General features: G+C 32.1%; 3 protein-coding genes across 14 annotated transcripts; 2 read left to right on the forward strand and 1 right to left on the reverse strand.

Moving 5' to 3' along the window:
- Nucleotides 1–10,446: 10,446 nt before the first annotated feature.
- Nucleotides 10,447–61,372, forward strand: LOC143257820 (uncharacterized). The gene is made up of 21 exons (XM_076516847.1): nt 10,447–10,670; nt 13,833–13,969; nt 18,391–18,519; nt 19,100–19,210; nt 19,447–19,734; nt 20,274–20,435; nt 22,201–22,543; nt 27,035–27,204; nt 28,985–29,045; nt 31,266–31,408; nt 32,806–32,895; nt 37,995–38,124; nt 41,134–41,822; nt 42,032–43,647; nt 43,701–48,312; nt 50,079–50,258; nt 53,499–53,602; nt 54,714–54,852; nt 58,000–58,060; nt 59,238–59,292; nt 60,200–61,372. Exons 2-21 carry the CDS (start codon nt 13,910–13,912, stop codon nt 60,303–60,305), a joined length of 9,249 nt encoding a protein of 3,082 aa, XP_076372962.1. The 5' UTR covers nt 10,447–10,670; nt 13,833–13,909; the 3' UTR covers nt 60,306–61,372.
- A 1,748-nt stretch (nt 61,373–63,120) lies between these two features.
- On the reverse strand, nt 63,121–82,637 carry LOC143256702 (NACHT, LRR and PYD domains-containing protein 3-like). 5 transcript variants are annotated; one of them, XM_076514264.1, is made up of 5 exons: nt 82,501–82,637; nt 79,542–79,788; nt 74,712–74,772; nt 72,711–72,922; nt 63,121–69,710 (listed from the first exon to the last, which is right to left on the reverse strand). In XM_076514264.1, exons 2-5 carry the CDS (start codon nt 79,746–79,748, stop codon nt 66,648–66,650), a joined length of 3,543 nt encoding a protein of 1,180 aa, XP_076370379.1. In that variant the 5' UTR covers nt 79,749–79,788; nt 82,501–82,637; the 3' UTR covers nt 63,121–66,647. The 5 variants fall into 5 exon arrangements, with proteins under 5 accessions (XP_076370379.1, XP_076370378.1, XP_076370375.1 ...); XM_076514263.1 differs by lacking the exon at nt 82,501–82,637 and adding an exon at nt 81,332–81,408; XM_076514260.1 differs by lacking the exon at nt 82,501–82,637 and adding an exon at nt 81,141–81,390.
- A 6,960-nt stretch (nt 82,638–89,597) lies between these two features.
- LOC143256703 (PRKC apoptosis WT1 regulator protein-like) lies at nt 89,598–119,113 on the forward strand. 8 transcript variants are annotated; one of them, XM_076514269.1, is made up of 7 exons: nt 89,598–89,701; nt 93,458–93,926; nt 102,211–102,327; nt 105,776–105,819; nt 109,507–109,678; nt 112,329–112,433; nt 113,260–119,113. In XM_076514269.1, exons 2-7 carry the CDS (start codon nt 93,531–93,533, stop codon nt 113,347–113,349), a joined length of 924 nt encoding a protein of 307 aa, XP_076370384.1. In that variant the 5' UTR covers nt 89,598–89,701; nt 93,458–93,530; the 3' UTR covers nt 113,350–119,113. The 8 variants fall into 8 exon arrangements, 6 of the variants coding, with proteins under 6 accessions (XP_076370384.1, XP_076370381.1, XP_076370382.1 ...); XM_076514266.1 differs by having other exon boundaries at nt 89,611–89,667; XM_076514267.1 differs by having other exon boundaries at nt 89,611–89,667; nt 105,779–105,819.
- Nucleotides 119,114–129,130: the final 10,017 nt, after the last annotated feature.

Genomic DNA, 129,130 nt, shown 5'->3' on the forward strand with positions numbered 1-129,130 from the left:
GTTCTCAATCTTTACATATCTGCTTTTAACTTTTTAATTCCCATATCTCTAAGATACAACATATATTGCTTTACAACGAGCATGAGGTTTACAGGCAAGTTAAACCTTAATTGTGGGTTATGAGCCTATTCAAAGATAAACATTATATAAATAGTACTAATAATATAAATAATTAGCTTAAATTAAGGAGTCTGAGCTGATAAGTAAGCCTAAATGGAAAAATAAATGACATTATAGAGAAAAGTAAATGTAGTACTTTAGCATCTGTTAACATAGTTTCCTATAGAAAATTAATTTAGTAGGTTAAAGAACTTACATTTTTCGTTTCTATACTCGTAAGAACAATTTATCATTAGATGACTTGTTAAACTTAGCGTGGGGGATAACCTCTAAAGCAGACCTTACTGAGGATTATCTCAGCTGCTATTTGTGGCGATTATAGAATTAATATGCTCCACCCCCAGAGTTAACACTTGCAGCTTTAACTTGGGTTTTCATTTATCATTGTGAGTATTTTACTGATGGAAAAATAAACTCTCCATTTATGGGATGAAATAAAGTTTGGGGTAATGGGTCATCCTCCCCTACCTTCCTGTCTACAGCCCTGGGTTGTTATACAGGGCAATCAACGCTTACTCAGTGTGAGATCATGCAGGTGAACAGAAATATATTCTCTTTCCGGGAATTTAACCAGATTGTGATTAGTTGCATTTAGAGAATTATCTTGGAGGTTTCCCAACTTTTGTTGTTATTGTTCTTCAGAACTGCTAGAAGGTAGACATAGAAGCTGTTACATGTTTTTAATTACTCTCCTTTTAGAAATTCACGATTTGTGCCTTCACTATTTTTAATTGCATGTTTATGCTCAAGGTAACTCTAACTTATCGTTTGAGTTTGTTCGTTTGTTGCGATTTAGAGCAAAGCTACATAATAGTCCGTCCATAAACTTATCTTTTACCAACTGTAACTTATGTGAGAGTGGTTGTACACGTTTAACATGTTATTTTTACTTTATCTAAAATTGAAAATTTCCCAAAATCGCAGTGTTATGAATCGGAAACTTATCTTTTCTCGGTCTTGCATAACTGTTTAACTTTATTGGAAGTGTGGGGTGGGGTTAGAAAAACTAAGTCACTTTAACACGTTTATAAATAATAGTGTATATGCTCTCACTAGAAAAAGTAGTGAAGTGGGCACAGATACGTGTTAGGCGGCTGTATCTTGAACCACAGGAAACCGCGTGTTTTTCAATAATTTTCGATCACCAAATGATGAGGCACTTCGTCATGGAAACGATAATGTTGAATGTTTCAAATCTCATAAGTTATTATTTCTTATATAATTACCAAAATTATTTTATCTCATATTGGTTATTACAGCATCAAATGGAACATAAATTTAGCCCAATAATTAATAAAAAAACAATTTAATTAATTATTCATTAAATTAAGGTTAAATTTAAAGTCACTCACAGTAATAAAATGTGTGCGGAAGAAAATAAATAAAATTATGCAGAAAAAATCAATAAAAATATAATGTCCCCAGTCGGGATTCGAACCCGAGTTTATTTATGGTTTGGTAATATAAATATATAAACTATATATAAATTTAGCCCAATAATTAATAATCAAACAATTTAATTGATTACAGATTAAATTAAGTAATTAAATGTGTGTGGAAGAAAATTAATAAAATTATGCGGAAAATTATCAAAAAAAGCAAAATGCCCATGCCGGGGATAGAACCCGAGCCACCTGAATGTTTCACAGGCCTGCTAGCCATTAGACCACATGGGCACGATTAATATGATTGCTTATATTCTATTTATTCTTTAATAATATAATAAAAAACTTTCGTATTATTGTATTATTATATATATTTCATAAATTTACCATTTGATCAGTTTAAGATCACTTAAGCACGTTATTTTACAATTATAAAAATCTAACTATGACACATATGTATTTTATTCTCACTCGGCAATACCCACGACATCTGAAACCTTTTATTCAAACATATATGTCATTGTTTTACATTTGTCTCCTTTTTCAATTCAACTTTGAATGATATTCGTTTTTGCTTATATAATATTTATCTATTTAACAAAAAAACTACAACAGAGCTTGTCCTAGTTATAACCAGGATAATATTTATTACTGCGATTTTGAAATGACATAAGGTATAATAAGATTTCAGCAGTCCCGCATATAATTCTCATCACAAATCATAAAATGACAATATATCGGTAAAACGTCTATTCGAAACCAGAACTTTCATAATTACAGTATAATATTGCTTAAGCTTAATTTTTTTAAGGAACTGATGAAACACCATCTTGTTTTTTTTTGTATTTATTACTATTTATATTACAACGACTCATACTGGAGACGCTAACACTTTCATCTTAATTTTTTTAAGGAACTGATGAAACACCATCTTGTTTTTTTTTGTATTAATTACTATTTATATTACAACGACTCATACTGGAGACGCTAACACTTTCATCTTAATTTTTTTAAGGAACTGATGAAACACCATCTTGTTTTTTTTTGTATTAATTACTATTTATATTACAACGACTCATACTGGAGACGCTAACACTTTCATCTTAATTTTTTCAGCTCGACTACTTCCTTTCCAAATTACCTTTGTAACACCGTACCCTAAAAGCGGCGTCGGTTCTCTAAGTTTTAGAGCTGGCTTGAATTTTACGAATATCAGACAAAGAAAGCTCGACATAAGCGAGAATGTAACAGGTTTGGATATGCAAACAGTTCAGAATAGCACAAATATCACATTCGAGCAGTTAGTTGAGCAAAAACCCGTTCGTGTTGCATCGAAAGAAATTACAAGTTCACGTAGTTTTCAAGATTTTGGTGTTCCGTTTGCGACGACCATGGACACCAATGACTTGGATGAATCCGTATTCATGGTCGCCGATAACGGTTCGGGCAGATCACCGAATTCAGCGAAAGTCAACTCACAAGACTTACTGGCCACACGTAACACTGATGTTTACTTTGAGAAAGTTATGTTTGAAAAATCAAGTACACGGAACAACGCGGGAATGAGAGGTATGAGTAAAACTTCATTCGCACCGTCTGCTCCATTCATAAAAGAAATAAAAGAAAATGACCCTTCTGTTAGAAAATTAGATGACGCATTAAGTTTACCTAAAAATGTTGATTATTTCGAAAACTCAGAACTTCAAACGAGGAGTGGGCTTCTTGATTACAAGGAGGCACAAGTTTCTATCTACACGTATAAAAAAACCTCTAACCTTGATAGAGCTGAGCTACAAATGTTGGAGTTATGGGAGGAAGAAAATGACATTCCTGTTGTAGCCAGTGGATTTCACCTTCGATACCTTCAAAATCCATGTTCATAAAATTGCTCGAAATAAAAAAAACAATAATTTATTTTTCAGCACTTGTTTGTTTTTGAATTTCACACAAAGCTACTCGAGGGCTATCTGTGCTAGCCGTCCCTAATTTAGCAGTGTAAGACTAGAGGGAAGGCAGCTAGTCATCACCACCCACCGTCAACTCTTGGGCTACTCTTTTACCAACGAATAGTGGGATTGACCGCACATTATAACGCCCCCACGGCTGGGAGGGCGAGCATGTTTAGCGCGACGCGGGCGCGAACCCGCGACCCTCGGATTACGAGTCGCAAGCCTTACGCGCTTGGCCATGCCAGGCCTTTTCAGCACTTTTTATCATGAATAAAATGCTATTACAGAATGTTCTAGAAATATTTATGTTTAAAGTTGTTGTTGTGTTTTAAATCCCACTGGTTTCAAGTGACTGTGTTTGCGGTTTAAGTTTCTTTTTTCATCATAAACACTTGATGTATATTGTAAAACTTGAATAAATTATAATACACAATAAATTGACACGTCTGAATGAAAATCTTTCCTAGTTTAGTTTGTGCAACGTTTCAAGCAGACGCATTTCGTCAGATTGTTATAACGAAAATAATCGTTTACACGTAAGAAAATAAATACAATATCCTGATTACAGACGTTAAACGTGGCACGCGGTGTCCAAATAAAAAACTGATAAAAGCAGTGTTGAACGTATTACGTAAATATTATTAACCGTACCCAGAATATGGAAAAAAAGATATATCTCTTACAAAAGGCTCCATTGATGACCAAGAAACTTCAATTTTTCTCACCACAATGGCACCTCCCGACTTGTTAGTCCTAGTCGTGAGAAATTCACCCTCAACACGTTAACTTGAAAAAGCCTTGAACTCTGTCTTTTCTTTCAAATCCTTTTTGGCCCAGCATGGCGAGGTATTTAAGGCACTCGACTCGTAATCCGAAGGTCGCGGGTTCGAATCCCCGTCACACCAATCATGCTCGCCCTTTCAGCCGTGGGGGCGTTATATTGTGATGGCCAATCCCACTATTCGTTGGTAAAAGATTAGTTCAAGAGTTGACGGTGGGTGCTAAAGTTGACACGGCTAGCGCAGATAGCTCTCGAGTAGCTTTGCGCAAAATTCATAACAAGCAAATCAAAACCTCTTATAGTTCAAATGAGAGTTACTTTCAAGTAATTGTAAACATAAATTCGCAAAATAATAACATTGTCAAATGAAATCATAATCCAGGGAAATAATTATGGAAACGAAAAGACTCGCATTGGTAAGCTGAAAATTTAATCAGGAATGCGTCTGAAGAAAAGGGTTAAGAGGTTACGAAATTTTTGATACTGTTGACCGCTTAATTTTAATCAGAATTTTTGCGCATACCTACACAAAAAGTCACGTGAGCTAGCAGTCTGAAATTGTTATTACAGCTTTATCTAAGAACAGAAGTGGATCGTTTTTATTTGTTGTTTTGTCAATCGGAGTCCACACGGTATATTTAGAGCAACAAAAGTGTAGTGTAAAAGTGCATGCAGATACACAAGTGCTGGTTAGGCCAAGCAAAATAAATTAACAGTTTCTAGCTCAAGGGTTCAAAAGAATAATACAGGTGACGAGTTGTTATTCATTGTCAACTTTTAAGCACAGATTGGCTAAATTTTATGAAGTTTTTCTGACTGAAGAGTGTTTAGCGCCACATGATATTAACTTACATAATGATACTTGATAAGGTTGTACCGAGTGCATGCGGGTGATGACAAGAAACTGTTAATCTAGGTTCCACGTCACTACTATAAATGAAGTTAACATTCTACTACAGAGAGAAACTATCATCATACGATCCTAAAGTTAATGTTGGTTACTCTCAAGTGTCACTATCTTACTTACTTTGGTTTGTATTTTTTTAATTTCGCGCAAAATTACACGAAAGCAATCTGCGCTAGTCATCCCTAATTTAGCATTGTAAAGAAGTTAGTCATCACCACCCACCGTCAACTCTTTTACCAACGAATAGTGGTATTGGCCGTCACATTATAACGCCCCCACGGCTGAAAGGGCAAGCGTGTTTGGTGCAACGGGGATTCGAGCACGCGATTAAGAGTCGAACGCCTTAACCAACCCGGTCATGCAGTGCCTGTGGAAAAGAAGTAATTAGAATAACTTAAATTACATCTGTGACTTTCAGTATAATTATTTTTTCTCAAACACTGTCATCCCAACCTTATGTACTAGTTCCTTAATTAAAAATTGGTATTATATTGATATTATTTACTTAATAAACAGAAAGGAATGTTTAAAAACAGGAATACGAAAATGGTGTAGGACTTGATTTATTACTAAGTGTCACAAGCGTGTTCCTCTTCCTCTTGATGGTTGGATGTTTTATAATTCCTTTATGGCTATACTTATTATAATACAATAAATTGCCTACATTCTAATATATACATATAATTAACAAAACTTGATTTTAATATTACAATTTAACTATTAACTCAAATAACACATTGGAATCACATTAGTTTATCCATTATCTAAAGCATAAGGCTACTTGATAAAAATAGTTTCATTTTAAGACTTCCTTAATGTATTTCACTAAAGTTTAATTACAAAGATTTTATTTAAGTATTAAAAAGGACTATCATTTTATCATTAGGTGGTTATGGTGCTCGACTCATAATCTGACGGTCGTGGGTTCAAATCCCAGTCACACCAAACATGCTTGCCCTCCCAGCTGTGGAGACGTTATAATGTGAAGGTCAATCGCACTATTCATTGGTAAAAGAGAAGCTTCTCCTTCAGTCTTACACTGCTAAATTCGGGACGGCTAACGCAGAGAGCCCTCGTGTAGCTTTGCGCGAAATTCAAAAGCAAAAAAAAAACATTGTTTTGAATGTGCTGCTATCTAGTGCTTCAAATTAAACTTACGTTCAGTTAAAAAATCATCGATTATTTTCATTTGAATTGTTAAATTCAACGTACTGATTACATATTATTTTTATTTCTACAATATAAAAATATCGCTTGTAAAAGATCATAATAATAATCAGTAAATAATTAACCACATACGTGTATTATTGTTTCATAAAAAGTATAGTTTCCGAATAATGATTTTCATCAGAACAACGGTTAAAAAAATTATATTATGCATAATCTCCATTAGAAAAACAGAGATAAATATATTTTCTGAAATATGTATTGACCCATATAAAGTAAAGAAACGTATTATATGTTAAAGATGTGATAGTAGAGACACATAACATTAAATTTCACTGTTACCATTATTTATTTTCAAAAATATTAAAAACATGCAATTTTTTTATTATTAACTTTACTTTTAACTCTGTGCTATAAAAAACTAACATTGATTATAATACAATGTCACAAATCTTTGATATAAATGGGAATTGAAAATAAGATGATGATAAAAACTACTATATAGAGTACACTTACGTAATGTCATTTTGAATCCATTTGGTTTATAATTACATTAGATTTATTTGAAATACTCAATAGACAATAGAAAATTTTCAATCAAAATTAAAATAACACCAACATCTTTCATTATTTTAATTCATCCTTTACTCTGTCAAATGCATAATTAAGATATTCAGTAAAGAAAAAAATTTTCTGAAGAAACCTTCTTCCCATTTTAAGTAACTTTAAATATGTATTCTAAATTTTAACTGTGTAAAAAGTTTCTTTACGATGAAAATTCTTAAATTGCTCAATCATCTGACCTGTAACGATGGCTCTTTTTAGAACAAGAAACCATTTTAAAATCAACTCAAGATCAAATTATACAGAATGTTTTTAAAAAAACCGGTTCCAAAATGACATTTAAGTGAGAAGGAAATGACTGTATATGTAATATTGATATATAAAAATCCTACTTATTATCTGAGATTAATAACGAAGTCCGCAAAACTCTCCAACACTATATGACGCCTATTCTTAGAGGTTCAAGTTTTCTTGTTTGTTTGTTTTGTAATGTCAGGTGCTCCCTAGTGGCACAGCGGTATGTCTGCGGCTTCACACTGCTAGAAACCGGGTTTCGATACCCGTGGTTGGTAGAGCCCATTGTATAGCTTTGTGCTTAATTCCAAATAACAAAAAAAAATAATACCGGGTTAATTAACTGTCATTACATTTTTCACGTTATGTTTCCCCTGAACTTACAATTTCGACCTTCTATTCTTTCATTTTTTCCTCACTCGTGTTCTTTCCGATTGTCCTCACCTCTTCTATTTTTTGTTCTTTCTTCTATTTGCTCATTTTCTTCCCTTGGCCGACAGCTCCCCTCCTCCCCTCACATACACACGTGGTGTAATGTAATGGTGATGATAATGGTGTTGTGAATTATTTTTCGTCCAGGTCTACCGATGACAGGTGGAATTCCCTGAAAATGGTATCATTCGGTAACAAGTGGCCCGGCATGGCCAAGCGCGTTAAGGCGTGCGACTCGTAAACTGAGGGTCGCGGGTTCGCATTCGCGTCGAGCCAAACATGCTCGCCCTCCCAGCCGTGAGGGCGTTATAATGTTACGGTCAATCCCACTATTCGTTGGTAAAAGAGTAGCCCAAGAGCTGGCGGTGGGTTGTGATGACTAGCTGCCTTCCCTCTAGTCTTACACTGCTAAATTATGGACGGCTAGCACAGATAGCCCTCGAGTAGCTTTGTGCAAAATTCCAAAACAAACAAACAAATGGTAACAAGTAGTGAATCAAAATATTTATTGGATTAACAGTTATTATTTCAAATAACTTATATATCAGACTAATGCACAAAAGTAAGTTAGTATTACCAGCTATGCAAAATCATAAACTTCCTCTAAAATGTTGGATTAGAGTGGTTTAAGTATATGCATAGTGAGTTCTTAAAGCTTGTATAAATATTCTGGTGAGGTAATAATTAATACCTCAATAATATGTTATTTTATAAATAAATTGTGTGAAAGTTTGTTTTTCTTTATTGCTTATTATAACAGCTACCCCCCACTTTTATTTTAAAGTTAATAATTCACTCAAAGGTACATAGCTTGTTAATAATAAAAGTTAACAATTAACAGCTACTCTGCAAATAGATAGTACAGTACTACAATAAAGCATACATATGTATGATAATTTAAGTACAGCTACACATGTATTGTTATAACAGAAAAATGATTGATTCTTCAGTGGATGTTTATGAATTTTCATTGAAGATTTTAATTCAAATGTTTGTGAATTGTATAAGTTTCCAGCTTTAATCTAATAGCACCTACTTTTTACAAATTTTCTTGGGAAGCATGCCCCCAAACTCCCGAAGCATTAGCATGCTGGTTATGTTTCGCGCAATATGTGTTGCCTTTTCGGACTTATAACGATGAGAATTATTTTCGATACTCATGGTGAGTACAGCAAAGATAGCGTATTGTGAAGTTGAATACTTGACTATAAACAAACAAACACTGGTTAACACTATCCATCAATGGCATAGCATTATGTCTGTGGATTTAGAGGGCTCTAGTGCTCGTTTCGATACCCCTAGTAGGCAGAGCACAGATAGCTTTGAGCTTAATTACAAACAACATCTATTTAACAATTGTGCTGTTGATACTACAACACTAACAGATTTATTTTATTATTCAAAAATACCTACGTGATAACATTTTGTAAACGTAGTGCTTTGTGGAAAATAAAATATTTTATTAGTAGGTCCGAAACTGGGACTAAACATTTGATTATGGGTTTAACTATCTGTCATTTGGTCATAACTTGGATTTTATTACCCTTATATTATTGTAAACCAAGCTATCTTAATTATTAGTAGAAGCATGCCTCTTTGAAACCAATGAAAATATTTTAACGTATAATGATTTTATCATTCCTGTCCCATGACTACGTAAAAAGAAAAGAATAGAAAGACAAAAGTAGTGTAATAGTAGAACTGCATATTTTAATATATTTATCAGTGATTGACAGTAGACTAAAGAGCTTCATTTTCCTTATTGTTTTATGTACAACCAAAATTTAAATAAACCTTTCAAACAATTGAAATACAAGTTTTATTACTGACGAAAAAAAAAATAAGTTAGTAAATTTTGGTCGATACTTGATGCAAGCGATAAACAACACAACTTAAATATCAGTATTATTATTAATTTCAATAAATACCTAAATTAGGAAAAGTCCCAAAAGAAAAACTACATTATAAAAAGTAATACAATATTCCAATATTAAACTTTTTCTTAAAATCAATAACAATTTCGAGCAACTAATAGGAATTATTCGTTTCAATTTAAACGCTTCCGCTCTGTGGACTCAGTAGATAGCCCGATGTGGCTTTTCTATAAAAAACAAACGTTCAAACTACAGGGTGACCCGTAAGTCCCTACCCATCTATATATCTTATGTATCCAGTGTATCTGTGTGGTGTCATCAGTATTCTTGCACTTATGTACTTGTCACAATACGCTCTTCAAGTGTAAATGGGCTTACATCGGCCATATTTCTCTGAAAAAACAGAAATAAATTTATAATACTTGCGTAATTGAATATAACATAATAACATGTGGATGAATAGGGACTTACGGGCCACCCTGTACATTTCGTGAAGCAACTCGTTCAAGATCAAGTATTGTTTTTCATTTAGTTGTCAGAAGTTAGACAATTAACTTAAATCTTATGTGATTGGCTAATTTATACAATCAGAAACCTGTGTGTTTGTGTTTTTCATATAGCAAAGCCACAAAGGGTTATCTGCTCAGCTCACCGATGGGAATCGAACCCCTGATTTTAGCGTTGTAAATCCAGGGACATACCGCTGTACTAGCGGGGAGCAATGAGAAATCACATTAATGTCTGCACATCAGTTCCATAATATAAAAGTATTCAAATTCAACATGCTCTAGCTTGGATGTGGAGAAGCGTTTTTAATACGACTAAAAAATTAGTGAAACTAAATAATAGAAGGTATCCGTAACACAATAAAAGTAGAATTATTCGCTGTCTCACTTTTGTATTTATAAAATTGAATCTAATTGAAATTTTAATATATGTTTTCTAGTCGAAGATAAAAGATGTCGCTGTAATTACTTCAAGCAAGAAATCACCACATACGTGGTGATCACGTAGTAATATTGTTATTAGTTAATAGGTTATGTTGAATGTTTACGTATTTTATAAGTTGTATGAGCAGAAAATCAACAGGATAAATTTACATTTCCAGTCTTCTATATTACTGATATGAATAATTTAGTGTTTAGAAAAAAACCTTAAAGCTTACTAGTTACCTATAAATAGTACAGTTTACAAACCGTAAGTAGTTGCATTTAGAATTTTGTGTTTAAAAGTTTGAAGTAAACATTTATTAGTTAATGATCACAAATAACTCATTTATTAAGTAAATGTGTAATTTTACCGTGAGCATCATAATATTACTGCTTAGTAACACAATAGTGGTGGAAAATATTTACAGTGTAGCATGCATTATTTTATTTTATAATCCTTCGTGCTACACTGTATGTTTAACAGTAAGTCATTAAGTGTAATGTATTTAATTTCCTTGTTCATTCATTTATAATTTAATTTTCTACTGTAATAGATTGATTTTATTTATATATCTGATAAAATCAAACTATGAGTAAGAAAAGTTTGAATTAAAGTAACTCTTTGGCTTTATGTTGAATTGCTATGCTCCCAGATGTTTTTACAGAGTTAAGAACTGATATTCACAGTGCCATATAAATGTTAAACCAAAATTATAAACTGTTAATAATATCAATGACTTAAATTATATTCAGTATAACTACTTATTACACACTGTCATCCCAAACCTATATATTTGAATTCTTAGAAATGCTTTACATTAAGCTTAAAAGTGAAAATAAACTAATTTCAACAAGTAGGAAGAAATTTAAATGAAAAACAGATCATACATTTTAAAGCTGATTTGTTATACATGCCTCAAATCTGTGATGCCAAACTTTTATCTCCTTGTCAACAACTATAACAACTTAAAGTCCATAAGTGCTAAAAGTAACAATTTCACTGATATGGGCACACCACATCTTTTTTACAGTACTAAGTTTAGAATTTTGCACCACTGTGAAGAAAAGGTATTCCCCTTCAAGCTTCCTAAAATTTATTAGCTTACATTTTTAGATAAAAATAATGGTGTTTACAGGTCTTCTTATGTTTTATTGTGTATCAAAAATTAAGTTTTTGTTGTGTTTTTTATCTGTAAGTACAGCAGTGAAAGAGTTAAATAAAAAGGAACTATTTATTAACTACAACACTACAGTGTGAAATCATATTGCCATACTCATCAGAGATATATAAAAAAGAACTCTGAATTATTTGGAGCTCAAGTTTTTGTGTCAGAAGTTCAGGTTGAATAAATAAGTAGCCTTAAAGGTTTTATTAAATGATGTATTGCCAGTCATTCAAGGACTAGAAGGTATAATAAAATGTCAGATTGTTAAATATACAGGTGACATTACACTAATTGTTTTCAGATTGGCCTGATCCCATTGTAAACTTAAAACATTGGAATAACTACAACTATTATCACAACTTAAAATTTGGAGAATTTTGAATGGTCAAACTTTCTTTACAGTATGTTTAATATAGAGATAAATTTAATTCATTCATTAGAGCTAATTGTTTAAGTGATATTTAATTTTTTAACATGTGTATCAGAGTTTTAAATTTTGAATTTCATTTAAAAATATTCAGCAATCTAAAATATCTAGTGATATGTATATATTACAACATGCTACATTTGCCATAGTTATGTTTTTATTGACAGACATAATTCATTATTTATTATATTAGGACTCGGGGAATTTACATTTAACAAGTTATTCTGCTTATACATGTATAAGTTAAAACATATGCTGCATTTACTGATAAGTGTTAGGGTGATTTTCAGTTTAACATGTTTCATGTACTTTTTTTACTGGACAACTTTTACTGATTCCACATGAATACATATGATGCCCACTTCCATGGTCTTTCTGCATGCTGGTACTATTGAACTACTCAGTATTAAGTACACCCTCACAAACCTTTTATTTCTTACTATGTTCAGATAAGGACTTTTAGTTCTACATTTTTACCTCTGCATCAATTAATTTAACATTGATACTGTGTTTCAGTTGTTCTCACATGTTTGAATCTAGCCTACCACTCTTTGTTTAATTTTTTAATATTACAAATGCAGACCTAATCTAAAAGAAAAGTAACAAAAATACACATGTTTTACACATACCATCCATCTGAAGGTTGCTTTTTTTTTTCTGGCACAGTCGAAGAATATGTGGAACCATTTATGTTATTTTCAAAGGAAAAAAATACTGGTATGTTTATGTGAGTAGAGGGTGATTTTATAAGTGAGGAGAGCAGTATATATGTATACAAGAAAAGCTCATATAGGGCTTATTACAAGTTTAATGGTTTTCTTAATACCAATTTTGTTGTGTATCACCAGTGGTACATGTACCACATTTTGAGAATCTCTGCTGTATTCCAGTCTGCATCATCTCATGTTTCAGGGCTGGCAATGCTTCTCTGGTGCCATAGGCAGAATTTAAGGCTGTATTCCTACTCGTACCAAAGCTCTCAAGGATTCAGCACCTTAAGTTGCTACTTGTATTGGTTATCATTAATGCTGGGCTTGTCATTTCTAGATTTATTATAGAAGTAATTTCTCAAGATTGTGAGAAAGCATGCCAAACATTATTAAACAGAGCAAGAAATATAGTACAATGGTAGATTTTATATGATTCATTGACCCATGAAGTAATTCTTCCCTTGCATGACATGTCAGATGTGTGAGAAGGGTGCCTTATGAAATATTAGTGTTACTTTTTTTTAAGTAATTTTGTAGTTGTTACATTTACTTTGTCAAAATTTGGTATCCATTATTTTTAAGAATCTAGAAAATACTCGGGTAGAGAAAGGTACTTGAGCACACAAATCTAAAGAAAAGTGTTGAACTCTTTGTTGATGCATATCATGTGTTACATGAATAGTAAATTGACAAACAATAACTTATAAGTATAATGGAGTGGTTTTATTTTGAGAAACATACTATTTTATTGTGCTTATAACTCATTCTTGTCAGTTTACTGTTAGCATATTATGATTCCATACCCAAGTTTGCACACATACAGGGTGGCCTGTAAGCCTCTACCCATCCATATGTTTTATGTATCCAGTGTATTTGTGTGCTGTCCCTCATTCTCACTGCATAATGTTATGCAATGCCATGTTTTGTGAGACATTTTCAAGTGTAAATGGGGCTTACATCAGCCATCTCAGCATATTTCTCTGAAACAAAAGAAACAAATTTATAATACATGAGTAATTGAATATAACATATTAACATATGGATGGGTAGGGACTTACAGGCCACCCTGTATGTTACACAAGTGTTCTTATGAACCAAATATAACATTTTTCTTTCTGTGGTTTTAGTTGTTCTGGACTCTGTTAGTAGTATCTCGCATTATGCCCATGGCTTTTGACTGAGTTGATTTGTGTTATATGTCAGAATGTGGAACCGACTGAGTCAAGCTGCAGGACTGGGTCAAAAGGAAAATGAGCAACAAGAGGTATAATTTATTTAATTTTGCTTACAAAATTACTATTCAACCAACAAATCAATCAAAAACTAACCAATATTCACAATGTCCATCATATTTTTAGTTTTTATTAATTAATATTAATTACACTTTGTTAAAATTTGTAAATTTATTTCTTATTTATTTAAGAAAGAAAATGACTTAAGGAGCTGTTAAATATGTTCACTATATGAAATAATCACTTTAATATATTCAGCAAAAAGATTAATAGATTTTTGAGTTTGCAGAGGGAAATCTTTCAACAACATATTCAAATTATTTGGCAATCTTTACTGATACAGAACTTTTTAAACACAATATCTTGAATTGTTATAGGAGTATGATTTTATATTTTTTAAGTAAAGGGGGTTAATAATGGTATATTTCCTTTAATTCTAAACTTCTTAGCCCCTCCCCCTAAAAAAAAAAGTCAGGGGTTTGATTTCTTTCAATGGACACACCAGATAGTACAGTGTGGCTTTGTTATAAGAAAAATACCATAAACTACTTTAGTTTATGTTAACTACATTGTGCATTAACACTAGAGTATACAGTTGATATTGGTATCTGTTTTTGTTTAGTCAACTTTATATATATAGGCTATTTCAAGTGTAAGAAAATTTCATTTAAATTAAAAGGTTGTCCAAAAGGATTTCAACATCAGCCTAGACTATTTCAATAAAGAGACAGTGTGGGTTTTCATGAACTGTTTATTTGAATGCTACATGTAATATGATTCACCTTGATTTAACAAATATCATTCATTCTGAGCAGTCAGAATAATGCTTTATAACCAACACTTTAGTTTTATATTAATAACAGTCAACATGCATTCATGGAGGGAAAGACTTGTCTTTTAACTTTTTAACATTTGTTGGAAACATTACCTTTAATTTAGATGTGAGGAATGCATTAGATTTGGTGTACTTGGATTTTCAGAATGCTGTTCAAAAGATGTCATTCAAAAGGTTGAGGATTACACATTTGTGGGTGAGGAGATAATCTGGTTAATTGGTTATTAATGGTGTGATGTCATAATGGATTAATAATAACTCCAACATACCTGAGTTTTAAACATATATATATGAGATATTTATATACTGTTTTGAAAATTACTTAACTTACCTTAAAATATTTAATATTAGCAGTGGTAGGACTCTGAATGAGGACAGTGTTTTTGTTCTTATCCTAAGGCCTTTAGATATGTGTTAAATAAGTTGGCAAATTTCTTCAGACAACTAAGACTTGAAGCTTAAAAGAAACTTTTAAAACAGAAGCAAATAAAGTGGTATTTGCTACTTGACTACATCATTAATTGATTAAATATTATCAAACAATTAGTACCTTGTTCCTCATACCATGGTAAAAAAAAAACAGTAATAGGTGCTACCTGACAGTTGAGTTCTCTTTATTCAGCAGTCCAAAATTAGTGACACAAGCAGATAGGCTTAGTAGCTTTGCTGTAACAAGACAGGTCAACCAAGTTTTCCAGCAATGAGAATCAGACCTAAGACCCTCAAATAATGAGGTTTCTCCTCTTCAAGTCACTAAAACTGATCAAACTTGAAGTAAAAAAAAAAAGCTAATAGTGGGTAGAGCACAGATAATCTGCCATGTAATTTTGTTCTTAATAACCAATAAGCACAATAGCAATTTGTTGATTACTTGGATAGTTTGAATGGTTGAAAATAATAATTATTGGAAATAGTGATATTGACTAATTGATTACTTCCATGACAGTTGGTTTAATCCTAATTTCAATCAATTGGTTATTTTGCAAGACAGTAATTGATCTAATTATTGCTCACAGGAAATCTAATATATGTATTAAATCACCCAGCTCTAGAAACAGACCATCTAAACTTTATGACTTATCCTAGATACACAAGTTTTAAAGTTTCACTCAAATTCAATATGAGATATGTTCACTTACTCTTCCATAAACTAGCACAACATCTTGCCATTATCAACTCTCAAGAAAATCTTGGAAATGTTTGTAACATATTTTGAGATTTTGGCATTGCCAGACTACAGCCACATGCAATAAAAAATATTCAACACCAGTACTATCTGTTCTGCCTAAACTGTCCTTAAAACAACACCTTACCATAAATTTGAAAAGAATGATCATAGATAAATTTCATAAAATGTTTGACATACTTCATTTATCATATAAAAAGTTGTTACTGTAGTCTTAATTTGTTACTGTTTCATATTTTGGAATATATATGTACATTGTCCTAACAGAATAATGCAAACATTCTTTAAGAATGGAATCTACCCTCTTCCAAATACATCTTGCAAAGTTATTTGCTATAAGTACAGAAACAAATCAGATGGGTGTATAATTATTTTTGAACTGTATACAAGGTTCTATTGAATTAAAGGATTGTAAGAGAGTGGAAATTCTAGATCACTGAAAGGTTTAAAATGATATAAAAAGTAGTTTTTTATAGTTCATGTGTAATTAGTTGTTGGAAACATAATAGCTCAAAATTTAAAAACAGATATTTGATCCTTTAGATAGTGCAACAGACAAAGACTGGTTAGTTAGGAATATGATTTTGTTAAAATTTATCTTTGTAACAAAATCACATGAATTTATTCTGTGAGGTATGGCAGTGTGCAAAGAATCAGCACTATTTGTAAGGTTTATATATTGTGGTGTGGTAAAATTTACCTAATATAGTTTCAAACTGATTGTTAAATACCAGCCAAGTAAAAAAATTAACTGTGCTTGTGTTATGAAAGTATATCATGCATTAAAAGAACTGTTTCTTCATAAAATATGTATTTTCATATGTTTCAAACTTTGAAGTCTTTTCGAACATTTATAGGTTTTTGTTTCAAAACCTGTGCATGCAAACAAAGTTCAACATTCACTTTTGAAATGACAGGAGAATAGGAATGAAAAACATTGATGCCAAATTTTTATTTCACAAGCAGGATATTTTATACTAAATTGTTTGGAATTAATCACAATATTATTCACATGCAAGATATTTAATACTAAATTGTTTGGAATTAATCACAGTATTATTCACATTTCAGAATGTGATGTAATTTGAATAAAAATGTAGATTTATCATATGACTGAAATTCTCAACAATTACTTTTTATGGTGGGTGATGTAAGTAGCTAAGGGCTTTGGCTTCGAGTGAAATCAAGAGTACAATACAATTAACTTTTTCAAAGTCTATAAACTAATATAAATTGGTAGATTAATTTAAATTTTTCACATCACTGGGGACCAATCAATACTTTTGTTTGTAGTTGAATAAACATAGGAAAATGACAAACATATGCAGTAAATGAATACTATAATGCATTTAAAATTGAGGTAAGACTTTTCTTAGAAAAAATAAACAATTTTTAACATAGCATGCTCACATTTATTTGAATTATTTTTAGGTTTTTATTTTTCTAAATTTTGGTTCATTTATTTTCATTAATTACCTTATAATAACATTATCACTTATGCTGAAATATTTCTCAAAATCTTATTGTTTTTAATCAAATTTGAATTATTTTAGTTAAGCTGGCTAAGTATTTATCATGTAAGAGGTAATCAAACATATCTCAAATTGTTGAAGGCTGAAAGTTTATCTTTAGAGAATATTCAGTACAATAGGTACTATGCATTTTAGCAAAAGGGAAGAGAAATTAGTTTGACAAATTTAGAAAAAAATCAAAGTGAAATAACTATGTACTAAAACAATAATCTAAAATACTACTTTTTAGTTGTTTTTATTGTGAACACCAAATAATCCATTGTGTATGTTTCTGGTAAAACAGAAATGTTTCATCAGCTTTGTTGTGTATATCATGCAAGTGTTAATAATTTATAATTTGTTTCAAAGATGTAGTAGGTTGTGATTGGTTGGAACTTGTTGAAATGGGTAACTTTTGAGATGAACTTAGGGTTAGATGAAATTTAATTCTATTTCTTTGTATTTTCATGAAGTCTGTGCAGTCAATAGTGAGGGTAGGGGAATTAATATAGAATAGCTGTTTTGATTCTGTTTTTGTTTTGTTCTACCAGTAATATTCCTGATCTGTGTTTAATGGTTGATATATTCCTTGAATTTTATTTTTATCAACTGTTCTTTGCCATTTCACATGTTAATAATTGAAGTATAGATTTTTATTAGGTGGAAATAATGTGTTTGGTCTTTGAAGTTTATTCTGTTCTTTTCTATATGCAAAGCTCCATTTAAACAAAATGTTCCATAAATAACTTCTTTTGCCTTCACATGGTTAGAAGGCTGTTTTAAGCTGTTTCATAGGTGCCTTTTTTTTTTCTAAATCAAGAATGTTGCAAAAACTGTTTTTAATTTTCTTCAGAATAGATCACTAAACTTCATTTAGGAATCAATGACCATAAGTTGTATCTTATTATATTGTTTTTACAGGCAGGAAAATTTCCTAATTATGTGGAACTTCAAGAAGAGCGTGAACAGCAACAAATACTTATTCAGCAGTTGAAAGAGTTGCTCAGAGAAAATGAAACACATCTAAAAAACAAGGAGAAAGAAGTGGAAGTGAGCAAATAAATATCAAGATTTGTGTTAGAAGTATTTGATTTAGTTCACAGATGTAAAGAATAGCCGATTTCAAACAATTAACAACAACATTTTACACTATTAACTCTCATTGGAAATGCTTGAAATTATTAATAAATTAATGAATCGTTGATAACATTTTAATAAATATTTTAATTTATTAAGTTGTTGGAAAAACTCCTCTAACAATTTATATAGAGTAACTTTGAGTTCTTATAACATTAAAAATGTTTGAAAATTTAAATTAACTGAAAAAGTAATACATTCTAAGAAATTATTTCTAAAGGTAATTTTATGTAATAGTGAAACACTATTATATACTGTAATGCTTTCTGAATATATTGTAGAAGTTTTTACCAGTGTCTTGTTTTATACTGTAAATATAAGTTACTTACTGGTATTAAGCTACAGGAGAAACTTCTACATTAATATCCCCAGGTTGTTAAAAAACAACATTTATTATATATGTATTTATTGATAAGCTAACAGCATATTGTATAAAGTTACAAAATTTAATTGCTTTATGAATGCTATTATTGTGTGTTCATTAAATTTACAGGAAACAACAGCTAAGTTTCTCAAGTTTAAACTTCAGGCTAAAGCCAAAATAACACAGCTTTCTGCTCAGCTCAAAAGTCATGATCAAGAAAAAAAAACTGGACAAGAAAAGGTATAGTCAGGTTCATCAAAGAATTATCATTCAAACTATAAAACATTTAGCATCATTGATGAGTGTTTATACACTACACATAATTTTGCTTTTTGTTTTTTTATCCTTAGCATTTTAGTGTTAAAGTATACCTCACTAAGCAGAAGAAAAATAGTCATAAAATGTATTTGACATGTATGTTAATGGTAGACTTTTAATGTCAATTAAAACTGTTTTGTTAATATCTTGTAACAAAGGGAGATGCTGAACTAGATGAAGTACCCCCTTCAATTCCTGATCATGGAGATAAAGGTAAGGTTCTCATGTTAAAGAAACAGCTAGAGGAGAGTCGATACAAGTTTGAACAACGAGAAAAAGATGTTTCAGAAAATCATAACATTCTAGAAAAAATGATAGAAGACCTTCAAAACCAGCTTCAAGAAAAGGATAATGTTATCCAAGAAATGATGAAGAAGGAAGAGGAAGGAAACATTTTAAAGCAGGAAGTGGACAAGCAGGACAATGTTTCTCCAACTAAACAACAAGTTGGTGATTTATAATTTCAGTAATACAGTTTTTAGCAGATGAGAAATGAAAAAATATTTGTTCTAAGTGTATCTAACAATAAATGGATCACTATTAATTTATTGTATATATGTATTTAATTAAACAGAGATATAAAATTAAAGAAATCAATACTTTCAGAAATAATTGTATACAATGCATTAGTATGATAATGAGTGGTATGTAACTACAAATAACTTTAATGACATTCTGATAGACTACTAAATACAAATTGCTGGAAGAAGACATATTTGAAATGTCCAATATTTCTTTATGTGTAAAATAAATTTTATTGTTTTTTTCTGTCTAGAAAAAAAATACTGTTTTGAATAAAATGTACAAGTCAATGTGTTTTATAATGTAAATATCATAATTGTAGACTTATTTTTTTAAATTAGATGCATTAAATCAAAAGAGCTCCAGCCAAGTAAGCAGGGATGTTTGATATATTTCAGTTTTGTCAAAAACAAAAAAACTTAATCTCAAAATGAAGGAAAATAATAAATTTTTGTTATTTCAGAATACTGATACCCAAGAGATGTACGCACAGCTACTGTACAAAGATGCTAAGATTGTAGAGCTCAACAACAGTGTTCTTGAGAAAGAACGTCAAATAATAGACCTGCAGGAACATATTAAGGAAAAGGAAGAGGTCTTACAGGCTCGAAATCTTGCCATACAGGTGTGCACACTAATTTTGAATGTATCATAAAACAGTATTTTAACACAGAAGTTCATTATTTAATAATCTTGTGATGTTCCCTTAATTGAGTTTGTTAGTGGCTTGAAATGAACATTAAAATCTAACTAACTAAATGTCTCCCATTGACATTCTGGTTACTTAAACAACTCTGGGAACATCGAGACTAATTTGTTGGTTCACCAGTTCTGAATGATGAGTAAGGTTATTTTAAGTAAAATGTAATATAATAACTCAATAAATGATGCATAATTGGTATTGATATAAATATTATTAATTATTACTGTAATTGTGACTTGTAAATTACCCATATTACACTTCACCAACTTAATCTATGGCTCAAACTATAACATTTGTTGTTCATGAAAATTTATATAAATAGCATCTTAACCACCCCTTTCTGCCTACTAATGAGCTATGGTACTGGATGTAGCAGATACGATGTGCCTGACATTTAATATATATCAGAAAAATTTAAGTTTTGGGATTAATAATGCAGTCTACTCCTGTTGATACTTTGGTTGCTTGACCTGCTCAGCAGACAATAAGACCAGCTTTTTGGTTTGGAATTTCTTTTAAATAATGAATAAACTGAACTTATTAGCTTATGCTAGTAACTATAATTTTTGTATTTATCATTATCATTTCCCTTTATTAGGTCTTATTATTAGAAACTGTTTTGGGTCTAAATGGTGTATACTTTTTGGCTACTAATAATAGTTTCATATTATTTATTACTTCCATCTGCCTGTTCTTTGTGTTTCTTATCAGATGACAGAGTCAAGGTCATGTTATTTGTTATGTACTGTCTCATAATGCTATTAGTGTATTTTTTAACACATAAATCAGTTATATTTTAATTAGAATAACAGCACTTCAACAACTTGTGTGATTTTGTTATTCATTTAATTTATTTATTATTATTTTTTAACTTCAGAAACATCAGCATTTTAATTTTGAAGCATTGTCTCTGCCATCCTGCTACTCAACTCTATAGCCAAATGTGAATATGTTGTAGTAACTTACCTGAAGTGTCAAGTTAATCTGAAGTTACACTGTCAGAGCTCTTTAATGGGTATTCATAGGTTAGAAGTCAGTGTTGGGAGGGTTATGTTAAGCTTTTCTCATATTGGTATCATGTCCTTGAAATAACATATAGAATAGTGGATGAAACAAACTATTCTATATATATATAGTGTTTGTATATCCTTTCTATAAGTTATACTGTATTCTTTCTGTAACATTACTTTCATTAACAATATTGGTTAGAATCTTGTTACACCTATTTTTATTTGTTATGAATATAAATTTTGCATTATAAAGATTTGTTTAAATTATTAGCATAGTTTATAGACTTAGAACTAGCCTAAAATGCTGGCTAACTCTTTTGGAATATTATTTGGATTTTGGTCAAAAGTCCCTAACTGATGAAATAGTGCTTTCAAATCATTGTGCATAAAGTGTGAGTTTTATTAACTTCTGGTTTGTGTATATAGCTTGTTTAGATCAGAAGATAATAATTATTAATATAATCTCCTTCAGTTTGTAAAGTTAGTATTAAAATATAGTCACATAATACAATTTAAAAAAGTTTGTGTGCTGTAACTAATTTTGTGAACTTTTGTTCAAAATATTTTGTATTTACAAAGAAAAATCATAACTATTAAATATTGCAGATTTTTTGTGCAGTGTATGAAAAGTATTACAATAATAATTATAATAAATCATAAATCTTTACTCTGTTCAGTTGATGACAGAAGAGATGAGTAAGAGAGGAAAAACTGTCATTGATGAACTGGATGAAACGCGAGGACAGATGAAACTTATGCAGGAAAATTTTATAAGTGCAGAGTCAGGGTGGAAGGAAGAAAAGGAAAAATTTCAAAAAGATTTGCAAGATCTGCAAGAAAAACATGAGTTAGAGAAAAGTGAGAAAGAGACAAAAATTGATGAGCTTGAGTCAAACTTGAAGAAGCTAGAGTCAGTACGGTTTGAGCTTGTAACCAAAAATGCTCAACTCCAAGAAAAAGTTGTCTACATGCAGGAAAATTTGGAAAAATGGAAAGAAACTCAACAAAAGAAATATGAAGGTGAATAAAGGTGTTTTTAGTAAATTAACTAAATGTAATAATGAAAACGTAATTTTAATTTTACTTCTCTTTGGTTGTTATGATAGTATTTACATATATTTTTGAAATCCTTTTGGGTACTTTTCAGTTACATACAAAATTGTTTTATTTTTGGTTATATGTACACATTTATTATCTATATTAACTATAGTTAATAACTATAGATTTAGAAAATACTGAACAGTGTCATTATTTTATAATACTACCCATATTTTATATGAATACAGACAGTAAATGAGCAAGTTTTATTAACTTAGCAGTGTAATTTAAGTGTTTATTTCTTAGTCAGAACTATTTACAGATTGTGTTCTAAAACATTTTTAGCCTAATATATGAAATGTTTTAGCTAGATTATATAAGCTGACATATGGATAGAAACAGAGTTTACAGATAATCTAGAAATGAAAAATATTGTTGGTAAAAAATTAAAAAAAGCTTTTAAACTGATATATACCATGCCTCATAAAGATTTTTACAATTAAATTTGATTTGCAGTTTTTAGGATAAACATAACTGCAGCACAACCATGAGTTTGATATTCAACAAGCCAAAATTTTAATTTTACTGTAAAAATTTGATAGAAGGAAAACTACTGTGGGGGAAAATATTAACATCACCCTCTATGTTATATCTGCAAATTGATTTGCAATTATGATAAAAAGTTATTCACTTTATAAATATGATTGGCTGTGGTTTTGCTAGATACAAGACGAGGACAGTGTGAATCTTGTTAATCTATTCATGGTCATTGCTAGTTAGATGATGAAGCATTTAGCTACCTGAAGAGAGTCATAGGGAATTGAAAGTTTAGAAATAGAATGGATGTCAACAAATAATACAGATGGGAGAATAGCATTTTTGAATATCAAATTTATTCAAAACATTCCCAAAACTAAATTAGAATTATAGGATATGCTTGTAATTAGAATCATCAGTGTACCACATCTCAAAAACCTTGGATCCTTTAACCTGCAGCCCAGCATACTAACCACTAACTTGTTAAGAGTGGTTGCAAGGAAATGGTTTATGTGGGAAAATAGTAACTAAGAAAGCAGATGTTTCACAGATGAACAAAGTCAAATGTTTTAAATTTTGCAAAAAATTTATAAGATTGAGAAAACAAAAGGACAGTGTGATATAGACTGAAGAACCAAAGATTCAACTTTTTGAAAACTAGAAGAGTTTTTATGCAAAGGTGTGACTAGAAAAAATATGCAATTAAGAGCATTTTAGAAAAACAATAAAACATTATTACACACCCACTGTCATGTCAGACTTAATGACCAGCTAATTAAAAAGGTATTAGAAGAAATGTTATGGAATTGCCATCCCAAAGTTCTAATGCTAATTCAGTTGTAAGTTGGTGGTGCCAGTTGAAAATTAAGTCAAGTCAATGAATCATAGCTTTGTGAGATTGTGCAGCAAAACTGTGGAAGGAATTACTTGTTAATATTCTTATTGAAGTGGTATCATCATTGCTATATTATAATATAACTAAGAATAGAGAAGGACTTGCTAAATTTTAAATGTTTAGTTTATGCTCAAAAATTAACTGTGTGTGTTTAATACTGTAATATTTATTATAAATATAACATGAAAATCAAGATGACAATGTTATTTGGATTGCTTGATTAGTTGGACCTGGCATGGCTTAGTAGTAAGGGTGCTTGACTCATAATCTGTAGTTTGGGGTTTCAAATCCCTGTTACCAAACATGCTTGCCATTTCATCTTTGGGGTCATTATAATATGGCAGCAAGTCCAGTTATTTGTTGATGAAAAGGTAGTCCGAAAGTTGGTGGTGGGTGGTACCGACTATCTGCCTTTTCTCTAGTCTGTCACTGCTAAATTAGCTTCTTGAGAAATTTAAAGCAAAACAAATCTAAACTTGATTAGTTACAAAGAGGGACAATGACATTTAAAAATGAACTTTTTTCTCGAGTGTTGGTGTTTCATATTGCCAGAATTAAAAATTACGTTATGCAACAAAATTTTTACTTTTTATTGTTCCTGGGCAGAAAGTGTTATTTCCCAATTGCTTATGCCTAAAGTAAATGGAAGAGACTTATTTTTCTCTTCAAACTTTGCTTTTGTGACCTGGGAGTGTGTAACAAAAACATGATGGGAGACTGTATTTGGGGGCTGATACATGAAAGTGATTTACATTACAGTTGCAAATTTCAAAAAAACTATTCACTTCTAAACATTTCTATTCATTTTTGTATAACTTTAATATAAATACATGTAAATCTTGATTCATATGTTGTTTTATTCAGACCTTATGTGAATGAAAATGTGCAAATTTGCCCAGTTTTACATAGAAAATAGGTTAATTTCTAAATATCCTTATCCAGATCACAAAAGCAAGTGTTTGAAGGGAATAGTGGCCATTTTCTGTACTTTTACAACATAAGCAATTAAGAAATAACACATACTATCCAGGAACAAAATTTGTGTTACATAGTGTCATTTGTCTCAGATATTTAATAACTTTTTGTTAAATATCAATTTTTTTATTGTTTTTATTGGTATTTGTTTTTTTATATATATATATCTTCCAGAAACATGTCCCCAATCCATTAGTTGTATACTTTCAACACATACACAGGTAACTAAAGATGGTCAACTGATTTGATGCTACAAATTTATATAGAAAATAATTATTTAAAATCAAAATTATTTCATCATTCACCATATTATACAAAGACTTCAATTTTTTTGTGACTGATATATGATTCTACAGCATTATTCAATGTTATATGACCACTTATCTCTTCATTGGATTAGCACAAGATGATTATTTGAGGAATATGACTAGTTGTTTGTTAATTTCCAGAGTGAGTATTTTTTAATGTTAAATTAGTAATGCATGCAGTTTGTGTGAAGTCTAATTAAACAGCTCATTTCAGTGTTTTGCTTGCTATTATGACCAGGTCTCTGTTACGTGGGTATAAGAATAGTTTTCTAATATATTTCTTGTAAATAGGTGCACAGACTGAAACAGTAGTAGGGATATATGTACTTATTAAGTTGTTGTATAATTGGTATTTGATATATTAGCAATAAAACTGATTAATTAGAATCAATTGGTATTATCTAAATAACCACTTACTGACAAAAAAAAAAAAGAATCTTCAAATCTCTTCATGATTAAAATTTGAATGAAAATTCACAGACCAAAATAACTTTTGATTGCATCTTTTTATTGTTTTATATGTTGTTCTTCAACTTTTCCATTGATTCTAAAAATTAGTGTTTCTAAGCTTTCTTTCTTGACCCGAGTTTTATCAAAATTCATAGATTTCAAGCCCAAGTTTTATATATTGTTTTCCTACCAATGGTAAAGCTATAAATAGGAGTATAATCAGTTCTCATTTAAACACACAAATATTGTAAAGCAGGGCAGTTCAAGAGTCCATGGAATTTTTTAGGACACTTTCAATTGACCATTGTCTTACTTTGAGATACAGGGTGTAATATGTAGTGAAGTCTACCTATTTCAGATTCTGATGGGATGAGAAATATTACAAAAGTTTGTTTTGAATATTAGATCATTTGTTTTTGCAGAACCAAGTAAATCATTAGAGATGAAAAATGTCTATAATTACTTACCCAATGTCTATAAGATACAAATAACTTTGATTTTGAAAATTTGTAATACAGTAATTACATATATGTGGAAGATGAAGAAGGAAAACATAATGTTCTGAAAGAGATTGAGTATTACCATTTATGTTTATTTAATAATTATTATGCATGTGTTTCCTATCAAGTCATCAACCCATTAGAGGTTGGGCTAGGTAGAGATTGCAGAATCAAACCTCATTTGGTTGTCGTGTTTCTGGCCACAAGATGATAAATAGTAATAGATGGTTTACTTCATGTCAGAGCTTGAAATTGACTATGAACATCATTTGTGAATCTGTGACACAAAAAAGAAAGAGCTAGTTGCAGAACTTAATTCAGGACAAAACTTGTTCTAATATAATGCTGAATATTATCAGTGCAGGCTTCTCCCATAATTATTATGTCTGTATTTTGTTAAGTCATGACCAGTCTGTTAGTCCTAGGACTGGTCAGAGTTTCAGTAATCAAATTTGAGTGGTTATTCATTTTTCTGACTACATTGTAAATTGTCTTAAAGACCATCAGTAAATAGATTTGCTAATTGTAGGAAATGTTTATCATATAATCGACTAATTATTGGTAATTAATTAATCAGCAGCTGTCTTATTTTAATATCATAATTTCTCTAAGGTTTTTTAAGTAGACATGGATAAAAGTATCAAAACAGTGATATTTTCCAGTTACAAATTATTTTCTGACATCACAAAATTAAGATCTTTTAATTTTCTAGTCCAGTCTTATAGAGGAGTTGTGAAATATCATGAGTCATGAGTGAAGTTGGTAGTCGATTGTGATTTCATATTTATTATTTTAATTTGTTCTTTAGAAGAACGAAATAGCCTACACCGTGATCTTGAAGAAAAAAGTTCTCAGGTAGCAGAACTGAAGAAACTTCTAGATGAAACCAACAGTGAAACTGAGAACAAAATTTTGAAAGCCAGAGTTAAAGAGAGAAGTAAAATAAAAGCTTTAGAAAGATATATTGAAGAATTAAAGGTTTTGTACACTAAATTATTTTGGCTTTAATATTGTGTATTTCTTGTCTTTCTTTGGTTTTAACTTTCAAAAACTAGTTTATTTTTTAATCTGTGATGATGAGAAAACCCACTTGTAGAGAAAATTATATATGAATAAAACGACTGGTATGGGAAGAGAAAGCACTGTGTTGAGGAGCGAACAACATTTTGACCTTCTTCGGTCATTGTCAGGTTCACAAAGAAAGAAAGAGGTAACTGACCGATAGCTGACTACATGTTTGAAGGTGGTTGTGTAATTGAGTGTAGGAACGTAGAGGGCATGCATAGATGTTGGATTGTATTTATTAATATCGGTATAAAGGTGTTACATTTGTATTTGTTTATTTTGGGCTTGAGTTGTTGTATAAGTAAGGCTTCTTTAATTTTGCATTTGTTTATGTTTGTTTCTTTATTTAGTATTTGGGTGTTTTCTATAGTTATGTTGTGTTTATTTGATTTGCAGTGTTTGAAAACGTGTGAAGGTGACTTCTTGTGTTCTGTGAATCTGGTTTCCATTTTTCTACTTGTTTCTCTAATAGAAGTCATGGCATTTATCACATTGTATTTTATCAATAATATTGGTGTTGTGTTTGTTAGTATATAAACATGTATAGCTTATTTCTTATATTTGTATCTAATTCTTCTGTTTAGACAATTTTGGATAATTTATAATAATTTGTAGATAAGAAATAAATTATACAAAGTTTTTAAACATTTTAAGGACATTTTATACTCTTAGTTACATATCTTAAAACATCATATTGTATGTGGGAAAAAAAAGTTTTAATAGATATTCTAACACATCATTATTAGTAGTTTAACCCAATTTTTTTTATGCTGTATCTGTACATATTAATCAGTGCATCAGTCACAAAGTTCAAGGAAAAAATGATCCAGTTGCATTTTAGTTTTGTATTTTTTAATCCACATTTGAAAAATATTTTTATATGAAACATAAATATGTAGCTATGAATACTTATCTAATATATGATTAATAAGATATATGATATTTTATATATATGTAAAAACAGCTGGTTTGGGTTGAGAAAATTTTTATGTAGAGGAGCGAACAATGTTTCGACCTTCTTTGGTCATTGTCAGGTTTGCAAAGAAAGAAAGAAGTAACTTACCAATAGTTACACAACCCCTTTCAAAGATGTGGTCAGCTATCTGTCAGTTTCCTCTTTCTTTCTTTTGACCGAAGAAGGTCAAAACGTTGTTCGCTTCTCTACATAAAAAAATTTTCTCAACTCAAACCAGCCATTTTTACATATACTTTTCTCTACAAGTGGATTTTCTCATCATCACTGATTATGATATTTTATGTTATACTGGTTGTAGCATTGACACTTTGTGTATATTATTTATGTTATACTGGTTGTAGCATTGACACTTTGTGTATATTATTTATGTTATACTGGTTGTAGCATTGACACTTTGTGTATATTATTTATGTTATACTGGTTGTAGCATTGACACTTGTGTATATTATTTATGTTATACTGGTTGTAGCATTGACACTTTCTGTTTATTATTTATGTTGTACTGGTTGTACCATTGACACTTTCTGTTTATTATTTATGTTATACTGGTTGTACCATTAACACTTTATCTATTAATGATGTACTTGTAAAATATTTTCTTTTCAAGCAACGTTCTCATTTAAAAGTTAACTTTACAATTTTTTTATGAAAAAATTGATTTTAAAAGAAATCTTACAGCATAATGTTTAATCATCTTGGTATTCTGTGCCTTTACAGGGAGAAGAAACAAGAAAAGAATCAACACTCCAGGAATCTTTAGAAGGACTAGAAGACAAAGGTATACTCCAGTTGTGATTTAATGATTTTATGAATATCTAAAGAGTGATCTTATAGTTCATATCTATTTATATGCAATCTTAGTTTTTAAATTATTAGCTGAATGTAAAAATATGCTCCAAAATCAAAGGCTAAACAATACTTTTATAGACATTTAGTCTATAAAATATATACAGTGCATTCAAATTCTACACCAGGTCTTCTTTTGTTTCTGTTAGATATCACTGTATAGTTATTTTATTCATTCTTTGTTTTCTTATATGATTTTTTGTTTCTGAAATCATAATTTTTTTTTATGCTCAAGTGAGAAGTGAGTTAGGGCAGGTTTCTATTTTTTAATTGTTTTCTGTAATTATTCACCATGTCTAAGAAGCTGGAATTAATATTTTTCAATATTTTGATATTTGGAAACATTAATTTCCCTGGAAAGCTCTTGAAAAATTTTGGCTATCTTGTTTTCTATATTCAATAATGAAGTAGGTGACATTAATAAAAGATTGATATGACTGTATTTTCTTCTGTCATCCTTCTCCAAACACAGCCATTGTTATCAATATGTGGCTGAAAACACAGGAGTTTATTATTCAGAAACTTCACATTATTAATAGAGCAGAAAATATGCCTGGCTTTGAAACAATAGATTGTTTGTGTCAATGGGTTTGCTTTTGCAGCCATTGACTTTGTTTTGCTGATTAAAGCATCACAACATATTGAGTTGGGATATCATTTTGAAGCCTGTTGATCTCATTTATGCTTTAACTGCATCCTTAGGGTACATTGAAGATGCCCTTTCTCCAATATTTTGTGTTCTTTGGCTCTGCATTGTTAAACATTATTGCTGTATTATAATGTTTTCTCTCTGTCTATAGGTCTGTGTGGAGGTATCACTGGTTAAATTATCAGTATCTAAGGTCTGAACATTTGATCCCTAGAATGAAGGCCTGAATTTGCTATATTTTAGTTCATGGAAGTAAATCATTCTTATAAAGCATGATTAACCCTCTATGGAAGGCCTGTACAGCAGTATGTTTATAACTGACTTCTGTTTCAAATGCTAAACAATGAGTCTGAGAGTCAGTTTGAATGAAGGTGACTACTGAGTCATTCATAAACTATTGGGTGAATCTCAAGTCATTGACACTATGGTGAAATTGATTTCTTAAATAATAATCAGTAGGTTTAGGAAATTTTCACTAGTTTGAATAAACCTGGTTGCTATATCATTCATTAGTTAATGTGTCTGTCATAGGTCATTGCCATTATGGTCAGAGGTGACTTTTATATTATTTTTTTATAGCTGATCAATGAGCATCAGAGACATCTGTCAGGTTAATTGAAGTCAACTTGTAAGTTGCTAAATGAATTCCTTAATAATTGCTAATCTACAAATCTAGAAGTTGTTGGCAGTGTATTCATAGTTGACAACCTTGTTACTCACTAGTCAACAGGTCTAGTGGGTTGATGCCAGTGTTTTGCAAGGTGGCTTCCATGTCAGTTGTTATTTGCTAGAAACTGCTTTCAACATAGTTGATGTTAATTTACTTGATTGGTGATATTGTCTTTGCTAACTTGGGAAGTTTAATAAATTAGGTTAAATTATTGATGTCTCATATTTCATTATGCATTTAGAATGTCAGCATTGTAGTATTTCTCAATCTTTAAATTAGTTTATTAGTCTACAGATCTATAAACTTCTAATTGATGGATGTGTTTATATACTTGCAATATTAATTATGCCTTTGTAATGAAATTTAACGTGTTCTATTTTACCAATGTAAAAGTTGCTTTTTGATCAATTAGGATAAAATTTTCAAGTAAATACAAGATATTTTCTGTTAATTGGTTTCAGATGTAAAAATAGTTTTCTAGCACTTGCTTTACTGCTTAAAAATATAGCTTGCTTACTTGCATTAAAGATATAGCACTTAGTCATTTGTTAAAAGATACAATATTTTTATAGAAAATACATTCGTGTGTGTGTGTTTTTGAAGATAAACAGAATACTTGTTTACTTTATAGACAATGAACTGTGTTTTATCTTTTGCTTAAAGTTAAAATTATTACTTTTAGCCTAAAATTGAAATATTTGTGTGTGGTAGAAATACTACTTCAGCTTATGATAAGCAAAAATAAAATTATTACCAAAAATAAAGACATCTGAAAAAATTCTATCAAAAGATAGAATTTGTGTAATTATAAAAGTAATTTATTGTTATTTTAGATGTAATAAACAAAGAACAATCATATATAGAGCAAGTTCTTGCTCAAGAAAACAAAAACCTGATGATCAAATGCACATCATTAGAGGAAGAGCAGTACCAGTTGTTGGACAAAGTTAGTAATCTCCAATCAATTGCAAATCAGGTGTGATACCTTGCTTCTCTGTGAATTTAACATAGCAGTTTTTTCTGTGAAATAAAAATTATCAGTGTTTAATTACATGTTAAATGAATAAATGTTTACAAATACTTGTATCAGATTGAAGCTTTTTTGTAATAATCATTGTTAATTTTACTTTCTTTATATAGTTTATACAAGTTTTTTTTAGAAAACTTTTACCTCAACACATAATTTGAACAAAGATAAAATTTAATTTTTTTTCTTTTAGATTTTTGTGTATCATAGTTCATGTTTTGTAGCTGTGAAACTACAGACATTTTGTATAGTTTTGAGTACTTTTTCTGAAGATGAAAGTTGTCCTGAGATTAAAATTTTGTTTTTCTAACTTGTGCTCAGCCATGATACACTGATCTCAGTTATATTTAACAAAAGCATGGGAACTAAAGGAGTTAAATCATAGTGTGCTCCATGAAATTTTTACCTGTCTTCAGTATTACAAAATGACTGATTATTGTATAAATTATAAATTTCAGTTTTACTTCTGATAAAGAATTAATTTGATGGTAATTAATATTACTATAAAGTTAAATTTAAAATTTCTGGTGAATTAATTAAGTTGTAGATACTAACCATGTGTGCATTGATGAAGGTCAAATTTAAATGTCATGACCTTTTATACAGTATCAATTAACATGGTATTGTGTATTTGAAGTGAGAATTACCCTTACATTGCAATAGGAAAATATAATCTTCAAAAAAAGAAACGCAAAAGACAAAATATGAGACAAATTGTTAACAAATTTATTCCGGATAGTTCTGTATGACGTGTGAAACTTTGCACATTCACTGCTGAACATCCAAAGTCTTCAAAGGCGAAGTCCACGCTCACTAGTTGAAGTTTAACGTCAATAACGAGTATGCCCCCCGTGAGCATCAATAACTGCTTGGCATCTCCTGCCCATGGAAGCGATGAGATGACAAATCACAACCTGTGGAATGGCTGTCCACTCAGCCTGCAAAGCTGCTGCAAGCTGAGGTAGAGTCTGCGGTTGAGGTTGTCGCCATCACAGACGTCGGTCCAACTTGTCCTAAAGATGTTCGATGGGGTTTAAATCTGGTGATCTGGAGGGCCAAGGAAGAACGTTGATGTTGTCGTGAGTCAGGCTGCGTGAGGACGGGCATTGTCATGTTGAGAAACATCATTGACTTTCACCATGATGAGTTGCACATGGGGCCTAAGAATCTCGTCAAATTAGCTCTAATGTGATTTGTATTAATTTAGTGATATATCCACCACAATTTTTTTTGGTTTATTATTAGAACAGGCCTAGAACTACTTGAGGGTGTAATTATTCATAACAAGCCTCGTAGTTTTTCACACTGTAAAACTTAAACTTATGATGAAGTTTCTTTTGATATAGTTCCAGGAACAGCTGAAGCAACAACAGGAGGCAAAACGGGCACTAGAAGTTCAGTCTGAAGAGATGGAAGAAACTCTCAATCAAAATTTGGTTTGTACTTTTTTTCACTTCAGAAATGCTACCTTACTTGTCATTTGCCCATAAGATACGATTGCCATGAACCTTGAGCTAACTCCCACCCAAGTTTGCGTGTTATTGTTCCAAAACATTCTTATTTTACAAATATATTTTAAATTTTAGTAAAGAAAAGCATTGTCAAAATATATTTGTAAAATAAGAATGTTCTGGAACAACAACTTACCTCCATACTCAGAAATGCTATCTTGGTTGTCATCTGCCTATAAGATTTGCATGCCACGAACCTTGAGCTAACTCCCACCCAAATTTGCATGTTTAATGTAAACTGTAGTGGTGCATCACAACTTCCATGCACGTTAGCTTCTCCTATGCACTTACGATAAATTCAGTCTTTTCCTCAGCATTACATGGAACAGACATGTTCATATTTCTTGTCTGAGTTTGTGAGATGTGCAAGCATTCACAAAATGTTGATTTTCATGTTGCATTGGCTTGAGTTTCAGAAACTTTACTTCTTTTCATGAATTCTCAAATGACAGTGACTTTAACTTTATTCTATGCGAATGATGATTTTACACACACTCCAGTTCTGCTTTGGCTTCTGAAGGCTTGTTTAATGTTTGTTCAATATGTTATGAACTATCTCATACTTACAAGACCTATCCTTTCCATTACTTCAGCTGATGTACTTTGTCTTCAATTATGATTGACCAATTGGACATTGCATTTAACCTGACTTGCTTTGAATAATGCCTTACCATTCTAGGAATGTCCTCAACCTTCTAATATCTTTCTAACTATAGTTTTTTCTTTATTTTTCACCTATGCTAAGTCCTTTAATATTTCCTATTATTTACTCCCTCAACAAATTCTTAGGATTGTTAGCTTTCCTTCATTGCAGAATATTAGTGTTTTTTTTTTCTTTTCTTTCTCAAACAAGTCTATACTATCACTCAATTTTTTGCAATATGGTACATTAACCTCTGCTGTTCTTGTTTAGTTCTTCTGTCTCTCTCTCTCTGATCAGTTTCTCTGTTGAGGGAGTTGATTTCTCTATTTTTCTTCTTTTTTCAGTACTGGATGTGAAGTTGCCAGATAGATATATCATGTTCTGTTCTTAACATATGTTCTATTCTGGAGTTTGGGGGGGTGAGATCCCCTACAGTTTCTTGAATTTGAGGTGAAGACAGTATAATTCTCATTTTACCCTACATGGATTTTGGTTCCTAGTGGCATGGGTTTTGTATGTAGTTGGCTTGTCAAATGCAGTTCATTGCTCCTAACCACTCTGCACCTGTGGGCACTTCTGTTGTTCTTTTACCTGCATTCCTAGGATGTACTACTGTTTTCCCACCCATATATACCACATGTTTTTCAATGAGCAAAAATTATATCTGATTCAGATGTAGTGCTGTCTCCTGCATCAGATCTTTGAATCTGACTCTTATTTCAAGTTGTGTCTTTCAGACACTTTCAAAAGGTGCTTCTTTTCTTTCCTCATTTTGGTCTCTTCACCTATTCATTGTGGATTCCAGCTTTTAGTGGAGGTAATGTAGCATATCAAAAGTTACTATTTTCCAAAACCAAATATGTATTTTTGATGGGTACTTTCCTCATCTCACACTTCCTACCTTTCTTCCCAACTGAATACTGGTGCTTCCAGTTTCTGTCAAAATTTGAAGTGATAGTCTGGTGGAATTGAATAAAGGAAGTCACATTCAGAGTGAGAGTATGTGGCATTCTCATTGGTTGAGAGTTGTCATATGATAATTTACATGAGAAATGCATTGGAATGTGTCATTTCCAATGGAGGGGAGGCAGAAAGCTTGTATCATGCATGAGAAATATTTTTTGCTGCCTTCTATATATAATACATTCTCAGTATTGGAAAAATATTTCTTCTGTTTTGACCCTCCTTACTTAGTTCCTCTCTTGTTGGATCTCGATGCTTTCTGTATTGATGTGCACCTTCTTTCTCTTTTCTTTTGTTCTTCATGTGGCTCCCTTTCTTTCCCCAGAAGTCTTCAGTAATGTTCCTGTTTTGCTTGAAAGTTATTCTAAAGTATCAGTCCTCATTATCCTCCCTTGTTTTTCTTGCTTTGCTCTTTGATTTTTGTTCATCTGATTCTATCTTCCCCTACTCTTCCAATTCTATCTTTCAGCCCTTTCCTTTTTTTCATGTCCTTCCACTACTCACAATTTCATTTGTCACCATTCTTGTTGGTGACTATCCTAAGGAGTCGGGTACCTGTATCTCTCTCTCTCTCTCTCTATTTACCATTGGTCTCAGTTTTCTTTCAGATGATGGGTATTTTTCAGGTTCTTTCCAACTGTTCTCTTAGTGTTTAGTCTCTTCATTTCGTGGTCTCCAAGGAGACCAGTGACTGACATCTGGTAACCTCCCTGTTATATCTCAACCACTTTCTGGTTGTTCCACAATTCTGAATAGAGTTTTAGTGGTGGCTACCTGTGCCTTACCATTCCCCCAGGCTAGATATCTGTTTCTTTGCCAGTGCATCCATCTCAACTTGGGGCACATCTCTGAATGACAATGTGATTTCTAGTATTTGCCCATTTTATGCCGTTCTCTTGGATCAGTTGGTCATAGTCCACTCTGACAATTTCATAATTGTTTCTTTTATTAAATGTCAAGGGTGCAACTATTCCAGAATCTTTTGCTTTCAAGTTTTAGACCTACTATTCTGGAAGGATTTGCATTGGACTCATAGTTTTGCTTTTTATGTACAGGTATTGATGAATCTTGAGGTGGACTGCTTCCCTCAACTGGGTTTTATTCTGCTCACAGAGTGGTCTCTTCATCTCTAGGTCTTGAATTGGGTCTGCTCTCAGTTAGGCACGTTTCTCCTACATGCCTTTGCTACCCTTCTGAACTCCAAGCTTCATCTTTTCTTCTCCACTGTTTCTCTTTAGCTCTGGTTCTTGATTCTCCCAGTCATAACAAGTCTTACCTTTTTCTATATGTGTATTCTCCTTTTTGTATTTTTTTTTTTAGTACTTGCCTTGTTACATGACATTCCTTGTTGGATCCTATTAGTAACACCTTTTTGGGTTTCTCAGTCTTGGTTTGCTTGGCATCCAGATCTCCTCTCCTCTACCTAATATCCCATCTGTAATGCTTCAGCCTCACAAATCCCTTCCTTCTTTGCTGAACTCACTAATTCCCCTGGGTGATTGAGACCGTATTATAGCTTACTCTGTTTTCATAAGTGACCCATTGGTTATTTGTTCTTTGTACTAACTTTCTCTTAAAACACATTTCCTCGTCTACTGTCATTTGTACATCTATGTTACTGATGCTTTTTGCACTCTTTCACTGCACTTTATTCTCTTCTACCAGAACTGGTCTTTCCTTCCTCAAACTTCTGTTGCTTGAAGAGGTGACCATACTTTCACACTTATACCTCTGTGACAGTTTAATTCCAGATTGACTCCTGTGTATTTTCAGGATGTTTGGTGTTTTTGTCATGAACTTGTTCTTTTCGAGATCACTGTTCTTGTCTGTTTCTACCTTTTATACCCTCTTCTTTCAAAGATCTGTCTCTCCTGCTCTCACTGGATGGGTCTGTCAACTTTTCTGGTTGACATATGTTTCCCTGGATGTTGATGCTTGCAGCCTATTTAACATTTCTTCACATCTAATTTGTCTCCTGTCTTACTTTCTTGCATTTCATGTTTGCTGGCCCTTAGTTGAGATTCTTCAGGCTGGCATATGGACAAATCCTTACAAGTTTGTCTTTCACTAACTTTCTCATCTAACTGATTTATTTTCTGTGGGATTTCAACTCTCTCTGGTTGCTTTTCTTCACTGTCTTTGAGAGAGATAAGTACAGTTTTTTTTTAAGCTCCCACTTTACATTAATGGAATCCTGCTTGGTGGCTAGCATTGCCTCCATGGTATGTTTATTTACCAAAATTTGTATTGAGCAAGGATAATGGAAAATGTTCAGACCATTTGCTGTGCAATCTGATGAAGTTGGCTCTTGGTGTGCACACTATATGGAGCTACAGCCATCAGGTGTTGCACTCCATTAATTTTCCATTCAGGCACTTTTTGAAGTAAGCTCAGTTAGGTTTTAAGGATTTTGCACCACACACTCCATCATTTCATCTTGAGATTCTAACATTCCTGTGTGGAGAGGGGAGTTATTTTCTAATAACTTAACAGTCTAAAAATGTATTTCCAATGGATACATCTGCAACTATTCATAAAACCATTTCCATTGTTGTTTTTGTCTCGTATAAAAATGAAATTATCATCAGTGCAGCCACATAGGGATTTACTGCTTATGGAGGCTGTGTCAGCCTCTTATTAATGGAGGGCTTTTGTCACATAATGACATAATGCTGAACATGTGAATTTAGATAACAGTTTGTTCAAGGCTAATGGTGTACAAATAAAGAGTAGTTATCAGAAATACATTTCCAGGCCAGGAAAGTGTTAATTATCACTAACTCATTATGATTTGTATTAATTAAGGTACTAAACTTTTTAATTAAATGTATTGGTAAGAAACAATTGAGATTTAAAGTTATATAACTCTTTGAATAAGCCACTATGGAAACTAATATAAAGTAATGTTCATATTAATTAAATTTTACCTCATTTAAAATATACAAGTCAGTATAAAAACACTTTTTCCATTTATTTCTCGTGGTGAAATGTCTTTAACAAAGAGGAACTTGTTATATTGGAATACATCACTGGGTTTCATAATTTTCTATCCTTAATTTTTATAATTAGTTAGCTGATATACATAAATGAATTAAGAGTTTAAGTAACAAGAAAATAATTTAAACAACATTTCATTACTTAGTTGCTAAGAAACTAAAGTATAACAATTATTATTAGCTTAAGTTGTTACATAGAAATGTAATAAATATTGTTGCATTATCAAACAATACCACTTTGCCACCATATAATAAAATATATAAATTTTCTTTAGCTATAAGTTTTTATGTAATTAATCAATCAAATTAAAAAGAAAATAAGTTTTAAATGAATTTATCTTTAAAATTATTGCATGAAAGTTACATGTGGAAAGGTAATTAAAAGTTATTAACAAACCTTTGTCTCTAAAATTTATATACAGGAACAGACAATTAAGTTTTCTCAAGGAAAGGAAAGTAAAGTAACTGAACTTGAATCATCCTTGGAGGTTTTAAAGCTAGAAAAAGCAGCTTTGGAAACAAAAGTAAGGGAGATTGAAGAACAGAAGACAGGTTGGGATCTGAAATTCAACTCCCTTAATTTTATTAGTAATTGTACATTATTTAAATGTTGATTATTTCATTAAGACTTTTATAGTTTAAAAAGTGGTCAATTTCTTTTTGCTAAACTTTAATTGTGTATGTAGTAAAATTGAAGTTACCTTGCAGGTTTGTGAGATTGAATATTTATTTTATTTATTTTCTTTTTTAACTTTAATAAATGAGACTTAAAAATTTTTAAGATTTTATAGGCTCATTACCTAAGATTACGTCCATGACAAATCAACAGCTTCTTGTATAACTTGTACCGTAGTGTAATATTTATTGAAATGTTTTTTCTAGTGTTCCTTTAAACATTATGGCTTATTCGTATACATATGAGTTTCTTTTAATTTGTATCAAAGTTCCTTTTCTCTTTATTAAAATCTTATTAGTTCCTGTTTGTTTCTAATATTATTTCAGATGACCTGTAAAATCAGTCTTAGTTAATCCTAATGATTAAATAAAATTCTTTCATATGTGCTTTTCTTTCCACTGAAACAGTATTATGGAATATTTCCTTTCTAATATTCCATGTGACAGGAAGAGAAGTTTTAGAAAAAAATTCCTTCACTTATAATAAAGGCAAAAAACCTGTAAAATATGTAATATGTTGTTTATGTAGTAAATGTAACACTTAAATTATTGTAAGAAATGATAAAAGTAATATTACCCATATGAGGTTTCTCTCATGGTAATTAAACAGAGTAAGGCACCAAGAATATAATTAGTTTTAATAAATTTACAAACAAATGTAGTATTAATTGTTTTTTTTCAGTGTTTGTTATTTTGACTATGGCACTCTCTTCTTTTTATAATGATATGAATACATTTGTGTATGTTTAAAAAAATTTATTCTTTCCTGTTCTTTCTGATAGTAGCTTCATGATGTTTGTATTATATTCTTTCTGACCTTGCATACTTATCAAGCCAAATCTTGAATTTTTGGCATATGATAGTTTGGCTTATTTGTCTGTAGAAATAGAATATTGTGAATGTTTAAAAATTTTTTGTAACATATGTTTTGTTTTGTATTTGTATGTGTGTATTATCACCTTACCAATATTTTAAAAGTTACTGTCTAATTATTTTAAGTATGTATAGTACAGTGCAAAAGTGTTAGGATAAAACAAGAGCCTACATTTCAAGCTACTTTCAAAGAACAATGAAAGGCAAATCACAAGTGAAACATCAAAAGATTTTTAATTTTTGTATTTAGTACAACAGAAATGCAGTGGAAGTGTTTAAGTTCACAAATGTTTAATATTTTGTGTGTATGTCCCTCTTTTGTTTTGATAGTAGCAGACAGTCTTCAGGCATTGTTGCAACATATTTAATCAAAGTGTCCTTTTGGATTTTACCGTAAGTGTCTCTAATATACTCCCATAAAGTTTCTTTAGAAGTAACTTTTGATTTGTGAAGTTTTTGATCTGTGAAATCCCAGATCTGCTTAATTTGGTTGAGACTGAGGCTTTGTGGGGGCCATTGCATCAATTTCATGACTCTAGTAGCTTCTTTCTTAGTTGAGTAATTTCTGTATAGGTTGGATGATTGTTTGTGTTATGTTCTAGGAAGTAGAATCCTTTACCCATAATAAATAAACCACTGGGTATAACATGATGGATCATTATCAGATAGTATTTGTACTGGTTCATTATTCCATCTCTTTCACAAATATCTCCTGTTGCCTCAGTAGAAATACATCCCCAAATCATCATACTGCCTTCTCTATGCTTTACAGTAGGTGGTATGCATTCAGGTAAGTACTTTTCATGTTTCTTTTGCTGAACATACAACCTACATTTTGAACCAGATATTTCAAACTTGGACTCATCTGTCCATAACACCTTTTCTTAATCATCATTTGGAGATCAAAGTAAATGTTTTTTTAACTGTTACAAGACCAAATATTCTATTCTCATTGAGTTTTCTTGATACTGTAGGTGTGGACATTTTTCTATTATCTGATACATGGTTATTTATGTCATGCTTGAGATCAGTAACAGTGTTTCTTCAGTTCTGTAGGCTACATAAATGAAGACACAACATTGAGTTTAGGTGTTCCACCTCTTCCTTTCTGTTTACATACGCCAAGCTTTGCCAAGTGGTTAGGGTTCTCAGACTTTTAATCTGTTTGCCCTTTCAGCCATTGGGGTATTATAATGTAACAGTCAATCCCACTGTTCATTGGTAAAAGAGTAGTTCAAGAGTTGGTGGTGATGACTAGTTGCCTTCCCTCTAGTCTTACACTGCTAAATTAGGGACAGCTAGTGTAGAGATAGCCTTCATGTAGCTTTGTGTGAAATTCAAAGACAAAAAAAACAAAATTTATTTACATCTTAAGATCTAGGGTTTATTTGACAATGTTTGGGGAACATTTCAACTCTGCAGCAATTTGTGGAGAGTTCAACCAGCATTGCATAAAGCTTTTGTGCAAACTATGCTCTACTGATGATTCTCTGTTTTTTTGGTTGTAGCATATGCCAGCTGATTGCTGACTTCTTTTTATGTTGTTAAGACACTGCATGGGGTACCGTGTCAGCTATTTATGGTCTGAAATTTAATCAATTTGTACATTCTAGTGGAACTGTTATGATGTATCCTTGGTGCAAGTATATGGAAATTCTAAAGAATGATAAATATTTTCACCATGGCTCATTCATTTTTCCACTGGAATCAGTGAGGCATTACAATAATGTTGAAATTTAGATGCTGTAATGGTATGGAATAATTAGCCTCGTAAGGTAGAAAGAATGACAGATTAGTTTCTTGTCTTAACACTTTTACATAGTACTGTATTTGTTTAGGTAATTTAAATCCCTTGCCAATGTACCTTCATGTCTTTATTACCTATGATCAACTATCTCTGAAAGTGAATGTAAATATAGCATTTCATGATGTGTTCCTGTAGCAGTCTGAATGAAAACTACATTGAATATTTTAACATACATTCTATATATATATGCACACATTTTTCTTCAGATGGTGACCAAACAATCCATCAACTAAAAGAAAAGGTTAATAACCTATTGGAACAGGTAGAAGATCAAAAGCAGTTTATTTTAGATTTGGAAAAAGATCGAAATAGAGCACAAGTAGAACTTGAGGAATTAAAGAATTCTACTGAACTTCACAGAGGAAAAATTCCAGATCTAGAGAAAGATTTGGAAGCCACAAAAAAAGAAATGAATGAACTATTAAATCATCACAAGACTATCCTAGAGGAGAAGGAAAGTCTACAAGAAAAACTGGATGCTACATTAATGGAACTTAATCTTGCAAAACAGCAGATTTCAGATACTTTACATGAGTTAGAAATATCACAGAATTCACAGAGAGAAAATAAGGATACTCATCTTGACCTGAGAAAAGAACTTGATGAAAGCTCAACTCAGCTGTCAGAGTTTTCACCCAAATGTGGATTTCAAAGCATTAATGAAGCTGACTATAAATGGACTGAAGTTCAAGAAGTATTGACTGGGATGGAAAATGAAGTGGATATATTGAAAACAAGGAAGGCTTCTCTTGAATATCAAAAATCGGATTTACTGGTTCAACAGTCACAAGAAGAAGAATGTTTTAAAACAGAAAAAGACCAGCTGAAGACAGAGCTGAATGAAAAAGATATGAAAACTGATCAGCTTCATTTAGAATCATCAAAAAGGAGGACATGATTGACAAGCTATTAGAAGAACTAAAAGAAAAGAAAATGGAGATCCAAGTTTTATTAACCAAACAAGAAGAACAAGATGATAAACTTTCAGAAATGACAGCTAAGGTTGAAAAACAGAATGAGCTTTTAGAAAATTTTGAAATAGAATTAGAAAATAAAGATGCAAAAATAAAATTTTTTGAATGTGAAATTCATACTAAAAATCAGTTGTGTTCAGAACTTACTCATCAACTTTGTCAAGTAAAGAAAGATCATGAAATGTTGCAGGAATTGTATTCATCTGAAGGCAAGAAAACTGATTCCAAAGTTTCATCCCTCATGGAACAGATATGGAATTTAGAAACTGAAGTTTCTCAGATTCAAAAACAATTAGAAGAGAAAGATAAAAGTATTGAATCCTACCAAAAACAAATGGAGGATTCCAAACTAGAAAAGGCAATTAAAGTGAAAGATTATGAACTGGAAATTGAAAATAACAAAAGAAGAATACAAAATCTGGAAAGAGACATATGTTATTTACAAAGTCAACTTGCTGATTTTGTTGATGCTGTAAAATCTAAGGATGATAAAATAAATGAAATCACAAGAGAATATGAAAATAAGACCAAACATAATGTAGACCAGTTGCAGGATTATGAGTTCACAGTAGAAAAATATAAAGAAGAAAATGTTCAATTGAGTAGCGAGAAAAGTTCCTTAGCTTATGAACTTTGTAAAAGTAATGATAAAATTCAAGAGCTGAAGCAGATGATGAAAGAAAACTGTAAGTATACCGAAAACTTGGAAGATGAGATTAATAAGTCTGATTCACATCTTGCTTCATTAAATGAAAAGCTTGAAAAATTACAAAATGACATTGAAGCAAAGAATCAAGAAATTATATATCTAAAGAGAAGTAATGAGGAGGCAGTTAAATCATTGAAACAGCAGCTAGAAATATGTTCCAAGGAAAATAGCTCACTCAAGGAAAATAATCTAGATCTCAATTTTTCTTTAACACAATTACAAGAACAGGTGAACTGTCTCCAAGATCATATTGTTGAATTGAAGTCATCAAATGAAGCTGATGCTTCAAAGTTGAGTTCTTTGACAAACAAATATCATGAGGTTCTACAAAAGAATTGTGAAATTCAGGAAGATTATAATAAGCAATACTCAAAATTACAGAAAGCTGAGCAAGAACTGCAAGCAGCTTTGGATTTAAAGATACAAGAAGAAACTGAAGCTAGGTTACAAACAAAAAATTGTGAAATTATATGTTTAAAAGAAAGTATTCAGGAAAAAGAGACTATGATAGAAGAGCTGAAAAAATGTCTAGAATTAAAAGAACTAGAAGTTAGTGAACTATCACAATATCAAAAAGAAAAACATAAAGTAGTAGAGAGTTTAAAGCATGATAAAAAAATTTTGGAGAATGAGATTCAGGAGAAAAGTTATTCTTTTAATATACTACAAACAACCATTCAAAATACTGAACAAGAAAACCTTCAGTTGAAGTCAGAAATAGAAAAGTTATCTGAGGAAGTTTTAACTGAAAAAAAACAAAAAATGTTAGTTTTAGAAAAAGAATCAGCATTGCAAAACAACATAGAGCAGTTAAAGAATGAAGTTCAAACACTTCAACATTCTTTACAGAAGTCATCAAAAGATCTCCAATGTTTAGAATCTTCTGTTGAAGAAAACCGAGTTTCGAAAGATGAGATAGAGCAACAGCTACAGACAAAATGTGATGCAAGATGTGCAGAGTTGCAGGAAAAATTGACAGAAATAGAAAATCTTAAAGTTGAACTTCAAATTTTAAACAAACAGCTTCAAGATGCTAAGTCAGAATCTAAGTGCATTAAGGAAGAATTTGAAAAATACCAAAAATGTGAAGAAAAACTTGGGAGCAGCTTAAGGAACATGAAGAGAGACATGAAGTGTTGTTTAAAGAAAATGCATTACTACAAGAAAGGACAAATGAGATGAAAGTATCTATTGATCAATTATCAATAGATTTGCAAGAATCTAATGAAGTTAAAAATTCTCTTGAACAGGAAGTTAAAAGACTGAACTTAGAATTATCTACTAAAGAAAAGCTGGAATCTGAGTTTTCAAAAGGTGAAGCTTATACAAAACAATTGAGTGACTCAAACAATCAGCTACAGCTCAAAGTGGAAAACTTACAACAAGAACTTAATGCTTTGTACCTCAGAAAAGAAGACATGCAGAGTGAAATTAAGACTGTCATAAAAAATTATGATGAGCAGGTTGCTGCTCTGGAACAAAAAGATGAAGATAATTTTAAAATTATTTGTGATTTGAATAAACAGCTGGAAGAAAAAGAACATTACAGTGCTGTTGATAAAAAACAAATTGAAAGGCTTCAACTTTTTGAATCCAAGTATCATGATTTAACTGAAAAGTTTAATGAAAAAGAAGAGGCTTACAAGTTAGAAGTGCAACAAACAAAAAATCTTAATATAGAACTTCAAAATAATGTTCATCAGTTGGAAGAAGATATCAAATCAGTGACAGAAAAGTTGAAAACAGAAGGAAGTGAAAAATCAAATGTTTTGACAGCTTTAGAAAAAGAAGTTTCTGAAAAAAAATCAATCCAAACACTTTTACAAGAAGCACAAAAGACTATATCAGTTTTAGAGAATTCAGTTAATGACCTGCAATATGAAAATTCAGAAGCATTAAATAAAACAAGAGAGTTGGAAAATAAAAGATTAAATTTAGAAGAAAAGGTTGCAGAAATGGAAATAGTATTAGGGAAGTCAGAAGTGGAACTAACTACAACTCATCAGCAGTTAGAGGAAGTTAAAAATAGAATGCTAGCCACTCAGAATGAAAACTTTCTGTTGAATTCCAATCATCAGCAACTAACTGAAGAAAAAAGTGAGCTTGAGCTGGCCATTCATAAAATTCAAGATGAAAAACAACAGCTTTATGAACAGATTCAAAATTATGAAGATGAACTGAGATCATTTGAACACCTTAACAAAAAACAGAAGGATGAATTGAACAATCTCAAGGCTAAATATGAAGAAATGGAAATTAATATGCAACAAAAAAATGAACATATACGTGTATTACAGTATGACTTGAGTGAGCATACACTAAAATTATCTTTAGAATTAGAGTCTTGTCATAATCAGATTCAAGAGCTACAAATTCAAGTTCTTAATAAAAACCAAGAACTAGAAGATGCTCATCAGTATGCGAAAAAAAAGGATGAGAAAATAAAAAGTATAAATGATGAGCTAGTTGAGCTGCAAAATAAATTAAAGGAAACCAATGAATCATTAAATGTTTACAGAAGAGAATCGGAAAACCTTGGAAATAGCATAGTAGATAAAGATAATGAAATTTCCAATTTATCTGAAAGGCTTGTTACTGTAAATTCTGAGATTAGTTCCATTTCAGCTGAAGCGAGGACACTTTCTGCTACTTTGGCTGAAAAAGAGGAAGATTACAATGAACTGAACTTGAAGCATGAAGAAAATCTTAAAAAAATAGAAAGCAAAGATGAAGAAATAAATATTCTTCATTCAAAGATGGAAAATCTGGAGTTTGAACTTCAAGATGCTCAAAACAGTCTGGAATGTTCTGAAAAATCAAATGGAGATTTAAAAAAGATTCTCAGTGGTCAGGAGAATACCATCAGGGATCTGGAAGACCAGTTGTCAAACCAACTAGAAAAAAATCATCACCAAGAAAATTGTATGAAAAAAATTAAAGCTGAGATAGAATGTGCTAAGAATGAAATTCAGAAAGAAAAAGAACTGACAAAAGTGCAGCAACTGCAAATATGTTCTTTAGGAGAAAATGTTTTACAGTATCAAACAGTTGCAAATGATCTTATCATTGAGAAACAGAGGCTGGAACAAAAATGTGAAACACTGTTATCTTTTCAGGATATGAATCATGCTCTTGAAAATGAATTAAAGTTTATGAAGTGCAAACTTGATGAAAGAACTGTCAAAGAATTTGAAGTAAACAATGAAACAGAAGATCTTAGAAAAGCACTGAAGCAAGCCAAGAAAGAAATTGAATCACTGAGCAAAGACCAAGATGGTTTGTCTTTAGAAATGGAGGAAATGAAAAGTACTTTCCAGAAGGAAAATAATGAGTTGCAATATAAAGAAGAAATAAATAAACTTCTTATATCAAATCAAGAACTGAAGCAGCAAATTGAAAGCTTTCAAACATTATCAAAAGAAGCTGAATCACAGGAAGTTCAGGTAGACAATTTATTATCAGAGAAAAAAAAACAACAATCTGTGGTGGATGGACTCAGTAATGAAAAACAAGATCTTAAGGAACACAAAGATAATCTGCAAGAGCAAGAAATGGAAAATGTAATTCTCCACCAAACCGTAGAAACAAAAGAATTTCTACTAAATAAAACTGAAGCAAAACCACACGAGTTAGAAGAAAAAATTGAAATACTTTGTGGTGAAAAACAGTTCCTTGAGGATGAAAAACAAAAATCAGAATCAATGGTTAAGGAAGATGAAAAATTATACAAGGAAGTAACAAACAGTTTAATTTTTCAAAAACCAAAAATGGATGAAAGTTCTGCTTGCACTTGTGAAAAGCAAGAAGTTATTCTAGGACTAGAAAATCAACTTAAAAGAGTTAATGCTGATTATGAGAAACTTAAGTATTCCATCCAGAAAGTGAAAACACAAACAGAAGAAAAAGAATTCAGCTGTCTTTCTGGAGAAGATACAAATGCTGTAAATTTAAGTAAACAACAAAATGAACAACAGAATGAAGCTATCATCAAGGTTGAAGAAGAGAAATGGCAAGAATCTTCTGATAGACCAGCTCATGTGTTTGATCCTGAAATAGATGTTTTTAAAAAAGAAAACAGAAATTTAAAACGTGAGCTAGAGTTATCCAAAATTAAAGCCATGAAAATGCTAACAAAACTTAAACAGTTTAAAGATAAGAATGAAAAACTGCAGAAAGAAGTAGAGAATCTGTCATCTAAGATACATGATATGATGCAAATAAAAGCTCATGAAAAGAAGATTGAAGAATGTCTGAAAAATAAGGAGTACATTATAAGTAAGCTCCAAAAGGAATTAGCCACAGATTTAGATATTCATAAAAACACTCTCCAACAAATGAAAAATGAAAAGACTCTTCTTCAGGAAATAAATGATGAATTTACTGTAAAACTAAAATTTATTAGTGAAAACATTGAAATACTTCAAAAGAACATTGCACAATCTAATCAACAAAACAAAGATTTGCACCACACAGTAGACAAATTAGAAAAAGAGAAAGATGTGCTCCAAAACAAGTGTCTAAGTTTAGAATCAAAGTATTCAAAACTCTCTGATGATTTTGAGGAGGAAAAGACACTGAAAGAAAGTTTGCAATTTGAGTTACATAACCTGAAGGAGCATGAGCAGATGTTATTATCTGATAATGAATCTTATCAACAAGTCCTTGAGGAATTAGGAGGTTCAAAACAAAAATTAGAAGAAGAGCTGAGAATAGTTAAAGAAACACACTGCAGGTCCTTTAGAGAGTTAGAGGCAAGATATCATGATGAATCATTAAAGTTGAAAAACTTGGAGAATATTTTGCAAGAAGAGGAGGATAAATACCAGAAGTTGTATTCAAATTATGTTGAACTTAAAACTAAATCTGATGATGCTGTACTGGAAAACAGTAGTTTAAAAGAAAGATTAATAGAGTTTCAAAAGGAAACAGATGGTGCATTATATATGAAACAGTGTGCTGAAGAAGCTCTTTTAAAAAGCCAAATTGAACTTGAATCCCTAAAAAAAGCTCAAACTAGCTTTGACTGGGGTATGTCTGAAAATGAAGATACAGATATTATTCAAATTGAAGTAGAAAAACTGCAGAAAGAGAAAGAAATCCAGAAGAATCAACTTCATGAGGTCAATAAAGAATTTGTTCAAAAGACTTCAGAAGAACCTGAAGAGTTGTGTAGAAGAAACAAAGAATTAAATAACAAAGTAATTTATCTTCAAAAAGAACAGAAGCAGCTGTTGAATGAGCTAAACAGTGTAAGAAATGAGCTTGACAAGACAGTCTGGAGCAATGCAGAAGAAAAACAGAAGCTTGATTCTGAGATTAAGGAATTAAAGCTAATTGTCAATGAGTTCATGTGGAAGAAGGAAACTCTACAGCAGAAAGAGACTTCTCCATGTAAGTTGGTAGAAGATTTTGGTGAATTTAGCCATGAGGTGTTCCAAAAGCAATTTCAAACTCTTCAGCAAGAACTTGAATCTTCCAGAAGAGAGAATGAAGCTTTATATTCTGAAAAGGCTTATCTAGAAGCAGCTTGTAAACAACTTCAAGAAACCAACCATGATTTACAGAAAAAAGATACAGGTGGCCTTGCTCAAAAACAGCCTTTAGAAACCCAGGAGAAACTACAACAGGAACTTCAACAAGCAATGCAGAGTCTACACCAACAGGGGTTAAAGACAGAAGCACTCAGTTTTGAAGTAAATCAAGTAAGTAACAACCTTGGTGTGATGTTTACAGTATCTTTACTATCCTGTACAGGACTGCTAATAACTTAAAAACAATAAACAAAAAAAAGAGAAAATTTCACAATGAACTAAAAATAGTGGAATTTTGTACATTTATGAAACTTAGCAAAGTCTTCAAAACTTTCTGGAAAATATCAAGAACAATTTTTTTGTACTTTGAAAAATAGATTATCCTCAAGAACTATATCTTCCACAATGTAATTGGTAATTATTATAAGATTGAATACAGTCTAACATACTGTGTGAGTTTTGAACTGAAATACATTGCCAGCAGTCTATCTAATTTCTTTAACACTTGATGAATAAAGTCACTGTTATATGTTTATAAAATTGAATTGTTTTTGTTATTAATTTTGATTGTTTTTATCCCATCTCTGTTACATTGAAATATATTGTCTGATTAAAAATTAAACTGTGTATGTGTTTCTACATATATTAAATGTTTCATTCTCTATTACAATGGCCTAGCATGTTAAGGCATGCGCTTCGTAATCTGAGGGTCACGGGTTCGCGCCCGAGTCGCACCAAACATGCTCGCCCTCCCAGCTGTGGGGGCGTTATAATGTAACGGTCAATCTCACTATTCGTTGGTACAAAGAGTAGCCCAAGAGTTGGCGGTGGGTGGTGATGACTACCTGCCTTCCCTCTAGTCTTACACTGCTAAATTAGTGATGGCTAGCACAGATAGCCCTCGAGTAGCTTTGTGTGAAATTCCAAAACAAACAAACAAACAAACTCTATTACAATATTTTTAATTAAATTTTAACATTAAATATTCACAAGTATATGTTTTTTCCCTAAAATACAGTTCCAAACACTCAAGTTTTCCTTATTCAGTTGTAAAACAGTCAGTCTAAAAGTTAATAAAAATAAGTCTGTGATAATGAAATAATTCTCTAACACTGAATCTCAAGACACTTACTACAACAAAGCATGAAATTTGTTATAAAATATGTAATGAAAAGATTTTTTTTCATTGAACACAAAATTTGTAATTGAACATTATAATGAAATTATCTCTATAGATACGGTAAAATGAGAATGGTGTTTGTGATACACATCAAGAATAGTTGAAGAATTTTTCAACTTGTTTCTTTATAGATAACCCTTTTTCTTAATCTCCTATTATTTTTCCTATATTTTTTTTCTTAGTTAGATATTCCTTGCAATATTTTTGGTCATCATAGTATCTCTATGTTTACCAACTTATGTTCCAATGTGACCAAAGTAGTTTCAAAATTAAATAAGGTATAATGTTAAAGATAATTTTTTATACTTGTCACTAAAAGTCAAATTTTAAACATGTTTATCTGGTTTAATTGCAGTTTCAGTTTTAAACATCTATATTATAGACCTAACCTTAAGGTAGCAGTGGGTATTTCAAGTTGCAGTTGTTGGTAGTAATTTTCTAATATATAAAGTCCCACCATTTATAAGTATTTTTAAAAACTTCTATTTACTTAATTAGTAAACACATTAAAAACATGTATCGGGTATTTTAAATTTAAGAAAAGAAATATTCCAAAACAACTTATTCATCTTATACTGTATTGTTTATTGTTTACTCATCTTATACTGTATTGTTTATTCATTTTATGCTATGTTGTTTATCTGCTGGTACAGATTTCTTCCCCTCCACAAAGAAAATATTCAGTTACAAGGATATTGATGATGTTATATTTTTCATTACTAAATTTAAGAAATTTTCATCATTGTTTCTTGTTTAGCTGTTAGAGGAAAAAAATAGCTTGCAGTATCAGTTGATACAGACTCAACAAGATCTGCAAAGGAAAGAAAGAGAATTAACTGAATTCCACAAGCTGAGCTTGTCAGATCAACTTCAAGAACATGAATTAGCTCAAAGAAAAGTGGTGGAATCAGTTGGCCCAGACCCTATATCTGTTCAAGTAAGAAAATATGTCTTGTACATGGATTGAAATCCTGGTCATTTTTCTTTTTATTAAAGAAGTAGAAAACTTCTTGTAGACAGATGTTTCATTAGATATAATTATAGTTGTTAATTTAAAGTTTGGCTGAATTACTGTTACTTTCCTCTAGATTTGTTTTAACAGTTAAAATTTTGGAGGATAAAATTTTAGAATATAAAGTCATTGATTATCAGGGTTGGAAATGTATGGTGTTAACTTGTTGAAAACTTTTAAAATTTCATTCAGTTAAAGGTAAAGATTTTACTGATTAAAAATATATGAGGTAAACTTATCAAGGAAATTTTGTTGAATTAAAGGTAAAAATTTTACATCATTAAAAAGGCTCCAGATTCTCATATTAAAATAAATTTGACAAAATTAATTTGTTTTTCTTTGCAACTTATTTTTTCAAGTAAAGTATCAAACATCTCCTGAAGATTCACTGGTTGATTTTAAGCCTAATAGTATCTTTACACCATGCGACTTAGAAATCAATTGACCAGCAAGTTATTTACAAAATGCAGAGGCTTAAAAAAATAATTCTAATGCTATGGAATGAGGTGTTTTGGGCCACCTTGTGGTGGTATCATTAAAGTCATTCGAGACCAACTGCAAGGTGATGTCCTTCAAAACTTCTGTTAATGCACATTATTACCAAGAAAATGTCAGTTCCAAAAGTGTATACAATTACAAATAAAACACTTTAAGCCAAAAATTATCAAAATAACCTAAACTACTAACCATACTTATGGGAATAAATGAAAGTAAACACCCTAAAGGTATTATGAAGCAGTGAAAAATAGTCAGTAGTTATACATAAAGCATTATCCAAATGTAACAAGTGACAATATGGTGGCTACATTTTCAAAACTGGTTGCTGTTCTTGATCTGTCTTCACAGTGTCTACATGTAAATGAACCTGTTGCACTCAGCCACTGAAACACATTTCATCTTATCTGATATAAAGGATGACATTAAACTGGAAACCATAAAGCATGCAGTTGCCAAAGCATCATGATAAAATTGTTCATAACAGTCTTCACATGAAACTATTCATCATCTAAATACTTGTCATTATTCACATGATTTGGAAGTGGATGCTTTTGTGCCTTGTTATATATGTAGCTTTTAATTTAATATTTTTAATCTTTTAGACTCTTCAAAGGTACTCTGACCTGATTATATAAAATTCTGACCTTTTACTTCAATTCAAAGTTTGGGTAATAACCTTTTCTGTAGTCGGATTTTAATCTTCTATGACACAACTATATATACAGTCATATGAAAAAGTTAGGACAACTATGAATGCCTGTGTATTTTTGTAATATTTCTGGATATATAGATATTTAATCTCAATTTTAACAATACTGAGGGATTATAGGAATATAACTAAACAATTAAACCTGAAGAAAAGACTTTTGAAGATCTTCTGTAAATGAAATTCTACAAAAATGCATATTCTAACTGAGGTAAAAGTTATGACACCCTACCCCTTAACAGCTACCCCCTTTGGCTGAAATAACTGCAGTGAGACATTTCTTGTAGCCATCTACTGCTCTCCGACATCGGTCTGAAGGAAGTTTGCCCCACTCCACAATGCAGAATTCTGTCAGCTGTGAGTTGTTTGAGGGGTTTCTTGCATGTACAGCCCATTTCAAGGCACCCCACAGCATCTCAATGGGATTGAGATCTGGGCTTTGACTCGGCCATTCCATGACTCTCCATTTCTTAGTTTTCAGCCAGTCCTTGGTGGATTTACTGGTGTTTTGGGTTGTTGTCGTGTTGCAGGGTCAAGTTCCACTTCAGCTTTAATTTTCGTACAGATGGTCTCACATGATCCTCAAGCACCCTCTAATACACAGTAGAATTCATGGTGGATTCTATGATTTTGAGCTGTTCAGGTCCTGCTGCAGCAAAGCAGCTCCAAACCATGACACTTCCACCTCCATGCTTCACAGTTGGTATGAGGTTCTTTTCCTGGAATGCTGTATTTGGTTTATGCCAAACATGCCTTCTGTTCTGGTGTCTAAATAATTCAATTTTGGATTCATCTGTCCAAAGAACATTATTCCAGAAGTCCTGGTCTTTGTCTACATTCTCTCTGGAAAACTTCAGTCTGGCCTTGATGTTTCTCTTAGAGAGCAAAGGTTTCTTCCTTGCACACCTCCCATGCAAGTTACACTTGTGCAGTGTCTTTCTGATTGTAGAGGCATGCACTTTCACATCAACAGTAGCCAGAGCCTGCTGTAGGTCGTGTAATGACATTTTAGGGATTTTGGAGACCTCTTTTAGCATCTTGCAGTCTGCTCTCAGGGTAAACTTGCTTGGATGACCAGACTTGGGCATGTTGGCAGTTGTTTTGAAAGCCCTCCACTTGTTGACTATTTTCCGGACAGTGGAATGGCTGATTTCAAACTCTTTTGAGATCTTTTTAAATCCCTCACCAGACTCATAAGCTGCTACAGTTTTCTTTCTGAAGGCCCCAGACAGCTCTTTTGCTCTCACCATGGTGCTCACTCTCACTTCGACAGTCAGGAGCACACCAAACTAAATGTCTGAGGTTTAAATAGGGCAAGCTCCATTCACAATGCTGAGTAACGATCTACTAATCACGTGCACCTGGTGTGATACACCTGTATATGAGTTGAGCCATTTTATGTGGGTATAAATGTGGGGGTGTCCTACCTTTTTCCTCAGTTCGAATATGCATTTTTGTAGCATGATATATATAGAAGATCTTGAAAAGTATTTTCTTCAGGTTTACTTGTTTAGTTATATTCTTATAATCTCTCAGTATTGTTAAAATTGAGACTAAATATCTATATATCCAAAAATGTTATAAAAATACACAGGCTTTCATAGGGTGTCCTAACTTTTTCACATGACTATCTATATGAAAGGGATACATTTGCAGTTTTGGTAATATTTGTTTTAAAACATTTGCTATCATCTGTACTTTGTCTGTGACTTTCAGCATATATGGTATAGAATAACAGAAATTTTTAAAGGAAGTGATCATGAATGACATCAATGATATTATCATAAGGTTAACCCACAACACTTCATGGTATACCACTAACAATTGTTTTCTTATACCTGAATTACTTGCCTGTTAATTGATTTCTGTATCACCCTGAAATAAAACAGTTTTATCACAAACACTTCAGAGATACATAGCAGTTTATTCTACATCCTTTAACTTGTTTTTCTTTGTGTTAGAATAATTCCACTTGTATTACCAACGAGACAACAGTCACACCTTACCAGACTGAGTGTGTTTTATCACCGTCTCAACAGCCACAACATGCCATGCTTCAACAAAGGTAAGTTTAAGTCTGTAGTAAAAGTAAATATAAAATAATTGACACTAATATTTCAGAATCATAGGCTTTCTACAAACTGTTACTCAGTGAAAGAAAACAGTGTTAAAAATTGTATCTCATTTAATCAGCAGGGTTTATAATGTGAACCAGGAACTTTATTTCCTGTGTTACTTTATTCTCTGTAAATTACATTATACTATTTAGTATATATATAAATGTACAACATCTTAGCACCTGATTTAAGAATAAGAAGTAACATAAACTTGAAAATCATGGAAACTATAGCAACATTTTAATGAATAGGTTCATCCATAATGAAGTTTCCATTTTATTACTTCATTTTGTTAGATCTACCTTGTATAAATATATCTTGATTTTAAAATGAAGCTTGGCAACTTTTAATTTGTATCTTGGGCTTTCAAGATTCCCTCATTATGACACATGTTTGTTAATATATTTTGTATTTCTTTTACCTCTTTCATGATGCCAGCACTTGTATGTAATCCTTGAAAAACTCCTGTATTATTAAAAAAAACAACTTTAAATGTTTAATGAAATCACATTCCTGTTGTTAAAAATTAACCTTAGTGTATTTAAAAGTAATAATGTCATGATTTTTCCTTATTATTTCCAGATACTAAGTCTAGACTTTTGTATAAACAATCAAAATAAAGACTATTTTTAAAAATTAAGGTTTTCTATATGGACCTGCCCAATTTTATGTATGTTACAGCTCTATACATTTGTGATGTTTTTCTGATGTAAATAGAAAGTTCTAAAAATTAATTGAAATACATATCAATGATTCAAATATATCTTGGAAAAATATTTTAAGCTTTTAAATTTGTGAAATACTTGGAATTTTGATATGCTTTTTGAGGAATTCATTTTTGTTAAAGATTTGTTGAAGTACTTGGGTTTATTTTTAGCAAGACAGTGTTCCATTAGAAAGTTGATTAAACACATTTTTCGATAAAAAGTCGTTACTTTGTACTTTATTTGCCAAGAGTTAAGTTAGATTTATGTTTGATTAAAAACATGTTGAATTTTAATGCAGTGCAAAGTTAATTTTAAGTATGCCAAACTATATTGCTTTTTTGCATATGTTTAGCTTGAAGACAAATAAACTACAACACAGTTTTGAAAGCTTAGACAAAACTATCTTAATGAAACAAGAAAGGCAGAACCTTTACAAAGAATACACATTTCCTGAAGAACAGGACTTACTTGATACTTCCACTAATAGCGAGGTTTGTCTTTATTTTATTTTAGCAGAGATTATTGGAAATATGTGCTTTTAGTTTCATTTTGTTCTGTAGTTGTAGCATTCTGCTTAAAACTTTCCCCTCCCCAAAAAAAAACGTTTAACTTGTGTATTTTCAAGATAATAATTTTCTTTTTTAACTGTTCATTTTAAATATGCCTTTAGTGGCACAGTGATAAGTCTAGACTTATAACACTAAGAACTGAGTTTATATAACTGTGGTAGGCACAATACAGATAACACATTTTGTAGTTTTGTGATTAACTATAAATGAAAGATATTTTAAATCATTAATTAATATCACTAATCTTACTATAATAGACAAAGCATGTATATAAGCACTCTCCTCACAACAAGAACATAACTTTCACTAGGACTGGCTATATTTTTATCTCTATAATTTATAAATATAGTGCTAAAAAATGGAATTTTTGTAAAGCTTTTTTCAATAAAGGGTACCACTTTCAGTATATAAAAATATTACGGTTTATATCAAGCAATCCAAACATTTTTCCCATGCAGCACATCCCAGGAAAATTCTTTTCTAAAAGATGTTTGTTTTTTAAAGTTTTTCAATAAGGTATGAATACTGCAATTAGTAATTACTAGCACAAACAGCCACCCATAGGGTGGTATTTCAGCTAGGTAATATAATATTAAAACTTGCTTCTTTTGATTAGGTATTTTAAAAACCTGAAAATATTTCAGACAAATTTGAAGTGAAGAAATAAAAATAAAAACTTAACTGAGATTTCTACAGAAACTTAGTTGTCTGAAGAACATCAAACTTTGGTTTTTCAAAATTTTGTTTCTTTATATTTTATCAGACAGTGAAATAATAGTCTGACAGTGAATTTTCTACTTCACTTTTTTTCAACCAATTACATTGTGGACAGTAAATAAAATTGATAGTTCTTAACTGTAGTCAGTCTGTGTTCATCTGCTAATTTTACAAACTAGTCTTAAAACCAATAATGTAAATAAAGAACAAGAGTCACTGTCAAAAATGGAGAATTCTCTCAGTCTATAACCTACTACTTAATAGAAGAGGGCATAGTTTTTTAATAAATAGGTTTATTTTTTGTTTATGAAGATCTTTCATGCTAAAATAAAAGTTTGTATGATGAGGAATTCAAGAAATATTAAAAGTCTACTGTTGGAGACAAACAATACATTCTGCACTGGACATTTTTCTTGTTGTACTCAGTAGCAGTTATGCTTACATTTTGTTTGTTTTGGAATTTCGCACAAAGCTATTCGAGGGCTATCTGTGTTAGCCGTTCCTAATTTAGCAGTGTAAGACTAGAGGGAAGGCAGCTAGTCCTCACCACCCATTGCCAACTCTTGGGCTACTCTTTTACCAACGAATAGTGGGATTGACCATCACATTATAATGCCCCCACGGCTGAAAGGACGAGCATGTTTGGCGCGACGGGGATGCAAACCCGCAACCCTCAGATTACAAGTCACACGCCTTAACACGCTTGGCCATGCCGGGCCACTTACATTTTCATATACTGCATACAAGCAGGTAAAGAGGAATAATATTCCAGATGACAATTTTATTTGAATATTTGTAGAACATTTCAAGTAGAATTTCAATTCTTTGTGAAGTAAAACTTGCACATTTATTACATTTACACTCTAACTACTGTTGTTTTTTTCTAGTTATGATAAAGAAGGGTGAACTGTTAGTTAGTAAATGGCAGTATGCCAGTGAATATATGGCTCAAAGATCTTAATAAAAAGTCCCTTTATAAAGTGCTAAAGTTAGTATGAGAACTTCCCTATTTAAGACAAGCTAGTCATAAAATGAAATTTTGACTATTAAAGCTTAATCCTTTTGCTTGTAACAGCTGGAGGCTCATTTTGCAATAAGTAAAATTATCAGGGAACTACTATGTAAATTTTACAAAAAATATTACTAACTTTTAGATTTATTTAATTATCTCTTACCATTTTCTCTTAAATCAGAAGTGGGGTACATTTTGTAAAAATCTTGTCCTATTAACTTTAGATTAACTCCTCTAAACTTTGAAGGAAAATTAACTGTGTGAATCATGTATATTCTGAGCATAGAGATGGAAGAAAAACTGCTATCATTCTGGTCAAAACTGGTTATGTTTTATTGGACATCTGACTGTTTAATGTAATCAGAGTAACAATATTTACAGCCATTTCACCAATTTATTAGCTGTGCATTACTCATGAAATTACTTAAGAAAAATGTAAAGTCTAAAAGTGTTTCACATTCACATACTGTATGTAACCCAGCCTAACTAAACATGGTTAGTGTGTGATTGTAGTAATCTGAAATTCTGCTTATGTAACTGATTGTAACGTATTATTACTAAAGGTAATGTGTTAAAGTTTCATTTATTTGTATTAATATACCATCAGTTGTAATGTGCTTTAAAGTTAATAAACTGATACAATTTATTTCTATTCAAAGTTGTGTTTATATGCTCTTAATTTTAGTTATTTCTTACTTTCATGCTGTGAAATTACACGACCACATTTTTATAGTTTCACAGAAAGTATGTACAGACCTTTTTCCATATTTAAACTCATAATTATAATGGCAGATATAAGTGAGTTTACATAAACTAAACTAAGTTATTACAGTAGTGAAGAAAACAGATATTATTATCACCAAATTTCACAGTACATTTACTGTTTCTGTATTTAGTAACTAATTAGCTGCAAGGACTTGTTATAACAACTGTATTTTTTACTCTTTGTTTTTGTAATTATTACCAAATTTTGTAATTCATCATCTGAACTTTTTATATAGTCAGTTATTGCAAAGACAGGCAACTGTCTTTCCAAGGATACTATTTCTAATTAATTTCACATGTAAGATCTGTTCTAGTTGCTTTTATTGCTTTATGACTAGATAAGATTTTCAATGTTTGCAAACCTTTTAAATTCATTATTTTTATCTTTTTAATTGTTATTCACTTTAAGCCCAGATCGAGAATTTAGCACATGTAAAGTTTATTGTTGTATAACATAAGAAAAACATTTTTGATTCTATTGCTATAATTCATTGGCCTAATATCATACAGTAAATGGTCATTAGTAAATGAAAACATTTATTCGAATGTAATCGTCTATGCTCTATTATTATTAGTACCACCTTCTCTTGGGATTGGAAGAACCCCAAATGGTGCCAGAAACAAACTATTTCATATGTAAGTAGATGCTGGATCAGCTGTTTAGCTAAGTGTTATCTTACTGTGCGATATGCTAGAAATCGGTTATTTCTTATGTAATTGTATGTTTAATTAATTGATGTAAATGTGTTTCAAACACTAGGGGTGGTATTCAAAATCATTTATTTACTATGTAATTAGATGGTGAATTGATTAGTGTAATTATCTATCTTAATTGAAATATTACTGATCATTTGTTTCATAGATATTCAGAATCGGGTGTTAAAGCAACAGTTGCAGGTCTGAAAAAGTTATTGTTCATTTGAGGCATTATGGAATATGTTTTGAAACGTTTCCTTGCTTTCTTAATTATTTTGAGTGCACCATATAATCTTGAAAATGATGAACATAGTACATCAAAACTAGTTAGGGTAATTAGTTTTATATTTTTCTGGCTTCATGTTCATTTCCTTACCAATGCTGTGCTTAAAAAAAAATGTTAATCTTCATCACTTCTTAATATTATATCACTTCAGTAATTATACACCCATGTCATTACTAATTACTCTGAACATATTTGTTATTGTTATTGCTTTAATACATTAAATCGTGAGAGTTTAGAAGAATGCTGTTATTCATATATGATAACTTGTTGATAAGATTCATCATTTATACTTTTTTTGAATTATCAGAATCTTTACTAAGTATAAAATGATGTTTTTTAGAATATTTTGTTTTGCTTTGAGAGTTAAATGAGTGGATACAAATAAAGTGACGTAATATCTCGCTAAAGAGCTAAGTGTGATAACAAAAAATGAATTTTCATGACAATTTAACTTCATTATTATAATCATAAAACTAACATTGCATCATAAAATTCTTTTATTATTATTATTCACTTAATTTTACATTTCATTTCAGGTGTTTAAACCACATTTTATATTTCTCCAGTGTAATACAACCAGATGAATAAACAAGGTTTTAAATTTCTTATCTAACTTACAGGAATCTAACTATATAATTCTTTGTTTCACAAAGTTGAAAACAGTGACAACAAAAATGTCAACATTTGTTTGTTCTTTTTTAAATATTTACTTATAGTAGCCTCAGTTCCTGGTTTGAAATAAACTTTTTTGATTATGTACCAACTTATTTTTTGTAAAACACAATGTTTTGCTGGTCAAAAGATGAATTGTCTATTCTTTTATTACTTTAGCTCGTCATGTAAAGACACATTGTCACAGATTTAGAAGATGGATCCGTGGTAGAAGGTCTGTCATTGTTTTGTTGTATTTTTTAAATCTGAATAAGTGCAGTTGTAGATTTGATCAAACATGAATAGTAAATAACAGTCCTAGTGGTTCTGAGACAACAGGCTTGTGTCAGTGTGCTAGCATGAGCTATCTTCCTTTGTCTTTAATAGCAAACTCTTTACTCTTGGGTAACAGGCTTTTAGCTGTGATACTTATAAAACCTGTCTCTGAAATAGATTTTGATTCAAAGCAACATATCTACTCTAAAGAATAACAGAACTAGAACTTGGTGTTTTATCTTTGTATCTAACAATTTTGAAACTGATGCTGTGCACATTTGGCTTGGTAGTTAGAAACTATTGACCTTGTAACTACAAACTCTTGACTGTGAACTTGTAAATACAGATTTAACTGTTCAAGGCTACAAACTTTTATTACTTGTACTTCAGGTTCTTGGACCTATGAAAAGCAATTTTTGTTAAAATGATAATCAAAAGGTTGCCAAATTTTTTGCAGTTTGCTGTAGGAGATACATAGTTTTCATGAGAACTGTTTAGCATAGAAATAGTTAATAAAAGCTTTGAGATGGCTTGACTGGGTAATGAGAAATTTTTTTATAACTGTGTAATGTTTCAACAAGATTTTGTAAATGTCATACAGTTGTACTAAAGTTTTTTTCCTTACTCAGTCAAGTTGTGTCAAACTTTTTATATTCTTAAAAGTTGGTTCCTTATTATCAAGATAAAGTAGTTATTTGAAAATCTAGGTATTGAATAAATTCATAAGAAAGTTTAAGAACTTGCTCGTTGACTTTTAGTACTTTGTTATATTTGTAATCAGATTGTCTGTAATTACAGTGAAAAGGTAAACCTTACTCTACTTGAAGTGTGGCTTTTATACATCTAACATATTTTTCCTTTTATAGGAACTACTGTTATCACTCCTTGAAGCAGAAGAGTGCCTTACATCTGCTGTTCTATATTTACTTGCTTTTCATACACTTGTGGGCATTCAGCTGTCGATTGTTATAAAAGGAGTTTTCTGGATTATGCTGTAAACATTATTAGTCATTAGCCAGTACCAACCATCACATTTCTGTGATATCTCTTCTCTTTTTTAACTATGTAAATATTTAAAAATTTTAGTGTTGTAGCAGTTTGTTGAACAGAGACCACATCCATTCATGTCTTGCCTCAAAAATCTTTTACATGAAGATTTAGTACTGACTCCATTTATTTAAATTTCATTTTAAATATTGTAGCAGTTAATAGTATGAAACTTTTGTCTGCCAGTTGAATAGTAATTGTTTGTTTATTTAATTTACATATTTTTCACTGTTTATTGGGCATATTGGGTAAAATACAGTGTGCTAAGTTTTTTTTTTGTAATTCTGACATTTAAATTCAAGTACTTCCTTGTTATATGAAGAAAGAGAAAGAGACATATTTCACTCAGTTTCTGAAGGTTTTAAACCTAGTATAATGTAACTTAATTTGAGCTTTATTTAAGGTTTCTCTCTAACTTTTATATTAAAGTATTTTTCAAAATAATTACTAATGCATCTCTCTATGCAGGTTTAGTTTTACAACCTACTTTCTTATAAATGGTAAGTTTCACACTACTTCAGTAAATAAGAAATCTTAATATAATATTAATTCACCAAACTGTTCCTGTAAAGGGCCAAGATCATCTAGTTGTAGTGCACATGTGAATCTTGTCTGTTTTTGCTTTCAGATTGTGTAGTACTTGGAATTTTGTGTAGCTATGAAACAACATACTAAACCACCTGTTACTGAAATTGTGTTTATATCTTCTACAAGAATATGTATATACATCGCTTGCAGTCCTGGTGTACAGTTGTAACAAGTTTTGTTTTGTTTGAGAATAATTAGCATAGCTATCTGCACACACACACACACACACACACACACATATATATATATATATATATATATGTATGTATGTATATATGATTAATTTCTTTTGCAGATCAGGGTTAAACTTTTTAGATGGACATTTCACAGTTTCAGTGTTTATATTGTTTAGCCTGAGTGATAAAATTGAAAATGTCAAAGTTTAATAAATAATATCTTTTTTGTTACTGCTTGCTTCTTCAAAAGATGTAAACTTTATTCTTATTGTATAGTATCCTTTGAATTATTTATTTTGGTTTTAGAGACAATTGTGAACTTTGGATACTGACTTATAACAAGATACAAACCTTTAACTTAACATTTCCAAGTTTCTGTAAAAAAACTTATAAACATTAACTAATATGTCTGTTTGTTCTTAATGAAGAGTGCTATTTGAATGAAGTATCTTTTTAACAATTTCTTTTTTTCGAAATTTATAGGTCAAAAGTTGCAAAATGTACAATTAGTAGTATTTCATGACAATAGTATAATTAAAAATTGTAACAGAAATTTCACACTAATCAGTGTTTATGATTTTGTATGTATAATTACTTTACCACGTTAATAAAAATCATGTGCTAAGGTGTCGAACTTATGCATTAAAAATACTAACAGAAGAAAAGCCATAAGCATGTATGCATTGTATATGAAAGATGGTTAACTTGGCATCTAATACTTCATGTATTTTCTGTAAATACTTAAGGTAATTAAGTAACTTGTGTGATATTTAAAAATTAAAAGCAAGCTAATTCATGCTCTATAATGAATGAAATTCAAGATTTTGATGGTTAAAATATAAAACATGATTGGATTTACCAGATGTCTAAGATTGATTGCTCAAAACAAATGTAATCCAAATGTTTCAAAATATAAAATGTAATTATAACTTTCTAGCAATTAGAAATGTGCTATCTGGCACTTTTTTTCTCAGTGTTTTTTCTAAATGAAATACAGCTTGACACAAATTTGTAATCAGTGTAGTTTATAGAAATACTCTAATATATTACTAATAATTGATTAGATACGTAAATGTATTTTCATTATTTTGTATCTTTTTGATTAATTCTGTGAAAATAGCTGGCTTACCCAGTGAATTCATGGAGAAGACATAGGAAGGTCAGATTTGAATGCATACCTCACCCAGTGTTCTTATGTCACTTCCTTCTTGGGAAGGGAGCCCTAAGAATACATACCATTTATGGTGGCAATTGATTTAGCAGTTCTGCTGTGATAAGAGGACAGACTTTTGTGAAATAATTGTTTAGACAAACATTTTGTTATTTTATCACACACCATAACTTACTGTCCACAAGTTAGTAGTTATTGATATAAAGTAACCTATTTAGTAAAAGTTTTAAAAGTACCAATTTAAGTGATGTTTGGTATAACAGACCTACATCCTCAGTTCATTCCACTTATAAAAGTAGTTTTACTGTTTTTAAAATGTTTATTGTGACTTAAGTTTAATAAGTTAATACAAATATCATGATAGTGCCCCTCATGTTGCTCACTTGCTGTTAAATAATTAAAAGTAAACATACAGTGTCTGTGATAAGTAAAAAAATTATGATAAAATGTGTGTGTAGAAAATATCTTAAAACCAACAACTGATAATGGATGTACTCTCAATTATGGTGTTTAAATGTATTGAAGAAACTTTAAAAGTTCAGCCAAAAGGAGGATTTTTTGTGCTCCAATAACCCTATCTTAAGTAGATTTGCATGAAATTAAACGAGCGTTTTTTAAAATGCCACACAGTGGCTTAGTGGAAAATCTGATGGCTTGTCCAGTTACAAACAGGATTTCGATATCAGTGGTGGGCACAGATAGTCAATTGCATAGCTTTGAGCTTAACAAATTACAAAAATTTTGACGTGTTTGTGTGTTAGGTGTTGCCTATTTTTATTATGGTAAACAATGACATCAAATCCCATTGGTTAATTGGTATAATTTTATTTATCCCCACTCCAATTTCAGAAGACTTACAACGCTAAAATCCGACGTTCAATTTCTGTGGAAAGAGACAGTGCAGGTAGCTTCATTGTGTTAAGACAAAACTAAATATATACATATATATTAAATTACTAACCACGTAAGAGTTAAAGAATGTGGCGTATTAAAAATAATTCACGTATTCTTAATGTAAAATTACCCCTAGTTCGTTTTTCTATTAAACATTTATCACATATACAAAAATATTTCTTCGGGAAAACACAGGTTTGGTTCTGTCATGTTTGTGCCAATTTTCCAGTAGTTCGACTCGTTCTGCGAACATGATTTGTCACCGAAGTACAAGTTCTATGTCAGAGTTCTCACAAGTTCTGTTGTTTAACACGTAATTTGTGTGAGGGAGCATAACACGAATTACAACAATCTGACTGTGAAACTTGGAGAATTTAGTAAATGTTGGATAATAACACTTAGTTAAAATGAAGGTATTACGTGTATATTATGATATGTATTGAACTTTACCTGGCGGATATCAGGTAACTTGTGCGTATTTCAAAATAAAAAAAAATGCTTATTTCGCATTTGTTTAGTGATATAAGCCTAAGGACAGATAATATAACACTTGTTACTTCTTAAAGTTATACTTGAAAATGGCGAAGCAGTGAAGTTGGTTATAGAAAAGATTGATAAAATATGTGACTACATTTGTGTAGTTAAAACTAACCGTTAGTTACTATTTACTTGCTAGTCATGTTACAATAGTAAAGACTATTAACAATAATTATTTTTGAAAGGCGTTAAAACATGCTTGTATAGCTTTATCTACATACAATTAAAGTGTTGCGAGATTTAAGGGAAGAAAATAATTTAATTTTAAACACACTAAATTTTGTTTATAAACGTGTTCTTGACACCTTTACGAGATGGTTATGTACCTTGATACGAGTGGATTGCACCACATTGAATTCGTTCAAATCAACCTTACACTTACCGCTATACGGGTACCAGATATGTTGTCGATACAAATACTGGATTCACATCTACAGAACACACACTTAATTTTTCAACTACGTTAACTCCTTACACCCCAGCGTTAAGTTCAACTGTGAACACCAGAAAAGTAACAAAATATTTCTCGACCTCAAGAACCGATACACATTTCAAAACAAATCAACAGAAAAATCACCCATACTAATCTATTATACATTCCCTGGAACTCGGCACATGAAACAAAACAAAAACACCGGACATATTAAGAAACCAAATAAACACGGCCACAAAACTGTACTTGACATATCAAATTAATGACGAAATCAATCAAATAAAACAACACTTCATCAACATCACCAAATGCCCTTCAAAAACCGTTGAAAAAATTTCACACGAACACCTAGATCAACAACAAACAAACAATAATACATTCAATGAAACAACTAACAATAAAACCTTAAACCGTTACATACCATATATTCCCGATATTAGCGACACCATAACTGACATTTGGGAAAACTTAAAATATAACATTCTAATAAACATTAAATTTATTCAAAAACCAGGTACAAAACTGAAGTCCATAGTATGTAAAATTTACACTGACAAACATAACACCAACATTATTTATAAAATATAATCCAAGAACTGCCACGACTTCTATATCGGAGAAACAAGCCGTAAATGGAAACTAGATTCAAAGAACACGGTCGCACATTTTTAACACTGCAAATCAAAAACCGGAGATTTGGTTTGCTCTGAATTTTACACAAAGCTACACATGGGTTATCCGCGCTAGTCTTTTTTTCATTTTGCAGGGTAAGACTAGAGGGAAGGTAACTAATCATCACCACCAACTCTGTGGCTAATCTTTTACCAACGAATAGTGGGATTGATGGACACTTTATAACGACCCCAGAGCTGAAAGGACGGGCATGTTTTGTATGACGGAGATTTGAACTCGCAACCCTCGGATTACGAGTCGAGTGCCTTATCCACCTGGCCATAAACATAGAAAACACGAACATACTAAGTTGGGAAACAAATACAAATAAACCCAAAATCAAAGAAGCCATACTTGTTCCCCACTGGTACAGCAGTAAGTCTACGGATTTACAACGCTAAAATCAGGCGTGCGGTTCCCCTCGATGGGCTCAGCAGATAGCCCGATGTTGCTTTGCTATAAGAAGGGTACAAAGAAACCATACTTGTACAGAAAACTGAACCAATATAAAGGAATACCTTTATACCTATATTAATTAATAACCTACATCTAACAGTAATGCCTCCCACGATCTAGTACCCGTTCACACTATCGTCCTTAGGTCATGTGGCCAGCAACGGTCAGTTGCAAAGTGTCTTTGTTAACCTGAAAATGACTTAATAAGGTCGAAACCTTGTTCTGTATTTTATTTCAATAAAAGTCTTAATATCCATATCAGCCATCTTTTGATACAAACTATGTGCTTCTTGCCACAATCAAAGTATTTTCTGGTTTAAGATTGTAACCTGTTTTGTTTTTAAACGTTATTTTTGAAGTCATGTTTACAATATAATTATATTTGATCCACTAAGTGGTTAAAACATGCATTAAAATGCATGCAGATTTGATGATAAATAAAAAATGAATATAATTTATTCTGGTTTTTAAGACTTTAATGCATCTGAGGAAGGATGCCATGGAAATAAATATATCTTTTCAAATGGCGTTAATATTACCTTGTGTCATTTATACGTTATTAAGCACTAGGTGAACATGTCATAATGGTACATCACAGTTTCTTTGAAATTCTTGCAGGGGACGTGATGAAAAATATTCATGTTAAACAGAAGATTTTAATAAGCAATTAAGGGTAGAAACTGAATAAAGCAAATTGGGCAGCCAATTTATTACTACAAATATTGTTTGTTATTTAGCACCTTAGACCATCTGTGCTGTGTCTACCACGGATAACTAAACCGGTTTTAGCATTATAATACTTATATTACTCAGACACTACAATGAGCAATGAAGTAATTTTGAGGTGCTGTTCGTGTGGATTTAATTACTTAAATTACCATATGCACATAATTTTAAGAAAAAGGGTCATTATTAATAAATATTTTCTTATTGCATAATACACTTATTTTCGTCTTACCTAGAAATCGATTAATCTTTATCAAATTTATATTTGAATGACAAACGACACACATTTCCTTTTGTAGGAATCTTTAACAACGTCAAACTTAGAAAATGCTTCATTAAATTGTATTTTCTTCATAATTTACAAAGTTTTATATAATGTTTGTAGATACAAATGTTGAGGTATCTAATTCTAAACGAAGACTTGATGGTAACATAAAAGCAGTAACGTTGAGTAAAAAAAAAGTTGGAGGGTAAACTATAGTTTTCAATAAAAATGGAAAAAAATGTCTCTTTTAGTCTGAGTTTGTCTTATCTTTACATATATATACAATAATGCTCACTTCATACTGTAGATAGATAGATGTTATTTGGACTTTTTTTTTTATCAAAACACTTTATGTTCCGAGAAACTGTTTGAAAAAATTGTACTTTGGTTTTGACTTGGGTTTAATAACAACATATCCCACCGTAAGGTCAATATCAAAGTAACCACAGTTACTCAATGTATTAACAAGAGTATGGACTGAAATATCAGGAACGCCGAAAACCTTTATGCTCAATTCTTTGTTTTTCATTTGGGATTGAATATGGCGAGCTATACATAACATCTGGCTTATGGTGAGTTTACAACCATTAAGTGCTAGGTATTTGATTTGTTTTGCATTTTTTAAGAGACTTATAATGAATTCATGCTTTATTTCGTTTCTATTATGACAGTTTTCAATGTGGCAATTACTTATATTTATTTCCTCCAGTGAGCTTGACACTATACATTTTTTTGCATACTTTAAGGTGTCTTCTGGTGTTGACCACAAAAATCTCCAGTGACATATTTTAATGAATTTTAAAGTTTTCATCGTGCCTAAGAACTGGAAAAATTCTTTGCTTTGTGCATCATTAAAAGTAGCCAACAAAAGAGAATTTTCATGATTTGTGCTTGACATGTTTAACTCCAAAAGAGAAGGAAAGGCCTTTAATACGGGAAAAAAATATCCATAGCTTAAAACATTGGAACTGGACTTTAATTTCACTTTAATTCTTGAAATCAAAAGATGCTTCAAACTAGATTTTCTAAAAGCACTAAGTTCAAACCAACTGAAATCTTCAATGCTACATGATATGAAACACCCCTCCAAATTTATCTTTTCTAGCTTTGAAACTCTTACAATATCTATGAACATTTTCAGCGTTTCTTTTGATGAAACATTAAATTTCCAGCCTTTGAGGTTCAGAGAACGAAGAGAAACGTTATCCTTTATGGACTGGAAAATGACTTGCAGATGTGCGTCACTTACAGATAGTCCACCAGATAAATTTAGTTTTTGCAAGGATTTCGTAGTTTCTAAGGCAAGAAACACAGGTATTACACTTCCAACCCGAGTAACAGATTTCAAGTTCAGTGACACGAGGGTTGAACAATACCTAACGGCTTCACTTAAACATAAACTGTCTATCATCTGCAGTTCACAAATACCCAAATCAAGCTTCTGAAGCTGACAACCCACATCTTTCAAGGCTTGAAAAATATGATGAAACCCAAAATCTTGATGTTTCTCTTTTTCACAGGAGGGAAAGACAGTATTAAAATCAATTGGGTTTTCTTCAGGCCTGCAGGAATGAGTTATAAAACTAAAAAAACTGCTTTTTTCAAGCCATTCAGAGTTATCAGACCTGGCATTTGACCAAGTACCATCCAGGTTGAGATTTTTCACGATCCCTTTCCTCAAAACATTTCCGAGAGCTTCAAATCCTTTAGTTGTACAACAAAGATGAGGAAGGTTTAACGTAAACAACGAAGAAGATTTTTCAATTGCATAACACACTTCACATATTTGATTACTTGTCATTTCCATATCAAAATGAAAGGTACGTAGAGAACAATTTGACATCAATCCACTACATACTGCAGTAACTATTGGCTGAAATTTTCCATCTTCAACATTCTCTCTGAAAAGAGGAACGCATAGAGTGAATCCCTCTAAATTACTATTACTTAAACAAATTCTGATAACTTTAGCTAATGCCTCAACCTCTTCTTTTGTAAAGAAGTGACCCAACAGTGTAGAGATTGATAATTGTGAAATCGTGGCGTTCTTATTCAAAACCTCAAACAGTTGTTGTCGTAACAAAAAGTCATTAGTTGAATGAACTGGTGTCCATCTAAATTCTACTTCTCTAACAAAACAGTGTTCGTGCTGTAAAACAGCTGTAAGTTCGGCTAAACGTGAATCACTGGAGTGTACAATAAGCTTTACACCAGTAGATTTTGCAACAATTTGAACGTTATTCGAGCTGGTTCCACTCTCACTTAACACATCCAGCATAAAGTGAAGGTTTGATTTTAGACTCATGGGTATTGCTTCTATAACAAAGTGAGCATTATTTTTCAAAAGTCCTGTAAGAAAAAGAGTCACTTCTTGCATCGAGAATACGTCAGAATTCTTAAATAATGTGGCATATTCTTTAAGACACTGCTTATGTGACGTTTCAGCAAGTGAACAGAGATATAATGCTGATAGATATTCCAATATTGTTTTGTGAATTGCCTGAAAAAAATCTTCTCTACATGCCTTTTTACCCGTGTTATATTTTACGAGGATACCAATGTGAAAAATGTGTTCTGAACAATGTTTTTTAATTTCAGAGTGGGAGAAATGAAGCCTGTCTTCCTTCAGTGCGTTCAAGCACACATTACCAAACTTCTTTAATGTGTCTTCCAATATAACCAGAATATTTTCTGTATCTGATAGTTGATGGCGAATGATATAACGTTGAATTAAAATCTGAAACAATGACTTATATAACACAGTGCTGGTGGTGGGTACTGAGTCTCCTGATTCTTCAAAAAGCACACAAAGAAGAAGAAGGAGAAGAGGACATGAACTTAATGTTCTCAGTTTTTGACTGGCCTGAGAAAATATAAGATGCAGCAGAACATCACCATACAAGGGTTGGTTAACAATATGAAAATATCGCTGAACAAAAGGGCGAACTTGGTTCTTACTAAAACCTACAATCACAATTTTACGTTCAAAATATGGGAGAAGTTCATCTGCTTTTTTTGGTCTTGTGGTTATTAAAATGGTGCACCATGGAAGCTCCCTTCCTTGTAAAAAATCTCTCAAAAGTGCTATCCTAGATTGAGCCAGTTCATCATAGCCATCAAGAATGAAAAGAAGTTTTTTCTGTTGTGCCACAAGATGTTTCCAAATAGTATTCCCATGAAGATTATCATGCAAGATGTCTTTTGGTAATAATTCCTGTAAAACATACTCTTTAAATGTACCAAAGACATTTTTTAAAGGTATAAGAAAGACCATATCAAATCCCTCCATATATTGACATTTTTTGGTAGCCCAGTCATATGCTACTTTCTGAGTGAAAGTTGTTTTTCCATATCCAGCATCTGCCTCGACTATTACACGAGTCACTTTTGCTGGTACGCGCTCATCAGATCCCTGTACAGAAAAGTTTAATTCAAAGTAGTGACAAATCTCAGTGACAAACATATGTATGTATATGCATATACTGATAATTGAGTTGCAAGCTATGTTTTCAAGAAAAATATAATAAAAGAAAACGTCAAGTCTGTTGATGTTTAAGTGTTCGTTCTAAAAGCTACGTATTATCCTTTAAACTTATTTGTACTAAAGGCTTTAACATTCATATTAATAAAAGAACTCTAAAAATCTAATCCATCACCAAATTAAAAATCTGTGATTTATTACCATAAATGTCATGATTCCTAAATATTTTTAAATCATGTTACATAGGTGTCCTTTCATGTATTTGTACAAAACCTAACACTTTTAAAGCACATTATTACATATTAAAATATCGTGAGTTTTGACTGAATACATTTACTTTGTGTCATGTACAAAATTATCACAGATAGTTATAACTCTTAACGTTTACCTTTATTTTTAGACAGACAAACGTACAAGAATAAGGTAACAGAAGGTCATTTAGCCCATAGTTCTCAATCAATGAAACAACCAAAGGTACGACTGAAACAAACAAGCCAATCCAAAAGTATATAACTCTATCAGAGTAGTTATTTTTACAAAACTCGAGTCTGGAATTAGGTTTTCATGTCTTGTAATTATTGCTTATAATATTCATGTTCTAATTACGAACCTCGTATTCCTTCAATTGAAGTAAACGTTCCAACAAATCGATGTTTTACAAATATCTTGACATATTTAAGTATACTAATCCAAATAACTTCATTCTCATTACTCTAGTCAAAAAGAAAAGATAGAATATTTGAAACTGACAGCATTTTAGTTACTCTTGGTCGAAAACTAAAACATTTAATAGACAAAATTGATGACAGAAAACAAATGGTGTTATTACACAACATTGTTTTCATGAGTTCAAAGTGACTATCAAGGTTTTAGGGAAATTGTATTTGGTTCTTTGTTGTTCATTACTGATATCAGGAATTTGGATACCATCTTAGGCAATAATATTTCTAAATCTTCTGATGCTGCTAATATATTAATAAAGATGATTATGTTTAGAATGTTTCTTTAATCAAAAGAGGCCTAATTAGTCATAATGCATTGATCAAAAAGTTAAAAACGTGTTTCATTTTAAAGCAAAATTAGGTGCTTGGAATGCGATATTTTGAAAAAGACTGAGTTCTGGTGTATAGGTGTTTTGGTAGAGAAGTGGGAACGTTATTAATAAGTGGAATATGATCAAAGCTATAATAGGTGTGAATTTCATCCTAACATAATCATTACAGAATATATATTCATTCAAATATATTTTTAAAATGTTTACAAATTTTCATACAGGTATTTGTGTTTTATGTAATAGGATATTTTTCATGTAGTAACGGTTGGAAGATTGCATCACCTTGGCCCTATGTCTTTGTTAACTCTCTAAAGCAGATGAACCAATCTCAAAGAGTGATACAGATACTTGTACAAACTGGTATTGTTTAGAATAATTTATAGCAAATACAGTATTAGAATTTAGCATTCAATATTTTATCGTTTCGTTTGAATTTAGTGCAATAAATTATAACTATTTCTCTCCTTGTCCTATGCAGACGTTCTAGGACAGCCTTTTTTCACCCAGTCATCCAAATATAGTTATTTGCCTTCTCAATTTGAAACTATTCTCTGTATTACATCTTCAGAACAACAGTGTAGTTGAATATTATAGGATGATGCACCAAACTACTCTACAATTTTAGTCTTGCTTTGTTAAAAGTCTCTTTTTGCAACAAAGAACAGTTGCTTATAGATAAAATAATCAAGAGATTTAACCCTCATGTCTAGAATTATTGTTCTTTCCAAATCTGAATATTGACTAAAAACACTTTTTTCTTTTGAAACAAAACTAGGAATTTACATCTTTCAATTTCTGTGCTTAAACTATACACAGAGGAAAAAGAATCCTTTTCTCTAGAGTTATAAAAAAGAATAACGGAAAATATACATTTAATGAATTGCAACCCTAGTAGTATCATCATACATTATTTATACTTCAAACCCCAAACTAATTATAATTCTATGTACTGACGTAGTACTTTCAAACCTCCGTGCGTTTATCTCAGAAAACTGAAATTTAATAAACCAAGAAATGGGCTATGCTTTTAGGTTTATAACGAGATACAGAACCATAAAGAGATGTTAGCATTTTTTTCATGATAAGCATTTTGACTCATTTCCTTTGATCTTTGTTTGTTTGTGTGTGTTTATTACAATCATTAACAATGGAACAGTTTCTAAACACTATCTTGTTATCGAAGTGAACAGCATCCATCTATTGGAATAAATGATAACAAAGACTTGAAACCTTCCCCAAAATAACTACTTTTAACATCAGCTAGAAAAACCCAAAATTACAATATATATATCCAAGGAGTAATAATTTTTGTTTGTTTATAGTTAAGCACAAAGCTACCCAACAGGCCACTTGTATGCGTCCATCACTGATATCAAACTCCGGATTTTAATAATATTAATCTTCAGACTTACCTCAGAGCCATTAGGAGCAGTTGTATTGTTGTTGAAATATTGGTTTAATAAAGAATGTGATGTAGAAAAGTATAAGAGGATTCATTTCAAGTATTAAAGTTGGTAAAGTCTGGAATAATCTGTCTACAGGCATTTTGTGTCATAAGATGAAGAAAGCTTAAAATATAAAATTAAATATAAAGAGCTAAACGCGTAACTGTAAGCTTTGGAACTTTATTTACCTGGTTGTATTTTTAATTTGATATTTTTTGTCTGATGTGTTAACGAAACTTGTGTTGGAAATACATATATGCAGGTGTGAACCAAATTTATTTTGATATTTAGGGGAGTAAAACATTGATCTGATTTGGCTAAATAACCTTTCATAACCTTCCTCATTCTTATTTAAATTTACTTTAAATTAGCTTCAACGAAAGGTTTCAAGACCTTACTAAAATGCTATATGTAGCCTGGCAAATAAGTTACCTTTCCAATGAACAATGATTCTAATGTGATTGGAGTCTGAAACTGTTTTTCTCCTTGAGATGACACTGGGATTAGACTTAGCGTTGTGTAGTATTCTTCTAAAGGTAGACGAAACTCTTGACACCAGGGAAGCGGAGTTGTCCAGGCTAACTGCATGCGATAGCGTTCCCTTAAAAAATCAGAAATAATTTCTCCTATTGATGTGGGACCATCTGTGACAAGATACAATAGAAATTCAAATTAGATATATTCATATAACACACAAATATCAATACCACTAAAATAACTACTCAATTTATATATAGTGATAGAAGATTCAGTATCATTCCCAGCTTTTTGAATGAGTCAACTTTAGAAATCAGTGTAGTTGGGGAACCAGACGTGGTAAGGGATCTTGGGGCGAAGATTCTATGAAGTTACACCGTTTAAGGTTTATTGAACAATGAAACATGAAAATAGAAGTACTTGAAAGATGGCTAATTTAATTATGTATTCTAATTTTAGAAAGAAAAATCTAAACCCTACTTATCGATAAAGACAAGGCTTGAGACATAACTTTGCAAGTTTCTGCTTTCACCAGCTGTGTCGTAATTTGTTATCTAAGAGTGTTTACATAAGGCAAGAGATCACTCCACATTGCTTACTTTCAGATACATCGCTAGGCACTAATACACAGGGCCTCTACTAACCTGAATCCACACTTGGTGTCTTGAAAAGTCAATATTAACTTGAAATGCTGATATTCATCTTACCTATGGGGCTGATCCCCGAATCTTTTAAGTATCTAGCGACGCCTCTTCTCACTTTCAACAGCTGTAATTTGACAGTTGTAAAAATTAAGTAAATAAGAAGTAGGAATGAGCATCATTTTGTTTCCTTGAAAAACATATTTTAAACATTGCACCATTTCAAGTATAACCTTAGGTGTCAACAGGCCATAATAGTTTGAAAACGGTGCAAAAATAAATTATACAACTTACTATTCTTGTTATAAGTCTAGAATGCTTGAACAAAGTCGTTTCAAATTATGACAGTGGTAGCGTTTATCTTCATGTTTTAGGAACTGACTGCTATGATAGAATTGTTTTGTTCAACACAGAACAGAACTCTCCAGCCAAATGTGAGAATTTAAAATTTTACTTTCAAATATTAGATCATAGTTATAATCTAAATCTTGAGAATCTATGTAGTCCACGCTTTTTATCTAGCTTATATATCTGCAAGGTGATCATGTATCATGTACACATAAACAATCAAGTACTTGGACGTGATATTATGGCGAGTTGCTACTTGGAAACTCACAGAGTGTACTACTAATAATAGAATATGTCTACTAGTACATTGTTAGCTCGTTAGTCGTGCTTCAAAATGGTTATTTTTATCACTAAGATTATAAGTAAAACTAAGAAAAACGCTTTTCCCAAGATAACGTGATTAAGTCAGGTACATTAGGTCTGTAAAAGGTGAAGGCAGGAGTAAACTATGCCCTTCCAACAATGCAAGTCAGTTAATAATTGAGTTTGACAAATTTGTGGATTTTGTAAAATTTTTATTTTTACTCAACCGACTTTTTCAAGTGCTTTGTTACTCTCTAATTTACTATTCGATAGTGTGTGTGATGATAAAGAAACATGAGAATGGATTACAAGTTAAGACAAAATTATCCTGCCTTATTATTAAGATTTTATTAGATTAAATATCCAGTATTCATTTGACATTAGTAAAAACCGGAATTTTATAGCAGTTAGTTTAGATTTTAGAATAAATTTTACAAAGCTGAGAAAAACATTTTGATCATACAAGAGAGCTATATCATTACTATTTCCATATTTCAGACTAGTCTCGAAAATAGCTCCGTCAGAGACGTATATAATGTATAACATTTTATCAACATTTTCAGTACAGTTTATTTTGCTATTAAAAAGTAGTAAATAAGTATTGATATAAAAAATACAGGAGTGAACAGAAAAATTTCATAGATCATCAACTTATCAAACTGACCGGCTTGAGCATCAGATTTCGATATTTGAGAAACAATTTCTTGTACGAAACTGGTGTTATCCTGAAAAGAAAAAAAAGCAAACAAAATAACAATAATCGTTTTTATCTTTAATATTTACATAAAAATATAAAAAATATTTGCTTATTCTCGTGTATTTTGTGCATCTGATTATACGACATGTCTTTTTTTCTGAAAATTTCATATTATCATGCAGTTTGTTTTTGATAATAGGGTATTCTTCAATAAAAAAAAAAACTTGCATCAGAGCAGCCACTTCTAGTGGCTTAGCGGTAAGTGCGTAGACTTATAAAGCTAAAAACCAATTTTCGATACCCATGATTGGAATAACCCATTATGTAGTTTTGTGCTTAACGAACAATTGGCTGGTTGGTTGTTTGGTGTTTTGTGACGCAAAGCAACTAGGCTATCTGCGCCAAACAACTGTTAAAAAAATTAAAAGTAAAGTAAAATTATTAAAATTCGGAAAAAGGAATCAAGTTAAAACAAAACAAAGTTTAATTTTTGAGTTAAAAACCTAAATAGTGTTAAATCAAATTTTTAAATCTAGTTTACAACAGTAAAAAGAGAGAAAGTAAAGTAATACAAGTTTTAAAGGACTTTCTGTAGCATAATTTTAATTATTATAATTCGTCGGGATGACTAATGGGTAAGTTCAAACATTAGCGTTAGTCACCAGAATTTGGCCTTTCCAGTCCTGGTTTCGAGTTATTTGTCTTCACGGGCATTTTCTAATTTCTTATCGAACTCATTTCATTTTAATTCCTAAAAAGGAATCATGATAAAAAACAGTCTAATTTATGAATTGAAAACTTGTTTGTTTGTTTTGGAATTTCGCACAAAGTTACTCGAGGGCTATCTGTGCTAGCCGTCCCTAATTTAGACTAGAGGGAAGGCAGCTAGTCATCACCACCCACCGCCAACTCTTGGGCTACTCTTTTACCAACGAATAGTGGGATTGACCGTCACATTATAACGCCCCCACGGCTGGGAGGGCGAGCATGTTTGGCGCGATGCGGGCGCGAACCCGCGACCCTCGGATTACGCGATAGGCTATGCCAGGCCGGTGAATTGAAAACTTAAATAGCGTTAACAAAGGCCAATAACCTTTAAAAAACTGAAAACATTTCTAAGGTGGATAGCGTCGCCATCACCATTGACACTGTCTAATGTTATGGATAAACCTTGGGACAAAACATGTCTAAAATGGACAGTAAATTGAAGGGAAGCAAATTGAGATATCAGTAGCAGTAAAAGAATGACTAGGTGCATGAAAATAAGTAAAATAATCAGTATTGAAGAAAGAAAGGTTGTGATCCGAGAGCATATGCTCTACAGAGCGATCCCTCCAAGACCATCACTTCCTCAGAGGGGATGAAGTCCCCCAGCATTAAGAAGGGAAACAGCAGCTGTTCAATGAGAACATCAAGGTCTGATTGGCCATAGATCTCACCAGGAGAAAGGTAGAGAGAACAAACAGTGAAGGTACGACTCAAGGAAACACGGATGGCTACGGCCTCCAAGGGTGTGTTGAGTGGCAAAGACAGGATAGGAACAAGCTGATCGATCAACAGTGCCACCCCATGCACTCATCCATCACACAACATATCTTTTCTGTACAAAGAAAACTGCCGAAAGTTGACTGTATCGTCAGGTTTCAGAAATGCTTTCTGTAAGGAAAAACATACAGGATGGTAGGAAGCAATTAGTGCTTTGATGTCATCCAGATTCGAGCGTACATCTCAACAGCTCCACTGTATCAAAGTGGCTATTTTTATTTATCTGAAGGCGAATTGGGTGGAAACCCATTCTGTTTTCGACCACTTATTTTTCTTTATTTTCTTTATTTGAGGGCGGTCTATAGACTTCCATGGATCCTGCCCTGGATCGATCGGCAGGTCTCTGTCATTGAAAGAGACTCCAGGGACTGAGGATGTGAACGAACGACCGTTCTGCATCTTGGAGCCGAAAAAGAAGATGGAGAGGAAATGGATCTGTGGGTCTGCTGGAATGAATTGTATGGACAGAGATGGGTATTGATGTTGATTCATCAACTTTCTTAACCATGGAGGTCAAACGATTCAAATCATTTCTTACCCTTAGGCTTGAAAGTTACTGTCCACCACTTCACCTCGGACGTATGCTACTGCACTTCGTTCCACGAATCTCTTTATTGTTTCCAAAAAATCGTTTGTTTCAAACGCTGTACCTCTTTTTCTTCCACCCGCTTACGGCAAGAACGAAAGTAGAATAGGAGAAAGCCGTTGTAATTAAAGCAACGAGGGTCTGTTTCACACTCATGAGCATCGTGGTCCCTGCCACCGCAACAAGCACACGTCAAGGAACCACGATGTGATGTCTTTGAGTGACAGAACTGTTGATGTTGGAAACATCAGAGGATTCAGAATATATGGCCGTACCTTGCAATTAAGATAACCTGCCCTGATGGTGGCAGATGGACGTAGTGATGTAAACGTAAAAATTAGGACACTTGTCGACATCATAATTCCATCTTTGCGAGTGGTGATAAACTTCACTGCAGAAACTCCTTGGGTGGAGAACCTAGCGAGGATATTTGACTCGAGGATGTTCTTCAAATCTCTCTCAACAATAACTCCTCGTGACGTGTTCAAAGTAGAATGGGGAGTAATCTCAATGGGTACGTCCCCAATAGCCTTTGAATGCTAAAGAAGATCACTGTGTTTAGGAATGGATGTTTCCACCAATATGTCACCAGAGGGAAGCTTTTTGACTGACTTAGGAGAATTACCAAGTCTCTCTAGTCCCTTCTGAATAAAAAAGGGAGACATTTGTCCTAAAAATTTGTCTTAAATAAAACAATCTTCAAGACGTGGTCGTTTGCCTATGTACTGTTTTCTCACTAATTTATTTAAGTTTTTATTTGGAGGATCCATAATAGAAAATAATTTTTCGATGCCCACTGACCCTACCCACCATGGAGCCCTATGAGGGGACGCACAATAGTGCCAAACAAGGACACTGCAGCAAGGCCAGAGTTTCGTGAGCATTATATCCAAACACCAGCATTAGATACAATGTCCACAATACCAGCTGAGAACATTCAACACTGGTATTTGGTTGATCCTAGCCCAAATGGACCAATCAATTCACCATATGGGGGGCCATGCCAAGGCCGCCTGTCTACCGGAATTAAAGGCCAAAGTGGTGTGTTATGGTTGGACCCCTCAACCACCAGGATCCTCTCCTTTCCTTTACGGATCGCCACGCATAGTAAACACGTGGGTAGATGTTTAGATCCCAGAGGAGGTAAAAAGAAAGAACAGAACCTTCTCTGGGAGGTCCTTCATCACATACAGGAATCCACACCGTGGGGTTTAACGAACGACCTCTCACATTAAACGGGTCGGGTCTACCAAGAAGGAAATCCTATAAATACTAGGTTTTAGAGTGTGGGTTTTTTCTTTATGAAGTTCGCATGACTTCTTAACATAGAAAGAGCACATACTCAAAATGTACAAAACAATACTGTTTATGTTAAACAAGGTAAAAAGCGAATAAACAAGGCAAGAGCAAGAGTTTCTTGTGGATCTAATAAGCTCTATGTATACCTCTTCCCTGTAAAATTCCAAGACCAAGCTAAAGAACAATAAAAGTAAACTTATGTAACATTATTGTGAAGCCTTTCTTCGTATTTGAAATAATTCAGTAATAGATTATAATGATAATTTCTCGTTTTAAAAATATGTTTACGTTTGTTTATTTGAAGTTAAACATAAAGCTACATGATAGGATATCTGTTCTTTGCCCACCAGGGGTATCAAAATTCGTTTTCCAATATTTTGGATAGAAGTGCTTGAAGTTTTGGACTTTTTGTCTCTGGAACGTCGAAACATTTGAGCTCATTGATTCAAATATTGTTTGGATAATATTCCAATGAGTGGCGTTTTCGAGTTGTGGAAAGAATTTTTTTTGGGATTTCGCACAAACCTACACGAGGGCTATCTGTACTAGCCGTCCCTAATTTTGCAGTGTAAGTCTAGAGGGAAGGCAGCTAGTCATCACCACCCACCGCCAACTCTTGGGCTACTCTTTTACCAACGAATAGTGGAGTTGACTGTCACATTATAGCGCCTCCACGGCTAAAAGGGCAAGCATGTTTTGTGCAACGGGGATTCAAGTTCGCGACCGTCGGATTACGAGTCGAATGCCTTAACCCACCTGACTACGCCGGCTTCCTATAGAAAGAAAAGGGTCGCGAATTTGTTGTTAAACACGAAGCTTTACAATGTTTTGTGCCCACTACGGGTGTGAAAACCCGGTTTTTATCGTAATTCTGAAAGTGAAGTTATATACTTCTAGATAATATTTTTGGTAAGAGTACAGACTCGTAAATTGATTTATCTGATGTTATAGTCATTTTGGATTGTTATATTTAACGGTTGTTTGATTGGTGATGGGTAAATGAATACCAGTTGGTGTTTTCACCTTGTTTTTGATTTTTGGTGTTAATTGTTATGATAGGTCAGAGGCGACTTCGACGGAATGAATGACTTTCTGCCATTTTTCTCTTCGTTATGTTTACTTAGAGTCTCATTCTCAAAACATGAAAGCAAAAACACGAATCGAGCTTTGCATCCAAACACTATTATGTTATTAAACGAAAAAAAGTTTTAAATAAATATCACTGAAAATTTTGACATTATTAATAATAATGCAATCGTTTTCAGTATCAAAACCTGAAAATTCTTATTAATAAAAGATAATGCAAAACAAAAAGTATGACTGCACTGAATTTTTGAATCTAATTGAAATGTTATTGTTACCCTTACCTTCTTGGGTAAAACAATGTTGTACGTCAGGTTGTGGCCAATATGGACATTGCTTGAGTTTTCAATACCAGCATCAATATGCTGACCAGAAAGTTCTCCGCTAATACCAGCAGTAGGTTCAGTGACTAAATTATCTAACAGATGGTGTAACGTATCCAACCCTTGTGGTCCCTCAGTAGTTAAATCTTCTAAATCATTGTCTTCCATTTGTCAACTTAATTGTTGTTTTGTTTTAATAAATTTCAATCTGAGACAATAAAAAATCAGTTTTCTTTTACCAAGGTGACACATTTATACATCACGCAAAAAAACTCATGCTTCTTTGATAAATTAGACAGAAGAAAAACTAAGTGAAAAAAAAGATCAGATTATTTAGTTAATACAATAACTGGGATAAGCACACGTATAGTATTATTCAATATATTCGATAATATTAAAATTAAGAACCCTTCCATTTTGTGGCAAAATTAAATGTGGTAGATTTATAAAATACAAATTCGAAGCTTATTTACAAGCAGTTTAAGACCATGTGCCCAGAAAAAAAAATATGGATATTAAACAAAAAAAAGTTGTAAGTAGAAACTTGAGATCCTTTTCGATCGTCCAATGATATGAGTTTATAGTAAAAATAATAACAACTTGTGTGATTGGATGTTCGTTAGGGTATATATGTCCCCTGGAAAAATGAAAAACATAATTCTCTTTTAATTCATTCACCAGATGTACGTAAATTTTTTATTTCGATTCACAATTTTACACTATCTTACCTTCCCTCGGAATAATTTTTGCAAACACCCATATTTGAAATGCTGTAATTTTCTACAGTTAATGTAATAAAGTAAAATTAAACAGAGAAATATTGTTTGTAAACAACCGCTCGCAACTCTTTTGCCATTTTCAGTGGCTTACGACAAACTTTCAATGTATGAAGTAGAATAATATTGAGAAAATCCTCAAATTTCGGTATCGGAGTAGAACGTAAAAGTAAATTAATTCCCCAAAATTAGCGAAGGCTGTAAATTTAAGCTACGTAATTTTCCCTCCGATTTCTCAATTTCTTCTTTTACAATCTCTTGACTTCTTCAAGTGAAATATGGTGTTTTAGCAAGCCTCTTAGTATGCTTAAGACATGTAGAATTCTTCAAGTCACCAGTACCGTTATTTAATAAACATGGTTTGTTTCCTTCTACATGTCAGACATAAGAGTACACAGTTCAACATGGACGCTTATGCCATATATCCAAGATTTTATCTAGGTTACCTAGAAGTTCCTACTGAATAATCAAGATCAAAATATAATTCACCATGATGACATGGTCTCGGATTATAATAAGGTGTATCACATTACTGATGTTATTTTCTCATTGTAACGATAATTTATCATCCTTTTATTTTAATGTTACTTATTTCAATGAACAACTAACGCTAGTCTCACTCACTAACTTAGCAGGAAATAATACCCGAGGAAGTCGGAAATTGAGCCATGTTCGTGCTAACAAAACATTACAGTGTGAGGAAAAATAAATATGTGCATTAATTTTTATAAAAAAAAGAAAATAGTTTACAAATATATGTATTTATAAAATTACATTCACTCACACATCCGCCACAACGAAGCTTATCTGAGAAACATTTCATTGGTTGTAAGTTTGGAGAAAACTAAACTCTTTGCCTTGGGATCTTCGGAATCGCTGTCGTTAAAGCATACATACATCTTTATGATAAGCAAAGTTATTTGTGATTAAGAAAAATCTATACGTTTAAAAGATCTAATATCAAAACAGTATTACCACACCCAGAAAATACTTGTAACTTTCCTTCTTTTCAGGAAGTTTCACTGTCAATGTACATGACATTTAAAGCGCATGCGCCTTGAGGCATTACCCGCCAGTCATTCTGTCGTTCCATCCATCGTCTTCCGTTTATATTATCTATAATCTATTTTACTGTAAGTAATTAACAATATTTTTTACAGTAGTGAATTTCTAACTGAATAAGTGGAACTGAGTTTCTCTGTTAGTGTTTAATGAGATAAGTGAGGTTCCAAAGAATACGTTCGTTGGACAGATTTTGAAGTTCTTGTGTTTTTGAATTTCGCACAAAGCTACAAGAGGACTATCTGCGCTAGCCATCCCTAATTCGGCAGTGTAAGACTAGAGGGAAGGCAGCTATTCATCACCACCCACCGCCAACTCTTGGGCTACTCGTTTACTAACAAATAGGGAGATTGACCGTTACATTATAGTACCCTCACCACTAAAAGGGCGAGCATGTTTGGTATGACGGGGATTCGAACCCGCAACCCTTAGATTACGAGTCGAGCGCCGGGCTCGATGTATTAGGTTGCAACAATCTTGTATCACTTTTGGTCTTGGATAATGGGATAGGATCATTCAAGCCTGATCACAAAATCGGTACTGCCATTTCTTTATCTTTATCTTAATGGCAACAGCCTGTACGAGTAGATAGTATTTCTATCTTTATGATAAGAAAACCTAGGATCGAATTTCATCTCCTGTCACTATATACGATCCTTCTGAGAATTTGTAATATAACGTAAGATATAAAGTAATGAACTCCCAATAAAGAAGTATATAATTAATAAGAAGACCATTGACCATAAAAATAATGGGATTATCTACTTGGTGGATAATTCAGTCTACATTCATTATCTACTTGGTGGATAATTCAGTCTACATTCATTATCTACTTGGTGGATAATTCAGTCTACATTCATTATCTACTTGGTGGATAATTCAGTCTACATTCATTATCTACTTGGTGGATAATTCAGTCTACATTCATTATCTACTTGGTGGATAATTCAGTCTACATTCATTATCTACTTGGTGGATAATTCAGTCTACATTCATTATCTACTTGGTGGATAATTCAGTCTACATTCATTATCTACTTGGTGGATAATTCAGTCTACATTCATTATCTACTCATGTCATACTTGAGATCATTTTCCTATATGGTCCTTTCCTCCAGTGGCTTAGCGATAAGTCCGCAGGCTTACGACACTAAAATACAGGTTTCGATACCCGCAGAAAAAAGAGTACTGATAGTTTATTGTATAGCTTTGTACTTAAGAACAACCAAACCAAAACCTGTAAGATTCACTTGTTTCACAGGTACTGTTCACTTACTTTATAGCAGATAATTCTGCGAAACTGTAACCAGTTTTCAGAACTACTTTGATTTTGAGAACCACTCAGTGTGGCGTCGATATAGCTTCCTACAGCATATTGTACATGTTCGGTGAGGTTAAAGCCTGGGAAGCATGCAGACCATTTCATCAAACAAACATCTTATCTTTAAGTAAGGCAATGATGGGTTTAGAATGAAAGAGGGAAAATTGTTATCATCCATTATTGAGATTGAAGTCAAGAATACTTGAACCAGCTTATAGCAGCATGGAAGGTCAGAGGATGTGGTCCGTATAAAGAAAATTACTACGTACATTTTTTTCTATGAACATGTCCTTGACATCTTTACAAAACTGTTATGTACTTTGATATGAGTGGAATGCACCACATTGAATAGGTTGAATTCAACCTTACACCACTATACTGGTACAGATATGTTGACGATACAATTGTTGGATTCACATCTACAGAACACACACTTAGTTTTTTAAACCACGTTAACTCCACACGTTCCAACATTAAGATCAACTGTGAACACGAGAAATCTAACCAAATAACAACATATCTCAGAACGGCTGATATGGGTATTAACACTTTTACTAATAAAGCAGAAAACAACGTTTCGACCTTCCTAGGTCATCATCTGTTAACCTGAAGATGACCTAGGAAGGCCGAAACGTTGTTCTTTGATTTATTAGTAAAAGTGTTAATACCCATACCAGCCGTTCTGAGATACATTTTTAGTTCAAGTGGGTTTTTTGTCATCAAGAATTACTTAACCAAATAACATTTCTCGACCTCAAGAGCACAAGAACCGATACACATTTCGAAACAGAAATTCACAGAAAAATCACCCATACTAGACAAAACATTCCCTTCATGGGACTCGGCACATGAAACAAAACAAAAACACTGGGCACATTAAGAAACCAAATAAACACGGCCACAAAACTGTACTTGACAGATAAAATTAATGAAGAAATCAGTCAAATAAAACAACACTTCATCAACAAATGTCTTTCAAAAACCGTTGAAAAATTACACAAAACACCTAGATCAACAACAAACAATAATACATTCAACGAAACAACTAAAAATAAAACCTTGAACCGTTACATACCATATAATCCCGATATTAGCGACACCATAACTAACATTTGAGAAAACTTACAAAATATAAAATTCCAGTAAACATTAAATTTATTCAAAAACCAGGTACAAAACTGAAGTCCATAGTATGCAAAATTTACACTGACAAACATAACACCAACATTATTTATAAAATATAATACAAGAACTGCCACGACTTCTATATCGGAGAAACAAGCCGTAAATGGAAACTAGATTCAAAGAACACAAAAAGCACATTCGCACACTTTTTAACGCTGCAAATCAAATAACCATAGAAAACACCAACATACTAAGTTGGGAAACAAATACAGACAAACGTAAAATCAAAGAAGCCCTACTTATACAAGAACTCATACCAAAATTGAACCAATATAAAGGAATGCCTACATTAATTAATTAATAACCTACATCTAACCGCAATGCCTCCCACAATCTAGTACCCGTTCAAACTATCGTTCCCAAGATATTTGCCCAGCAAAGGTCGGTTTCAATGTGTCTTTGTTAACCTGAAAATGACCTAAGAAAGTCGAAACGTTGTTCTGTACTTTATTTTAATTAAAGTTTTAATACCAGTACCAGCCGTCTTCAGAATACAAATTCTCATTAACTAGAAATTTTGTTTGTTTGTTTGTTTGTTTTGGAATTTCGCACAAAGCTACTCGAGGGCTATCTGTGCTAGCCGTCCCTAATTTAGCAGTGTAAGACTAGAGGGAAGGCAGCTAGTCATCACCACCCACCGCCAACTCTTGGGCTACTCTTTTATCAACGAATAGTGGGATTGACCGTCACATTATAACGCCCCCACGGCTGGGAGGGCGAGCATGTTTGGCGCGACGGGGATGCGAACCCGCGACCCTCAGATTATGAAGCGCACGCCTTTACGCGCTAGGCCATGCCAGGCCTTAACTAGAAATAGAAGTGTTGTTGTAAATCCCAGTGTGACCTGCTGAGTAACTGTAGGAATTACTTTTCAATGAAAAAACAAACAAACCTGCTAACATGAAATTGGACATAAGAAACACAATGAATTCAAACCATAAAATCAGCTGTTTTGATAAAAGTATTTCAAACTCTCAGAAAAGTAATATAAATTACACTGTCTTTCTTTTTAGTACAATGTATGTTCTTTCGGATAAAGCAGAGCAAAGAAGTTAGGCCACCTAACAACAGGAGGTTGTCTGATCTCATGTTTTAAAAGTTGCTACAGTTAAATCACAGACAAAGACACAAAACAACTCTCGGGCTACTCTTTTGTCAACAAATAGTGGGATTGGTCGCACATTGTAACGCTTCCACAGCTAAAACGGCGAACATGTTAGCTGTGGTACGGGGATTCGAACCCGTGATTCTCGGTTTGCGTGTCAAGCGCCCTAACCAACTCACCATGCCGGAACCGTTCGGGTTTGTAACTCTCATGGAGCGTCTCACCGCATCTAAAAAAAAAGTATAAAACTACAAAATTTTAAAATTTACTTTTTAAAACTAAAATGGAGAGAACAAATAAAATGTCCTCATGCTAAAACAATAAAGAGTGAAGTCTTTGTATATTTAAAAAGAGGTCAGAATCCAGAGCTATTGGTGACTGGAACTAAGCTGAGAAGGATACAGTCTTTCCATACGACGATTGGTAGTCAGGAAGTAGTCAAGGCCTTCGATATACATACTGAAAGTCAATGTTGAAAATGCTTGTTCTATTCATCTTCTAGAAGGTTAGAATTCAGTTAGCAACACGGGATTGTAAATCATCATGCCACTTGTTCTGGAGGGCCCGGCATGGCCTAGCGCGTTAAGGCGTGCGCTTCGTAATCTGAGGGTCGCCCCAAACATGCTCGCCCTCCCAGCCGTGGGGGCGTTATAATGTGACGGTCAATCCCACTATTCGTTGGTAAAAGAGTAGCCCAAGAGTTGGCGGTGTGTGATGATGACTAGCTGCCTTCTCTCTAGTCTTACACTGCTAAATTAGGGATGGCTAGCACAGATAGCCCTCGAGTAGCTTTGTGCGAAATTCCAAAACAAACAAACAAAACTTGTTCTGGAAGATAATTTAAACAAGGTATAAGTGATAAAAAGTGTATACCACTTCTCACTAATAGTAAATGCATTTTTCTACTACTAATTGCTATAATTCATATAAATCAATGTGTGTGTGTATGCTCAATCACACAAATGTTATATACAGATATACCATGCGCTTTTACATTTTTATTTTAATGTAGAAGTTTTTAAACATAATTTATTCTAAGTCCATTCAGTTTCTTGCGTAACATATAGTCCAAGAAGTTATTAAGTTGATGTTCTAGCTGTCCACGTTCCTCATCGTTTTATTCAAATCTCGTTTGTCTTGGCCATGAATGAATGGATGTAATGCTACACAAGTTGCAAGAATATCGTTAGCCAGTGCCCTCCATTGATAGTTCAGATGAAATCTCGAATTTAAATTAAGACGACTAGTTACATTCGTAGTGCTAGCTTTTCTGGGTAAATTGGACTTTTTAAACATTTGAATACCTCCCTTTCTAAAGTTTGAATGTTACCTTTTCAAAGAATCGAATATTTCCTTTTAAATACTCAAGTTCTCCCTTTATAAAGACTTGAATGTTACCTTACTAAGGACTTGAATGCTTCTATTCTAAAGACTCAAATGTTCCCTTTCTAAAGACTCAAATGTTCCCTTTCTAAAGACTCGAATGTTCCATTTCTAAAGAACTGCACGCTTCTTTTCTAAAGATTTGAATGCTCTCTTCCTAAAAACTTGAATTTTCCCTGTCTAAATACTACAAAAATATTATGATGACGAGTGTAAATGTATCACAGTAAAATATATACCTTTTACTTGAGCACTTATGATGTTGCTTTACAACTTACAAGTTCTGCTCCTTTTGACGAAAGACAAAAGTTAAATAAGATGTTGTTCTGTAGTATACAATACACACAAGAAGCAGTTAATTTGAAAAATATGCAGTATTTTGTGATATAGTCTACATAGACTATAATAATATATATTCTGATCCATTGTTATTTCCTACAAAAGATTATTTTTGTAGTAACTGAAATCTCTTGAAGCCAATGCCTCTACTCCACTTCTACGATTTGAGTGTATATATTTAAAAAATGTGTCTTTGGAAAGTATCAAGTTGGACTGTGGGGTTAGAACTTTCAGTTGAGTTATGTATTATTGTAATGGTGACACTCTCTGAGGTATATAAAACGTTTATGTGCCCTCCCCCCATATCTTGTGTATTTAATAACTGTTTGTAAAAGAATGTGACACCGTCTATGGATATAATTAATGTTAACTTACATCAAATACAATAAATGTTCAATAACAGCAATGGGGATAGAAAAGTAACACGTTACTTGTTCCAAACTAAAGTTTGGTTGAGACTGGCCAAGCGATCTAAAACTAATTAGACAAAATACAGAGTGGGCTGAAAGCTACTAAATAAACTATCATAAAGGCAATTTAAACCAGTATAATTAATAAGTAGGACGTTAGAAATTAAACTACGTTCTAATTTAAACAACTGTATATCAACTTTTACCCCACATTGAGTATTTAAACATAACAATTAGTGTAGTAGTTACATGAAATGGTCCTGTATAAAATTGTCATATTCTCATGCATATAGAATCTACTTAAATGATTATGTGCATTATTTACATGCAAATTAGATCTTAGGATAGGTAGGCAACAGCCTAATAAGTTAGAATAAATGTTTTAACACCACGTAGAATGTGATACAAAAGTTGTTTGGTCTAACAATAGTAGTTTAAGAGTTAACAGCTTGTGGTGTTCACTAGTTGCTCTTTCTCTCTCTGGTCTACCACTTCTAAATAGTCCTCTAGTAGCTTAGGGTGAAATCCAACGAGCATAAAAAGCCAAGGACTCGTTATAATTGCTTTTGTACCTTTGTTATTCTACAGAGATAATACCCTTATTGCCCTCGAGGCATTACTGTAATGCTGCACGTTGTGCAAGAATGTAGATAGCAGAATCCTCCGGCGATAGGTCCGATGACATCTCGATTTTACGATCTCCTTTATGTCGAACAGCACTTACCACTAGTGACATGGATGGCGTACGTATGTTTTAAATTCAATCTCATAGATACTGTGTGTATAACGCCATGAGCTCTTAGTTAGCTTTCTCTCTCAAACTCAATTAATCGATGTATAAGTCCTATCTTTGTTAATAGTAAGACTTTCCTAAAGTGTAGTCTGTCAGTATATGTAATCCGAGGGTCGCGGGTTCGCGCCCGCGTCGCGCCAAACATGCTCGCCCTCCCAGCCGTGAGGGCGTTATAATGTGACGGTCAATCCCACTATTCGTTGGTAAAAGAGTAGCCCAAGAGTTGGCGGTGGGTGATGATGAATAGCTGCCTTCCCTCTAGTCTTACACTGCTAAATTAGGGACGGCTAGCACAGATAGCCCTCGAGTAGCTTTGTGCGAAATTCCAAAAACAAAACAAACTGTCAGTATAACTCTAATTCTTTACGAACCATTCTTATAAGTTGCTAGGAAGGTATAGGGAGTTAGCTGTGTACGTTAATTTCATTGTGTTTTTGAGTATAAATAAATATTGTTATTTTTCTCAAACTTAGTCACAGTCAATAATCACAGCATTACTTCCTAAGTATTATATATACATATAATCAATAACTTGTTTAATCCCTAATTGTTAAGCAGACCTTTCTTATTTATTTTGTGCAGAAGTACGATAAATTTGACTAATTGAATAAGCAATAAGCCAAGAGCTGACTCACCACGTTTCGTGTATTTTTTTCCATTACCAATTTCTTTGTATCGCCACTAGATGCTAGTTTTTCTGTAATTTTTTAACAAATATGCTCGTATAATTTTCAATGTTATTTTGTGTGAAAAGTTGCTATATGATTAAGCTTTGAAAGATATGTATGAAATGATGTGATAAAATACTCATAATGTACTTTTTAAATATGCAATATAATTTTTAATATTGTTGTTCTATAGCTTTGAGTATATAAATAATTTTTACATTTACTTCACTGGAAACTTTAAGATGTAGTTTGTAGTGAATTTGGCAATTATCATATAATCATAAATATTTTGGAATATTCTAAATTTCTTCTCTCTCTGTCATTGTATCGAAATAACTATTATTTTAATTTGACAGGTTGTAGAAATTGTCTTTCATGAAAAAATTAAAATGTAGTAATAGCGAATATGTCGTTTATTTGTTTGTTTTGAATTTCGCGCAAAGCTACTCGAGGGCTATCTGCGCTAGCCGTACCTAATTTAGCTCATCTTTTACCAACGAATAGTGGGATTGATCGAAACATTATGACGCCCCCACGGCTGAAAGAGCGAGCATGTTTGGTGCGACTGGGATTTGAACCCGCGACTCTCAGACTACGAGTCGAACGCCTTAACAGACTTGGCCATGGCGGGCCTCGAATATGTCGTTAGATCAGTCTGTTCTTCAGTAAAAGTAGTTAAAGTTGCCGTACAAACAGCCGAATGATCATTACTACTGCAAGATCCTAATATTAATGAAGGTATTACATATTTTTGATGATGTTCTCATGATCGGAATTAGATCGCTAGTAATAGCGAGCTGGGGTTTGGTTTATTAAAATCTTTTCCTCCCACATACTTTTGAATTTATATATTTATTTTAATTTTGTAATTTGCGGTTTTCAAATCAACTAATTAATATAAATTTTCGACTGCATGTAATGTGATTTAATGGCTAAGCGCTATCTAGTGTCTGTAAAAGATATTATCTGGATCTAGAAAAAATATTAACTGCAGATTTAATATAACACTGTGTTAATGCAATGTTTGTTGACATTTGGTGTACTGTGTACGTTGTTTTTAACTTTCAGTTACACTTAGAGGTAAAATTCATTATAATAACTGTATAAGTATATACATACATATTACAAGTATAAAGTGTAAAACTGTATTACACTTGAAATGGACTGTTAATCTTATTAACAATTTTAATATTAATAATAATGTTAGGACGTTCTGTCTTGTAAGTATTAATACGTTAATTGCATGATGTTTGTTATATGATGATTTAGCATACAAATTTAAAATTAAAAAACAAACAACAAGAACTAGCTGGAACTTTATAATTTGTAGGCGAGATCATATCTCTACTACTAATGGGTAGCACGTCACTCTAGTATAACGTCTGTACTGTCTATATAGCCTTTGTCATTATATAAATTATATAGCTGATTAGTTGTAGTTAAGTCTTGTACATTATTCAAGTTTTACTGTTAGTAGTAATAGTATAAACTATAAGTGATATAACTTTAGTTTCCCTAAATACAGAATATACTGAAAATGTAAGTCTGTAGATTTGCTGCTGTTCTACGAATAATATAAATATTTTTTAAAAAAAACAACACATCACTATTAATAATAAGACCAGAAATTTAAGTTTGTGAAGCCTTGAACTTTGAAGTTGAAGGAAGACAATTATTGTGTAGTATTGAAGAACATAAATGTGTTACACCTTCAAATAGAGAATGTTTACTACTTTTCAATATTGATTTATATTTTGTATTCCATTTAAACATTTTGTATATATGTAAATAAAAGTTGTTTCCTGTACTATATGAAGGGAATGGGAGCTGAATAATTAATGAAATTGTCAAACAATACATTTCAAGTGAAGAAAGAAGATGTTGGTTTATCTGTTAGACTAAGTAAATAAGTTATTGTAAATCAAATATCAAAATATATTTTAAGGACTAATAACATCAAACATTGTTAAGGAAATTATGTAAAGAAGGATACAGTTTCAACAAGAGGTGATTTTCAACTGAGGTATACAGTATTATTATAGAGCACAAATTTCTAGACATGAAACTGTTTAAAGGAGGAAAATTATTTTTCACTTTTTTGAGATGAGGGAAGAGAAACAAAATGTGAAAGTGGAGATGTGACAGAATAGGGAAGTAATAGTGAGAAAATGATAAGGTTGAAGATAGAGTAACAAATACTTTATGGTCATTGTTTGTAAGGTCTTATGATAAGTAAAGGAGATTAATGTAATTAATGTGTTATTACAAAATAATTTTCTGTCGGTTGATTAGTGAAACTTTGAGTGAATGAAAGTGAAATAATGGATTGAAATGTTCAGTGCCAAAGTCCTACTGCCATTCATGTGAAAACAAAATTGGTTAAACATGTTATCACACAAAAATAGCAGTTAGTATTTTGCCAAAAAAGTGAATAGACAATTACTTTTGGAAACAAATGATGTTGGAAAATGAAAATCTTATTAAAGAAGGTAGTATTATATCATGCTAGCTAGAACTGATATGTGAAATATAAACTACATCTGTTGGGAAAATTCTTGGCCTTTTCAGAAGGTAAAAGATGTGTTCTATTTTTTTTTTTGTAGCAGCATAAATTTTTGTTTTAATTTATAACCAAGTTAATTTTATATCACAGGCATTTTAATTCAGAATTAACAAATAATACCAATGAAGCTTCATGATAAATCTCTAACAAAATATCATGTTTTTGGTTGATGAACTTAACAAACCAAGAACTTTCTGAATTTATGTTAAGTATGAGTAAATGTTTTGACTTATTTTACTTTTATTGAAATTTCTGTTGAATTAAAAAAATACTTCAGAGTAATAACTTTGGAACTAATGGAGAGTAAAGTTTGACCCAAGTATTTTGTTAAAGAACGCAGCACATTTTACCAATGGTTTGTTACAAAACTTGAGTCTTGTCTGTACTTAAATTACTAACATTGTCTTAGTAAAGTACTTTACATTTTACAGTGTGTTTTTAAGTTCTGTGGTTTTATTATTTAAAATGGTAGCTGGCAAGAGGAGTAAAATAATAATAAATAATTCTGTATATTTTGTTATTGTTAATTTATGTTACTTTGCATGTAATGTTTTTGACAAAAGAAATGAAACAATATGTAATATTCATCTTTCTTTATTGAATCATTAATTTTTAGCAAAAAATACTTTATTAGAAATTCTGGTTTTCTTTGTACGAAAGCCTTATAGTGTTTACTGAAAGGTTGCTGAGTGTTATGGAGATATGTAGATCATATTGGATGTTGTATCAATACGTTTGAATCACAGCTTTACAATATGATACTTGTATCATATTTCTGCTTCACCACATTTTTCAAATATATAAAATGTAGATCCAGTAAGAGATGGTGTATGATGCTTAACGATATCATCTGTGCTGAAGAAAGACAGTGAAAAAAAGAAAGTTAAATAATTATCATAAAAGTCAAAACATGAAATTCTAATCACTGCTGTTAATAATTAAATATTCAGAAATAAGTTGTTTTATAAATGTCTTTTAAGTAAGACACAGAATGGGAATCACGTTTTTGATAGTTAAGGCTAAGCTCAAAACATCAAATTTTATGACATATTTTTTACACTTACATTAATTGTTAAAAAAATGATATTGGCTTTGTAAGATGTGACAGAACCTTATTGTGGGAATAAGAAAGACAGCTCAAACTCTAAGACAATAAAACGTTTCTGATGAAGAAGTGATTATGCAATATTTGAAGATTGTGAAGATTTTTCTTGTATCTGATACAATGGAAAAGTTTTGTTTTTTTCTTTTTTAGAAAAGATTGGAAAACTTCCAGGGAGTATAGTTTGTGACCCTGAAATACATTTTTAAAACATTGATGTAGTAGTTGGAGGTTTAGAATGAGGGATCCCTTGTTTATATTATGTATTTTACTTTTTATAAATCGCTGTTGGACAAATCTGGTGGAAGGTGAAAATTAATTTGATGATAAAAAGCAAAGACTGATGCTTAATGGGCATTTTTGTAGTTTGGAGAACACGATTAGTTTGGCCTATTTGGTATATTCTTTTGGACTTGCATTGTTTATTATTTATGTTAAAAGGATTGGTGGAAAGCAACATTTCTGAATTTATTTATGATACTACAGGTAATATAGTAGGACAAATTATTTAATTAACTTTATTGTTAATATACAAGGATATTGACAGTCTTGGCACATTTAACTAATTTCCCATCTAATTTTGGAAGAATTACCAAATTAGTACAACTTGTCTTAGTGATACAGGATGACATGAGGAAAGTCATGGGTGGAGGTATGGGGGTTGAACACCCATGTAATTTCATACTGATAAAACTCTTTATAAAAAGTCTATTTTTCTTTTCAGTATTGGTACTTTTATATATTTTTATTGCTCTTGGTTTAAGATATTTTGTCTCCAAGGGCAGATTTTAAGTATATTGTAGGGTTGTAGGACATTGTAAATGACTTACTTCAATTACACAAGATTATTAGGAGTTTAGAAAGTATTCCTATAGGCATTTTTTTTTTTGTATTGGAATTTAAGGTCTGAAATTTGAAATTAACTGTTGGGGTGAAAGGTTTTATGGTTTAAATTAAGTACACTGACTTTTATTGAATAAAACAATTTTTCTATTTTCTAGTTCTTATTTTAAATTGTTTACTTAAAGAGTGTAGTGTTAGTTTTAAATGCAATGCTTCTGTAATGTTACTCATTCCTCTGTTTCTAAACTACTATTAAACAGTTTTACTTTGTGATTGTTTGTTGATTACTGTAATTTTTTACTAGTTTTAATTTTTAATTTATTTTCAGATTTATAATATTACCAGCATTAAAAAGAAAAAAAAAACAATTTAGGGTTTTCAAGACATTCTTTCATATAATTATGGCTTCAAGTTCTTTAAGTCAAGAAGATGCCGACCATGACTTTGAAATATCTTCACGTCAATCTCGTATTCGTACTGCAAGAGCTAATGCAAGAAATGTCCCCACTTCCAGCAAAGGCACTGTAGCTGAGATAAGTGGTGCTGGTGATGCAGAAGCCAGTGTTCAAGTAGGACCAGTTTATACATCTGGTATTGGGACTTGTGGTGTGGTGGATAGTTCTGGGATAACAAGTGGAATAGTTGACCAAGATGTTTCTCCCAAACCGACTTCAAGAGTTAAGGATAAAAGGTGCCCACGGCCAAATCACGTAAATAAAGGGAAGGCTCAACGTGAGAGAAGGAAGCTACGTGAAAAAAGGAGAAGTACAGGAGTGGTACATCTTCCATCAACAGAGGTGAGAAATTGTCTGTTATTTTTGTTAAAAGTAGTATTTTTATTCATATATCTGGATTTTATCTTTAATATTTATATTGTCAACTCAGGCTAATGGGAAAAAGAAAAGAATCTAAATACAACCAGATTAAATATATTAACTTCACCCTCAAAGTATTGACTTCATGTTTTCTTGCTGCCTTTATTATCAGCTCAGTAGACCACATGCTGTGTTATAAATAACCTGTATAGTACCAACCTCCTAAAATAAACCAATCAGATTACCTAAACACTATATATTTGTCCATATTTTTTCATTTTGGCATGCTTAATATAGGCATAAGCCAATAGTATGCCCAGTACAGTTTCCTTGCCAAAATCATTTTAATATTGATTACATGTGTCAGTTTTTATAGAAAGTGTGTCATAGTAAAAACAACAACAGTTGACTGTATACCATACTGATGGACATAGCTAGATTAATTATTGTCAGTAAATTATGGAAAGTTAATAATGATTGGGATAAATTTCTTGTCAGTTTTAGTACTCATATTGATGTATTTTTGATCAGGTTATATGCCACACACATATTCCCATTAATTATGCAAGATATGTACCACACAACATTATCATCTGAAATTATCTTTATTCATTAATTTAGAGATATAATTACATTTTAACTATACACCAAGATATCAAATTATATAATATTGCTCATAATAGTGTTGTTAGTTTGCTTAGAATGTTAGCAAATTGGTTAGATGTAAAACCTTTAGAAAAATCTCAGTCATGTTTTGGCCAGAAAGGAAAGGCTAACAAAAAATTGTGGAACAAGAGGAAAAAAAAAAGTTTCATTAAATTTTGAGTTAGAGTGATTCATTATATTCAAGAATCAATAGATTTTCATACTGCTGAAAGTATAAAAGTTCAGGAAAGTAAGGTATATGTGTGTAGGCACAAAAATATTGCTTTTGCTAAGACTACAAATCATGACTGGCATTAAAAACATGAGTTAAGTTAAAGTAAGTAAAAATAAAAAAATGTAGTGAATATTAAATATTGATTTATATTATTTTTAGTAAAAACAAATTACTTGCAAAGTAGGTTACAAATAAATAAAATATTCTCTCTAAATCAAAAACTGTGATGATTATTATTTTATACTTAAAATTTTTACTTGTCTTGTTCCTGGGCAGAAAGTGTTATTTCTAATTACTTATGCCTCAAGTAAATGGAAAAGACCAATTTTTTTGTCTTAACACTTTACTTTTGTGACCTGGATAATGAAATTTTCAAATTTTCCCATTTTCCGGAACATTCCAGGGAGATTCAGTGCTGAGTAACTGATAGAGAACTTTCTTGAACTTACAATAATTTTTAAGAACTTTCTAGAATGTTGTAGAACTTCTGAGAATTTTCAAGAACCTTTTAGAATTTTCTAGAACTTTCCATAATAACACACACACACACACACACAGGAGCTCACCACTTATGTTTAGTTCTAGCTGCCTAAGTGAATACATAGACCTATTTGATGTTATCAGAGATGGAATCAAGAAGCTGCAAGCATTCTCCAGATGCATTCTGCTATGTAAGTGGCCAATTTATCAAGACGATTAAAATAGTACTCTATGACAGCAATTGCTAAAATGTGTGAAGCCTGCAAGGTATGTTTCGGCATGCCTGTCGGGGATCAAGACAAACCCTGGTCACCTCATTTTACATGCAAGCACTGCAAAAAAACCCTAGAATGTAAGATAAACAATTTTTGCTAGCTTGAATAGTAAGATTTTATATTAAACAAATTTTATATCTTTTAAAATTTAAATATCTTTTGGTGCACATCAAAGAGGAATACAACACTATCAAGATCTTGACAGAAGCCTTGAAGTATGATGAATATGGCTGGGAGGTTATTGGAGATTTCAAAATGATGGCATTCCTGATGGGTCTCCAAGGAGGCTTAACTAAGTTTCCCTTTATCTTCACCTTTGGGATATCAGTGACACTGTAGCACACTACAACAGTAAGTGCTGGCCACAACGGACCAAGTTCTCTGTGGAGAGGCACAATGTCAAATGTGAGCCACTAGTGGATCTCCAGAAGATGTTGTTCCCACCATTGCACATAAAATTGGGTCTTATGAAACAGTTTGTCTCAGCTCTTGATAAGCAGTCTTCAAGTACATTCGAGACTTCTTTCCTAAGCAGTCTGAGGCAAAGGTCAAAGCTGGTGTCTTTGCTGGATCACAAATAAAGATGATCCTGAAATGTACAAAATTCCCCAAGAAGCTCAGTAGGAAGAAAAGAAAAAGCTTGAAACAGCTTTGTTGCAGTGGTTCGAGGTTCCTTGGGCAATCACAAGACCCAATATTATGTAGAATTGCTGGATGCTCTGGTGAAAATCTATGGCAAAATGGTTTGCAGGATGCCCCTGAAAGTCTATATCCTTGATGATCATCTTGTTAAGTTCAAGCAGAACATGGAAGCATACTCAGAGGAGCAAGACAAGCCCTTCCACCAAGATATGCTGGATTTTGAACGCAATGACCAAGGAGTGTATAACGAAAGCATGATGGGAGACTGCAGGGTTTGAAATTTTCTATTTAAAGCCAGACATGTTCGTTATCAAGTTTGACCAGCACTTTTCCATCTATCACCGGACATCGTGACTGGTGGTCATATTCCTAACATACCAGACACAAATACATCGTCTCCACAAAAATAAGTGAGGCAAAGCTGTGTATGCACAGCCCAAAGATTTTGCTTAAAAGTATAGTGAGTGGAAAATAACTTGCAAAATTTAAGATTTAATTTAAGACAAAAAAAAAAGAAAATTTTAAAAAATGGTAGTGAACGCTCACAAAATGCGCTTTTTAGGTCGCCTTATCTGTGCCGTCCTGGATAGTCACATGACTGCCAAACATCTGACCATGGTGCCTGAGAGTTAAAAAAACGGGAAAGTCTCACAATCTATTTCAGTTTGGCTTCACGAGCAAGACTAATGAATCAGAAGACAATACTATGGAACCTTGAGTGAAAAAACCCAAGCTTGTTGACCCAGGCCCAAGTGTTAAAGCAAAAACTGTTACTGCTAGTACTGGCGCTAAGTCTAATCATCATTTCCAGGATGAATGGAATAGAGGCCGATCATGGCTGGAGTACAATAATGCTACTGAACTGGTGTTTTGCTTAATTTGTCAGGAATATGACCAAAGTAGTGGAAGGCAGAAGAACACCTTCATAACAGGATCTTCCAACCTGAGAGCAAGTGCTGTTATGGAGCATGAAAACAGCAAAAGAAACACCTGATTTAACTCCTATGATGAAAGAATTGAGCAAACTTAACCAGACTGAGAAAGATCGTTTGCTTGTGCTATTCAGGACTGCCCTTTATATGGCTTTGAATGCCAAACCATTCAGCAATTTTCAAGAGCTTCTGTTGCTGCAGGAGCACAACTTTGGTATGAACTTAACAGAACATTATGCCAATGACAAACAAGCAGTTATCTTTATGAAGAATATTGCAGAAACAATTAGAATTAATGTCAGATCTTGTCTGCACACCTCATTATTCTTTGGCATTATGACTGACGGCTCAACAGACACTGCCAACATTGAGCAGGAGATAGTCTATGTAAGATACTTGGACAATGACTGTTACCCAGTAACCCACTTACTGTGTCTGCAGTCAGTTGAGAAGGCTGATTATGAACACTTGCTACAGGCACTTAGTTCAGGTAAAGGTTTCTTAATTACCTGGGATGAGAATTTTCTGGATTTATCCTAAATTCCTAATTAAGAAAAATTAAAATGGACAATATTTCATGTACATTTGTGTTTTAATTCAGGTTTACATAGTCATTCCATTATTAATATACATCAGTGAAAACTCAAGCATTTTTCAATTGATTTAAACCAAGAAGAACCATGTATTTACCACTGACAGAATTGGAGCTTAACCTGGCACAACTAGTGTAATAGATAATGGAGCAATTGAATTTTCCAAAGTACAAATTTACATTTTGTTTTTTATGTTTTTACAGAAAGTAACTAATATTGGGTACTAATGTTTTGTACTTGCAACATTGTCCAAATATGGCAAGTTTCCCGACTAGCTTGAATCAATTGTATGCCTGACAGCTGATGGGGCAGCTGTCAATTTTGGCACAAATAAAGGATTTGTCAACAGATTGAAGGCACATAAACCTTGTTTGATAGGGATCCACTGTGTTAGTCACAGATTGGAACTTACAATTAAGAAGACCATCAAGGACATCACTTACCTTGATAGTATCCAAACCTTTTTAGAAAACTTATGGAAGTTTTATGACAATTTGCCACAGAACTGGACTGGCCTCAAAGAAGCTGGTAAAGCCAACAACATTGTTGTTAGAAAGCCATCAAAAGGGACAGGAACCTGGTGGGTGGCCTACAAAGAGTGCACCTGGAGTCAGTTTCTCATAACTGGCCAGCTTCAGCAGAGCATTTGTATCAAGTAAAGGTGCATGACAAAGGGGAACGTGGACAGAAAGCTGCAGGATTATACAGTACTTTGACAAGCCTTAAATTCATCCTGTACATGGACATACTCTTGGCAGTTCTGCCTGTTTTGACATCTTTTAGTCTCAAACTGCAAGACAATTTTGCTACTGTGAACATTGTTTCTGACAAACTCGCTATTTGCAAAGAGAAGCTGGGCAATCTGAATCATGTTGAGAGATCCCAGAAAATTGTTAAAGAGCTCACAACATGTGAACAAACTGGCAAGTGGTTACTTAGAGGAAAGGTGATTGTTATTAGTGGTAAGATATGGGCCAGAGGCTCAAAAGCTGCTACAAAAGAGACAATTGCTCAGTCTGTGGCTGAAGAAACTGCCATCTTCATAGGTAAAATTGTCAATATCTGAATGAGAGATTTGAAGAATTTAATAAGGATTTTATTGATGCCTTTCAAATTTTTTAACCAAGCAACTGGCTAAAAAACAAGGAAGCATTATCATCTTATGACCATAATGAACCCCAGACACTATTGGACCACTTTGATGCTCTGCTAGAAGCTAAGGATTTCAACATTGCAGCTTATATTTGCCAAGCTGACTTACAAGAGACACTGCTCAAAGCCACAAGATTTGTCAAATCATATGAGTCCCTGGCTAGTAGTGCAAATGGATTGTGGGCCCACATGTTAAGTCAAATTACTGTTGAGGACAGTAAACCTTTCCCTGGATCAACAGTGTTGGCCTTGGTATGCCTCATGCAGGTGATTTCTGTGACATCTGCTGAACCAGAACGTGGATTTTTCCAGATGGCAGTTATTAAGGATGACTGGCAGTCCAAGCTGATAAATAATTCTCATAATGACTTGATGACAATAAAATTAACTAAGAATAAGACCTGTGATCTTGCAAGAAGAGAATTACTGTGCAAGTCAGTAGAATCCTGGTGGAAGGACAGTAAAAAAAACCAGAAGATTTGTGAGTCCATGTGGAACTCGCACACATAGAGACAATAGAGATACTGAGTCTACATCAATTGATGTCTTAGTGCTGGATGACTAAATCTACCAGTTTGATTGATGTGTAATTTTTACTGAATACAAGGCTTGTTGCCACTTGCTTTGAAATAATGTTTCAGTGCCATAAATAAAATGATTCTGTTTTATATAATAATTGTCTCTACTTTATTTCTTGTGTTTGGTAATGTTTGGTGACAATTTTGAGGTGTCCTGCTAAAATTTCAAATGTCCGGCAAGTTTCACTGTTCAGCAGGACACATGTCCTGCTGAAAATTTAGAATATTTCTACCCCTGGACTGTATTTGGGGGCTGATATGTGAAAGTGATTTACATTACAGTTGCAAATCTCTAAAAAACTACTCACTTCTAAACATTTTTGTATAACTTTAGCATAAATACATGTAAATCTTGATTCATGTGTTGTTTTATTCAGACCTTAGGTACATGAAAATGTGCAAATTTGCCTGTTTTTACATAGAAAATAGGTTAATTTCTAAATTTTATTATCCAGATCACAAAAGCAAAGTTTGAAGGAAATAATGGCCATTTTCTGTACCTTTACAACATGAGCAATTAAGAAATAACACATACTATCCAGGAACAAAATAATGTAATTAACCCTTAAATGAACATTTCCTTAATTAAATAGTGTTTTCAAATTATGAATACATTTGATTCAGAAATATGAAGTTTCCCTATTTTCAAAAACTTTTCCTGTTGGCTTCTAGAGGGAGAAGTGTCTCTTTTCTGTTTTAGAAATCTGGTTTAACCCCTGATATCCAATCTAGTTTCAGACAGCTACTTGAGTAGACATCAACATTACCATGGCTAACTTACATTTAACTTAGTAAATGATATATATCACAAAAGATGACAGTGGAACAAAATTAAGTTGAAGAGGTCACATTCAGAGTCAACATTTACAGAGTTATAAAGTGATAAATAGCATCAAAAACAGTTTTGTATTATCAGTTCTTTACACATCTACTGAGTATTTTGGTGTAAAACTGTCATTTGGGGCCATAAATTGAGAAAAACTAAGAAAAATGTTGTGGAAGTGGTGCTATTTGTTTACAAACATGCAGTTTGCAGATATGTCATGAATATGTCACACATAAATCTAATTGTTTTTCACCAATTACAGAGTTATGGAGCAATGAATTAGTATCATTACCATTAATTAGCACACTGCTCACCAGTAGCTAAGTAAATGTCTTGTTCTTGGACAAGAAAAAACAAAAAAAGAATTCAACAGAGATTTTGATACAAGGCTGCAAATCGCTCATAGCTACCATGCACTGTCATCCCTACTAGTTGATAGTGCCTCAAATGAGCACTGGCACTGCAGGTAATCAGCTAGTGATAGTAATTAGATTTAAACAACAAAGAAATTACGATATGTAATTATTATTAAATATTCTGACAATGATTGAATAAAAGTTTGATAGAAGTTTAATTCATTACAATAACAAAACTTATTAAACAAGTAGGTAATGCAGGAAGTGATGTTTTTAATTTTTGGACTAAAATAAATTATTGTAATTGCACAAAACTGGAGTAGTGTTAACTGGAAAGTTTGACTAATAAGTGTAATAAAAGGCAATTTAACTGGAATTAGCCTGACTAAAAAATGTTCTCATGAAATTGATGCATATTTTGTAAAGTGAGCACTCAATGTACTTAAAGAACAAACTTATGATCAGGGTATAAATTAATTTAACTTAAAAAATATTAAGGTTTGCAGTTAAGATTTGGAGAAAGAATTTAAGAACTGTTAAGTACAATTATAGTTCTATGTGCTGAATGTGTAAGTAGCATATTACAAGAAAGTACAACATGATTCATCAGTATAAATAGAGAAAATAATACTATGTAACAGTGATAATTGAAATATTAGATTCCAAAATCAATAGAGAAAAAGGGAATAAAAATGTGCAGTTGCTACATACAATTAAGTGGATCCCATGTATAAACTGAAGAATAATTATTTTGTTGTTTTCCAACATAGAAATATTTTTTTTCTTTTTGAGTGTTTACCTTATAGTAAATCAAAAATTTCTTAATGATATATTGTTTTGTGAAACTAGGTTTTGTTAGACATCCAGGCAGTCTATGTATGATAAGGTATATTTGTTTTTCTTATCAGTTTTTAAATATTGATTAAATGAAGGTCAAGTAAAAGATTCAATGTTAGTAATAAATGTCATGAGTTATCCTCAACTACTGTTATATCTTCACAGTATTTCAAGATTTGATAACTTTTTAACATTAATATTGCAAAATGCAAAACCTTTGAATTGTAGTCAGTTTCATTATTTTTTTGTGTTACATGTACATTTTCCAGTGTTTTCATCAAAATATTTTTGTGTGTGGTTGCAAGTCATTGAATGGTCAATCGATATTTTTGAGTATTCATAATTTAACAAATGTCTCCTGCTGTTGGAATTTTTATCTTAGGTGTAGTAACAAAATGTTGGCCAGTTTGCAAGAATGACTACATTTGAATATATGTTCATAAAGCTATAATTTTATAAAACTCTTGTAATTTTAGTTTGTTTTTTTTTATGAATAATGTATTTCATCGATGTTTTAAACCAAACTATTTTCCTTTTTAAATTATATTATTACCAGAAAAGAACTATTCTTTGTCTCATTTTTTTTCAATATATCCATGCTTGAAATGTGAATTTTGATGTTCTTTAGGCATGTAACTCTTAAAAACTTTCAAGTCAGAGTATTGAATTCCATTGATAATGAAATAATTATGATGAAAGTACTTAATATTTTCAGAGTACAGGTGGAAGTACAGGAGAGGATGAAGATGAACTTCTATCCATGTCAGCAGAGACTAAACGAAATACAAGTCTTAATGAATCATCTTCTAAATACCGAGCAGAAGTAGCTATGGTAAAAGAGTAATTTATCAATAAACATTTTCTTTCCTGCTACTTTTCAGTTGTATCGGGTACACTACTCTTTTTTTCTGTCTTTTCCTATTTGTCTTGTATATGTTTCTAATTGACATTCCATAATATCAATAGTATCTTACCACATGAAAGAAAATTAATCTTTGCTCATTTTTATAATGTGCTATTAGATAAGCATTCTTTAACTTGTAATATTATATATTATGTACTTATGATTACAAATAGTGCCTTTAGTTAAATTGTGAAATGTAAGTTGATTTAAGTAGTTTATGCTCAGTTGACTGCTGCAGTCTGGAGAATTTACCACTTATTTATCTGCTTATTTGTTTAGCTCTTTTTACCCAGTACACATGTACACATCTTATCAAAAGTATTGGGAAGGTGTCTTTTCACATGCAGCTGGTAATGGACCTTTCTCTACTGAGTTTGCATGTAAATACCATAATACACTGTTGGCTCTAATATACAGTGTGTAGCAAAAGGATTATAGATCACCAAAGTCATATGGTTATTTGATGCAACATTTTTGGTACGTGTGTGTCTGACACTTCATCCTGTCAAATCATACCTAAATCTACTTGAAGTAATATACTGAAGAAATGTAAAATATAAATAACTAATAAGGAATATTAGTCAAGCCACTCAAGTCCATGCAAACTTTTGGATGTGTTAAAAAACAAAACCACAAGTTCACATAAGGTATTAGTTCTAATATGACTTTAGAATTAAAGTTGAAGCAAAGAAAAAAACAAACTTGAACCTCGTTGTGGATTGTTTTTTTTAATGCATAGATCTTTGTTTGATGTCATTGTATTGAGTACTTTGTAGATGATTTTTGCTTCAAGACCCTTTGAGGACTAGTGATGCCAATCTTCATCAATTTATGCTTTAACAATTCTGAAAGTTGGATACCCTGGTTCACAGTGACTTCCCCTTGGCTCCCTTTTATTTGTATTTTTTAAAGTTGCTTCCATGATTAAAATTGATATATATGCCTCATGTTCTAAAAATGCTAGTTATAGGATTGTAACCTTGATAAATTTTGGCATAAGAGAAATGTTTTTTCTTTAGGTATTTCAGTATAAAATAATTTTAGATTTCACCTTTAATGTGGATCACTTGGGTTCAGTTATGTATGTCTGTTCTTTTTGGAAGACTTGTAAACTGTTCTGTTCATTCAAGAAAATATTTTAGAAATGTTTTCTCCATTTCTGTTTGCAAAAGGCATGTTCCTAAATCACTGAGTGTTTTTGTTTTTTACTTGTTTTTTTTTTACTTTGGTATTGCTTTTTGTATATTCTTATCACAAAATCCTTTTCAATCCACCTGACTTAAAAGGTTTTAGGAATTATAGGGATGATGATGTCTGCATGTAGATGTCTACTTGCCATGTGATAATTAAATTCTAATAAAACTTCCCAAGTCTCTTCTTTTGGGTATGGGGAAAATTCCTGTTGATTTTTGGGTTAAAAGTCAATGCCACAACTTAAATCTTTCCATTCTGATACCGTATTCTTCAGTAAGATGCCGTACAGACACACCATGATCAAGCTTTTGCAATAACTCCACTTTCTGCATTATTGATAACATCAGATACTTCCTTTTCTTTTTCTGTTACCCATAGGGGTATCTGCAGCTCTTTTTGACATTTTTACAGTGAAATTAAACACAAAGTCATAAAATAAACAAGAAAAAAAATCACCAAAGAGCAGACACATGTGTGACCAGTAGGAGTGCTGAGACACAACTGACATGCCTGTCAGACTGCTGAGTGGCTGGGCCATGCCACCACATCACACCTGAGTGATGTGGGTCAAGTGGGTGTGGAATTTTATGTCAGCTGTTATACTGATACTCTACACTCAATGAAAAAAACATTGGTTTTTGGAGGTTTTTAAATTTTGGAACTTTGGATATAGGATTGTGGACCTGTATTTTATAAGTTTTAAGTACTTAATTTTGGGAGGCAATATTTAAGAAAAACATTGCAATTCCCATAGTATGAGAACTGTAACATTTGCTTTTTTAGGTATCCTCTCTAATGTATTTACCAATCCTTCAAGAAATGCAAGTTTTAACATAAATAACTCAGTATAATGTTGCCATTGCTCAGCCAAAGCATAATTTTTATAGCTTTCAATCATATTTGGTTACAAAGTCATGAGATAGAAAATCAGACCCCTCTTCTCATGACAACCTCTCATGTCACCTCCTCACAAATTGCTAATAATTCTCTCTGACTGTTAATACTGTATTTACCATATACTTATTGTTCTTGTATCTCAAACTGAAACATGTTGGTGATTGTATACTATTGTATAAAAACCAAAGTCAACTTAAAATGTATAGGGCATAGATGTACATTACTCCTGATTAACTTAACTTTGGCCCTTCAGTGGCACAGTGGACTGTCTGTGGACCCCTATTGCTAGAAACTGGGTTTTGTTACTTGTGGTAGGCAGAGCACAAGATTATAGCCTGTCCTATATCTTTGTTCTTAATTCCAAAACAAACAAATTTTGAAAAGAAAGTTTTGATAGAGTTCTTACCCAGGCATTATTTGTATGAAGTATTAAAAAAAAAATTACTTCAAAGACCAGTGAAAGTTGAGTTATAACATATTTTTATTATATAAATTTGTCTATGATGAATGTATAGTAAGTACATAAGATACATTGTGAAATTTGGTTTATTTTAACTTTTTGTATTTGTACTGGTAGAAGTAAGTGTATTTGACCAGGACTGTCAAGAGCTTACAGTGTTATATATTGGTTAATTCTCAAGCTGATCAGTGCTTTATTTTTAAATACTTATTTGTTGGGCAGTTTAAATAATCACAAAGTTATTTTGTTGAAGTCTAGGTAATAGAACTGAACACCTTATATTTTGTGTAAAACAATATTTATTCAGTAATTATTACACTCTAAATAACTTAGCTAAAATAAAAAAAAGATATGTTCTATTTTATCTCAGTAAGAGAAATTTGTTAAAGTAACATATGTAAGTTTTGAAAACAATATCTACAGTGTAATTTGACACTGACTTTAAATAGTAAACTTTGCTTGAAGTGGGTCCAAGACCAAAATGTTGCAAAATAAATCCATTTTGTATGAGTGTATAAAGCATTTCTTATCTACTTGTAACTTAATTTTGTTAACAAAATAGTTATCTATTTTAAACTTCATCTGCCTTGATCTGTGTTTAAACAACAAAACATGATAAGAAAAAGTAAATTACTTTTGTTCATTTGTCTGAAAAGTTTAGGAGGTACATTCTTAAATGTATATTGATCTACATGATATTGCATTTGTTTGGAGAGTAGGGTTGATTTGAGAGTAAAGCTAGGTGTTAAATTCTTCCTATTCATTTTCCCTTATTCTTCTTCATAACTTGTAAATTGAATGTATTTATATATTTTTCTAATTCAGAAGGAGAGTCTCCATGAACCATACAGGTCTCGAAATAATAAAAGGTATGATATCATCATGTTTTCGTACAGGGGTGGCCAACCTGTGGCGCATGCGCCAACTGTGGTACATTGCACGATTACAAGTGGCACACTATACCCCAGAGATAAGAATGTACGTTTGCGGGTATATAAGTGTGAGTCCATTTATTAGGAGTTTGAAGTTGATGTGTGTGTGTTTGTCATTTGTGTTTGTGTATGAAGATGTTTGGTGCAGTGATTTATTATGTAATTCAGTATATATCTTTATATCAAGACATAATAGAAAGAAGAGAAAGAGAAACTTAGATACAGAAACAGCAACCTAAAACGCATACGTGAATACACAAGAAGATATAGATACATTGAAACAAACATAAATTTAAGGGTCAGATTGACTGTACGTTACAAACCGGATGTTAAATATTGTAACAAAAAGTGCAGCTCAGTAGAAGTATTTCATTTTTCGCATTGACGTGAGTAAAAGTTTTCCTCCTTACACATACGCACGCATACATAAATGAAAACATATTCATAATAAGCAAGTATTTATTCTTTTTTTAAATTGATTTGAGTTAATTCTTTTAAAATTAAATAGTAATTTTTGTATTAATATTGAAATTTTTATAAAATATTTTGTAAAAGTTCAAATATCTGAAAATCTCAATGTTTTATACATCATTTGATGCAGTTTTTTTGCAGAATTTTACTCTGATTACGAATATATAAATTAAATCAAAAATTTTTTTTCAGTTTTTTAATTTTTAATTTTTTTTAGTTATTATGACTTGGTGTAATAGAAGGCTGAAAGGACATGAATGATTTCCTATAATCATTGTTAGAGAATAGTATCACAAAAAAGACTGCTTATAATCATTTTTATAAAATTTTCTAGATAAAAAGTAATAAATAATGTTTTTTTAATTTAATATGTTTAGTTTTTTCAAACATTTTGTATAAGTTCAAATGTTTGAAAACGATAAAGTTTTATACATCATCTGTTGCAGTTTTTCAAGCTGATTACGAATATATAAATGAAATCTAAAAAAATTTCAATACTCTCATGGATTAAACAGGATCAATGATCCTGTGGGATGTACTAGTAATAATAACAATAATTTTTTTTCGATTTTTTGTAGTCCCATTACAGTGAAAAAGAACATGAGCAAAAGAAAAGCAGAAAGCGATAGCAAATGTCAGTTTAATGAACTGTGGGAAAATGAGTTCTTATTTATTGTGAGTCCTTCAGGAAAATCAATGTGTATTGTTTGTGAAAGCACCCTCTCAGATAACAGAAGACATGATCTTAGCAGACACTATAAGAAACACCAAGTTGAAGTAGAAGAAAAACAAAAGTTAATGCCTGGTTCTGAGTTACGGAAAGAATATGTGGTCAAGAAAAAAGAGGATATGAAAAAGAGGCGAAATCTCTTTGTAAAGAGAAGTTGTGAAAGTTTGGCAATGCTCGAAGCATCCTACGAAATTGCCTTTGTGTTGGCTAAAAAGCATAAGCCTTTCTCTGACGGTGAATATATTGTTAAACCCTGCCTCTAAAAATTTGCAAAATGTCTTGGTGATAAAAGTATTGAAAGAAAGGTAAACGAAATCGCTCTTTCAAAGCAGACAACTACTAGACGCATTGAGGAACTTTCTCATGATGTATTTGAGCAACTGAAGGAACGTGTCCATGCGTGCTTTTTCTTTTCATTAGCTTTGGACGAATCTGCTGACATATGTGATGTAGCCCAGTTAAGTATTTTTATAAGAGGAATTGATGATAATTTTAACATATTTGAAGAACTTATTGGCCTTGAATCGCTCCATGGAAAAACTAGAGGGTCAGACATATTTGAGAAAGTAAAGTCATGTTTAGAAAATCAGCATTTAACTTTAGTAAACTCTTAAGTGTCTGTACTGATGGAGCACCGTCAATGATTGGTAGAGTTGCTGGAACTGTAGCCTTGCTCGAAAAGTTTTTAGGTCGTCCTCTTCTAAAATATCATTGCATAATACATCAAGAGTCTCTGTGTGTAAAAATTTTGAATTTGCAGCATGTTATGATACCAGTTGTAAAATGTGTGAATAAAATTAGAGCTAAAGGATTAAATAGGAGAGAATTCAGAGAATATTGTGAAGTGTTAGATATGGAATATGGTGATCTCATCCTTCATTGCAAAGTGCGTTGGCTTTCTAGAGGACAAATTCTCAAAAGATTTTGGAAACTGAAAAATATTGTACATGATTTTCTGGAAGAAAAAGAAGAGTTGCCCAAGGAAAGGACCCTTTTGTGTAATGAAAAGTGGATGTTTGATTCAACTTTTTTAGTTGATATTACCAGCCATCTCAATGACCTAAATTCAAAACTGCAGGGCAAGGACAAATTGTTTCCTAGTTTAGTAAATGATATCAGTGCATTCAAAATGAAGTTAAAACTGTTCATCTCTCAGCTAGTAAACAAGGATTTGAGCCAATTTCCACATTTACAGGAACAAAGTGAATGTGTTCAAGATAATACCAAATTTACAGAAGACATTGAAAAAATCATATTACTACAAGAGGTCTTTGATAGTCGTTTTAGTGATTTTGCTAAAGAAGAAGATTGCATGCTTGCATTTATAAATCCATTTTCACTTACTGAACAAAACATTCTGAAGATGCTTAGTAATATACAGATGGAACTTATGGATCTAAAAGCAAATTCAGTACTGAAGAGTAAATTTAATGAACTTCCCTCACTCCCAAGTGAATCTGGAATGCTTAATTTTTGGCAATCATTACCATGTGAACATTTTCCAGAACTGAGAAAATTTGCCCAAAGTTATGCCTGTTGCTTCGGAACAACATACAGATGCGAGCAAGCATTTTCATCCATGAAAATGATCAAGAACAAACTGAGGTTGCGACTATCCAATTCAAGTCTGAAAAACTGTCTGTTGCTGTCAGTTACTAATTTAACTCCTAATATTACAGATTTGGTGAAAGCAAAGCAAAGTCAAAAGTCTCATTAGACCTAGTTATGTTTATTTTTCCTCCATGTAAAATTATTTTTCATTAAAACTGCTAATTGTGTTGATAAATTTTATTAGATATTCTTTCATAAATAACTAATGAAATATATCAATGCAAATGCAAAGTGTCAGTAAAGTAAATAAAGTTTACCTTGTATTCATGTTGAATTCTTTTTACAGTGTGTCCACACTCCACATTACCATATATATATAACAAATGATTATATGTATAACTGCCAAATATCTCCAAATTACCATACTTAAAGGATTGAAAGGCTGTTAAAGTTTGTGTGGCGCATCTGAATTAGAAGTGAAAAAAATTGGTGCATAGGAAACAAAAGGTTGGTCACCCCTGTTTTCGTAGTTATTTTGGAACAACTGCTTGGAGTGATTGTAGTTCACATTGTTTCAAGTAAGAATGTATTGTGTGAAATATAATGTAAAATATCAACAAAAGTTTTGTTTTCATGAACAAAATCTCATTGTCATTGGAAAAAAATAACTCAGATATTTAAGATATTTAAAATTTTAAGAACTATGAAATTCACATAATTCATTATTTGTATCTATCTCTTCTTTGAAAGTGGTTTTTCTGCTCTTTTTCTTTCTATTCAGATATCTTCCTCAAATTCTAAGAATATTTTAACTTTAGAAATGAGTAGTTTGAACTCATTTAAATTTTTATCTCTGATTGTTTGTACTTTAGTCCATCAGATCTTGATGCTGATGATGAAGATAACCAGGACTATGATAGCACTGTTAATCAGTCTGACTCTACTGTTAGTTTGGTTCAGGATGATGCCAACCGAAGTGTTCAGAAAATATCTACTAGCGTCAATGGGCGACCAGAGACACCCTGTAGTGAGAGTTCAGAAGAGGTATAGTTCAATACATATGAATTTTTTGTACACAATAATTAGATAATTTTTCAGTCTTAAGTATGCATATGATTTTCATATATAGATGCAGACTTTTAAATTGACATTTCCATTGGAGAGTCATGTTTAACCCTGATAAAACTTTTTTTTTTTCAGTTTAAATGTATTTATTGTTGTTTATATTGTTGAATATTGCTTATCTGTGATGTTATAACACATGATTTATTCACATTTTGCAGTTTTTATCACTTACATTCAAATCATACAGACATTACCTAGTGCTCAAATTGTATAATTTTAAATCAGAAGCTACACATATACAGTGAAAGTAATTTATATGTAATGATACCCTCATACTGTAAACTTGGGTGAATTCATTGATCAGTCATTTTTATGTCAAAGTTAATTTAACAGTAACTTTGCATGAAACAAACATCAATAAAAAATTTGATGAAAGACAGAATCATTTTTAATTTTTCACAAATAATCCAAACCTTGTAAGCTCTATTTAAGCATACCATTATCATTTCGGTGTGGTCTTTGATTTGAAATTATCAGGATTTTAGGAAAAGTTTTTAAATAACTTGTCTAGTTGAGCAGCTAAAGCTCAACTTGTCCAATGGCTACTTGATTTAACCATTAAAAAAATTACTGTACAATTTGGTAATTTGATCAGGGTGCTTTGGCATGGCAAGTAGGAGCACAAAATTCACTTGTCAACATCAATTCCTAAAACACATTCAGTTGGAGGAAGAAATCCCTAATAAACTATTTTTCATCCTAATGCACTGCTGAATACTTACTACACATTAAAGAATGACCATGCTGCATTGTTTTAGTACACAGAATGTATTTCTAACATTTCACTTTGAACTTTATTTCAAAGCCTATATTTAAAACCTGTTTCTTTATTGAGGCATCATATAGATATTATTTCATTCACCTTTGCTATTAAACTTAACCTTCACTATTTGCTGGCATGAGACAGAATAAGGATGAGTGATAATCCATTGTTGCCCTTTTCATTCAAGACTAATGGTAGTGGTTTATGCCTATGCAATACAAATATTATACTGCGTGATATAAATAATTGTTTCAATCATTGGGCTGTATAGTTTGAATAAACCTGATTTTTCATTTAAAACCTTTACAAATATTTGATTTTGTCTAGATAGTCTTGTAAAATACGTGAACTTATTATTAAGATTTTGATCATTTGATAACATACAATGGAAATGTTTAATTATGGAAAATATACAATTGGTTAATTTCTATCAAACTGTTATTTATCCTTAAAGACTGCATGGGCATATTGTGATGTTGATTCTTGATAATAGATGCTAACTAAGTCAGATTCACCATTTAAATGTTGAGGAAGATATCTGATGTGGGGGATAATGAACACAATTAATGGTGCACAAGTGTCTCTATCAGTTAATGAAGTCTTACTCTTGAGATATTTCCTCTTGTGTGACATAATGTTAATAAGATAGACATTACTATTGTAGACCTTAACCAGAATAACAGTATTTTTGCCCATTTGTCCTCAGTTTGAGCTCTGTAAATAACAGTAATCATAATTTATAGATCTCATGAAGAAACCATGCATAGATATAACACATCTGATTTTGTTCTAGCAATTTTAGGCTTAACAACAATTGCCAAACTGTGTGTGTGTGAGATTGCTTTTCTGGTTAACTTATATAACAATCTCAAAAGTGTACAGATTTTTAAAGTATTATTATGTGTTGTATATTCTGGTAATAAATGTGTATCTAATATTGTGATTATTTGTGCATATTCTGTATTTTCTTTATCAACATTTTCATTTGACTAAGACTAAAGTTGCATGTTTGATTTGACCATTGAACCTACTGCATGTAGTAAATGATGCTTAAACACTGAGTTAATTATAACAGTCACACATAAGACTAAACTTAGTGGACAACCTTTATTACTGTTAATACAGAAGCAGTGAAATATGCTAATATAGCATAATTATTAAAGTTTAAATTGATAACATTCATACATGTATAGTATTAAGTGATCTGTTAGAGTTATTATTTACAACTCTGTTAATGTAAACAATAACTAACTCAAAGATTAGTTTTAAAAAACTTGAAATTAAAAACATGAGCAATTCATGCAGAGCATTTTGTGAATACTGATTTTGTAACTGATTTGGGAAATGATATAAATCCTTAAAAATATTTTCAAAATGGTTCTTATAGCAAGTTAGGATGTTTCTAAAGTTACATCTGAGATTACCTCTAACTGTTGTTTCAGGTGTGTTTTTCCAGTTAAATTATATAACAATCTTCAAAGTGTAGATCCTTTTAAAGCATTATTATGTATTGTATCTTCCTGTGTATATTTTAATTTGTTCTTGTAGCAGCTAGTCTCATACCTAACCCTACTGACTCAAGTATAGACATTTTGATTGTTTGTAGCAAAATTAAACCATTCCACTTAACAAGTAGGCTAAGAATTTTACAGATTTAATACTTTTCTTTTTGGTTTTATAAACCTAAAAAATTTAATGTTTTTAACTGAGTTTTGTTATTAATTATTCAATCAGTTGAAGTTCAAATTTCCACATAACCTGTTACCTTTTTTTGTGTCTCAAAACATTACCTGCCATTTATTTTAGTTACTGGAACGAGCAAGGAAAGAAAATCACAGACTTTTAGAGGTGGTCAAGGAAAAGGATGCTCTGATTCTTTTTCTGGAACAAAAAGTCGATTCCTTGAGTTGTGTAAGTGCTGCGTGCCATTAAAAAAATAAGAATACATAGTTCTCAGGTTGTGTTTAACTGATATGGATATTAACTGTAATACTAATTGTAATACGTACTTGCCTGTAATGAGATTGACTAAAAATATAAGTAGAATAATATTTTTTTTGAAGACAGCATCAATTGACTATAAGGAAAGTAAAACATTATATCTAACTAAACCTGTGTCTTATGGATTTATATCACGTGGGCTTGTATGATGCTAAGAAACCTCAGAATAAACAAAAGCACAGATTTATTGTGAAGGTTAAATTGATTACTTTCAGTGTACCTACAGATAAGTTATGCGGTAACTTTTAATATATCATGTATGAATGCAGTATGTGTTCAAAATATTTTCTTTCAAATTTCAATAAAACCTTTTTAAAGCAGGTCATTATTTAACTACTAACAACTTTACAAAAATGTAAGTAAAACCATTGCTTTGTGAAAGGTAGAATCCACTGTTGTCCTTTCTTTTTTGCAATAAAAACAGCATAGTTTTTAATATGATTGTAAATACTACAGCAAATTGTTTCTTTCAGTATCACTCTTTTTCTAATTATTGTTTGCCTAGAAAAATTAGTTTCATTAGTAGTGTGAGCAATGCTTCTAAAGAATTAATAATACAAAAACAGAAGTTACAATTAGAGTGAACTTGCAACTAGAGCTTTCAGAATTTTTTGTCAAGGAGTTTGCTTTTCATCTTTTCTAATTTTTAAATATCAACTTTTGAATGATACTGACTGTATGAGAGTAAAAGAAATTTTATTTCAATATTTCTGCATTTCTTTTTTGATGTATGTAGGAATTGTCAGCTACTCAGTTGGAAAAGAAGAGACTTGAAGAAAAAAACCATTCTTTACTTACTGGATTGGCTAATCTTAAGGTTAAATGAGTAGGTGTATTAATTGTATAGTTTGCTTTTACAGCATAGAAAAGAAAACAGTATTTCACTTTATTTTTGCAGCTTTCGATACTTATGGTTGCTTTTTATCATGGAACTTGCACTTTGCTCATGTAAGTTAGTATATATATATATTTCGTTATATTATGAAGAATCTTCTATCTCAGACTAGTAGTTTTCTATTAAATCTTAATTGAGTTTAAAATCAGTTGGCTTTCTATTATAGCACACTTTCAGACTAATGTTTCCCATGGAAAAATATGTTGTGCTAAACATTCATATTAATTGTTTTTGTGTTTTTTTTCGTACTAGACAATCCTTCAAAAACAAATAGTTGTGCTGTGATTATTAACATACTGTACAAATTCCAAGTTTGTTTGAGTACTGTGAAGAAAGGTGTTTGAATTTTCATGGCCTGAAGCATTTGCTTTAAAGTTTTTAACTAATTGCTCTTCTGTCTAGAGTCAAATCAAAATATTTAATTATCTAATTTTTTAAAGTTTTGTATATAATGAGCACTTACAAAAACTATATTTAGATTATTAACTTGGGAAAACTACCAGTTGTTACTTGTGCTAAGAAATAATTATGTTAATGACACACATTAGTGAGAAAAGTTTATGCTCGTATGTATCAACAAAAAATTTTAATTTATTATTAGAAACACAACAGATTGATGGCAACTTCATCATAAATTTGTCAAACAATTACAATAATCCTGTGTTTAGCAGAGCTAATAAAATAGGAAGCTACAAAAAAATGTGAGAACAATTTATTTTATTGATTTTATAGTTGGTTTTATCGAGTTTTAACTTCCCAGTTGCAAGTTGTGTGTTTTTAAATATTTATTTGTTGCAGCTTGAAATCAATTTTTTTTACTATATGTAATGCGGCTTAACTAAACAATTGTATGTTTTATTATGAATGCAACATTCCATTTCAGAATTATAGAAAAAATGCATTATGCCATTAATCACATTCAGGTTTATAATGCCTAAATGACAAAGCATTCAGGCTAATAAGTGTGATAAGGCACTACAGTAAAATTGAAAAATATTTATTTTATAATGTATTGATGCAATGTAATAATAATGAAAATGTGCAATAGGATTTCAACACATCCTGCATTACTGCTTTATGTGTTTGCTTATTTATTTCTATAAATCTTAACATTTTTAATACCTGATGAAGCATCTATTCAGATTTAAGAGAAATTATATTTTGAGTTTTATTTTTAAGTTTGAAGCTGTGTATAGAAATAAGTTTTTCAGTTACATGACTGAATTAATGAAGATTTCTCTTTAAAATGCATGCAAATTTAGTTGATGTAATGATAGTTTTAAATTTAAAACTTTAATTAATTGTATTACATAAGATTTTTTAGTCTGAACATAACTATTACTGTACAAGGTTAAGGTTGATATTGTAAATAGATAAGTTATTTTTGTTATTGGAAATTTATTAGAAAAAAACACACACACACACACATTTCTGAAGAAAAAATAAGTCAGCATAATTTTCCAAAACCAATTTTCATTGTAAATGTACTTAATCTTACTTCATTATCTGAATGCCTTTCATAATAAAGTGTGGCATACTAGTTTTAGAAGTAATAATATGTCAAAATATTATAAAGCTTATTTTTTGTCTAACATAATTGGTTTGTAGTAAGTTTAGAAACTTATAATGCAAAAACCTGGGATTTGATTCCCTATGGTGGACAGTGATAGCCCTTGGGTAGCTTTATATTGAAAAAAGAACAATAACAGTTGAGCTTATAGAATACTTGTTATCTGTCAGTGTGTTTTTATACCAGCCAGTTAATGATGAAAAGATATTGTACCGACATTCATATTGTGGCTTCTGGTCTATTTGTCATGAAAGAAGCTGAATCTTGCATTTTGTAAGTGAAGCTCTATTATTAGTAAGAAAATAATGTGCTATATTATGTAAGCAAGTAGTATGTAACTCAACTAATATTGTTTTTCTTTTTGAGGGTGTATACACTAAGTTTGGAAATATTTCAGTATCTTTGAAAATACTTACTTTAAAAAATACATTATTTAAAATTATTTTTAAAAAGTAAATGTGAATGTTTTTGTCTTTTTATTTCAGTACTAAGTTGTTTTTGAGTCAGTTAAGATCAACAGAAGTATTTCTTGTTTTGGTTATTGAATTTAATTATTTTTCTTACTATGTGCTCACAAAAATATCCTGTCATATAGCAAGGGCATAAAAGTCCCTAAAAATCAGTGCTTTATCATAGTGTAAGTGGTTAATATCTACTATTCTTAATCTGTTGTTTTTTCATAAAATTCTTAAAGAAGTAAATTACCAAAACATGAACTGTAACCTGGTGTTTGGAATTTTAAAGAGGCAAGGTAGAAAAAACGTAAATGACAAAAAAATAATATAATTGATCATGGTTATTTTGCTTTTCTAAAATTATTGCCTTGTTAAAGAATTTACTTTTTATGTTAAAAACTTTGAACTTAATTGTTAATCCCAGAGTGTTTCTGGTTTCTGTACTGCTATCAGTTTTTGTGTTTTTTTTGTGTGTTTTTTTATATGTATCAGTTAAATATCACAATTATTCTCTGTGTGTCAAACTTGTATAAGGTGTGGTAATGAACTAAATGAAAAATAATTAACACTGATTTGAAAGCACTATTTTTATAATGCGTGCAATATTTATTCATTTAGGAACCCTCTCAGAAAAGATTAATGTAAGGAAGTTGATGTCAATAATTGCAGTCATAAATAAAATTTTAAAAATTGGCCATGAAAATGTCAATTTTACTTGGCATTTTAGATCTTTTTAAAGAAGAAATAGCAGCTAAAATAAAAAAAATGTTAACTTGAGCTTATAAAAGAACAAACTTACTAAATACATTTTTAATATTTTTTTTCATAAATAATTTCATATCCATAACTGATTTTGAAGCAAAAACAACCATGCATTCCAGACAGTGAGACATAGCTTTGATAAAACATAAATTGAAATATAAAACCTTAAAGAAAATGCCTTGGGTTGTTTTTATCCCATATTTAGGTGGTGAAGATTTCTTGGTAACTTCATGTATTATTTAGTTGAATAGTCTATAAAGCATTACTGTAATATAATATTAGTAAACAAAAACATTTCCTCTTTGACTTAGAATGTACATCCACAAAAAATTGTATTTTTTTTATCTAAATAACTAGCAGGAGTTAATAGTTTAAAATAATGCCAGAAATATATGAAATAGATTTTAGTTTTTATTACCATATTATATCTAAATAGAAAGTACAGGTTAGTGGGCAGTAAGTTTTTGTTTACAATTTCTTCTAATTATTTTATATCACGTCTATAAATATTTTTATGTTACAAGAGCTTACAAAGAAACAATGTAATCTTATTAGTGTATTTAGTGCTTTAGAAATATGACTCAAATCATGCAAACCAGGAGTATAAAGATTTTCTTTTTAACTGTAAGTTGTGTATTTTAACAAATTTCTGTTAATAATGATTGGTGTATAATGCATTTACACTGTCTCAGTATTTAAACAAAGAATGCAGATTTTAGTGCAACAGTCAAAGCTAGCTTTGAAATGAAATATATTAGGCCTTTTACATCTGATTAGTCACATTTTATCATAGATAATTTTTACCATCCTTTTTGTAAATGATTGGTCAGTAAAAAATTATTAATCATGAAGGTTATTATGGCTGTGCAATTTCAGTATTTTCCACTACAATATAGAAATTCATATATTCTTTTGGATGACTGTACATCCAATTCAGTTAAAGCTTTGATATTGAGTTAAAAACTTTCTGAGCAGTCCTTTGTTTCAGAGAAAAGATAGATATTAAATGCTATTTTGATATATCTGATTTGGAAACTACAGAGAGACTAATCATAAAAGGATATGTCAACATGATTTTGATTTTAAACATTATATGTGTGTGTTATGGAAACATAATACATGTTGCTTGTTATGTACTGAAATTATCAAATATTTGGTTCTGATAAAAGTTTTCAAGTTGAAATGAGCAATTTCAGTAAAATGAAAAATAAAAACCCTGTGAAAGTGTGGTGGAATAAATCAGTACAGTTTCTTCATTCTTATTTCATTTTTCGAAGCACTATTACTTTCTACCCCCAAAGAAAAACTTGTAGGAGTGTTAAAATTCTAATTTCAAAATAATGAAAATAATTAAAATTTCTTACTGTGTTAGTAAACCTGAAACCTTAGTTGTTGGATAGTGAAATAAACTAGAGCTGATGTAGTATTTTTACAAAAAGAGCTAAAACTTAAAAAAAAAATTGCTCAACAAGCATATCTTGTTATTGCAATAGAGGCAACATTTGGTTGTTTGTAAAGAATAATATTTTTTCTCTAGCACATCTTTCCTACAATGTGAAACAGTGAGAAAGAAATGTGATTAATGTAGTTTGAAAGTTAGTTTGATATATTTTTTGACAAAAGCCCAAAAGGGTTTCAGGAATAAAACTCAAATCACTAGATATTGTATAGAAATGTTTGCTCTTGTATTTGTGGGATTGTATATTTGAGTATCAAAAATGTAATTGTTATTAAGGACACACCTAATTCATTCTTTCTAAAACAATTCTCTAGCAGTCATTTGTGTTTAAGACTGTGTGAATATCTTAACATAAAAGAATGTTGCATATTTCAAACTGTTGAATGAATTAATCATATATAAATTACAAAATTGTTTGTTACCTAATTTTAGTGCATCATAATTTGGGATTTTTTAAACAAATTAAAAGCATAGTCAAATTATGCAGGTATTTTTTTTTTTTTCTGTTATCTAGTATGCCTTCCATTCATACTAATTGTAATTACCCCATGGTTCATAACTGTAACCTTATGGAGTAGCATTTATAAGTAAATATTCTACTATTAATTTATCATATTTGTTGTTCCAAGATACAAAGTATGTTAGAAAGGGTGTGTATTTTTGACCTAAAATCTTAGCTAGAAAACCATCAATTTTGAAAGTGTTTAAAAATTATTTTTATGTTAAAACATGAAAAGGTTCAGTAATTGAAAGTTTACCAACATTTTGTGGAAGAGATTAGTACGCTTTTATGAACTTTGGTTTTTGTTTAATAAGATGTAACAAATCACATGGGAGTATAATTGAATCGATGCAAAGGTAATTGCTTAATTGTTAGCATTTGAATCATGTTTTTAAATTATCCAAAACATCTAGTCACAAAATATTTTCAGTTATAATTTATTTGAAGCTCAGAATGTTATAGTTTATGTGTATTTCATTATTTCTTTGAATTTCAAAACTTCACAGCAAAAACAAAAAAGGAAGAATTTATAAAACAGTTTGATTTTTCCCTTTTCTATGCATACTAAGTTAAATTTTTATGACATATTGCAAATTTTTTTATATTTTCATTTGTTGCACTACAAATTTTAGTAGATACAGCTAGTTTTTAAACTGAAGAACATAGGAGTCTTTTTATGGCCATTGTACTTATTTCTCTGTTTTAATTTATGCAATTGTACATTAATAAAATTAATAAACTCAATTATGAATCTTTTTTTTTGTGAATATTATGATTTAAGAGGCTTTTATGCCTGTGGTTGATTTTTATGTATGTGTAAACATTTATGTGTATGCTTATGTTTGACATAACTTTTGGTATTGTACACGTGTTCATTTTGTATTAACCTTTATTGCTGGGAGCTTTTAAAGGTTTAGTTTAAAAAATAAATAAGTTATCTATCTGGAGCTTACTGTTGCTGTGGTATTGGTTTTGCTTGAGGACATGTCTACGTTGAAGAAAAAATACTTCCAAATTAGTTTAGATCTGGTAGAAACTCTTCATTAATAAAGAACATAGATTCGTATATACACACACACACACACACATATTAATTTTTATCTTATAACTCTGTTGAAGTATGTATGACAGGGTAATGAAATATGGATTTATTAATCAGTCGTAAGTATTCAAAAAGTATAAAAATACTGTGGAAAATTGGTAAAGAAAGAGTTATTGAAAAGGCTATAAATTGGCACATGAAATGCTATTTTCAACATTAATACTGTAATAACTACCCTTTTTCCAACCTGAAATCATGTTTTTAAATGGAGCTCTGACAAACGTTGCTGAAAGTTAAATTATTACAAATATAGTGTTGTACAGATATTCACTATGAGTATTTAAAGTTTGTAGTGAATAAAATATGTCCTGTTACTCCAGAAAACATAACTGGTTTTATTTAAATAACACCAATTATATTTGCTGAAGTAAAAGTTCATAAACTAATTGTTTTAAAAATTATTAGCTTGTGTTTTATATTTTTAATAGTTAATACAAAATTTTTAAAGGAGATAATAAAGAATTCACAATTATATTTTTTGTCATTGTTACCTTGGGGAAATATGTAATATTAAGGTCAGAATTTTAAAATGCAGCACTTGAGTGACTGATATAGTTGCAAAGTTTTACCCTTTCATAACTAGTTTAGAGTACATTTTCAGCCAGGTATCTTCATTTAAATTGGCCTGGCATGGCCTAGCATGTTAAGGCGTGCGCTTCGTAATCTGAGGGTCGCGGGTTCGCCCGAGTCGCGCCAAAACATGCTCGCCCTCGCAGCCGTGGGGGCGTTATAATGTGACGGTCAATCCCACTATTCGTTGGTAAAAGAGTAGCCCAAGAGTTGGCAGTGGGTGGTGATGACTAGCTGCCTTCCCTCTAGTCTTACACTGCTAAATTAGGGACGGCTAGCACAGATAGCCCTCGAGTTGCTTTGTGCGAAATTCCAAAACAAACAAACAAATCATTTAAATTTTTAAGTTTCCTAAATGAAGTATGACATTCTTGATAACTACAAGTTTTTATTAATATTTTACACAGATATAGATTGCATATGCCAGTGGCTAGAAATTCGTTTTATGTTGATCCTGTGTCTGACTGTCTTCTATGGATGGGGAGTGTGGAGAAACAAAGACCATCTAAAGAGATGATATAGATGACTGTACAAATTGGTATGAGTTGTGAATTTTTCTCCCTATAAACTTTCACTGGATTCTTAAACATTTACATATATGCTTGTCATGCATCGTAACCCATTAAATGAAAGAAAGAATCTGGATGGTGTAGTGGTATCCAGATCACTGTATCACACCATATTGGGCTTAAATTCCTCTAATTGAGTGTCTTCCTTAAAGTCTGTCAGCAGTTGAGTTGTAGCTAGTGTCAACCAAATACCACTTACAAATGTCCAGGTATTCTGGAAATTCTGTCTTATCTGTTACTGTTGATTGGATATAGTACCAAGAAACCTTGGCATTGTTGCACTGTTCTTAAGATATTGAGCTTCTGATAACATAGCTAATTGTCTTAATAAGATTACATGATGAGTGAGTTTGGTGATTACCAAATAATTATTTTCCCAACACAAAAGAATCTTTAACAACTTCACACATAAACTACAAAACAACCATTACATCTCTATCCAATGAGGTTTTTCGACTTGCATTTCTGATTTTACATTCTTTGTCATAGACATTCTTTCACAGATGGGTCCTTGCATGTGGTGAGAGGACCTCCTAGAGAAGGTTCTGTACTTTCAGTTTATCTCCTCTGGGATCTAAACATCCATTTATGTGTTTGCTGTGCATGGCAACCTATGAATTGGAGAAGAGGGTTCTGATGGTTGAGAGGTTCAACCCTAACACACCACTTTGGCCTTGAATTCCTCTAGTTGGCAGCCTTGGGGAGGCCCCTCCAGGGTTAATTGGCTGGTCCACTTGAGTGAGGTTTAACCAAGTACCAGAATTGAATGTTGTCAACAGGTGTGATGGACATTGTTTGATGCTGGTGTTCCAGTATAGTTGTCATAAAACCCTGGCATTGCTGCAATGTCTTTGTTTGGCATTGTAATGTAATGTGATCCCTCATAGGGCTGTATAGTGGGCACTGAAATATATTGCCTTTATTATGGATACCCCATTCATGAAAAAATAAATAAAAATGAAAAAAAAACATCAGAAAATGACCACACATGGATGAACGACTGTTATATAGTCACCATCATAGTTAAATTCTGTACCTTGATTTCTGATTATGCATTCCTTATTCAAGGAATCCTTAGGGCAGATATCTCCTGTTTTTATTTAAAAGGGATTAGAGGGGATTGCTGGCCCTTCCAAGTTAGTAGAGAAGTTATATTCTGGAAACATTTTCACCACAAAATACCAAACTCCTCTTGAAATTGAAGATCATTGGGGATATACTCATTGATGTTACTCCCCATGCAACTTTGAATTCTTTTAGAGGAGTTATAGTTGATAAGGATTTAAAGAATCTTCCAGAGTTGGAGATCCTTGCTGGTTTCTCCATCCAAAGCATTTCTGCAGTGCACCAAATCTCCACTCACAAAGACAGAATTATGATACCTATTATATTCTGATATTAATGTTTACATCATCACATCCCCCTGCCACATTTAAAGCAGGTTATCTGAACTGTAAGATACAGCCATACATTCCCAAACTTCACAAATGTTTCCAGTGTCAGGAGTTTGGTCACTCAAAGACATCATGTTATGGTTCTTTAACATGCTCGTTGTAGTGGCAAAGAACAAGACACCTTTAAGTGTGAACTGGAACCACACTGTGTTAACTGTAGTGGTTCACACCCTCTTACTCTATTTCTTGCTATAAGTGGATGGAGGAAAAAGAGGTGCAATGCTTGAAGACTATAAACAATATCTCCTTCCCACAGATTCAGAGGTTATTATCCCCCTCTCCATCTAAGACATATGCTGCTGCACTCAGTTTCACTGCCACAGTGGGAGTACAGACAGATATCTCCATGCCTTCTGCAGAGCTGTTTGCAAGACATGTGAAGAGTCTTTTGCCCTCCATGGTTAAAAGAGTTCGTGAATCTATATCTGCTTCAATCTCTGTTCCTGCCACTCCTTCCAGTGACTATATGGGTCTACCTTCTCTGGCTTCAGGTTCAGGTATTTCTTTGTCCACAGGCAGATCTGCCTGCTCAACCCAATGCAAGATCCATGGAGGTCGACCTATGTTTAATAAAGAAAAAAAATGATGTCAAAAACAGTGGCTCCACACACCATTCTCTTACACATAAATAAAAATGGCCACTTTGATACAGTGGAACTGTTGGATTTTTTGCCACTTGATACAATCTTGGAGGCTATAGGCATCAATATTTTCTTGGGTCATACCACCACTATTTGTTCTCTCTACCTGCCTCCTAAAGAGACCAATGATCAATCAGACCTAGATGCCCTTATTGAATGGTTACCATCTCCATTTCTAATCTGGGTGAATTTTAATGGACATAATACTCTATGGGGTGGTGCTGATATTGATGGGGGATGGGTTATTCCATAGAGCATATGCTCTTGGACCACAACCTTTCTCTCTTCAGTACTGCTTTTTATACTTATTTTCATGCACCAAGGTAGTCTTTTACTGCTATTGATCTCTCTATTTGCTCACGTTCACTTTTCTCTTACTTTTCTTGGAAGGTTGACAGTAATCCATGGGGCAGTGATCATTTTCTTATCATTTGAGAAATGCTGGCCATGGTCCATGCCACCCAATCCATGTGCCTTGATGGAAATTGGACCAGGCCAACTGGCTCTCTTTCAATGTTCTCTCAGAACTTGATTTTGACATCGATAGACAAATGCATGGCAGCAGTGACTGACTGTATTGTCCAGGCAGCTGCTCTGTGTACTCCTAAAACCTCAACACATTTTCATCATTCTCATCTCTGGTGGAATCTTGCCTGCCTCATGGCATGGAAGGCTCAAAAACAGGCCAGGGATACCTTTCTCAGGTATCCCACATTTTTAAACCTCATTACTTTTCAGCAGGCCCATGCATATAATTGACAGGTCAGAAGTCAAAGCTAGAAGGAATTTTGGATTAAATACATATCTAGCATCTCTTCTACCACCAGTTCCAAAGTCATAAGGGACAACATTTGGAAGGTCAGTGGGCAGTATACTTCTGCCCCCCTTTTGATCTTGCTCTCTGATGACCAGGAAGTTGCTGATGCCCAGAGTATCACCAATACTCTTGGTGAAAGTTTTTTCTGCATCTAGCACTTTTTCATCCCCCACTTTTTTAGCCATCACAACATGGGCAGAGAAGTCACCTCTTTCATTTTGGGCTGATTGTCTGTATGACAATAATCACCTATTTACACTGGTGGAAATCAAGCTTGCTCTTCATCATCTGGCACTACATTAGTTGGACCTGACAATGTTCACTATGAAATGCAGTGCCATCTCTCTCTCTTGCTTCTCTTCTGGTTGTTTTTAACTGAATTTGGCAGGAGAATGCTTTTCCTGATGCTTGGCACTGGGCTATTGTCCTCCCTTTTCCTAAGCCTGGGAAGGGTCCCAAGATTCCTTTAAACTACTGTCTGATTGCTTTGATGATCTGTCTCTTAAGATGTTAGAAAGGATGGTTAATACTTGTCTTGTTTGATTCCTACAATCAACCAACCTCCTCTTTCCCACTCATTGTGGATTTTGATGACAGTGCTCCACTCTGGACCACCTGATTTGAAACGTCAATCAAGGAAGCCTGTATCAAGCAACATCTTGTTTCTGTACTTTTTACCTTGAGAAAGCTTATGATACCACATGGAGGTATGGTATCCTGTGAGACCTCCACTCATACTGGTTGTGTGGCCATTTGCCCATTTTTATTAAACATTTTTTAATGGACCAGCAATTCAAAGTCCATGTTAGTTCAACACTTTCCCACAGGAACTTGGAGTCTCTCAGTTCAGTGTCTTGAGTGTCACACTTTTCATTATAAAGATTAATGTTAGCAGTGGACAACTCCCCATACAGCTGCAAACAGTTTCTGTGTTGATGATTTCCATATCTTGTGTTGGTCATCAAGCATGAGGTTTATTGAACAGCAGATACAGACTGCCTTAAATCGTTTATCGAAGTGGACTACAACCAACAGTTTTACCGTTTCTTGCTCTGAAACTATTTGCATGCACTTCTGCCGCCAATGAGGTATTCACCCCGATTCCAAGCTCTGTTTTAGAGAAGTTGTGCTTCCCACAGTTCCTGAGGCAAAGTTCTTGGGGCCTATCTTTGACTGTAAGCTGACCTTATTCCACACATCAAGCAGCGATGTGTCATGTGTACAAGGGCACTGAACATCCTCTTTTTCACCTCTTGGGGATTGGATATATGTTCTATGCTAAAACTCTATTGTGACCTCATTCAATCTAAACTGGACTATGGCTCTGCCAGGACGTCAGCCTTGAATATATTGGACCCTGTTCACTATCAGAAGCTTTGGCTCTGCACAGGTGCCTTCTGCACTTCTCCAGTCCAGAGTTTGTACATCATGTTTCATGAACCTTCTCCACAGTTTTCAACTGTCTTTACTGTATGCTTCAAAACTTCAATCTTGATCACAACATCCCACCTTGGGTTGTTTTGTCCTTCCTCAGTCTTAGTGGGTTATGCTTTTTCAGAATAGATGGTCTGCCATTGATCCTTTTGGTCTTTGTATCCAGGCACATGGATGAATTGGGTATGTCCTTGGATAACATTGCTGTATCCACTGGCCAGCCCATCCTACCACATGACCTTTCTTTGAGTCATCTGAAGAAGGCGGATACTCCCGATTGGAAGTACCACCTTGTATTTTTAAACTTCATTCAAACCATCCTTTCATTTCCATTTATAGGGATGGTTCAAAATCAGGTGATTCTGTGGGCTCTGCCATGATTTGTTGTGATTTGGTGGTTGCACACAGAATCCCCTCTGTAGTCTCTGTGTTCACTGCCAAATTGTGTGCCATTTCTCTTGACCTTGATCACATAGAAGCCATGCAGTACATGAACTTTACTATTTACAGTGACTTGCTTAGCTCTGTACTGGCCCTGGAATTGTTTCACATTAGTTTTCACTCTGTTCTTGTTGATATTCAAAACCAACTGGTCCATTTCTCTCTATCATTTGCTTCTATTCAATTTTTCTGGATACCAGGCCATGTGTGAATGAGTTCTCTGACATTGCAAGCAAGTCTGTCTGCTTTAGTTCTACCCCTGCTGTGTCTGTTCCATACATGGACTGTCGCCCTGTATTCAAGGCTTGGCTCCATATTATTTGGCAGTCGACGTGGAGTGAGCAATGGGATAAAAACCTTCTTTTGGACTTTGGTTGTCTTGTTTTCATAAGGACCGGAAAGAGGAACTTGTCCTAACTAGGCTACGCATTGTTCACAGTTTTTAACTCGTTTTTCTTTATCTAGAACTGATGGACCAGTGTGTGGTCTGTGTGACACTCAAGTCACAATAGGCCACACTTTACTGTTGTACCATTGCTACGATCGTGAGTGACAGCACCATTTAAGACTATTTTTACCATGGGTTTACCCCTGATGTTGGATGATGTCATTGGCATTGGTGATACTGACCATCTTACAAATGTTTTTAATTTTTTGAGGACCATTGGCCTTTAATTTTATTTAAGTTTATCTGATGTTCAGCCAGTTTTGGTTTTAACTTAATTTCACTTTACACTTTATAATACTTTCACTTTTTTTTTTTTACTAGTTTGTCACAGATAGCTTAGTTAGTCATTTTGACACAGGACTTTTTGTTTAACTGGTAATAGCAATGCACTTGTCCAATTTGCACAAGCTCTCTGAGACTGGTATTTTTGTCTAGCACAAAGAAGTTTGTACTTCTTTATCCTCTGCTATCTATTTGCGAGGTCTAATTAATCTTTATTATATATTTTTTTAAATTCTAGCTTTACATTGCTGAAGGAATTAGAAGCTACTCTTACTGTTGAAACTCCTCAGCACTATATTATTTCAGTGCAAAATCCAATTAGTACTCTTCTGAAAGCATGTGGTGGCCTAATATTAATCAACATATTTTTATACTTTTTCCACATCACTTTATGCAACTAAACTGCAATAATTATGCAGTGGGTTGGTGGGAACTTGTGCCTAATGTATGAAAGATCTTTTGTTTGTAATAGTTTGTACTTGGATGCACAAAGGTAATAGAATGTAAATGCAGTGCTGGGCATTTATAGTAATTAAAATGGTTGATTGCCTTCCTAAGACTACCCATACACAAGGTTACATGTGTAGTTCTGAATGGACCTGATAGCTGTGCAGGATGTCTCAATGACTGCAAAGTTAAACCTGTTGCACAACGTGCAATATCCACCAGGTAACTATTACAAAAAGAAAAGACTTTGATCCAAAGTACTGATAAAAAATGACAAACTGATCATCTGGAAAGAGACACTAGATTTAGCAATGTTTCAAAACCTGGGTATTGGGAGAAAGTATTGAAATTTAACAGGGTTACATCACTGGTATTCTTGTCTATATAGTTCACACCAAAGACCTTAACACACAAACACTGCTATCTGAAATGAGGCTTTGAAGGATGATAGGTCCATTCCCCAAATTTCTTTTCATTTGAAATGTGTAATACTAACTTTTATGCATATGGTAATGCCATCCATACTTTTCTATGCTTGTTTTCATTATTGCATAGTCTGATGAAGATGAAATACTCCCCACATGTGAACATGTGTTACATTTTTACTTTAGTTATATAGATGTTGTGCAAGAACAAGGCATCAGCTTTGTTTATAAATGAATGACCACAAACGCAATTTGTGTATCTAACAGAAGAGAATGAAATGTGTTGCAAGGACCTAAAAAATTTAAGTGTTTTTATAATTCTATGATGGTAGTGGTTCATCTGCTGCTTATGTATGTAGGAATCTAGTTGCATATATTTGTATTACATAATTATAAAAACACTTGAGTCTCTTGGTGATTAAGACGGATGTAACTGTTGACTATGCTTGGTGAAGTTAAATGGCTAAGTCCTTAAAAGGACTGAGGCTCATAAAACTTGAGTAAGCAAAGAAAAACAAAAACATTTTCGATTTTTTAAGCTTGCACAAATGAAGTTATATTAAAAATATAATTACAAAATACTTCACATAAAACCTGGAAATACTCTATAAATAAGCAAGACTCCACCACAAGTAGTTTTAACAAAGGAGAATCGAGTAATATATACCAAAAACAATGAAATTTTCCAGTGAAAATTTTTAAAAACTAATAATTTGTGCTATTTATTAATTACCACTAATTACAAACAGAGTACATTCTTGCAACAAATTGTAGAATAACTTTCTACATTGGAAACACTGATATGCAATTTCTCAATCTGTGAAACAAGTTAGTACAAGTATTATGGTACTTATTGATGTTTCAGGTTCAGTTACTGTTTGTTATTCCTAATTTCACATTGTGAAGACCTATTAAATTAAAGCTCCTTTAAAACCAAAATTAGGCCAATTTTTGTAGTATATTGCTAGCAATTCATTGTGTTTTTTTTATTCTCTGCATGAGGAAGGTTTTATTAAAGGAATATTTATAATCAACACTTTTATTTAAAATGCATAAAGTCATTCAGAATATATTACTAATCTTATTACCCATAAGTTTTGTTTTTGAATTTTGCATAAAGCTATACAAAGGCTGGCTGTTCTTAATTCAGCTAGTCATCACCACCCACTGTAAACTCTGGAGCTACTCTTTTTACCAATGAGTAGTGGTATTGATTTTCACATTATAACACCCCACAGCTGAAAGGGTGAGCATGTTTGGTGTGAAGAGGATTAGAACCCACGACCTTTGGATTATGAGTCGAGCACCTTAACCACCTGCCCATGCCAGGCCTTACCCATAAGTTGTGTCAAGTGTTTTATGCCACTGTCTAACGAAGAAATTATTAAATTGTGAATCATGCCATTTAGTAAACCTTCCAGTGTTGATAACAATAGAAACTTCAATTATTTTTAAACAACATTGACAGCACTATGTAACAAAATTTTTACTTTTTCTTGTTCCTGGGCAGAAATTGTTATTTCCCAATTGCTTATGCCTAAAGTAAATGGAAGAGACTTATTTTTCTCTCCAAACTTTGCTTTTGTGACCTGGGTAATGAAATTTTCAAATTTACCCATTTTCCAGAACATTCCCAGTAGATTAAGTGCTCAGTAGCTAATACAGAATTTTTTTGAACTTACAAGAATTTTGTAGAATAAGTATCAGGCTCATAACAGTATCTCAACAGTGTCAAGACCTTGTTAGAAGCCTAGAAGTATGATGAGTATGGCTGGAAGGTTATCAGAGACTTCCAAATGATGGCAGCACAAAACAGGAAGCACAGGCCACAGTGGACCGAGTTCTCAATGGGGAGGCACAATTTCCAGGTGTTGTTCCCACCACTGCACATAAAATTGGGTCTTATAAAATAATTTGTCACAGCTCTTGATAAGGAGTCTGCAGCCTTCAAGTACCTTCGAGACTTCTTCCCTAAGCTGTCTGAGGCAAAGGTCAAAGCTGGTGTCTTTGTTGGATCACAAATAAAGAAAATCCTGGAGTGCACAGAATTCCTCAAGAAGCTCATTAGGAAGGGAAAAAAAAAAGCTTGGGGCAGCTTTGTCACAGTGGTTCGGGGCTTCTTGGACAATCACAAGGCACAATTTTGTGGAACTGGTTGAAGCTCTGGTGAAGAATTACAGCAAAATGGATGCAGGATGTCCCTGAAAGTCCATATCCTTGATGCTCATCTTGATAAATTAAAGGAGAACATGGGAGCATACTCAGAGGAGCAAGATGAGTGCTACCACCAAGATATACTGGACTTTGAATGTAGCTACCAAGGAGTGTATATTT

Source organism: Tachypleus tridentatus, chromosome 7 (assembly GCF_004210375.1).
Source record: "Tachypleus tridentatus isolate NWPU-2018 chromosome 7, ASM421037v1, whole genome shotgun sequence".
Classification (NCBI taxonomy): domain Eukaryota; kingdom Metazoa; phylum Arthropoda; class Merostomata; order Xiphosura; family Limulidae; genus Tachypleus; species Tachypleus tridentatus.

Excerpts from the sequence above, each read along its gene's own strand:
- LOC143257820 (XM_076516847.1), top strand. The coding sequence starts at position 13,910 with ATGTGGAACCGACTGAGTCAAGCTGCAGGACTGGGTCAAAAGGAAAAT. Across the intron at positions 19,735-20,273 it reads TTTCTCCAACTAAACAACAA|AATACTGATACCCAAGAGAT; the intron begins GTTGGTGATTTA and ends TTGTTATTTCAG. Across the intron at positions 53,603-54,713 it reads CATGCCATGCTTCAACAAAG|CTTGAAGACAAATAAACTAC; the intron begins GTAAGTTTAAGT and ends GCATATGTTTAG.
- LOC143256702 (XM_076514264.1), bottom strand. The coding sequence starts at position 79,748 with ATGGAAGACAATGATTTAGAAGATTTAACTACTGAGGGACCACAAGGG. Across the intron at positions 74,773-79,541 it reads ACATTGTTTTACCCAAGAAG|GATAACACCAGTTTCGTACA; the intron begins GTAAGGGTAACA and ends TTTTCTTTTCAG. Across the intron at positions 69,711-72,710 it reads AATCATTGTTCATTGGAAAG|GGATCTGATGAGCGCGTACC; the intron begins GTAACTTATTTG and ends TTTTCTGTACAG.
- LOC143256703 (XM_076514266.1), top strand. The coding sequence starts at position 89,642 with ATGTTTGTTGACATTTGGTGTACTGT. Across the intron at positions 89,668-93,457 it reads GTTGACATTTGGTGTACTGT|ATTTATAATATTACCAGCAT; the intron begins GTACGTTGTTTT and ends ATTTATTTTCAG. Across the intron at positions 93,927-102,210 it reads TACATCTTCCATCAACAGAG|AGTACAGGTGGAAGTACAGG; the intron begins GTGAGAAATTGT and ends TAATATTTTCAG.